This window comes from Triturus cristatus, chromosome 2_1 (assembly GCF_964204655.1).
Source record: "Triturus cristatus chromosome 2_1, aTriCri1.1, whole genome shotgun sequence".
Classification (NCBI taxonomy): Eukaryota; Metazoa; Chordata; class Amphibia; order Caudata; family Salamandridae; genus Triturus; species Triturus cristatus.
The window spans coordinates 1,067,031,651-1,067,175,829 of record NC_140581.1 but is presented as its reverse complement, the minus strand read 5'-3'; positions in this window follow the sequence as shown (position 1 = coordinate 1,067,175,829).

The window sequence follows — 144,179 nt, the reverse complement described above, 5'->3', positions numbered from 1 at the left end:
TTAGCAAAATAAAATGAGTGACCTTACATGCTCTTGCTGCGCATAAAGGAGCACCTCATTTTCTTAAACCTATCTTTCAAATTGTTATTCAGCAGGTTTGATGACAACTCGGCCACTTGGTCATTTAATGTTTGGTGATCGTCTCCCCCCCCCATGAGTGCCCTATGGCCACCAACACTAGAATGCCTCTTTATCCTTCTTCATCTCCTGTCCCCTCACACAGCAGCGTCTGGTCAGACTTGTCTTGGGGACAGAGTCCAGCACCTGGACCTTGTCTCCTAGTCCTAAGCAATAACTGAGCTCTCTCCCCCCACTTAAAGAGAAATCCCCCTCACCCCCCACATTTCTGAAACAGGTTCATATTTACACTGAGTCATCATTATCATAATCACAGAAGTCGTTATTCAGCTATATGTAAGCCATAAAATCATAACAAAACATGAGATACATAAGAAAATACAATTAAAAACAAAGATAAAATAATATCACTCGATTAATCGTGAACAGATACATAATTGTCAGTGCCATAAGATTTCTGGATTTTCAAACCTGCACAGATAAAACTGATTCATTCCATGAAAATATTTTCTGAGGGAAGCTGTTGAACATAAAGCATTGCCAATATATACTAGCTGATTTTGAAACCTTTAAATAGAGAGATGAGAAACCATCTCCCAGGACAACTGTACAATGTGCAAAATTACTTTGTGACCCATTAGAATGCCAGCTGGGCGACCGCCGACTGGCATCGTGTCGGAAATGGGACGAGGAGTTGGCAGTCCCACTTCTCATATTAGGATGCGACCGCCTTCACGATGATTGTAAAGTGTATCTTTCCTATTGCAGCTTGTGCTGCGGGCTGTGGGCAGCAGCACAAGTTGCAATAGGAAATATACACTTTTTAAACATCCATGCACTGTGTGGCAGGCAGCAAGGGGTGCCTGCCATACAATGCATGGATGTTTGGGGGGCACCCACGCCTCATAGCAGAGGCTGCAGGGGGACAGGGGCCCTGCTAGGGCCCCTCACAGTCCATTTGGTGGACCGCCATATAAAAAGGCTGTAGGAAATGTGCACATGCTCCACAATCCGCCCTCTGCTCCAACGGGCTCCTTGAGCCTGTCGGAGGTGGAGCGGATTCCCCCGCAGACATCGGTCAGACCACCCACATCATAATAGGGTTGTCGGACCAATTCCTCGGATGTCAGGTGGCCCATCCACCTAGCTGTCAGATGGGCTTCTGGCCGACATTGTAATGGGCCCCAGAGTGTGCAAAATGCTTTGTTCAGTCACATTGTCACATGGGCAAGTTGGAAGTTTAGAAACCAGGTGCCAGTCACTGGGAAAGCTAAAGGAAAATGCAGTGTCTATGAGTCCTTGCTGGACCCACTTCTCAGTCTGTCTCTAGTGAATCACTAGGGTTTTCCAATATGCCAAATATTAGTTCTAAATATTACTTTATGATAACACCAAGTTTCTGTAAAAGTATGTCTTTTTTGGCATTGTGTGAACACCTTCCTTTTTTTCCAAATGTTTTTTTGCAGTGTTACATAGTGTGTAATCAACCCGAAGGTATGGAGTGCTTCACATAAGCACCAGTTACATTACACAAGGACACATTAATTTTTGGTAGGCACGGAGAGATTAAGTGAATTGTCCAGAATCACATGATGTTGAACCAACACCGAGACTCGAACCTGGATTGCCAGTTCCAAAGTAAGCAGCTCTGGCTGTTAGGCCACATCCTCTCCCTTCTAAAGGGGATGTCTTCTTTGGTAGCACTAACTTCGCTTGTGGGTAATGCACCAGTCTCTTATTCATTAGATTTTTCCATCTTCCTCCTTAGGCATCGAGGTGGATGGACATTCTCTTATGGTGCTACTTGGCATGGTTGTGCAAGGCTCTTAGTTGTTGACACTGTGTTACTGAGTGACATGTGATCCATTTCCACTCCTTTGACTGCCATAATCCTCAGTTAAGCATTCTACCAAGCCATTACTTTTAGGTCACAGCCATATGATGTTTTGTGTCTGATGTTCATCTAGTCTGCAAAGTCCTTGAGGATATTGCTGATAAATGGTGATGATGAATACAGGCCCCAGCTAGGCCCGCAGGACACAAGGGTTCGCTCTCCTGCAATGGAATCTATAAGGAAGTTGGCACGGAAACTGCAAAGTACAAAGACAAGGTTTATTAACCCTTAAGGGTGGTCCTACAATCCATACAATACCCTTCAGTATTGCATAGAGTAGCACAAAGAACTTGCGTACACGGTCCCCTTTTATACACAACAGAGGGGCTCATAAGTGGGAGGATACAACATGAGGCAAGGAATGTTACCTTTTATGGACATTTTCGATACAAGATCAATATGTGGGCGGAGCTGACATACTCCTTGAGCCCGCGAAAACATGGTCAAGCAAGGACTAACTGATAACAGATGTGGTCAAGCCTGGGCATGCGCCAGGCGGACAAAGGAACTATTTATAGACTGTTACTAGGCAGATTACAAGAGCAACTAACACGGAGATAGGACTCTTCGCGTGTTGAGCACGTGGAGACATGACAATACAAAATGGAGTCCAAACTTCAGTCAACATAACGAAAGAGACATGTGTAAGGCAGGAGAATTCATGTCTTTAGTAAATGCTTAATCACATCGTAGTTTCAATTTACAACAGACGACCCTTTCAGCATTTACTGAAGACATCCGGTTTGTTAGGATAATCATCGTATATGTCAATTGTCATCATTTCTTCTACTTCTTTGGCTAAACGTTTCTGATAAGTGACATTGGCAATAGCTTTCTTATCGGGAATACAGAATGATACACATAAGGAACAGAACAAGGGACCACATTGGACACAGATGCAACAAGAAAACAGAACTGCTATAATTATACAGAGACCAGTTAAAACCTTCCAACCCCAAGCAGTGATCAATGCCCAAAACCATCCAGAAAAGGACCAAGTGCCGTTTTCTGTATGGATTTCAGCTGCAATTTTATGCAACCTGTTGATTGCGTTATAGACTGACGGTGTGTGGTCAGGGATAAACACACAGCAACTACTTCCGATAATTTTACAAGCTCCACCTCGGTCAGCTAACATAACATCTAACACCATACGATTCTGCAATGCAACAATTCTGGTAATCTGCAATTCTTCCGTAAGATTCCCAAGAGCAGCAGCGGTTTGGTTTGTCACAGCCTCTACCACTCTTGTTAACCTTCGAACTTTCCTACTATTTAGGGCAGCTCCAACGAAGAAAAACAATCCTAAATTAAAATCAATGTACTGCTGCAGACTGGTGTCAGTCTGGTCCACATCATCAATTGATAGAGTACGTTTATACCTATTTACAGTTACATTATTTAACAACTTCAAATCCTTATGATAGGATGCAGGTGCCAAAAATACAGGAGGCAACAGAAATGCTACATAACATACTCCGGACCAACCGGCTGGCAAACGGTAATAACCTTTATTCCCGCATACGAAGTATGTATTATGGGATGCTAAGAAGGTACTGTTATTCAACCCGTCGATGTTTAATATGGTAATGCAATCACTAACACCAACAGGAATATAACCCACACTCTGGACACACAGGTCCGCTTGAGCTTGTGCCACTTGAATCACAAATTTGTCTTTTCCCACAGTGTCTCTGGTGTTCGTGAAAACATAAGGAATCGATTCATTGTCTGGTCGATACTCTTCCCATTCCCAAATTGTCCCATTCGCTTGCGGATATCCATCTTTATCCTGATGACATTCTTTATTGAGTCTGAAGAGTAATCGTCCCACTGTGGGTTTCCGAGTGGCAAAAAGCAAAGTGTACCATGCTCTACAAGAGCCATTATGAGAGAAAGGAAGAGGTATGAATGGCGTCCCTCCTTTCTTCTGGTGAGCTGGCATCATACCACATATCCAACAGTTCGTAGCATTCGTGGCAACGTGGGTATGATGCAGCATCTGAATGAAAGTGTTATTCAAATAAGACTGACGATGCTTCAATTCTTGATATGGAAGGGTATAGAAGTAGTGCTCCTCAGGCACTGGAGTGGTCAACACAAGTAACTCTCGAGCAGGAGTCACATCCTCCACAAACCATGTGGTTATCCCAACACTAGCTACTGTGAGCATAAAACCTGTTGCACAAAGGATCTTCTTTTTCTCCATGTCAGAATAGAGAATCAATATCTTCCTGAAACTAAAAGGTTTGTCAGAACTCTTCCCCTTAGGCAGCGGTCGATTTCTTCACCAACGGGCCAAGACGGGTGTCGCTACACTAATGCAGGGCTGATCCCCCCCCCCTTGCCTCATTGGCTCTCCGTTTCACTAACCCAAGGGCCGTTCTGACAACATGTCCCGATACTGAAGGATTCACTTTCTTGGCCTCAGATGATATCGCTTTCCTCCAGGAGTCGCGTGATCCGGAAAGAGCTCCTCAGCGTCGTTCGGTTCCACAGCACGGCCTTTCTCTGTGGTCAGAATCTCTCGTTGATCGGTCAATACAGCAGGCTCCACCAATCCGGGCGGTACTTTGCGGCAGTACAGGGAATGGATCCAATTCTTTCTGTTGGAAACTCGCACAGCCGTCCTCGTTGCAAGTAAGACTTGCTCAGGACCAACCCATCTCGGCTCCAAGCTGTTCGTCCTGTCAAAAATCTTCACCATGACATAGTCTCCAGGCCGGAGACTATGTCCTTCGCCGGTGGACCGATCAGGGAGCGCCTCCCGGACCTGTTGATGAATAGAAACCAAGTTATCCGTTAACTGCGCCAGATAATCATTCATCATTACACAAGGTACATCATACACAGTCTTAGGTTTTGGCGGACCCCAAATATTCATTGGGCGTCCAAAGACAATCTCGTACGGTGTAAGACCGGTTCGAGAGTGCGGTACCGACCTAATTGACAATAACGCCAGTGGTAAAGCATCTGGCCAAGTCAAAGACGTCGAAGCTTGGATTTTAGCGATCTTGAGCTTCAGTGTACCATTATACTTCTCGACTAGTCCTGCAGATTGAGGGTGAAATACTGCGTGGAACTTCTGGGTGATGCCCAGACCCTTCAAAACATACTTTATAACATCCGCTATAAAGTGGGGTCCGTTATCACTCCACAGAAGTCTACAAACACCATATCGAGGGAAGAACTCCTTCAACAGCATCTTGACGGTAGTCATTGCAGTATTGTCTTTCGTAGGGTATGCCTCAACCCATTTGCTAAAGGCACAAACCACTACTAGAACATACTTCAAATTGTTACAGCGCTCAAGCTGGATGTAATCCATCTGCAGAACCTCAAAGGGTGCAGTAGGTGTTACAAATCCTCCTGCTGGGGTTCGAGTACCCTTTCCTGGGTTGTACCTCAGGCAGATCATACAGGTCTGCACCACCCTCTTTGCCGTGCTAGCAATCTCTGGATGCTCCCAGACTTGGGTAAGCAATTTTACAATTGCGGAAGCTCCAACATGTGCTAGCCCATGTGCCATCTGAACCATAGGTTGTACAAAAGCCGTGGGTAATTTCCATCTATCCATCTGCTTATTTCTCCAGCAACCCTCATCATCCAATTCTCCCTCACTGGACCATTGCTCCCGTTCTTTATCAGAAGCGGTCCTCTGTATTTCTCGCACTTCTTCCTTCGCATCATGCCATCTCTCTACTTGTGACTTCACTACATACATGGCAGTAGCACCGGGCTGCATCGCAGTCTCCCGTGCCACCCGGTCTGCTAACGCATTCCCTTCTCCAACTTTATCGACTACTTTCCTATGGGCGCTACATTTAATGATGGCAATTTTCTTCGGATATGTCAATGCAGTTAAAAGATTATGAACTAACTCCCCATGCATTATTTGTACTCCATGTGACGTTAAAAACCCTCTCTCCTTCCAGAGCAGGCCGAAATCGTGCGCTACTCCGAAGGCATAGCGGCTATCTGTATAAACATTCACACACAATCCTGTACTGAGCTCACATGCTCGTGTTAATGCTATCAGTTCGGCTGCTTGAGCTGATTTCTGTGGTATGCGTGCTGTCTCCACTATTGTTTGCAATGTGGTAATTGCATACGCTGCTGAAGTCGTACCATCTGGTAGCTTCAGGCAGGACCCGTCCACCCACAGTTCTCCATCTACATCTGGAAAGGGCGTATCCTGGAGATCAATACGACCCTTTGTTTGTTCCTCAGTCACAAGAATACAATCATGTGCTTTCCGTGCTTCAGACTGAGTCTCGAGGTAGGGCAACAATGTGGCCGGATTTAACGTCACGCACCTCTTTAACGTAATATGAGGAGCCAAAAGCGTCAGCTCATATCCCGTTAAACGGGCACTGGTCAAATGCTGCGTCTTTGTCTGATTAAGCAGGGCATCAACAGCATGGGGGACTAATACCAACAGCTTATGAGATAACACAATTCCCTCGCTTTGGCGTATTGACACAGCTGTTGCCGCGACCGAGCGAAAACAACCAGGCAATGCTCGGGCAACAGGATCAAGTACAGCCGAAAAATATGCACAAGGGCGCTGTTTGTCGCCGTGCATCTGCACTAAAACTGATAATGCACATCCATCTTTCTCATGCACATACAGCGAAAAAGGTTTGGTATAATCAGGGGTCCCTAACACTGGTGCTGAACAAAGGGCCTGTCGCAATTTCTGAAAGGCAGTGTCACACTCATTCGTCCAAGGAAGCGGGATAGGTGTGTCTTTTGTCAAAAGGGCTAACAATGGCTTAGCTATGTGTGAAAACCCTAGTATCCATTGCCTACAAAACGAAACAAGACCCAAAAATGCACGCACGTCCTTCTGCGTGGACGGCGTCGGCGTGTCCATAATTACTTGGACACGATCTGGTGTGAGTGCACGCCCCTCCTTAGACAAAAGGTGACCCAGATAAGTCACCTTTGGTCTACAGAATTGCAACTCTTTCCGAGATACTTTGTGATTGTGGGATGCCAAAAAGGAAACCAAGGACAACGTACTCCTTTCACACAACTCCGAAGTGTCGGCCGCCAGCAAAATGTCATCGACATATTGAATGAGGGCGACACCCTCGGGCAGAACAAAGGAATCCAATTGTCTTTTCAAAGCTTGACTGTAAATGCTAGGGCTTTCTGTGTAGCCCTGAGGGATTCTACAAAATCGGTAAGACCTATTATTTAGAGTGAAACCAAAGAGGTATCGACTATCGGGATGAATGGGAATTGAAAAGAAGGCATTTTTCAAATCAATAACTGAAAACGTGGTCGCCGTAGGCGGGACCAAAGTAAGCAACGTCGTGATATCAGAAACCACTGGGTACTGAGGTATCACGATCTTGTTCACTTCTCTCAAGTCAATTATAAACCGATAGACTTTGGCATCCGTATCCTTTTTCAAAATGGGTAGAATCGGGCTATTACAGACGTTGTAGGGAACTTCCTCCACTACTCCCACCTTAATCAAATCCTGCACAATCTGTATACGAGCCTCTTCCCCCTCCTGCGAAATACGATACTGTGGAAGGCGTGGTAACACCGCCCCCTCCTGGACACTAATGTGAACAGGTGGAATCACCATCTGTCCCACATCAGTATCCGAGGTGGCCCACAGAGCACAAGGGAGGGTAGCTAACACAGCATCTTCTGCAACCACACACATCCGTTCAGACAGGGGGTAATTGTCATTTAATATCACCCGCACTCCAGCAGGGGAACAGCGGATCGTAGCTCTGAAGTGCTTCAGCATATCAAGGCCCATAATATTGTCCGGCGTGTTCGGGGCAAGCAAAAACGGACAGGGTGCAGAAAAGGAATCAACCTGAAATGTGAGGGGCCGTGAAAGAGGGCTTCGGGAGAGTGTACCATCAAACCCTACCGATGTAACCATTAAGCCAGATGGGGGAGCCCTCGGAACCAATTGTTTAGACAGCGCACTACGAGTCGCTCCTGTATCCACTAGGAACTGATCAGTAGAACCCAAAACCTCAGCTGATACGTAAGGACCCTTCTGATCAACCGGCACCTCAACTGATTCTAACCCCCATCCAACGCGTTCCTATGCGTGCTGAGAATCATGGTACCCAGAACGGTCAATCCCCGACACTTGATACTGTTTTGTCGATCGAAAACATTAGGCCTATCTCGTTGCTGCCCGGCAGGGTCAAAACGAGCGTGATCATTAGAATTCCCTCTGAAATTCGAGAAACCCCCTCTACCTCTCGGACCACCCTGATTGTATCCCTGACGCGAGGTATGCAACGCCGGGCAATCTCTGGCCCAGTGTCCCGATTGCTTACAATACGCACATTGATTCCTGTTCAAATCAGATCGGCCCGAGGGAGGACCATAAAATCCTCCCCTACCTCTATTTACACCCCGTCGGGGCGGACCATATACTTGTGCTAACATCACCTTCGTTTTTAAATCCTTCGATTTCTTCTCCTCCTGCCCCTTCGCTTCTTGCTCCTGGCGCTCATAGTACTGAGCTATAGTCAGGAGGGCTGTCGGGGTCGCAGTAGACCAAGAACTTTCACTCGCTTTTAGGCGGGCTGCGATCGCCGGTAATAAATTCGCCACATATTTATCAGCAAAGAGGTGTCGACCCGTATCGTCCGTAAGGGACTGACCACTAAAATCATGAAACGTCTCCTCAAAGCGCGTAAAGAAATCTGCAACTGATTCATCGACTTTCTGCTTGCACGAGGCTAGCATATTCCAGTCAATCTTTTTAGGGGGAATAATTGTCTTCAACTTAGCCAGAATAGCAGCAGGGAGATCTAAGATAATCTGAGGCGGTTTCTGCGCGGGCTTTCTCTCCCTATCCTCATCCTCAAGCTCAGACCACCGAGCCTTAAAAGCGGCAACATCGTCCACCTTCCGCACAGATCGCCACATATCTGGTGGTAGAATAAGCCCAAAGAACAAATCTATAGCTGCTAAGGTCATAGTACAAGAATTCAAGGCCCCCTCGACTTCTTCGTAAAAGGCCGCTGGATTCTTGCGGGGATCAGGCAACGCATTCTTTAACACCATGACGTCAGCCCTGTGCCAGGGAGTATAAACCCAATTATACACAAAATATCCCTTAGCATCGGCGGAGGTAGTATCCGAGCTAGTCCCCGCTCCTTTAGTAGGAACATACAAAGGCGCCGCCTCTCGCATTGGCTTAGCATGCACTAGATCGCTCTTATCTGATTGAGAGGTGGATGAATGGCCATCTCCGGTACGCGAATCCGACCGCTTCTCCTCCTCGACTTGTTGGCGTGCTTTCTCTTGAAGGTCTTTCGCCGCATCCCGCAACGCAAACAGTCGCCGAACCGCATCAGGCGCCTTAGAGGGAGAGAAAACACCATTACGCAATGCTTTAGCATCTAATACCACATCGTCAGGTTCAAAGACACTGGAATATTTCCGGAAAGCAGCAATCACTTCCTCAGAAAAGTGGCCCAAAAAATACAACCTTTCTCTATCCTGCCACGACTCCCAAGAATCCAACAACTCAGCAAGGGATAACTTGCCCTTAAATGCACGATAGGAAACTTGCCGAAGCTCACCCATTCGCTCAGCCGATAACATGGACCGCGTGTCTACCTTACCCGAACCTGATCCAGAATCTTGTGGCCTCGGGGCAGACGCGCCGACATAAGGAGGCGGAGAACGATCTAATAAATAAAAATCATCGTCATGATTATTAAGGACAGGATAGAGTGACTGACGAACAGCATATTGGCCCGAGACTTGTAACCTACGCTCTTTCTCTTGCCTCTCCGTCTGCTCTCTTTCCTCCCGACGCTTTGCTTCCTGCGCTCTCACATGATCATTCTTCCGTTGCTCTTTATCAAACAGCGCTTTCTCACGTTTCTCTCGCTCACACACTTCCTTCACCCATAATCGCACACATTCAAACATGTCTTGACGAGCACGCCGTTTACACATACACTGTTCCACATACTCAATCTTACGCATATCAAACGACCCATACAACGGCCACCGTAACTCAGGATCCTTTCTGGTAAATTTCCTCCATACTGTGCTGTACATTATGGAAGAAAGACCATGCTTCACATACATATCCCTATTAGGAGTCCCCTCTGGGGGAGCTGGAGCAGATTCCTCGAGGTTTAACCGGTTTCCAAAGCAGCAGCACCACTTACGGAGTGCGCTAAAAGCAGGCATGCTCAAAAATAATGCAGGATATGCAGTATTATCAAAAAAATGGCACTTAAACGTTGTGCCGTTCAAAGTTACACAGTTCCGGAGAAATATCTCCACATTACCTGCCTATATGTGTTGAAACGCATATATTCTCACAATAATCAATACAAGATATGACCGGTCATCACAAATCAAACTCAAATAGCCAAACCAGGCTTCAAAAACTCGGAGCAAGTACCGTACAACGGTTCTTACCAATCAAGAGTCCAGATTCCAACTGCCAAGCTCCAAAATTTGCCCAAACGGCTGTCACGGCAGGACCGACAGAAGAGGTCTCAGTCGAGGACCGGCGCCACCCAGATGGTCAGGTCGGAAGGGAAGGAAGAAAAACCTCGGGATGCCAGGACTAAAGTGCCTCTGGCAGTGATCACATCCCCGGCCAAATTCCTCACCTTCGTCGCGACCAATCCTTCGAGCATCCGAGTCGCCGATGAGCCCCACGTGACGGGCGCCAATTGATGAATACAGGCCCCAGCTAGGCCCGCAGGACACAAGGGTTCGCTCTCCTGCAATGGAATCTATAAGGAAGTTGGCACGGAAACTGCAAAGTACAAAGACAAGGTTTATTAACCCTTAAGGGTGGTCCTACAATCCATACAATACCCTTCAGTATTTCATAGAGTAGCACAAAGAACTTGCGTACACGGTCCCCTTTTATACACAACAGAGGGGCTCATAAGTGGGAGGATACAACATGAGGCAAGGAATGTTACCTTTTATGGACATTTTCGATACAAGATCAATATGTGGGCGGAGCTGACATACTCCTTGAGCCCGCGTAAACATGGTCAAGCAAGGACTAACTGATAACAGATGTGGTCAAGCCTGGGCATGCGCCAGGCGGACAAAGGAACTATTTATAGACTGTTACTAGGCAGATTACAAGAGCAACTAACACGGAGATAGGACTCTTCTCGTGTTGAGCACGTGGAGACATGACAATACAAAATGGAGTCCAAACTTCAGTCAACATAACGAAAGAGACATGTGTAAGGCAGGAGAATTCATGTCTTTAGTAAATGCTTAATCACATCGTAGTTTCAATTTACAACAGTGAATGGTGACTCATTGTCAGATTTGATTGTTTGCTTTACAGCATTCATTTTGGTGCAAATATGCTGTCCAACTCTGAGTTTTCCTTGCATGAGCCAGCTGGGAATGCCGTCCTGACAACTGGAAACTGATTGCACATCTCAATAGATACAGTGTCAAAAAATCCAGTCTCGACAGTTTTCAGATCTGGGTGTCTGATGTCTTTTGGGGATGGTTTAACCCTTTTCTTGTGTCCCTTGACACAGGCGACACTTTTTAGAGTTGTTTAATGTTGTTTTCAGGTCAGGGAACTACATCCTATCTCTGAGAGCTTTGTTTGTGGCAGTGATGCCTCAGTGGCCATATTGAGAAAACTCTGTGATTAGTTGTTCCTTGGGAATGATCAGTCACTTCACTCTTTGAAATGAAGTCACTGACCATTCACTGAGACACAAGAAAAGTAGCTGCTTTTCTACCAAGCTCTAGGATGGATACAAATATCTAGTTTAAGTACACAACCTTGTTTCATGTTTGGCCCTCATTAGGTAATCTTGGGAAATGGAGTAGGTGATCCTCGATAATTGACACAATGTCATAATATGCCATTGTTCTATAACAAAAATATTGATGCTTTTTGGTGAGTCTTTGTACCGCCTTTAATCTTCCCATGAAGTAACCAACATAGTACCCAATAATGACAGGGTCTTTTTATACTATTTTCAGAACTCCCAGGGAGCACATAGTGCCCCTCCACTTTATACTTCCTCTTAAAGAAAACCTGTCAAGCGAGACTGCTCAGTTTGCTGAACACGGTGAGCAATAATAAGCATTGTGTCGTATTTTAGAATTTGATTAATTCAACACATTCTTTTCTTCCTCATCACTCCCTAAAAAAGATTTTATCTTTTTGTATGCAGGCATCACACAATTGGGTTCTTAGTGCTGATGAAGACCCCGTTGCGATGATTTTCTTTCTTACACTTCCTTAAGGGGTCGAAACGTCGACGTGTTTGAAAATCAAACGTCATAGTCCAACTAAACTTGAAATTAATTGACCACGTTCTAATGTTTAGGTAGGAAAGACTCGCAAGATGATGTCGTTGTAATTAATTGTGTTATTTGTAAATCCATTTTTTTGTTGATTTAAGCGTATTGTGGTTTATGCATATATTTGTTTGTACCCCTGTATTTCAGTTTCATCTTGTCTGTATGCACAATAAACTATGAATAGGCTCTTGTGTGTCTATATGTCATGCCTTACACAATTTAATACATATGAATTTTTCACATTTCATTAGTTTGGAGTGATTTTCTTGTATGTGGTGAGTTTTGAGAATTTAGTTGGTTTCTATTTCATTAAATGCATATCGCTGTAAATCATTGGTGGGTATTGAAAAAGAAAAGGTTTATTGTAAATATAGCAGCAGAACCACTGTTTGTTTACTGTAATTATCCCCAGGTTCTGTGTGTAACTGGGTTACCCCATTGATATTAATGGTTTTATGTAGGTATGCTTCTTGTTTTACCCTCCTCATTTTCATATCTGTGTGTTCACCTCTTGCTTTCTCTGTGTTTGTGTGTTCTGTGTATTTGATCTCACTGATTCATGGCACACCATCTTCCTAGGAGACTTTATCATCCCCTCGATAATCAACAAGAACACATTCAGCAGAACTAAAAGAAATCTGTAATGTATCTGATCTCTCTCAACTCTCCTCCTTACCAATGCATAACAAAGTTAGTACACTTGTCCTGGTAATTTCCCCCATTGAACATCATTGTTCTTGCTATACCTATGAAGCTACACTGGTTCAGTCACCATCCAATCCCATCAATTAATATTCATTTTAGGCTACAAGAAAAGTGCAATTAAAATTAACTGGAAATTCTGAGAAGATCCCTGAAATTTTTTTCAGTAGAAAAACCTTCCTAATAACTGAGAAATATGTTGACATCCCTGATATTCTGGAATCTGCTGAAGAGCTCACAAAGAACTACATTAACAAGCATTTGCAATGCAATAGGTCTCGCATATTTGAAAGCTAGAGCTCTTGGTGTTAGAAATGACAATGTTTTTTACTTTTGTTTTTTGTATGTAGTGTGGTGATGATATTTGCATGGTGCTATTGCCAGTAGTATCGCCTTGTGGTGCTGTAGAACCAGAAAATGGGAAATAGGTTATGAGGGAGGGGAGACAAGAGTAATATCATATGCTGGATGGAAAAAAAGTAACATCAATGCAATTATATGCTTCTGAAGCCACAAGATTTTTAACAGGACTATTTATTTCACAAACATGACACATAATCCACAACCTACTGCATAATCTCAGATCACACAACAAACACATAGTAGCTCAAATGAAAGCCAAACAAAAAAGCATGACACGTGGTGCTGGGCACTGGCATGGTCTCTTGAAAGTTTAATCTGTCACCGTACAGTTGTTGATTGTTGAATTCAAGTATTAAACTGGTACTAATGTGGTCAATCTTTTCTCCAGCCAGTAGTTACTGTCACAGATGCAACCACACAAGCATGCACACACACACACACACGCATGCAGGCATAAGCACATTGTGGAAATGTGGATTTTCCTGATCAGTTATGTCCCCTATCTTGGACCCCAACGGTTCTATATGCATGTTACAAGTACATGTATGTTCCCTCCAGTTCCAGTTTCTAAGACGCAAACATATGTGTGTCTACCGTCAACATGTTCTCTGTCAGATCCGCCATCAAAGGGCTGGATATTCGATTCATAAGTATAAAAGGCCACCGACTTTATATGGCTAAATTACTCCATTTTTACAGTTCAGGCAAGTAGGCCCGATTCTGTCCTCAAAGCCTTTCCCTGCTCTCTGTCTCTGACAGCTTCAGCTTGAGCTCGCATCTGTATCCATGAACTTTGTCCTACTCCCTGTGCAGCTAACGGTGCCTGCCTCGGCCAGTTTTCGCATGCCTGCCAAGAAGCTGTATTTCACCTTCGAATTATCTATTTTGCTCTTCAGCCGATGCATTCCTGTCTAGTGATTTAGGTAAACATTTCCTTTAGCTCACAAGCAAGGACTCAGCCTTTCCGTCCTCCTGCAAGTGATTCATAGCCCTGCTGCCATGGAAAGTTTTCTGCCCCTCGCATCTCATATAGACACTTAGACGTTTGTGCACGCACACAGTCAGTATAGACTAGATTCTGTCCGAGAGTCCTTCCTTGTGGATAACATAGTTCTCCAAACATAGGATGGTAGATATGATTTGGAATTAGGTTGACTTGACCCCCCAGACTTCTCGTCTCCACATGTAGAGCTAAATGTCAAGTCCCCTTCACCCCCTAGTTGCACGTCAATTACACGTCATGCTGCTGCGCGCGCATCTATGCCAAGTATTATCTTATAGATCCACCTATGTCTGATAATGCAAACCAATCATGTTTCTTTTATTCCTTATTACGCCTAGTTTCGATTACGTACCTGTTTTGTCACTCTTTTTATCAAATGTTACGCCTTCTACATTCGTTTCATTGTAATGCACTTATTATAAAAATACATGTCTGTCAATAAATTATTGTACTTCACTTCCTGAACCCTCGTGGTGACGGAACCTGAAGGCCGCGACTCGAGTCGGCCATTTTGAATGGAATAAAGCCCATTTAGAAAACCTCTTATACCACGGATTCTGCCTCTTGTTATTTTGAGCTATTTACTTTATTTTAAGATTCCGTATGAAATTCAGTCCGGTATTTTTATTTACCACAGAATGGCGCCCGAATAGGGACACTTTCTCATCTCACGCGCCGGCGGTGCGTTGCAGGCCCGGTCTCCTGCCACAGCTGGACGGACCATAAACGCGTACCAGCAGGATTTCCTGTAAGCTCCCTCCGGTCAAGCGGGGGCGACTGAGGCTGCGATCAACCCAGACGAGGCGGTGAGAAGTGCGAAGTATCCCGACCAGAGCCTAGCTGAGAGAGCAAGATCCGAGGTATACTGAGGCCCACCAGGTTTTCCGAAATCCCGACGTCCAGAGGGTCCGCTGTCCGCAGTTATCGAGTCCTGTCCATTCTCTGAGGCCTTCCGTTTCAAGGAGCTACTCGGTGAGTACCATCGCCGGGGAGGCGTGTTGACGCGCACATAGGTTGTGCCGGTCAAGACGGATTTGGGTACACAAATCCGGTCTGCACTGTTTAGCAGTGTATATGTACTGTTTAGCAGTATATCAAGTATTCCGAAGTATTCAGTTATTGTCAAGAATTCAGCGTGGTGATTAGTTAGGCAGACTGTCATCATTGTCGATCATTGTTATAATGTTTAATGTTTAATGTTTAAAGTATTCAGAAAATGTCTTGCATATTGTGGTATGAATGACTGTTCATTGTTCACTGTTCATTTATTGTGTTTTTCGTATTAAGAAAATTCAAGAGTAAGTATCAGATCAGTTGTAAATATGCCGCTCTTCTCGAAGTTAAGACAGATTACTACTAGAAAAGGGGTGCTTGAAGAAGCAGTTCCTATTCCTCCTAGGGACACTCCAGGGCATTTTATGTACCATAAACATGGCTTAGATGCCATATTGTTTCTTGATCTATGGGTAGATTATACCAAGGGATTGCCGGAAAGTCAAAGGTGGCCCGTAGCAGGAACCTGGGATGCAGAGTGCATCATGAAAGTGGAGGAAGAGTTATGGAAAAGAAAGGTCAGACAGTCACAGAAAGACGCTGTTGAGTTATGGCGTAAAGAATCTCATAGACGAACAGAAAAAGCACGTAGACAAGAAGAGAGGAGTAAAGAAAGTTCAAATAAAGTTGAAGAAAATCTATTAATTAAGGAAGGTATCCGAGTGAAATCAGAACAAGTAAATAGACAAAGAAATGCTCTTATGAATGGTATGTATCCCCTTCTAGCCGAAGGACTACCTAAGGCTGATCCAGAGATGCCAAAAGACTTGCCACCCCCATTATTTCCAATTAAGGTACATCCAAAAGGGCATCCCAGAACCGCAGAAGATGTTTTTCTTTCCTCATATCTAGACGATGCAGCCCCCGAGTATGCTAACGCCACACCACATAGACCGTCTGGCGGAGGGGTTCAACGTCAGGATCAGGTATCTGTACCCGTGCAACAGCAAGTCCCGACGCAAGCTTCGGCAAGCACATCTGTTTCCGCATCTGTCTCCGCAGTCGATTCTACAGGGGCATCGACGCCCATAGTTGCTGTGTCACGTTCGACGAACCCATTCACACCCGACGCCCCAGATGGGGCCACGGGAGGGGCTAGCAATACCTTTACACCACCCAGAATAAATAAACTTGTTTTTCAAGAGTCAGCGCATTCACGTACACCTAAATTCGTAAGTGAACGTACGCTTAAAGAACTCCTTGTAAATTGTAGATATGACCCGGTGGTTGGTAAAGAGGATGAAATGGTCCTGGCATCATTACGTATCAGGCGAGCCGCAGAGTATTTAGCGAGGTTACCAGGGATGATTACGCATCTAGATAACATATATCATTTTGTTCAAACAGGACGAGATCCAGGATGTATTAACAGAGCTATGGAATTCCAGAAAGTAGAGATACAGGGGGAACTGTTACGTTTCCTCATAAACTGTGTAATCAGAAATCAAGATCGTCCAGGGGTAGACCCGAATGCAATGCTTACTCTTACAAGATGGAGTCAGAATATATCAGAAGGGAGACACGATAAGCAAAATTGTATAATAGCCATGTGCCGAAAAATACGTAAAGAAATAGAGCGTATTCATGAAGAAAGATTGGGAACAGACGAGTTTGAGCCAGATGAAGTGTCCGAATCAGGGAATTCCGCAAGACAGTCAGAGACCATAGCCTATGTAGGCAGAGGAAGATACTGTGAAAGTACTAGATGTTTTTCTGATCCCATACACTCTGTATGTCCAAATAATAGCAGAACGTATCCGACGCCTGTAATAAATCTGAAGTCTCCTGAACATTCGTTTCAAGCCGCAGACAAGATACTACGAGAACGAAGGGGTTACCACCTCCTCGATTCCATGGATGAGCAAGAATTAGCCAGATCAGCCGTTCACTGGATTGACAGTCCTGAAAAATACGGTGATGAGACCGTAGCACACACGTTTCTCAATCTCAGTACAGATGAACAACGCTTAGCTGGAATCTATATGATTCAGCAACTCCTCATATTATATAAGTGCCAACATGCTGACCCTGGTCCTTTACCTGATATATTAACGGAACTACTCACAAACAGATGGAGAGGTTCTAGTAACAAGCTAATTAAAGAGATATTAGTGTCACGTAAACAGTATGTCCTTTTTGTAAGTCCGGATTCTCTCTCGCTGCCCCACAGAGAAAGAACGCCGTACTATATGGATAGACAAAATCCTTTACGGGAAGTGCACCCAATAAAAGGCGAAGACAATGAGTTTCACCGTGTATTTGTTTACACACCCATATCAAAAATGGAATTATTAGAAATGAAGAAAGTAGTACCTAGTCACGACAAGGACCCAGCGGGTTTCCACCGAGAAATTAAAGACATGTTACTGATGGGAGAGTACACCTTTCCTGATATTATGACGATATTAAAGGTGCTTTTGCCTGCTGGCATTTATGAAAAACTGAAAGAAAAAGAGTGGGAAGTGGGAGACCAAAAGATAGACTGGACAGCATTAGCAGAGGAAGAAAGGGGCCGAACTGCAGGTTCAGGGCTCGGGGATAAAGTTAAACTGTTACCAGGTTTACTAGTACAGGTACTGCCACGTTTATTAACTACAAAAAAGGAAGATTGGGGTGCAATCACAGCCTGCAAACAAAAGCAAGATGAAGACACAAGCGATTATTATGCTCGATTTGAAAAATGTTTTGGTATAAATAGTGGTATAAAAGCAAGTAGTGATTCATATCCACATTTATTTGTGACAAAATTAGTGGAAAATGCATTACCTCCAGTAAAGAATAGAATATTGAAATTCGAGAGTACCTGGCAAAGTAACACTCCGTCGCAAATGCTACAAATGTTACAGTATCATCACAATAGAATTAGGGATGAACAAGAACACGAGCATAGACGCATGAAGGATACAAAAATGAAAATGCTAGTTTCTCAGACAGTACCAGCAGATGGTCACAAAAAGGGTGTGACACATTCTGGTGATTCTGCAGTTCCTGTAAAAGGAACCTGCAATTACTGTAAACAACTAGGCCATTATGTACACGATTGTCCAGTCCTGAAACGTAATATAGCTACAGGTATTGCAAAAGAGAGACCACGATTAGTTAGACAAGATCAGAATGAACAAGGAGCTATGCAGCATGGACAGTCCATGCCAGTTCAGCAACAGTCCATGCCAGCCTCACAGCAACCCATACAGTTTGTGCCAGCTGCACCACCGTTGCCTGCTACTGCCACACAAACCACAACACGACAAATGTATCAGACTGCACAGTATGAATACCCTGAATATCAGCGCTACGCATGAACCAGCCTAGAGAGGGAAGTTGACTTACCGCTTATCGAGATTCCTGTAGATCAGGAAGGACCTTATGTACATAGTGAATTATTAGGTCAAGATAGAAAATTCTTACTCGATACAGGGGCAAGTCGAACAACTATAAAACGAAGTGAAGTTCCGGGGGCACCCCTCTCAGGCTCTCAAAATGTTTCCCTTGGTTTTTCGGGAAAACCTATTGTTAATGAAGTATCACAGCCTCTACCACTTACGATAGGACCTTTGACACGAACTACAGATTTATTGCTTACTAAATCATGCCCAGAAAATCTGTTAGGAATTAAAACTCTGAAAGCACTAGGAGCCATAATATGTTGTTCTCCGGAAGGAGTAAGGTTGTTTTTGCGTGATTTTAAAGGTCACTATGTGTCTAGAGACATGGATCCCCGACTACAGACTTTACCAGTACATCTATGGGCACAAGGCCCTACGGATGTTGGCTGCATGAACATTACACCCTATCGAGTTACATTGAAAGCAGGAGTGGTACTACCACGAATGCGACAATACAAGTTACCGCATGATGCTGTAGTGGCTTTGCTGAAAATCATTGATGAGCTGATTGCCCAGGGAGTAGTTGTAGAAACAGACTCCAATGTATGTAATTCACCGATAATTCCGATTCTTAAACGAACTGATCCTACTGCTCCGCCAGTATACCGATTGGTTATTGATTTGCGTGAACTAAACAAGTGTATTGTACCACAATTCCCTGTGGTCCCTGATATATCATCATTGTTGACAGCAATTGATTCCGAAGCAACATTCTTTACTGTAATCGATCTCAAGAATGCCTTTTTCAGCGTCCCAATAGATCCGGAAAGCCAATACTTGTTCGGATTCAGTTTAAATGGGCGCAGCTTTAAATTCTCACGCGCTCCCCAAGGATTCACAGAAAGCCCCAGCATCTACAGCCAAGCATTGAAACGAGAACTTGACAGTATCCACATGCCAGTCAATACTGCACTGCTTCAATATGTCGATGATCTGCTGATCACCGCAAGAAGCGAGCCAGAATGTGAAAAGGCTTCTCTGACAGTTTTACATTTCCTAGCCGACAAGGGGCACAAGGTGTCCCCTTCTAAGCTGCAATTCTGTGTTCAGCGAGTTATTTATCTTGGTCACTCGCTGTCCAAGGAGGGAAGGCAGCTTACACCAGATCGCATCCAGTTAATTGCTAACATGTCAATACCCCAGACACAAAAGGAGGTGCGAGCTTTCATAGGCCTCACTTCATATTGTAGGCAGTGGATCCCTCAGTACGCATTTCTAGCAAAACCACTCATTCAGTTAACCACACAGGAGGCAGCCACATCGACTGTTCTCCCTTGGACTCAGGAACATACACAAGCTTTTGAAAGCCTAAAGGAAGCTTTATGTCAAGCACCTGTTTTAGCAACACCATGTTATAGCAAACATTTTACACTCTTTGTTACAGAACGCGAAGGTACTGCCTTGTCAGTACTCACTCAGGATCAAGCAGGATCACGCAAGCCATGTGCTTATTTTTCCAGTACATTAGATCCCGTAGCTCAGGCTTTGCCTGCATGCCTGAAATCAGTGGCAGCGACAGCTTTAGCAATCAGACAAAGCGATGCCATAGTATTAGGACACCCATTGACAGTACAAGTACCACATGCAGTAGAGGTTCTTGTGAACCGAACACAAACACAACACTTGACCATAGCAAGACTTACCGGTTATGAACTGACATTGTTTCAACCACACATAGAGATCCGACGGTGTAATACATTGAATCCTGCTACACTATTACCTGTAATTGGAACAGACCCACTAGCTCATGATTGTGTTGAAATTATTGAAATAAAGACGAAACCTAGACAAGACTTGACAGACGTTCCATTGTTAGATCCAGACCTGACGTTGTATGTAGACGGATCGTGCATGAGAACAAGTACAGGAGATTTAGTGGCCGCGTATGCAGTCACAACAGACACTGAAGTTATTGAGACACATTGTATAGATACTTTGTCAGCCCAAGCAGCAGAACTTATTGCTCTAACGCAAGCCTGTATTCAAGCCACAAATAAGAAAGTTAATGTATACACTGACTCACGTTATGCATTCGGAGTTGTACACGACTTCGGCGTGCTGTGGCGAGAGAGAGGTTATTTAACCTCCCATGGTGCCCACATTCAGCACGGACCCCTCATTCATGCTTTGTTAGACGCAATACATCTACCCACTGCTATATCGATTATGAAATGTAAAGCACACACGAAGGTTACTGATACCATTTCTCAAGGCAATGATTTAGCAGACAAAACAGCTAAACAGACTGCTCAGAATCGCACATTAGACATGACAAAGCCAATAGTTCAGACACCAACACAGTGTATGACAATTAAGGATCCCGCACTTGACGTAATTGACATACAGACACATGCCACAGCAGAAGAAATAAAGAAGTGGACTGAACTAGGAGGGATCCAGACAGATCAAGGGTGGATGACGAAGGAGAAATCTGTATGGTTTCTCCCTGATTCCATGGTTCAAGCCATTATAGCTACAGTTCACAGTCCAGCACATTTAGGAGAGAAGGCTATGCTAGACAGCATTCAGCACATTTGGTTCAATAAACATTTACGAGCAGCAGCTAAACAAAAAGTTCGTACCTGTATGATATGTTGTCAGTTTAATCCAGGAAAGAGTGTTCCCGTAGAGCAGGGTGGATTTCAGCCTCCTGACCATCCTTTTGAAGTCCTCCAGATGGATTATATTCAGATGGAACGTTGTCGAGGATTCAAATATGTCCTCGTAGTTGTCTGCGCTCTCTCCCGTTGGACAGAGGCGTATCCCGTATCAGATTACACTGCCCCGACTACTGCCAAGCAGCTAGTTCGAGAATTCTTCCCACGGTACGGTTTACCACGTGTTGTATATTCAGATAACGGTCAGCCTTTCTCATCCGAATTAATGAAACATGTCTCACTTTTGTTGGGATATCAGTGGAAATTCCACTGTGTCCGACACCCCGAGGCAGCAGGTCTCGTGGAACGACATAATCAACTTTTAAAAATCAGATTGTCTAAAATATGTCAGGAAAAAGGTGTGGACTGGATAGTAGCCTTACCAGTTGCGCTATTCTACATGAGAATGGTAGCACACTCTCGAACAGGGCTATCCCCTTATGAAGTGATCTTTGGTAGACCACCGAATATGTGGGGGACGCCTATACCCCGTAAAATAACTGATGTTGACTGTAATATGCTGACAGATTACCTGGCTTCCTTGATGTCTGCACTACAATCTTGTCGTTCACAGGTAGTCGCAGCTTTTCCCGACAACACCGAGGTGAAACCTCATGATGTAATTCCCGGTGATTATGTTCTCATCAGAAATTTTGATCGGAAAACCCAACTGGAGCCAAGGTGGAGGCTTCCTAAGTTGGTCCTGCTGACGACCAGAACAGCTGTGAAGATCGAAGGAAGAAAAGGATGGGTGCATTCCACCCATATAAAAAAATTTAATGGACTTCCTCCTGACACAAACAGTACTTCCCGTGTGTCTTCCCCCATTGACTCAAAGCTACCTTTGGCTGAGGCCAGTAGCACCGAACTCTATAAACAGAAACTCAGGTCCAGATCTAAACTGTCGGACGATTTGATTGTTTAAGTCCTCTCCAAGGTGAAGCGGTTGAATCTGTCCCGACATGTATCCCTTAGGTCTGAATCATGTAGAGTCCAGAATCATAATGAAACGACATGCTTATTGTAAATCACTGCGTAGCCACTGTATTGTGACTTTATTTATTTTGTTTTCCTTGAGTTTTTTAATAGTTACTGCAAGTATATTGTTGCATATGTATTATCCTGTTTCTAAACGTGCTTTCAATATAACTGATGAACATTCTTTTAGTGACCTACCCCCACATGAGTTGTCCTATAGACTTGCGCTGCGCAATAACACATTCATTAGTATGTTACATCATTCCCATCAGACTAGTAATGCCACCAATTGTTGGGTGTGTGGCCGACTCCCTCCCTATCAGAATAACAAAGGAGTTCTGCCTTTCTTTCCACATCCATTCACACACAATGGCTCCTGTGGAGCATGGTTTAGTTTATTAAATTCCATAGACCCAGACACAGCCGTTTATCAACAACATTGGATATGGGGAAATCTGAATCTAGTTTTATTCAAAGTCTGTCACCCTAATAAGGAGGGTCACCCCAGTAGAACAGGAACTGATTTAGAGAATGAAGTGTATAAATTAGGTAATTTTACGCCTAATCTTATGATTCTGAATGTCAAATCCGAAGTTGAACTAATTCTGCCCACTATGTCAGTATTTCCAGTTAAGGGTGAATTATGTGTAAGAAAAGTTGGTTCCATACATATGGGCCATAGCCAATGCGTTACTACAATAGAATATAGTGATCAAGGTAAATCTTCATTTAGAGCTTCTCGCCATTCTTACTTTATATGTGGTCAGACGGCATATATGCGTCTGCCTCTAGATTGGGATGGTACCTGTTACATAGCATTCCTTTTGCCACCTGTTTTCCTAGCTCCCCCTGATTATTATCGAAATGTTCATTTAGTACACAATAGAGAGCGAAGAGATCTCCCAGTTGTCGATTATACTGAGACGGCATGGGACAAGTATGTAGATTTCAATAAAGGTATCTTTCCCTATATAGGTACCATATCAAATAGTAAGCTGATACGCAGACTCACCAAGACTCTTGAAGCTGTAGTAAACGAGACTATAGCCGCCCTAGGCAATCTGACAGAGGAACAATCAGTGATGAGAATTGTTGTTCTCCAGAATCGTCTTGTCCTTGACGTCATCCTGGCCGATAGGGGCGGAGCTTGCAGGGTCATCGGATCCAGCTGCTGCATATTCATACCAGAAAATTCGCCATCTGTATATAAAGCTATAACACGCCTTCATAAGATTGTAAGCCAGATACACGAAAATCCAGGCACTTGGACGTGGTCCGGGTGGTTTTGGAGTGTGATATCAGCCTGGGGATGGAGAGTTCTATCCTTCCTAGGTATTGGCCTTCTTATGCTCTTCAGTTGTTGTTTATGCCTACAATGTGGACCAGTGATTTGTGGTCTGTGTGCCACATCATGCATTCCATATCAAAGTTCTCGTTCAGAATGCCGGAGGAAGAAGGAAGAAGAAATGATGCTCCATGAGCAAATCGATGGAATAATGAAGATTGATGTCTCTTGAAGGGCAAGAAGGGGACAAGGAGGGAATGTGGAAATGTGGATTTTCCTGATCAGTTATGTCCCCTATCTTGGACCCCAACGGTTCTATATGCATGTTACAAGTACATGTATGTTCCCTCCAGTTCCAGTTTCTAAGACGCAAACATATGTGTGTCTACCGTCAACATGTTCTCTGTCAGATCCGCCATCAAAGGGCTGGATATTCGATTCATAAGTATAAAAGGCCACCGACTTTATATGGCTAAATTACTCCATTTTTACAGTTCAGGCAAGTAGGCCCGATTCTGTCCTCAAAGCCTTTCCCTGCTCTCTGTCTCTGACAGCTTCAGCTTGAGCTCGCATCTGTATCCATGAACTTTGTCCTACTCCCTGTGCAGCTAACGGTGCCTGCCTCGGCCAGTTTTCGCATGCCTGCCAAGAAGCTGTATTTCACCTTCGAATTATCTATTTTGCTCTTCAGCCGATGCATTCCTGTCTAGTGATTTAGGTAAACATTTCCTTTAGCTCACAAGCAAGGACTCAGCCTTTCCGTCCTCCTGCAAGTGATTCATAGCCCTGCTGCCATGGAAAGTTTTCTGCCCCTCGCATCTCATATAGACACTTAGACGTTTGTGCACGCACACAGTCAGTATAGACTAGATTCTGTCCGAGAGTCCTTCCTTGTGGATAACATAGTTCTCCAAACATAGGATGGTAGATATGATTTGGAATTAGGTTGACTTGACCCCCCAGACTTCTCGTCTCCACATGTAGAGCTAAATGTCAAGTCCCCTTCACCCCCTAGTTGCACGTCAATTACACGTCATGCTGCTGCGCGCGCATCTATGCCAAGTATTATCTTATAGATCCACCTATGTCTGATAATGCAAACCAATCATGTTTCTTTTATTCCTTATTACGCCTAGTTTCGATTACGTACCTGTTTTGTCACTCTTTTTATCAAATGTTACGCCTTCTACATTCGTTTCATTGTAATGCACTTATTATAAAAATACATGTCTGTCAATAAATTATTGTACTTCACTTCCTGTACCCTCGTGGTGACGGAACCTGAAGGCCGCGACTCGAGTCGGCCATTTTGAATGGAATAAAGCCCATTTAGAAAACCTCTTATACCACGGATTCTGCCTCTTGTTATTTTGAGCTATTTACTTTATTTTAAGATTCCGTATGAAATTCAGTCCGGTATTTTTATTTACCACAACATACAAGCAGACACAGACGTGCACATAGACATGCACATAAGTAAGCATGCACATACATATACAGCATTACCAAGAGGAGATACATTTACACACTCACACATGCATGCACATATATACAAGCACAAAGGCACTCACACATACCTGTGCATATGTGCACACCCAGACACAAATGCACGCAGGCATGCACTCGCACATATACATGCACACACTCTGGTGTGTGTCTTGCCTCACCCCTGTAAGGTAGCTTAAATGAAATATTTATTTTACATTTTTGGAAAATGTAAGCATTTGAAGTGCTCTGACTGGGGCAGCGGATAAATGGAGCCAAGAGGCAGATAGGGTGGCAGACATAGAAACAAGAGACAGATGGAGATAAGAGGCAGATACTTCGGCAGACAGAGAAACAAAAGAGAGCTAAGTATGTTAGATGGGGGAGAGCAATACGGAAAACACAGACGGGAGAAATAGAGAAATAGATGAGAAGAAACAAGAGATGTTAAGGACAGAGAACGAGATGGGGCAACATGGGTGAATGGGCACGAAGAGAGAGCAAGATAGAAAGGGGAGAGAGATGAAGACAGACGTGAGAGAGAAAGGGGAAAGAGATGAAGACAGGTGAGTGGGTAAGGAGAGAGAGAAAGGGGAGAGAGATGAAGACAGAGGTGAGTGGGTAAGGTGATAGAGAAAGAGAAGGAGAGACAGAGATGGTGCGACTTGGGGTAAGTAGTAAGACGAGAGCAAGAGAGGGGGAGAGATAAGACAACGGGGTGGGTTACATGAAAGATAAATAGAGAGGGAGTGAGATATTGAGTGAGAAGGATGGGTGGGTTAAATAAGAGATAGAGGGTGAGCGTGGGGTGAAAAGACAAAGGGATGGGTAAGGTGAGAGATACAGAAAGAGAGGGAGGGAGAGAGAGAGATGAGGAGAAGCGATAGGGAAATGTGAGAAAGAGAGAGGGACTAGAGAGAGGGAGAGATTGGGAGACATGGGTGGTCTAGTAAATTGGGAGAGAAAGAGGGAGGATGGTAGAGCGAGATTTTGAGAGGGAGACACTTAGAAAGAGAGCGCAAGAAAGTGAATGAATCTGCGGCTAATTAAGTGAGATTTGTAGCTCGTAGATGAATAGTGGTTCAACACAGCCTTTGAGTTTACAAAGTATGAGAGCTGTAGACATCAGCGCATGGACATGTGCCAAGAGACCTCTCGGTGCGGCACTCTGCATGTTTGTCCGCACTCGCTCTCCCGAAGAGCTGTCCAATGTGCAGTCTCAGGTATGCAGTGAGTCCCCCACTGCACACCCCACTTCTAAAACACATATCTTCTGGTCGGGAGTGTTAGAGATGGCGAGGCAGAAGGCAAACCGGCTATTCTCTATTTCAATTAAAAGTGCAGAAAGTGAAGACACACAGTCGCGGCATCCCAGGAGGCCAGCAGCCTAAAGTACCCTACATGCTTCCTTCGAGGAAGGCAGCCTCTATTTCAAATAAAAGTGCAGAAAGTGAAGGCACACAGTCACTGCATCTCAAGAGACCAGCAGCAGTACCGTACGTGCCTTTTTTGAGGTCTGACTCCATGGTATTACAAACACACTCGGGTGGCTAGTGCTACTGTCTATACTTGCTTTAACTTTGCGACAGCCACCGCAGCAGTTGAGGGATTGCCACCCGCCTCCTGAGTCCACCACCAGAGTACTGGCCGCTGCAACAGTCACAATCAGTCTCTCCCTCGCCTCAGGAGCAATAGAATTTGTGGGGGTGCATTGATCTTAATACTGCAGCTCAGCTGACAGCGGCTGGTGCAAGCACTCAGGCAGCACCGCCAGAGCCATGATTGCCATGAGCAAACTGTCCAGCCACCCTCCCATAACAAACACCGGTTCTGCAGCACGACGTGACGTCGTCCCCGTGGCATCAGAGACTGTACCACGCAACTCTGTAGCCAGCACAGCGGGTGCCGGCACCAGTAAAGGATCCCTTGCTCCAGCAATAAATACAAGCAGCGACAAGCGGCAGAGGAAGGTCCGAATTAAAACAAGGCGCGACGGGCGGGTGGCAGTGAGCGGGGCACACAGAGGGCGGGTGGCGGTGGGGGAGTGACAGTGGGGAGGACGACACACATGTGCATCGAGCACTGCCATAAGTATGAAGCAATGCAATAAACAACTAGGACCCACAGAGTGGCATGCAGAAAGCTGACAAAAAAAAAATAAAGAAGGAGAAATGGGCGTGTGGCACTGGGGGAGTGTACACAGAGGGCGGGTGGCTGTGCGGGGGGAGACAAAAGTCGGGAGGACAACACAGACGTGCATCGAGCACTGCCACAAGCATGAAGCAATGCAATAAACAACAAGCATTCGGCCGCGCGGCCGAAAACGAAAGTAATAGCGATCGCGCTCAAAGCGAAAGTGATCGCGATCGCTTGGACGGGAGCGCTGTGTGGCAAGCACGCGAGTGGTGCGCGCGCAGCAGTGATTGGCGGCTGCGCGCGTGCACGTTCACGTGCACTGTAGCTTTAGGCCACGGCAGCACTTTGAAAAGCCCAGTTATAAAATGTCTCTTCGAGCCTTTGGCTCACGAGACCTAAAAAAGCCTCATTGAACATCATCAGTAACCTTGCTTTTCTCAAGCAAAAAATCTATCAAAGCCAAGATTTGTGCCCCTGTATATTCCAAAGACTTAAATATTACCAAGCGATTAGTCAGAAAATATAAAATTATTTTGGAGGCAACTACAAATGAATGTTTGACTGAAAGACTCAAAAAAGAATACAAAATACATTAAAGACATTATCCCCAGACTAAAGCTAATTTCTTTAAAAATCAGTTCTGTGAAGCTTTAAAACACCACAGAAATTCAAACTGCCAAGCCCCAAAGTGAAAATCAAGCATCTGGGCCTAGCTGAAAATGCTTCAAAGATTGACATATTTTCTCTGAGAAAGTTCTAAAGCTTCAACATGAGCAAACAACAGGCACCAAGTCCATAGACCCACAAAGCATACCAGAAGTTAGTACTTCCAAATAACCATCCTTTCAACTATCAGACACATTTTCCTTACTCCAAATCAAACCTTCTACTCATCCTTATTCCTATGCTGCAGACTCATCTTTCAGCATACCTGATAAAACCATGCCCTTCAATACAGCTCCTCAAAATCATTAACTTCTCCCTGGAAAAGGGAATACTGCCTTCTACTGTTAACTCATGCAAATGGTACCAGTTGTAATAAGCCTATCCAAGCTCTCAGAGACTTCCAGAATCTAATCTGACTCCAAACTTTTTGTCCTGTAAAAACACAGCCCAAACTTAAACTTACCTAACTATTATTGACCTCCTTAGCTCTTTTAAATTGGGATTCAGCCAGTTTTCTAGTCTTGGTCAACTTAAGGCCTGCCTTTGATATGATTCCCTGTGAGTCACTAGTTATTCTCCAATGTAGTAGGAATGTTGTGTAGGGCAAGTCCTAAAATGTTTCTCCTCGTTCCTGGCTGTGGTTTGTGATCTATATATTTAATCTGTACATGGAATCACTGCTTGAGACGTGTGCTGCCAGGCAACTCTATTAAGATGATACACAACTCTGTGAGAGTGAAACCATCAGACAACACAGCCTTGAACATTTTCCTTGAAAACGCTGAGAGACTGGATGAGCTCATTATCCGTGAAATTATTCACTGCAAAAATGATTTTCTTTTCACTTCACTAGAGAATCCCCATCACTGGTACAAAGAATGTCTTACACAACCTTCTATATCTAGGCATTTGGCATTTGCTATTACGTTTTCATGCCCCTTTACTTCCACAATGGCAAAAAAGCTGATTATGTTGCCACATGTTCGTCAAGAAAACAGCAACATTTCAACCGTATTCAGAAAACTAAAACTAATAATCACCACTCCAGGCTTCTGTGTGGTTGCCCAGGATTGAGCACTCTCACATACCCCTCCCTCCTCTGATTTTTGGCTCTCTTAGCTTCTTTTGACATTGTCATCCATTCCACCCTCGAGTGGAGAATGGGGTTCACCAGCTAGGCCCTTCACTGGTTCTCCTCCTCCCAATCCGAACAACACCAATCTGTTCACATGGGCACAAAAATCCCCATCACATGTGGAGTCCCCAGGGTTCCATAGTATCTCCTGTCATCTTCAACTTTTACATTGAGCCTCTTGGTACTCTACTCACTGAAAACAGTATCAAGATTCAACAATATGCCTACAATACACTGCACAACTCTACTTGAAAATATCCTCTGCTTCAGACATCCATCTCCTCAAATACTGCTTGAACATCATCGAGGACCCACTTAAAGCTAAACCAAACCAAGACCGAATTCCTACTATTGGCCAAGAACAACAAACACGATACAGTGCAAACCTGGCTCAACCGCATGAACCTTGATAGCTTCAAACTCCAGCCCTTACCGAACGCCAAATCACTTGGATTCACCCTGGACTCCAACCTCTTCATCAAGGTACACATTGCCAATAAAACACAAAGACAAACCGGTAACAGCACTCTCTTCTAAAGAAAATAAAACCACTTAATCCAGAAAGCGACTTCTAAACTACTGTTCAAGCACTTGTATTCGCTCATCTGGAAGGTAGTGATACCCTACTGCATGCCATCCCAAACTCCACACTGGCACACCTTAGGGGCACCATGGGTTGAAGAAATGCAATCACATCGCTCCCCACCCTGAGGGGGCATCATTAGCTGTCCTTGTCAACCTGTGGCATCTTTTAATCAATCAATCAATCAGTGACATTTATAGAGCGCACTACATACCCGTAGGGTCTCAAGGCGCTGGGGGTGGGGGGGTGCCGCTACTGCTCGAACAGCTGTAATAAAACTTCCACAACCAGAACTGCTTCCTTGCAGGCAAGCTCACCATCTCTGGAGGTTCTAGGCACACCCGCAACCAGGACACTATCAGACTACAGACTAAGAAATGTAAAAAAGAAAAAAAACAAGACAACAGGTCATTTCCATCTATGCACCCAGGATCTGGAAAGAAATCCCCTTATCCATCAGGACCTTCCCAAAGCTGCTGCAATTTAGTAAAGGGTTGAAGAATCACTTTTTCACAGAAATATACATCACAATACATTAACAGTTTTCAACTTAGCTTCTTCTCCTACTACTTCAATCATAACACAGCACTCCACTGCCTTTTGGCTATGTTCGCACTCTAGAAATACCATATACTTACATGTGTGTATATACATTAACCGTGGGCAGAGAACTCCGCTGGCAGAGCTTGCAGTTTATTGCATGCTCCGTGTTCCGCTGAGAACGCAAAGTTTATGCAAAACTCTGACTCCGCAGCGGAGTGAAGTTCAGCCTTGGGCCCTTCCTGCCTCCAGCTCCCCTCAATAAATATTTTTAAAATAAAAATACAAATTAAGGTGAAAAACACATTTACCTTTATTACAGCGTCTCCGGGCTGCCCTCATTCTCCTTGCCGTGGTCTCTCCTGCAGAGTCCCCTACGTCAGACATACGTCATGATAGTACTTACGCATGTGCACGCAGTCCTACCCACGATATACCTCTGACGTAGGGGTTTCGGTTTCCAGAACAGGTCATGGTGAGGAGGAGGAGAGCAGCCCGGGGACGCCGTGATAAAGGTAAGTGTGTTTTTTACCTTCATTTTTATTTTAAAATATATTTATTGAGGTGGGGGCGGAGGGAGGTGCAGAGTTTTTGCCCAACTCCGTGGAGCTCCGCTTAGAGCAACAACCCCAGCTCGGCCCGGGCTTAATATCCATGTATATATGAGATGTTAAGCACTGAATGGCATGGCAAGGAAACAAGTGATAGTTTGCTCAGTAAACTATAACTGGTGAATTTCAGTGTTTTTTTGTTTTTTAAACATCAGTCTTTGTGTTATTTCACCACCTAAATATAATGTCACTTTAATATTTGGTTTTTCAGTAAAATTCTATAATTATTTTAACATTAGGTAAGATCTTGATAGCATACTTAACTAAAACGTCACTTTAACCTTTGCTTTTTTCAGTGAATACATGAGTTTTTTGGACCATCATCAACTAACTGGCCACTGAACAGACCATGTGCCTACCCCCCCTACTGTGAGCGGCCAACTCCCTGTGCGCAAAGCCTTTGGCGGAGGCTCTTATTCTTGGACCAAAATGGCAGCCCAAATCTTTACTTAGAATATAAAGTGTATAGTTTTCGTGTGAGGTAGCCTGGGCTCATTGTGAGTTGTTTTTATAATTTTTGTCCCCAAAGGATTGCAACTAAGGTGGTATGACTCACTGTAGATCATCTGAGAAAAGCAATAAAAGTAAGTGATGCTGCATAATTATCTCAGAAGTTCCGATGCCACTGTTTTAAGGTTGGTCTAGACCATACTGAATAGGTATAAATGTACCTCATTTCATGGAATTCACGGCTTTGTTCTGTCTGTCATAAAGTGTCACACCAAGTGTCACATCAAAAGGCATGGAAAAGTCACACTTAAGCATGATAAAAACATGGAACTGTCACGCATAAGCAAACTAAAAACTTGGCAGATTTGCATTCTAAGTGTGACACATGTGGCTCTGAAATGTCATCAGTAAATAAGCCTCCTCTCAACAAACATGAAAATGACACAAAGAAGCAATCAGAAAACTTGGATGTTATGTATTTAATCATTTACCTTGGGGTTGCTTGCTGTCCACTGTTGTATATAGTTTTGCTGGCTGCCTTTTGCTTGACACTGATGAAGAGGCAGGCAAATGCCAGCTTTTTACTGCTTGCAGATGTTAGATCTGGCATCCTTAGGGTGGTCTTTCCCAACACTATTTGTCTTTTTTTCCCTCCTGTTTTGCTGATTACATTTTTGTTGGCCTAGGACTCTGAGCACTTCACCACTCTAACCAGTGCTAAATGCATATGCTTCCTCCCTAAACATGTTTGTGATTGGTGTATACCTGATTGGTATATTTAATTTACTTGTAAGTCCCTTGTAAAGTGGTATCCCCTTTACCCAGGGCCTGTAACTTAGTTGCTAGTGTGCTGTAGCACTGATTGTGCTGTCCACAGAAGCAGTCTGACAAACCTGTCTCAGGCCTGCCTCTGCAGTGCCTGTGTGTTTAGTTTACTGCCACTTCAACTTGCCATTTAAAACTACTTGCAAAGTGTTAAACTCCCCTTTTATTACATTTGTCACCCCCAAGCTAGGCCCTAAGTATCCCTAAGGGCAGGGTGCTATGTAAGTAAAAGGTAGGACATATACTTTTATCTTTACATGTCCTGGTAGTGACAAACTATTTCATTTTTCACTACTGTGAGGCTTACCCCTCTCATAGGTCAGCAGTGGGAATGTCTTACTAAACCTTTACGCTGTAATTTCTGATCAGAGAGGAGTAGATTTTTGATGTTTCATATGTTTGGAATGGTATTGACGAATCCTACTTACTGGTGAGGTTGGATTTAACTTTACTATTTTAGAAATGCCACTTTTAGAAAGTCGTAAAAACAACAATTGATGGACAGAATGCAGAACAATGTCATACATTCACCCCAGTACAGAAATCTGGGCCTAAATCCATCGTTTTTATGCTCCCCATGCCATTCCAGTTTGAACCCAGCCATAAGCAAATCAGTCTTGACCCTGTGCCCAATGAGAACAGTCCATCCCGAACTGCCAGGCCAGGTCCTCCCTTGACTAGAAACAAGCATCCTAGAACCGGTTTCGGAGTTTCACCCCTCATCAGCCATGATAGCTTGACTCCAGTTGCATGGATAGCACAGAACCCACGTCTGGGCATACCCGTCCCACTCGGGGTGACAAATGCAAAAACAACAATTGATGGACAGAATGCAGAACAATGTCATACATTCACCCCAGTACAGAGATCTGTGCCTAAATCCATCGGTTTTTTGCTCACCATGCCATTCCAGTTTGAACCCAACCATATGCAAATCAGTCTTGACCCTGTGCCCAATGGAGCAGTCCAGCTCGAACTGCCAGGCCAGGTCCTCCCTGGACTGGAAACAAGCATCCAAGAACCGGTTTCGGTATTTCACCCCTCATGAGCCAGGAAAGCTTGACTCCAGTGGCATGGAGTGCACGGGACCTACGTCTGGGCATTCCCGTCCCACTCGGGGTGACAAATGCAAAAACAACAATTGTTGGACAGAATGCAGAAAAATTTCACATATTCATCCCAGTACAGAGATCTGGGCCTAAATCCATCCTTTGGTTTGATCACCATGCCATTCCTTGTTTGAACCCAGCCATATGCAAATCAGCCTTGACCCTGTGCCCAATGAGAACAGTCCAGCCTGAACTGCTAGGCCGGGTCCTCCCTGGACTGGAAAAAAGCATCCGAGGACCAGTTTCGGGGTTTCACCCCTCATCAGCCAGGATAGCTTGGCTCCAGTGGCATAGAGAGCACGGTGAGTAGTGTATACTTACTTGCGTTTTCTTCCAATTACAAATAAAATGTTCTGTCTCCTGAAGAGGCCAATCAGATACCTAAACACATATAAATCTCATAACTAACTAAATAAATAAATAAACTCAATCATTGCCTTCTTAATGTAGCTATTTCCACACACCTTCAAAATATGTATGTTGCCTTGCTCCCTATCAAATTTAGCATTTCTCAGCCTTGATTAGAGAACAACGGGGCAGATCAATATCCTCAAAATAGTTGCCTTGCATGCAAATTCTGTGCCTTTTCTACGTTTGTTTTTAAGTGTTCCCAGAGAGCCTTTGCCTGTTGAGAGACCCAGTAAAGCGTGTGTTGGCAGGCACAGTACCGAATGTGAGACTGAAACCTTAGATTTATTCCAAATCTATTTCAGCTCAGCAGCATAAAAACATGTCTTTGACTATAAAGGAGCGGCAAATCTAACAAAGAACTGCAGTGCCCAAAAGCTCATACTAAACCTGTAGCCTATGTAGAAATAGAGAGTAAATTCAGATTTGAGCTATGATTAAAAGCAGCACCTGTTTATCTGGCAATCTAGCATATTGTATTGTGTTGTAATTGCATTTATATAGCGCTTACTACCCCTGAAGAGGCATTGAAGAGCTTTTTCGGCGAGTAGCACGATGCTTCGGAACAAATAAAGGATTAGTGGTGAATTAGCATAGTGAAATATGAAATTAATTTGAGTGGTGGAATATTGCATTTTTTTCTCTATTCTTTACATGGCTGCTGGGTAAATAGCAGAGTTTATACACAGTTTTTCTGGTGTCCAAGTAAGTAGTGAAGAAACATCTCACTTTGACAGGGCACTGGCTAAATAGCTGAGATAATATATTATTTGTGTGGCAGGAGGATAAATAGTAGAGATTGACTACTGTTCGGCCAGTAGCCTAATAAATAGTTCACATTATATACTATTGGGCCGGCAGACATAAATAGCACCTCTATTATTAAATTCTTTGGAAGAGGAATTATTAACTTCATGCCCCATGTCAGCAACTTCCCACATGTTCTTGAAAACTGTATTTTTCGCCTCATTAACAAACCGGGACAATGTCAGCATGTCTGGCTTTATTGTGCTGCATCCTGCCCTCTCACAGGCACAGTACTCACTCTACACTCACCTATGAGTACCATGAATGGAAGCCGAAGCCAAGAAAGATCATCTGCCTGTACTAGTGTGATGAAACATGGGCATGAGAAGAGGAATAAAGCATGTGAATGGGAACTTAGGTCTAAAGATGGAAGCTGAGATAGTGAGGACAAGTGCCTTGTGCACCGTGCAAATTAAGAAATGCTTGCCAATTGTTTAACCACTGGCAATGTCTCAAAGTATCCTTCCAGCCCATCGTTTTTGCCCACTATGCCAACTCTTATAAGACCCAGTCATATGCAAATTATCCTTGGTTGCTCCAGTAGGAACAGTTCAGCCCGACTGTCAAGCAAGGCACTTTCTAAACCAGAACACAAGCAACTCAAGACCAGTTCCTGCTGAGTTGAGCCTCAGTAGATCAGACCCAGTCATATCCATTTTAGTCATGCTCCAATAAAAGCATCCATCACAAACTACCAACCCGGGTCCTTTCTGAACTGGAACACAAGCAACCCAAGACCGGTTTTGGTCTAGTTGGGCCTCTTCAGTTGTGTGTGGCCTGTTTACAGTGACACAGTGAGCATGCAACTCAGGGTAATGAGGCAGAGCAGTCCATAGCTGACTCAGGTTTGCTTTAGTGCCTACACAATTAACTACTATAATCCCAATGGCAAATATTTACAAGATTTAATTTCGAATTACAAATCAGAACCCAGAGTGCAAATCATGTAGTGTAAAGAAATATCAAAGGGGGCAGCTAATCCTTTAAATGTAGCTTGTTCCCAGCAGCAGCTCTAATCATAAAAACTAGAATGCTTGTATATGACCCTATTGGAAAATATAAGGCTTTTATCAATCAAAAAGGTTAAGTCCGCAGGCTTTATCAAGTCATTCACAAAGAAAAGTTAAAGGCCTACTTCCAATATCACCACATTAAATACTCTATAATTCAAGCATGTGGCTTTAACTTGAATATGAACATAGCTATGCTGTCTTTCCTTAGATCAACCAATGAAACAAGTTAGGCAAACCCAAGTATACTTTGACATGAACATCAACTGCCAAACATTTATTGTGACCATATGTAAAAAAAGGAATTTATGTACTAAGTCCATTCCTATTACAGTTGTCAGCAAATTAACAACGTAAACTTCATTTGTATTGTATTTGTCAAATACATCAAAATGTAAAGCCTATTTCCTTGGTATTTCTCTTGGAGTTTACAATGTACAAATCCCTTTTTGTTGCATTTGTCAGAGTTCACAATGTAAAACCCATTGCACCTGCGTTTGTTAGCGGTTTCACAATATAAAGCTCCTGCCTATGATGGCTGGCAAGGAGTTCACAATGTAAAAATTGTTCCTATTGTTTATGCCACAGTAAAGCTACTCTACTTCAAATGGGTTTTGGCCAGCAGTTCAATGTGAAACCCATTCATATAATGTTTGTCAGAGAGTTCACAGTGTAATCCCCTTCCTGCTGTATTATCATGAGGTTACACCATTCAAAGCTGCTTCCCACTGTATTTGATCTGACAATGTCTCTATTCATTGTGAGCAATAGAAACACTTCTTATTCAGAATTAACACAACTATTTTTCAATCAAATACTTGTAGAGAATAAGACAAGCGTATGGGTGGAGCCTGCTTCATACATCTCTTTTTCTGGTGTTCAAATAAACTCAGGCAGACTGCCAATGAAGGGGCATATCAACAACAACCGGCGATAATTATCGCTAAGCGCACTTAGCGCTAGGATAATTATCGCCGGCTAGCGTTGATTTTTATCGCTGAGATAGCGTGCTATTAGCAACGCTTATCTCAATAGCGATAAAAATCCTCACGCTAAGTGGCTAACGTGAGATTATCGCTGGAAACCCAGCGATAATCTCACGTTAGCTTGTTGATAGGGACAGACAAACTTAGCCATGATATCCTCCTTCCATAGGAGATCATGGCTAAGTCAGAAAAATACCAGACGTAAAAAAGCAGCGTTAACCGCGGTTAGCGCTGCTTTTTTTGTCTCTAACAGGGTTAGCGATATTCTTGATAATAGGAGAAATGTCGCTTAGCGACATTTCTCCTATTATTTTACTCTGGAACGCCCCCTTTGCATCTCATTAGAGATGCAAGGGGAAGCGTAGAGTAAAAGGGTGCAAACATGCAAATTTGCGTGTTAGCACCCTGTTGTTGATAGGGTGCTAGTTTTATCTCTCCTTTTTTGGCTTTTAAAGCCAAAAAAGCAGAGATAAAGTCCTTGTTGATATGCCCCATTATTCCATAACATAAGGTTTGTCAGCGGTAGTAACCAAAACTATACTAGTGCTGCCTTGCATCACTTTGCGTCAGGAAGGCCTCACATGGGTGGAGCACCAGCCTTCCTTTGCATTCACTCATGTATTATGATGCCAACTCATATACTAAAGTCAGTACACATGGGTTTGCGTCAGAATGGAGAGCCTATGTAAGGCCGGTGTAACAAGAAAAAATATCTTTATTTGTCCTCCTTCTTCCTCTTTGAATGTGTACTGGATTCTGCAGCAAACAGACAAAGAAGAATAAGCATCTAAGAATAGTTCTTTGTACAGGAAGATATTCCATCATGCACAAAAAACTATTCTGACTACATCTCAGGCACCCTTGCGTCTTAGCACAGAGTGCCTCTGTTGGCGCTAGGCAGTCAGGAGTATGCCAGCTCTACAAGAGAGCACAACTGCACCTTATCTTTTTTTTAATACAAAATACAGCCGCATCTGGTAGTACACAATACAATTAGAGTATCTCTTCAAATCACAAACCCTTGTGTTCATGCAGAGATTGTAAAATAACATGTAATGTCTCAGGAGAGGCAATGGAACACAGCACTTGCAATATCACATTTAGGATGCATGTCTAGGTATGTAATGGCAGGTGTATGAAGAGAATTGTGGGCATTGGGCGGTCTCCCTCAAGCCCCGATCTGAAGTACGAAAATACTCACGGAAGCAGGGCCAGACATCTCTGGGGCGAGAGGTGGGGTTTTGCTAGCTGGCATAGTCTCCTCCCATGCTTTCACATCTGCTTATGCTTTCAAGCCAGTCTTTAATGGAGGGGGGGGTCTATTCCCCCCATTTTAGGAATATCTCCCTCTTGCAAGCAGCAACGCCATAAAGACTAGTCGGCAAGTCCCCAGAGGGACTTCATGGGTGTATACCAGTAAGGAAATCATGGGGTCGGGGGTCAGCTTGAAGCCAATCATGTCAGAATGTTCCCTATATACACTCTCCCAGTAGCCAGCAATCACTGGGCTGGTCCAGGTGAGGTGGGCAAAGTCCACACCGGGGGCGTGCCATTTTATGCAATTATCAGGCCTGGTAGGGTCGGATTTAGCGATGTCTTTTGGGGTAACATAGTACCTATGTAAATATTTGAAGTATATCAACTTGTGTCTGGGGCTTATAGAGATACGTTTTATTTGTGCACAGCAATAACCCCATATATGGTCAGTAATCAGGACTCCCATCTCTCTCTCGCAAACTTCCCATATGCTGGCAGTAGTATCCGGTGTCATGGCCATGCAAGAATGGTAGAGATTAGATGTCATGTGTCCGCCATCTGATGCTTTAATCACCAGTGACAGAGGCGGGAACTCCTTCGGTGGAAGTTGGTACGCGGGTATGAGGGATCTGAGGGAGCTCTGAAGCCTTTTGAGGACAAAGAGATCCATGTAGGATACAGTTTGTTTAGGTGTGTTGTCTGCTATTGTAAGGCATGGCCATCCGGAAAGAGGTCACCCAGGGTGAGTACTGAGTGTTTGTCCAGTGTACGTTTAACTAGTGTTTCCCTAGTAGGGGAGACCCACGGATTATCAGAAACAGGAATGGAATCGGAGTAAATGAGACCCCCCCGGCAGCATGCACCACAGTCTGGGCCACACCCAGCAGGCCGTAGACACAGTCTGTATATCCTCAGTGTCCAACGGTATACCCCGGGGTAATATCTGGGAATGAGGAAGGCCATCCAGTTGAGCCCGCTCTGGGCGTAGATATGGACGGTGTGCAACTGGGTGGTACCAGTGTTATGTGTACTGGCATTGGGCTGCAAGGTAATAAAGATGGAGGTCAGGGACCCCAAGGCCTCCCCACTCATAGGGCAGTGTCAGTGTCTCCCATCGCACCGAGGGCGGCCCCCAGCCCTTATCAGCTGCAGTAATATGCTACGGAGGTTACTGAAAAAGGTATTTGGAAGCGGAATGGGGGTATTAGTGAACAGATATAGAAAGCGTGGCAGTACCACCATTTTTATAATGGCCACCTGCCTGAATCAGCGATAGAGGTAGTGTTATCCATTTGTCTGCTTGTGTACATAGGGTGTCCACTGCTGGCCCATAGTTACACTGGAGGACCTATTCTCTATCCTTGTATAGATGAATGCCCAGGTATTTGGTACCAACTGCAGCCCATCCAAGGGTGGCTCCATCGATGGGTGTTGGGTGAAATTAGTGAGTGGAAAGAGCTTGGGCTTTGTCTAGTTAATGCGAAGCCCAGAGAGCTGTCTAAATTTGGCAATGTCATGCATGAGTGGGGGCAGATTGTCTGGTTCTCTGACAAAATTTCGAAGGTCAGAAATTCGACCTACACAAATATCGCAACACTAATATCGATGTCAAGAATATCGACATCCTATCTACAACATGGTAAGTACAAAAATATCGAAAATAAAATATAGATGTCAAAAATATTGTTTTTAAAAATATCGGGGTTTTTTTGGTTATAAAAAATATGTAAATTAAACATAATAATACTTATAAATAAAATAAACATAATTAAATATATTTCACAATGTTAAAAATTAATAATTAATAAATATAATTTAATAAAAAATTAATTGACAGACATATAATATATAATATATATACTTACTTAATAATGTTTTAATAATTATTTTAATAAATTATACATTATTTAAAAATGTTAACAATTGCAAAAACATTACACACATAAATCAATAACATAAATAAAAATTAAATAATTATGTATAACAAATTAAAACTATTACATTTAATTTTAATATTGTTAAAATTAATTATATACTACATTAGCTAAAATAATAAAAAAAATATTAAATAGCAGAGACAAAAAAAAAACTACTACTCCAGCTCCAAAAAAAACAACAGAAAGGAAAATGTTGGATAGCGTAAGGGTAAAAATTACTATTCCCACTCCAGAGAGTGGAACAGTAGGGAAAGTGTTGGATAGCGTAGGGGTAAAAATTACTATTCCAACTCCAGAGAGTGCAACAGTAGGGAAAGTGTTGGATAGCGTAGGGGTAAAAATTACTATTCCAACTCCAGAGAGTGCAACAGTAGGGAAAGTGTTGGATAGCGTAGGGGTAAAAATTACTATTCCAACTCCAGAGAGAGCAACAGTAGGGAAAGTGTTGGATAGCGTAGGGGTAAAAATTACTATTCCAACTCCACAGAGTGCAACAGCAGGGAAAGTGTTGGATAGCGTACGGGTAAAAATTACTATTCCAACTCCAAAGAGTGCAACAGCAGGGAAAGTGTTGGATTGCGTAGGGGTAAAAATTACTATTCTAACTCCAGATAGTGCAGCAGTAGGGAAAGTGTTGGATAGCGTAGGGGTAAAAATTACTATTCCAACTCCCGAGAGTGCAACAGTAAGGAAAGTGTTGGATAGCGTAGGGGTAAAAATTACTATTCCAACTACAAAGACTGCAACTGTAGGGAAAGTGTTGGATAGCGTAGGGGTAAAAATTACTATTCCAACTCCAGACAGTGCAACAGCAGGGAAAGTGTTGGATAGCGTAGGGGTAAAAATTACTATTCCAACTCCAGAGAGTGCAACAGCAGGGAAAGTGTTGGATAGCGTAGGGGTAAAAATTACTATTCCAACTCCAGAGAGTGCAACAGCAGGGAAAGTGTTGGATAGCGTAGGGGTAAAAATTACTATTCCAAATCCAGAGAGTGCAACAGTAGGGAAAGTGTTGGATAGCGTAGGGGTAAAAATTACTATTCCAACTCCAGAGAGTGCAACAGCAGGGAAAGTGTTGGATAGCGTAGGGGTAAAAATTACTATTCCAACTCCAGAGAGTGCAACAGTAGGGAAAGTGTTGGATAGCGTAGGGGTAAAAATTACTATTCCAACTCCAGAGAGTGCAACAGCAGGGAAAGTGTTGGATTGCGTAGGGGTAAAAATTACTATTCTAACTCCAGAGAGTGCAACAGTAGGGCAAGTGTTGGATAGCTTAGAAGTAAAAATATCATACTTATAAATAAAATAATAAATTTTTCATAACCAAATTATTATAATGTAAAATATTTACCAATTAATAATTAATCTCCAATTAATTAATTATCAATACCCAACAACAAATTTAATAATTACTTAATTAGATTTCAATTACTTCCAACACTATTCCCCTATAAACACACAAAACACTCCAATAATAAAATAATACAGTTAACATAATTATCAATTAATCAATTAATAAAATCTAATTACCAATTAATAATAATTAATTACCAATTAATACTTAATTAACAATAATATAATTATCAATACCAATAAATAAATAAAAATATTACTTAATTACAATTAAATTACTTCCCACCATATTGCCCTATAAACTCACAACCCACTAACGAATTTAAACGCAAAAATTATTTTATATTATTTTATAATTCCTAATAATTTATAATTAATTTCATATAATTAAATTACTTCCCACCCTGTTCCCCTATAAACCCACAACCCGCTACAGAATTTAAACGCTAAAATTATTTAAAATTAATTTATAATTCCCAAAAATGTATAATTAAATTCATGTCATTAAATTACTTCCCACCCTATTCCCCTATAAACCCACAACCCGCTACAGTACTAAAACACAAAATTAACTTAAAAAAACCATTATTAACATATAAAAATGGTATACATATATTTTTAAACCAGTAGAACACTTAACAAAAAATAATTAACACATACATATTAAATACATAATAAAACACATAGTAATAATATAAATATAGATATTAGTGACATGGATATTACTAACATCGATATAAATAAAATTGATATTACTTACCTTAGGGTCGATATTCTGTCCATAGATATTCTTGACATCGATATTCTGTCCCTTCGATATTCTAAACTCGATATTATTGTAGGTCGAAATTAAAGTTTCGATATTTAGACTGCTCACCAGATTGTCTTCCAGGTTACACACAAACAGTAATATGTAAGCTACATACAGAGGCATTAATAATGGGCCAATAAGGGGCCTGTGTGAGTGGCAATCCTCTATGGGCTTGGTTGTCCTGCAGTGACCTGACTAGAGGGTCCATCGCGAGGATAAAAAGCAGCAGGTAGAGGGGGCATCCCTGCCTTGTGCCATGATATATAGAAATGGGGTCCGTGAGGGCTCTATTTACTATGAGGAGAGCTGTGGGTTTAGTGTATAGCAGCATAATTAGTGCTAGGAATGAAAGGGCGGAATTCCCAGATTCGCCAAGACGGCTCTAAGAAAAGGCCACTCAAGCGAGTCAAAAGCATTCTCGCCATCGATGAGGGCCCCGTGGCTGGCGTTTCTGAGGCGATCTTATTGAGTCCTGCAAAAACCGTCCTTAGGTTGAGGGAGGTAGAGCGGTGTGGGACAAAGCCTGACTGGGATGGCGCGACAATCTGCTCCATCAACAACACCAGTCTACTGGCCAGTACTTTGGCGAGTATCTTGTTAACAAGATTTAACAGTGACCAAGGTCGATAAGACGTACATTTATATTAGGGTAATTTCCTGGCTTCAGTAATATGGTGAGGACCGCCTCGCGTAGTGTGGGTGGTAGTTCACTGGTATTAAAGGACTCGTTATATAGAGAGAGGAGTTGTGGAGCAAGCTGTTGTTTGAAGGCTTTGTAGAGGCTTCAGTCAGACCATCAACTGTACCTTATCTTAATGGATATGGTACACTTCTGCTCTCACCCATTGACGCAAGGCTGCACAGCACCATCCCTTTCTGGGTTGTGTTGCATCAAAGTTTAGTAAGTCTGGGCCTTAATGTGGTACAGGTTGTGGAAAAAATATTAATTGCCTAATAACAAAAGTCTTGAATAAACACAAGATTTAAGGCCTTATTTAGGCTGCCACTCACAGGTGGGTAGTAGGACGGACTAAACACTAGGAAACTTTGACTTACCTGCTGGCATAGGGAGATCCTGTTTGGGAGAAAAACTGTCAGTGGTTGCAGGTTCACCATTCCTGAAAGCATGATGGAACATAGGTGTGCACAATGCAATGTAAATAATTACATTTATAATTTCACACAATTTTTATCAGCAGAGACTGGCTCGAGTTGAACATGTTTGAGACATGTCTGAGAGGAAAATATCTCACGGGAGGCATTTGATTCAGTTTTATATTATTAATTAAAGTATATTTTATGCACTGGTCCATGTTGTGAATGTGATTAGTATTAGAGTTTAATAATTCACTATTGCACATCGGTTTGGTTTAAGGTTACAATTAGGTTTGTTTTTAGTGATGCATCATTATTTGAATGTAATTTTATTTAAAATATTGCATTTATTTAAAAATACATATTTCTATCTTTAAGGCTAGCAGAAGGTTTAGGTGCAAGAAAAGTACTTTGAAATGGAATGAACTAAATTACATTACGTTAAAGCAATTTAGTTACAAATTAAAAGAAGGCTCGTGTAAGGGTTACTGGTGGGGCCAGGATATATTATTTTATATTAATTGAATCAGAAAAACGCAGTTAGTGTTAAAAACATAAATATTTATTATTGGTAAGGGATAGGCTTAGAGTTAGGCATTGGTGTCAATGCAGTGGTTATAAAGCAGAGATGATGTTGAAGTAATGATACAATTTATGATTTATTTGCAGCGAAAAAGTAATGAAAGATAAAGTAACACTGTAAATGTAATGGTAAAAGAGGAATCAGAGTTGTGAATGGTCTGTGAGTTAGGAGGTCAGAAAGATAGATTGATGGGCCTGATGGGTACTTTCTGCACAATTCTTCCTGATAGTGTGGTTCCTGCAAAATATAAGTTTGCATGGGTCCCTGAACACTACTCGCCCATTGAGGTTGGGGTTGTAGACAGTAGTTACTGAAATAGAACAAGGGGATTATCTTTTATCATGAAATGACAAATTGTCATAAAATGAACTAATTTCAGACTGATTGATCTGCAAATTTACAACTCTTTCAAGGGGAACTCAAATTTGGGCTAACCAGATCTCCATTCGAGCTTCAGAACAAAGCATTACACACATTTAAATAAACAATTAAATATTAATGGATGGCCCTGGGGTGATTGTAATGTGGTCTAAAAGGACCTCTCCAACACATGGCATTTTTCTACTTCAGAGTAGAAGCCAGAATGAAATTTTGTAAAGCATTTTCACATAAGGGTCCACAGTGCATAAGCAGGTAATGCAATATATTCTGAACAGGATCGCCCACTCAGACAATGCAAGAACTATCTACCAGCAAAAGTACAAAATATTAATATATGGGGACAATTTTTGAAGGACCATCTTCCACATTCTGGAATGTCCATCCTCCCACTCAGTTACCTATTTTTCGTAGATCTGGTGAAAATGAAGTCCATTTGATAGAAAATCCAAGCTGAGAGGCTGAATTGGTCTGCATGAAGGCCCAGGATATTTTTTATATGAAGGTGAAATTTTGAACAAGCATTGGCAATGCCAATAGGTCTGGCTTTAAAAGCATTTTGTATGGTAAGGTGAAGCATTAGAAGTAGATAGCATGGGAATCCTAAGTATTTTTGTCTAAGCACAGAACTGTAGAATTATATTGGTGCATGTCAAAAGGTCAGGTGGGGGTTGCATTGTCAACACAGACCTAAACTCCATGTAGGCTAATGACTGCCCTCCTGTGCTGCTGTCAGAGAAAAACACCATAAATCACTGGATAAACAAACACAATGATCACAGCTGTGTGCAGGGCAAGCACTTAGTTGTGGAAGCACACAACTTCTGCCCAATCAAAGCATGTACTCCTGGCTCCCAGCATGTGCGAAGAGACAAAGCCCCTCTCTCTAATGGTGGTTCTCACATAATTGTGTGATATCAGCTGCGGTGTCAAGCCAGATCGTAAAAATGGTGTGAGGTTTCATGAGTACACAATTTTACATGCTTTTCAGCCACAAACGGTTTGAGCAGAACATGACTTTCAGAATTTGTAAAACCATAGCAAAGAAAAATGTTACTCTCAAATCAGCCTCACTTCAGTATCTTGCATGTCTTTTGAATGTGCGGTGTGCCCTAATTTTCATTTTTCGTGCAAGACACCACCAATCAAATTTCAGCAAACGTCAAAAAAGTTTAAAAAGTTACAGTTTTCATTGTTGGAATCATACCTAGCGTTTATATAAGTCAGGGAGGCTAATGGCAGTACAAACTTTTGAAAAAAACACAAAACTATTTATTTTCAGCGTGTAGGGAGTCCCTCAGTCAGAAAAATGCTGTTTTGCCTTCAGAACTGAAATCCGCACCTGTGCCAAATGCAGCAACTAGTAGCAAAAAAAAAGATGCCGCATCAAAAAAATCCTGCGATAGCATGTTGAGTTCATGTTTTTTTTTAGACGCGTTGCGCACTTTTGCTGGTGCATTCAGGCTGTGGCAACGAATAGGAAGCGCAGAGAGACGGATTGCTGTACTAGCAGTTCAGGCCTAGAGGGATTGCATTTTTATAGATAGAAGACTTTCTGACGCAGATGTTTATTCAGCTGTATCTGCATTTCCTTTTTTCTCACTTGTTACACTAAGCTTTTTTTCTACATTCTTCACATTTTTCCATCTCATACTTTTGAAATATAAGCTACACAAGTATTATCGTCGTAAAGAAGTGCATAGTGCTAATGCATTACCTTTCCAATTACCTTGCCGTGACGTGACGCTGCCGTGTTGCATCTGGTTGGGCGTCTGCACATCCTCTTTTGTTGCTGACGCTGCTACTCCTGCAACTTCCGGTGGCTGTATCCTGTTCGGAGAGCATGATGAAACAGTGTTGTGTTTTGGGACAGTGAGCAAAAAAAAGTTCACAAATGGGTTGGGTTTGTGTTCAGCCTGGCATTCCAGGAACTGCCATCCAATTATTGCTAAGTTCAAACAAGCTTGGCATAGTGAATAGGTCTAGCGTTGGCAACGCTGGTGCTTGTTCTTTAAACTTTTCGTAAATCTTCATTACAAAAAACATGAAACAGAAATGCCCCCATGCGCATGTGCACGGATGTGAATGTACTGGTGCTATCTTTGAATGGGTTTAAAACTCATTAAAAGTTCCTTCCACTAGGAGTGTGTGTGGCATGCAGCGCACTGCAAGCAGTGGTGAGGGCCCAGTAGCAGTGTCTGAGGAGTTGCCAGGCCTCCGTAAGTTTAAAAGTAAAAAATGATTTTTCATGCAGTGGCCCAGTAGTCCCTGCTACCAAAGGGGACTACTTTCAGTGTGTGATGAAGTTGTGCTTTGACATAAACACGTCACTCAAGGCCAATTGTTCTGGCCCTTTGCAAAGCAACAGTAGCGCAAGTTGTTACTAAATGTCCCTCTAGAGCAGTGGTCCTCGAACTTTTGATGCCGAGACCACCCGTTAAAATCTTTTAGGCGTAAGGTCCCCCTTGTGACAACATTTTTTAGATCATGGTACTCCTTATCATTGACAACCATAAATGTTCTCCAGTGAACCAGTCAATCTGTGGTTGCACCTCATTAGTACCAGTTTAACACCCAAATATAGCAATAATGTATCAATAAGCAACAAAAAGGGGACCAGTGCAGCTTTACAAAGGGCCTTCTATGAGCGGCAACACCTGTTGCTGCTTTTTAGTAACATTTGAAGCTTTTGAGTAAAAACATTTTTGTGTTAAAATCAGCAGATTATGCAGCAGATTATGGATTATGTGGCAAATGCAGCAAATCTATAATTATGCTAAAATTGCTTCGGCCGCACAATCACTTAATCCCGGTGGACCTTCGAATAATAGCTGTAATGCATGGGCTGCAGTTTAATTGCACGGCATCTGAGGAAAACCATTCTATATTTCATGGTATGCTGATGGCTTGGTATTTACAGCTGCATGTAAGTGGAGGTAGCTGAACATAATTCATCATAATTAAAACATACAATTTTCAATCATTAATGATGAACTGTAAGGTCTAAAAAGGTTTTCATTTTTAACATTATTAAAATAAATGCGTCTATTTTAGCAATAACTGACTCCTGGTTATATTAGTCAGCTGCTGTTGTTGACTTCAGACATGTGTTGGGGGGCTGGAGGGCCTTGCGAGTCTGAACATGGGGACTGGGTCAAAGGTGTGGCTAAAAACAAAATATTTTGTACGCTTTTTGGTCTTTCACCGTCAGGTAGCTACATATAAAATAAGGGGCAACTTCAATGAATAATAAATAAATAAAAGTTGTTACTCAGAGGGAAATAAACAATAGTATATTGTGAAACTTCTATTAGTTAGTGCACTGCAAAGATCTGTATGAAACCAGAGAGCCATAGAACGAAATCGTGACTGGTAAAGTGGAGAATAGTGACTTGTGTATTTTTAGTGCTGTGAGGGCACAGACTGTGACAGAAAGCACTGTGAATATGTAAGTCTTCATTTTATACTTGCTTTACACACAGTATTAGATCGACCACTACAAAAATGCGCCAAGTGCTTTACGATAAAATGGTGCTTCCAAAATATAGCGGCTTATTGACAAGCCCCTTGCGCTGTGTCACTTTTTATGATGCTCTTGTTGCACAGAGTGCAGACCCATATCTACGAGGCCACGCAAAGTCACCTTGCATGGCTTATCATGGCCTCCTAGATATGGTGTAAGGCAATGCAGCTTAAGCTGCTATGTTGCCTTACACTGCATCAGGGATGCTTTTCCATGGACGTTGTGGTGGGTTTTCCCACGCAACACCCATGGGTTTGGACACATTCCCAGATTTACAAGTATCTGTAAACCTAAGGATGGGTCAAAAACTGTACGCCGCCCTAGGTGGTGCGCAACAAGGAGAAATATCTTTATTTCTCCTCAATTATTTCCTCTTTCTATGTACAGCACACATAGAAAGAGGAAAAAGCCTCCATAGATTGTTTTTATGCAGGAAGGTGTGCCTTCCTGCACAAAACAATCCTGCTAACGATGCTGACACCATTGCACCATGGTGCAAGGGTGCCTGCGTTGGTGCTAGGGACCAAATTATGCGCCGGCAGAAAAGACAGGAATGCACTGTATCTTATAAATACAGTCCATTCCTTCTCTTTCGAATTGGCATAGGGCAGCACAGCAAAAATACATGTGGCGCTTCCTTTCACCATTTCATTGTAAATGAGGCCCATAGTTTTAATAATATCCAGACCCTATGTAATGCAATTTTATTTACATAACCGTCCCTTGAACACCTTCTCAGGGATAGTAAGCGCTATGTATATACAATGACAATTAAAAGCAAGCACTTCACAGCTCAGTTAACTCTATGCACTAGCACTCAAAAAGCTTCAAGTGATTCGATCAATTATATGCAACAGCACCCTTCTGTGCTGTGAAGCCAGGCAGGCAGCTAAACACGCCTTTCTACCAGTGTGCTGTTGGCCTGAAAGAAATGCAAATGTGCATAACTAGTTAATCTGCAAATGTAAAGGATTTGCAGTTTAACTCGTTGTGCACATTTGCATTTCTTTCAGGCCAACAGCACACTGGTAAAAAGGTGTGTTTAGCTGTCTGCCTGGCTTCACAGCACAGATGAGTCCCTGACTAACATTCCGGACGAAGCATTTTAACTACCGGGCTGTATTTTTTGCAAGATGATGAGCGTGACCCCCTTCCCATGACTCCACGGCCCCCTGGGGGTCGCGCCCCACAGATTGAACATCTCTGCTCTAGAGTCTGGTGCAGCTGCCTGAAAAGGGCTTCAGAGAGTTGCAGATCCACAAGCTGTTACTTGGTGTCCCTCTTCAGCAGTGGCGGCTCCTCCACTGAGGCGAAGGAGCATCACCCCACTTCTTTATACAGTGAAAAAAATGAAAAATAATCCTGCTGCGGCGTCTCAGTGGGGCAGGGTAGATCTGCTCTGCTCTCAGAGCAGGGGGCGGAGTGATGGGCACTATGTAAGTGTGCATGATTGTTTGACTGGCCCTCTTGGGCGGCCAAACATTCATGCACACTTTGCATGTTCTCTATGCAGGCTGCATTACAGCCTGCATGGAGAGCATGCCCAGGCCCCCATTCCCTGTCTGAGCGCCGAACAGCTGCGCTCAGACCAATTACAATGCTGCATTGCAGCCCTGTCACTGGCTATGGGGAGCCTGGGTGCTTCCTGTTTCCACAGAAGAAGCCAGGAAGAGGACGGAGGAGAAGTGGTGGCGGCAGGCAGGTATGTGATTTTTCTTTTTTTAACCTTCTTCCCCTCTTCCCCCTTCCCCGCCCCACTGCTGCTTCCTGGGAGCAGCCGCCACTGTTCTCCGGTCAAATACAACTGTTTGAAGAGTCCTTCTTAAAGCAGCAGTACCTCAATCTGGTTAGAACATGGTCCTCTCGAGTCTGATGCAACTCCTTGAAGACTTTCACAAAGCTGCAGTGCCACAGGCTGTTACTAGATACCCATCTGAAATTAGATGTAACTGCTTGAAAAGCCCTTCACAAAGCTTAAGAGATGTGGCTTCAACATATACATTTGCAAATGCACCATTGCTACCCATAACAAATTGTGTTTGATTTTATCAGCTGATTTATGATTATGGCTCAATACTAAAGCTATCAATAAATATTTTGCATTTAAAGGAAGACTGTCGTGACACCTAAAGAAATACGTAAGTGCTGATAATCACTGGTAAAAGCATAGTTATTTCAAACATTTAAAGCATCTATATTACTTTTTAGATGAGTGTACTCAGGTGCACTAAAAAAATTATAGTTACTTATATTCAAGTCAGGTAATGGTTGAACTGAGCTGATATAGGCCTTCTGCTGTGGTTGCAGGAAGCAAAATGTGAATGACGATTAAATTTGACCAATGCAGAAAAAGGTTAACAATAGGCTCCCTCTCCTTTATAGCTCTAAATATTAATATATACATGTGCATACATTAATTACATGTGTGTGTATTTTTGTTATGATTTCTTCGGAAAACATGGCCCAGCATTAATCCAGAAAGCAGTTGTACTGCCTGACAAGCCCTTCACAAAGCTGTAGTACCATAAGCTGCTCATAAATGTTCCTTTTGAGGCAGACGTAACTCATTAAAAAGTCTTTCACAAAGCTGCAGAGACCAGAAGACGTTAGTAGATGTCCCCCTCAAGTCTGAAGCAATTGCGCTAAAAGTTTTTCAGGACTTTGCAGTACACAAGGTGTTACTGAATGTCCATCTTGGGTCACATGTTTGTGCTTGAGAAGTCTGTCACTGAACAGGAGGCCCTTCAAGGTGTTACTAGATCACCCGCTCAGGTTAGATTCAAGTCCCTAAAAAATCCCTCATAAACTGAGTGGGTCTGGCTTCAACATTTAAATTAGCATATACACTTTGGCTATGCTGATGATGTGTACTTGTTTCTATTGGCTAAATAAACATTCCAAAGGTGGTTCATGATGATAACTCAATATTGCAACTTTCATTAAATGTCTTCGTTGCTGCGATGACACCTTAATAGTCTTGGGTACCATCAATCAATGATAAATACAAGTGCCTTCAGAAATGTAACAGTGGTAAACTACTTTTAGAATGGTGTTTATTTTTGCATCAGTAAAATGCAGTTGCTTAAAGTGAAGGTAAACCAGTAGCGGAAGATGGCTGATCTATTAGTGAATGTTGTGGGGTGCGGGGGAGTAAATTTTGAATGCCATTTGATTAAACAAATGGAGTAAGAGAGTTGAACAGAAATCTCTCTATGGGCCCGATTCACAGAACTAACTTAAGACAAAATCCTAAACTTACTACCATTTTGGTATTCACAGAAGGCACTTACTCATTTTGGTATTCACAGAAGGCACTTACTCATTTCGGTATTTACAGAATTTAGGAGTCCTAACTTTAGGACTCCTAAATGCCTTCTGTTAATATCGAAAGTCTTAAAGTTAGGATTTTTCTCAGTTTAGACTTTGGTGGGGTTTTGGTTCCCTTTTTTAACAGAAATCCGAGGCATAATGTCAGGTTGGGATTACAATCCAACACAAATCAAGATTTTCTTTGGCTTGCAGCCATATGTAACGCAAAGCTATGTTATTAGGAACTGAGTCCATGAAAATGGTGGCCTGAGTGTTTCTGTAGGAAGTGTAATGACGTGTGTAAGTGTCCTGCAGATGGCCCTAACACATTGGTGATAATGTGTGGCTTAGTTTAATAATTAGGGTATGCTGATGCTCATCCTTGGTAAATGGATGATGCTCCTTAGCATATAGAATGCAGTTGAAGCATGATGGGGCCCAATCCTTGGCAAAATGCAGGCTCTAGCATATTGGTGGTAATTCCTGGCCTATTAGGGGCATCAATGGTTTGACATTGCCCTCTCTTGGCAAAATACTCGCTATTGCATGTTCGGTGGAAACAAATGGCCTGTGGTAACCATGACATGAAAATAGCCACAATTGGTAAAATAGTGGCTCTCACAATTGATATGATAGCTCTTAGCTAGCATATTGGGACATCAGTAATTAAATGGGGCCTTTCCTTGACATGGGTGAGCATGGAATAATGATGGTAATGCTTGACACAAGTGGGTTCATGCATGGGTGCAGAATGCAGCACACATACAAAGAAGAAAATAACGAGTACCTATAAAGATATTTCTCCTTGTTACACCAGCCTCAGGTAGGCCAAGATGCTTGCATCAATCCATGTCTACAAATCTTTGTATAAATATGAATATGGATCTTTGTCAAAATCTATGGGTGGGCGCACAGGTATGCCCATGCACCACCCATTGAAATCCTCTCTAATGCAAATTACTGCGAGGCAGAGCATTGTCCAGCATTGCATTACTGTACAATTCTAACAAACCCAAATTGTGTCAGTTTGCAAATCTCAAATAGGATTTGGTATCAGGTCTGCATTTAAAAAAGTAACACGAACCCAATGCAAAACATTGGTAAATCAATGCCCTACACCTTTACAGACAATCTGAACAAATAGGTGGGTAGGCATTCCAGTAAGATAAGAATGAAGACAGATTAAGCCATGGATCTTAATGTCTGTTTTGGAGGCACTGGGTTTCAATAGACTGTTGTTCAACAAGCTTGTCAAAATATCCTTTAAGAGAAATTTAAGAGGAAGACTCAGTAGAATCCAAAGCACAAATGAATGCTTTGTGCTACAGTGTGGAGTGCCCTGAATAATTCAAATATAAGACGTAAACATAGACATGTGTGAGGTGCTTCGATATGCTCTGAGGACCATATTGAGGGTTTGTTGAGTTGGCTCTTTATTCCGTTTAGCTTGTTGTATCACTTTTTTATTGTTGCTTAGAAGCTTTCAACCATTCGATTTGCTTGGGGTCATAGGGGCGTGATCCGTCTATGTTCAAAATGTGTATGTGTTTCAAATCATGCAAAGTTGAGCAGGGGTCCACTGTCCGTTTTGACAGCCTCTGGGATCCTCCATGCTGTGTACATCTCGTCCTGTGCTGGAGTGGTTACTTGTACACTGATCGACCATAGAGTTTTTGTTATTGGAAAGCATGAGTGCTCATCCATGATTATGAGTATGTATTTGCCTGACCTAAGTGGGCTGAAAACATCGGCTGCCACATTCTGCCATTTTCACTCAGGAAGTGGTGACATTTGTAATGGGAGCAGGTGAGTCTTTCTGCATACTATTTGACATCTGGTGCAGGTTTTCAAGGAGTCTTTCAGTAGGGCTTCAAGGCCAGGGAACCATATTTTGTTTCTCTGTGCTCTTTAGTGGCTACTATTTCTCAATTCACCTCGTGGGCTAGGTCTATCACTTGTTGACACAGGATGGTCTGGAGCACTAAACACTTGCCCCTGAGTATGAGCCTGTGCTCTGTGATAGAGAGCTCACCCCGTACATGTCAGAATGTGCTAAAACTGTGTTTGTCAGCTTCTGTTGAAGTGTCACTGAGATGTCACAACCTGTCCTCTTTAACGCCTTTTTTCACTTCTTGTGGCGTGGGGTCCTTGTGTGTGTTCTCATGTAGTGTGGGTTAACCACGCCCTATGTACAACGCTAAGTTAGCATAACCTCGATGGCTGTTAGACAGTCAGCTTGCTGCTTCTGCTGCTTTTGCACGCGACACTGTTGTTACATGTTATTCATTCGAGAACTGCTGACTCGACTTTGCTTCACATGAGAACGTCTGTTGTTTAACATCTTTAACAGCGAGCAGTGACCTTGGTCTGTACACCGTGTAAGGAACGAGTCTGGGTCACTAGACGGGGCAGGTTGTTGTGTTCAGGTTGATCGGACCACTTTTTAGCCATAACATACATACAGCTGCCAATACCTGAAAGACGAGCCCTTTAATATTACAGAGCAGCATGTTTTCTGTTACATTCGAAATGAAGAGCTGATGCAGGAGAGAGCCTAGCTTATCCTGTGATGTGATTCCACTAAGCTGATCTATAATGTATGGGGTCCCCCATGCAAGCCTAAGAGACCTTCTATTAGTCTAATAATACCTTATTAGTTGCTAGAGAAAGGAGGGTGGTTGTGTTCCACGGTCATTATTATTATGATTGCTCCTTTTATTTTCTATGGTATTGTAACAATGCTGATGGTGCTGATCCTAACCATTTGTCTGCTTGTGTTAGCCAAAGTACTGCATCTTAGGACGCAAGGTTTATAAAATAAACTCTTTAAACTTTTACTGTGTCTTTGTTATTCTGTTGTGGACTGATATATAGCTACCAACGGGTATTTCGGGTTCCCACCACTCCTGAGAGTATCTAAGTCGCTTGTTCTGGGTTGTCTATACATTGGGACCGCCGAGCTAAATCTCGGATAACGAATGTGACACTAAGCTAGTCGGATAGGGGTTCTTAGTTCTGAGGGGAGTTTCTGGTACACCACAATTCTCTGAGGTCCTGGTTTCCTGCGCATAGTTCTGTGCATAAGCAGAATCCCTGCAACATGGCGCACCTAACGTTTGGTCTTTTGATCTGAAACGCCTTAGTAGTGCTTTTATTAGTCCACAACGCCCTCACTCCAGTTTCCGGATAACGTGAGTGACGGCTTAACCTACCTAGGTTTCGACTAAAGGTTCTTTCAAGCTTGATAATTAAAAAGGTTTTCTTTTTCTGAACCCCAGTGCTACAGTATAGCTTTTCGTTGTTCTTTCAAGTGTCCCGATGGCGGTCAACGTTGCCGCGCATAGTAGGGTTCCCCTGACCGCACATTTGAGGGTCTATGGGGTCCCGGATGATGGCTTGGCTGTTATTTTAGTAGTAGGTGCTGATGCGGCGTTTCCGTATGAGTTGTTTTACTCTTGGGTGACATTTGACAAAGTGGATGCAAACGACAATTTGTTCCACGATTATACTCACACCGCGATGCCTGCTGCCTATGCCCCTTATCGGACACTTGAAATTCCCCTTAGTGCCTGGCAGCATACTATTTGGTTTAATGGCGCCCTTCCCCATGTGGTAGCGCCGGCGAGAATGGGCCCGTTTTCAATTGCAGGGGCCACATGGCCGATGCTAGCCGGTTATACACCCCATCCCCGCTACATGACTGTGGCGGTGGCGGAGTTACGTGTGCTACACACTGCCCTGATTACGGTCCATAGGGCGTTAGTGCAGTACGTGTCTCGCAATGTGCAGGTGGGGGCACCTGCGGTTGCGGGACACACGACTGACCATCATGCGACGGACATAAGTCCAGTTATGGTTAATTCGGTTGTCGGCAAGCGCCCCCAAAATAGGGATGAATTCCCTTACTGTCTTGCTGAAAAATTTGATCAATTTGAAGCCGTGTTTCCCAATACTTCTCTTGTGGATAAACACAGGATCCTCACTATAACATTACCTAATGACCTAGTCCCGGATATTGTCGACTGTGACAATTGGGCCAAGGTCTTTGCTGCGACCTATGCGAAGTGCTACGGCACTCCGTCTATGTCTGTACTGCCCTCGGTCATCAAGAAGGTCCAAGACAATCATGGTGCCGAGGCAGCAATTGAGTTGGGATTGAGGCTTGTCAATAGCTTCGATGTGGTTTGTTCCATGGTTATGGGCAACCTCAAAGGAGATGCCATGCAATTCCAGCTGTGCAATATGATGGCACTTGTGGATCCGGGCGACAGGCCAAAGGAGTTCGCTAAAATTATAGCGAAAGCCTACAGAATGGTGGGTCGTAGCGCCTTGGGTGTGAAGCCCATCGTGATCATTCCGACTGCAGTACAGCAGCCTAAAGTGAGTTCGTCTACAAAAGACGAAAAGCCCAACTTTCCGAAACAAAGTTGGCGAGCTAAGAAACAGGGGAAGCAGCAAGAGAAACGTAGGTCTCGTTCTGCATCACCGGTGCAGACACAAAGTGAACGCACTTATGATTTGCGCGATCGTTCTAACATTAAGTCACCTGATAGATTTCAGGTTCCTGAACAACGCTCTCCTCGTTCTTCACAGGAAACATCGGCTTATCAATCCGGTGGCGGAGATCGTGGGAAAGGAAAGGGTGCTCAAGGTCGTGAGCAACCCCGACAGACTGACGGTAAAGGCAAACAGGACGAGTCTGCACGTCAAAGACCCCCGTTTCAAAAGAAGAAAGTTGCGGCTCTGACTGTGAGATATGCCTCAGATGGTACGGACACAGCTTCTGAACCAGACATGGGCACTAACGCTGCTAGACAGCGCGGCGGAAGTTGCAATAGTGCGACAAGCGCTGCGTCCGTTTCTGGCGGCGACAGCAACTGATACATTTGTAAGTGTTGAAACTGCTGATACTCGCGTAGCTCCCCCTGAAAGAATGTTTAAAATTACCCTTTTAATTGAAGGTGACAGACAGCGTAAAATTAAAGTGGTATTTTGGGATCATCTAACCTCCACCTATGAAATACTTTTGGCGGAGGCAGATTGGCCCCCGGCTTTCGTGTTGGAGGCTCCTAGAGGGGAGGTGGTAATCCTCCCTTCCTTTGGGCACACGGTGCCATTGGAACATTCTAACAGGTTAGCCGGGGAGTGGGCGCAGGTGCTCGCGCCTGCGTTGTACCGTACTCAGGTTGGCTGGGACAAATTTTCTCCCAATCATAAGATTCCGTTGCGGTCGGAACCCCAGCCACAACCCCAATACCCAATGCGGCGCGAAGCCCGATCTCACGTCGCGTCCATCCTTGAGCAATTAGAATATCAGGGAGTAATTGAAACATGCGTGTCACCCATGAATAATCCTTTATTCACTGTGACGAAGCCTGATGGATCGTACCGCCTAGTTTTGGATTACCGGCACTTAAATTCGCACTGCCGGACATGTGCGGTACAGAATACACACAGTTCGGCTCTCGTCGATAGTCTTGTGAGAAAACGTTTTAAAACTACTCTTGACATCTCCAATGGTTTTTATAACCATAACCTGTCTCCTCATAGCTATGAGTGGACGGGGTTTACCTCGGGTGGCAAACAAAAATGGTTCAAAAGGCTCCCAATGGGCTACAAAAACAGCCCCGGGGTCTTTGCTGCTCGTGTTGTCTCACTTTTGGAGATGATTGACCCGGAAGCATATTCGTATGTAGATGACATCTACCTAACGGACGACGAGTTGCTTCCACACCTTGCTCGTGTGGATAACATAATAACTATGTTTGCTGACTATGGTTACAAGTTCAACTTTGCCAAGTCCCACATTGCCGAGTTCACAGTGTTGTTCTTGGGGTACGAACTCAATAATGAGGGTCGAGGCTTGGCTCCGCAATTCCTTGAGAAATGCACACGCGTCAGTACTCCTTCGACACTGAAGAAATTACAATCTTTGCTGGGTTTTCTGAATTTTGGTCGTACCTACATTCCTGATTGTGCCCAGCGTATCAAGTCGCTTTAAGCCTTGGTACAACCTACTTTTACCAAATCTTGCTGGCTGCCTGAGCATTCGGCTGCATTGCAATCATTGCAGTCTGATCTTCTAGCTTCGAAGTTTTTACAAACTCGTGATAACCACACTAACCTGGTCATTAGAATCGTACCGGGTGCAGTGGGTTTCACCTACTTGACGTTCAATGAGGGCGACATTGTCCCCATTGCATACAAATCTCATCTGTACACTTCGGCTGAGCTGCGCTTCTCCGCTGTCGAGAAAGTACTGACAGCAGTTCAGATGGCGATCTTGAAAGAGCGAGCGCTATCACAGGGAAAGCACATGCTGGTGGTAACACCGTAACCTGCCTTTGAGGCGGTTACTAAAGCCAGTGTACCTAATTCTAAGGCTTTGCATCCAAGGTGGATACAATGGGCAACATCCTTGACTTCGCCTGACGTCACATATATCTTTGACGCGGCATTACAGACACAGGAGTTCTTGGAGTATGAATTTGTTCATCCGGCTCCTCTGACTTTGTGCCCGCTCGAGGAGTACCATTGTGTCATATACACTGATGGGTCTGCACAACCCGCAACTGGATCAAAGCACGCCTATTCAGCGGCCAGCGCGATTGTGGTAGGTACTTTCGTGAACGGTGAGTTCCAGTCTGATGTCGTGCAGACGCAGTCATTGGGTGATTGTACTGCGCAGTTGGCAGAGCTCAGAGCTCTGGTGCTTGCACTGGAGTTTGCGGATACTCGGGTCACCACTCTTATAGTGAGTGACTCGTTTTATTGTGTTCAATCATACAACGAGAAATTACACTTTTGGAGTCAGAATGACTTTCGTGATTCGAAAGGTAGCACAGTAAAGCACAAAACGCTTTGGGTTCGAGTGGCAGAACTTAAAGAAGGCCTGCCCCTCGTGAATGTAATTCACACTCTTGGTCACCAGTGTGTTGGTGTCCATGCTGTCGGTAACAGTTTGGCTGACGAGGCAGCAAAAACCGCAGTGGCGACATATTTAGTAGCAGCAGTTACAAGATCCAAACCTAGGATTGATGATGACATCTTGGCAGCTATTGCTGCGTCCGAGACAGGGACGGGCTTTCCCGCTACCATTATCGTTTAAGTCCTGATAACGTCCCGTTAGTGAGGATTAACGACGTTGGTGACAGATTGATTCCCAACGCGGACTGCAGACCATCTCTGATTACAGCTGCCCACGAAGGTGTTGCGTCTCCGCACGCCGGCGTTTCGGCGACTGTATCTCTTTTACAGCAACGTTACTGGTGGTACGGTTTGTACAAACAAGCGCGAGCTTATGTCCTTTTATGTGACATTTGCCAGCAGATTAAACCTTCTACTGTCGCGCGTCCACCACAAACGCAGCTGTTTATATCTAATCAACCACTTGCATGTGTTTATTTAGATCACTGCGGTCCTTTTTCCTCTGATACTGCGTACAAGTACATCTTGGTTGCAGTGGATTCGTGCACAAGTTTTCTGTGGGTGTGGCCACAAAGGAGTACTGATGCCCGGACGGTCATCAAGGATTTGCGTGTCTTTATTGGGAGTTTTGCATGTGGTACCCTTCATTCTGATCAGGGCCCTGCGTTTGCCTCTAGGGCTTACAAAGAAGCCATGAGAAGTTTGGGGGTCGAAGTAAAATTTTCGTCTCCATACCGGCCTGAGGGCAATAGTGTTGTGGAGCGAATGAACCGTGACCTAAAGCAATCTTTGACAGCAAGGGTATTAGGTACAGGCCGAAGCTGGCTGACCCACTTGTATGACGTACAACGTGCACTTAATATTCTCCCTAGAAGGTCTCTGGGTGGGCGGACCCCATACATGATGCTCTTTGGAGTACGAATGTTTGTTCCGGACCTTGAGGGGCTAGACATGACGGCGGCTGCCGCGCCTTTTGACCTAGATGATCACTGTGCTGTATTGCAGAATCTACAAGAAGCAAGAGACAGTCTGGCGAAGGAACACGTACCCTCTACATGCGAAGCTGAGCTCCAGATTCCGGTAGTCGACTGGCTACCTCGAGTTGGTGATCTGGTCCGTGAGAAGGTGGAGAACAAGAAAGAGTTTGGCCCCTCTTATCGTCCACCAGTCCCGGTGCTTGGAGTCCAGGGTACCCGTACAGTCATTTTACCACCACTTCCTGGTCGCAAGGAAAACAGGTACATCTCGATTGACAATGTCAAGCTACAGCGAGTGGCCGATACTTCATAGTATGACACCTTCAGTTTCTTGCCCTTCCATTCTGCGAAATTCTGTTGTGCTGCCGCCCTCGACCATCATGCCTGAGGTTGCCGTTGAGATGCAGGCTGTTGCTTCCCCTCTTATACCACCTGTTGATGGTGGTTTGTCTGATGATCCTGAGTATGCTTATCCTGCAAATGTCCTGTTGCCTCTTGTACATTCAACAGCGTTTAACCAGTCCCGTTCTTCCTTTGACACTGAATCAATGACTTTCTACTGCCCCTTCCAAAATTGCTTTATTTTTTGCCTGATTCAAGAGACATTTTTAGTGGCACCATGGACTTACATCTGGCTGGTGCTAATCTGTATTTTTTTGTTCATGACAATTGGCTTTGTGGTAGTGTTTTTTAAAATTATAAATGGACACTACCTGAATGAGCGATCTTCGATTGAATCCATTGCTGGAACTTTGGCCCCCCCATTCCTCTTCACACATTATGAAAAGGGACCAGACTTTTGTGAACATTACTGCCTGGCCTGTGCGTGATGGGATCGCTTGGGATGCTGTTAAATTTCAAATTCATGGACCTACAGAAGTGATTAATGTGCCTAATGTATTTCGTGTTTCTATGGGTGATGTAGTTAAACAGAATATTAGATCTGACGATTGGGATGTACACGCGATAGAAGCACTATTTTCTGATCTAAAATATTATGCTGCATTTGATGCTGAGGATTTATATTTAAATTCTGCTAATTATGGTGAACAATTTTGTTATCAACATTATGGCACAAATTTCCTACACAGAGCAAATACCTTTCGAAATTTTGTTAATTACACACAATGGGAACATTGTCCGGCCCCTCATCGGGGCAGTTCTACAACGTTAGTGAACAAGTTCACATACTTTACGGATTTTAGTGTGTCAAAACCGGCCTCCTTTTATTTTAAGATGGCACCTGAAACCGCCTCGAAGGTACGGTTGACACATACCAAATTATTATATTCCAAGTCCTTTATGGACGAATTGGCGGTCGTAGGCTATGAGCTATGGAAAGCTACTATCGATCTTAAATCGGTTTGGGGTACTAAACCGTGGCCGGTTCAGGGGACAGAAGCTTTGCATCGTGCCTGTCTTATCCCTAACCATATGTTATTTTTAAATTCATCTATTTTTCAGACGACTTGCTTTGGCTTGTCTATGTCTAAAAGAATGAATTCCCCCGCACTCCCGGATCTGGGTGCTTATCCCGGCTGGGGTAATTACACAGATCTTTCCCTTACCAAGTTGCAGTCCCTTATTTCCAACACCACCTTTAATGTTTCGGCATTTAATCCTGAGGGTTGGTTGGTTTGGCAAACTGGTACATATTCTTGTTAACGTCGATTTTTAGCACTGACACCTGGGTACACTCAAGTCAGGGTAGATCCTCGTTTTGAATCATCACACACTGTTACTACCTACTCGGTGGGTAAATTATGCCAGTCATGGCTGCAACATTCCACATTAGCGTCTGTTAAGCTTCATTTGTCACGTTTAGACGACAAAATTGATTTGAATGATTTTATTAAAGGTCCTGCAGTAGGCAGGTCCAAAAGATGGGTGTATGCTATTTACAACGAAGTTTGGAAATTGTCGCAGATTGAGGCTGCCTCCAGATTACGTGCTATTGACCAGGCCAATATGGAAAAAGTGTTGGCTGTGATTGATAATAGTATAAATATCTTGTCTTCTAGAATTGACACTTTAGATAATATAGTTTAATCTGTCGTAGATATTGTGCAGGATGATTTGTCTGTGTTGTACCATGGCCAGAATCAGTTGCGTTCTGTTATGCAGTTTGCATGGACTTTGCAAACGTTAAAGGCAGGGAAAGTTCCATGGGATTACATGAATGTTTCCTCTTTGTTCCTCCCTTTTAATTTGACTGCAAAGCAACAGTTTATGTCTATGAAGGATGCCACTTATTCATTACTGCACATTGAGAAATTAGAACCTTTGCCTTTCTCTATTGCCGTGGCTTATTCACGGCGTAATCACTTTACCTTTTTCGCTTTTTAAGTTTAGTTCATGCATGAAACATTATGCTCTTGGCAGGTATGAACAACTTGGTAGTGCGTTCCTGCACGAAGTTTGGTCGCTCCCATTTACATATAGATGCATGCGGGAGGGCACAGAGGTTTATCTGAAAGGTGAGGAATGCACTTCTGCTCCTGATCATTCTGTTGTGTGTAGACATATACAATTACATGGTGCTTGCAATGTACACGCTCCTAATTTAGCTTGCGTTTTGAAAGGTGTACCTGTACCAGTTATAACCCCTTCATTTACACTGCTTGCTAACGGTAGTTATTTGCTTTTAAATAATGAGAATTGCTGTGGGATGCTAAAGGGCATTCCGTACATAGTCACTGTTTTCCAGCGTGTAGTTTGCTGTAATAATGTCCTTTTACCGCCCCCGCATGGCCGGCTCGATGTTTCTATCTGGCCTTCGATTCCAACTTTGAGCGCAGAGTTCAACCAGATGAGCAGAATAAGGGCTCTTTTGTCTCAAAGGGAGGTCGCTTTAACTTCATCCCGTGTCGCGTATGGATTGTCCTTCCGGTTTCCGTTCTTTACTTGTGTACAACCCGTCTTTCACTGCCTGGATTGTCCTTTCCAGTGGGCTCTGGATTTGTGCCTTTCGACCTCGGTGTCACCTGTACCGGATTTTGGTCAACTGATGGGCCCCTTAACGGCTCATGAGTATGAATGTTCTGGTGTTGGGTTTATGGCCTTGGGTGCGGCACATGGAGTCCTTGGTAATTGGGCCATCGGAGAGGCTGCGATTGACATTCTGGAACGAAGGTATATCGAGGAACCTTCCTGTTGTCCCCGTGTGGTGCTGGAGGCTCCAATTGTGAGTGAACACGTGTGTTCCTTTCCCCTGTTAAACTGGATGGCAGATACTTTTGCGGAACGCTCCAATGATTTCCTCTTGGAGGCTGTTGCAACTTATTGTGCCTATACTTTTATGGATTGACTTTTTATCTTGGTCGACCCTTGATGTATCGATTGATGTCGGTTTTTTTTCCCATTTTTTCATGGTTTTTTCCACCTGACGACATTTTTTTTTTCTTTTTTCTCTGTTTTTTTTTTTTCTTTTCGAACTTACACTTACCTTATATGGACTTATAGTTCATGCCCTTGGTTCCGTTCTTTCTAACTTGAACTCTGCGTTCTTGATAAGTGCGCCCCTAGTGGTTAGTAGTCCGATCAAAGGGGGATGTAGTGTGGGTTAACCACGCCCTATGTACAACGCTAAGTTAGCATAACCTCGATGGCTGTTAGAAAGCCAGCTTGCTGCTTCTGCTGCTTTTGCACGCGACACTGTTGTTACATGTTATTCATACGAGAACTGCTGACTCGACTTTGCTTCACATGAGAACCGTCTGTTGTTTAACATCTTTAACAGCGAGCAGTGACCTTGGTCTGTACACCGTGTAAGGAACGAGTCTGGGTCACTAGACGGGGCAGTTTGTTGTGTTCAGGTTGATCGGACCACTTTTTAGCCATAACATACATACAGCTGCCAATACCTGAAAGACGAGCCCTTTAATATTACAGAGCAGCATGTTTTCTGTTACATTCGAAACGAAGAGCTGATGCAGGAGAGAGCCTAGCTGATCCTGTGATGTGACTCCACTAAGCTGATCTATAAGGTATGGGGTCCCCCATGCAAGCCTAAGAGACCTTCTATTAGTCTAATAATACCTTATTAGTTGCTAGAGAAAGGAGGGAGGTTGTGTTCCACGGTCATTATTATTATGATTGCTCCTTTTATTTTCTATGGTATTGTAACAATGCTGATGGTGCTGATCCTAACCATTTGTCTGCTTGTGTTAGCCAAAGTACTGCATCTTAGGACGCGAGGTTTATAAAATAAACTCTTTAAACTTTTACCGTGTCTTTGTTAATCTGTTGTGGACTGATATATAGCTACCAACGGGTATTTCGGGTTCCCACCACTCCTGAGAGTATCTAAGTCGCTTGTTCTGGGTTGTCTATACATTGGGACCGCCAAGCTAAATCTCGGATAACGAATGTGACACTAAGCTAGTCGGATAGGGGTTCTTAGTTCTGAGGGGAGTTTCTGGTACACCACAATTCTCTGAGGTCCCGGATTCCTGCTCATAGTTCTGTGCATAAGCAGAATCCCTGCAACACTCATATGACCTGGACGGGTACTGGCAGTGTGGTGGCCTGGTTGATGACATGGTGTACATATTTTTCAGCTCCCTTCACCCTCTAAATCTGTAGTGGATGCAGAGGACATGTAGTCCGCTGGATTCTTGCCCTTTCCAGGTTTGTGGATTTGGGATGTATGTATATTCTTGCTGGTGAGGCTCCTATCTCTCAGTGCATGGGGCATTTTTGCCTTCGGGTTTATTAACATTGTTAGGGCGGCCTGGTGGTCTGGTATTACCATGAAGTGTTTCACATATGCAAATACATCATAATGTTCAGAGGCCCATATGATAGCTAGGCTCTTCTTTTTGGTTTGGGAATATTCCCTTTCAGTGTCTGTCTGTGAGGTTTCAACTGGAATTGACCACCAGGTTTCTACATTCAATCCCTTTCTTGTCTTGAGCTAATATGGCTCCAAGATCCACTGGGTTGATGTCCATTGTAAGTTCTGTGCATAGTTTGGGGTCAAAGTAGTACATGACGTGGGACTGCTGGACACTTCAATGATGTCAGCTGCCAGTAGCTCTTGTATCTCTTGCTCTACTACCTTCTGTGGATTAAATGGTGTTTTCCTGTGATGCTGAGCCTCTGGTTTCTTGGAATTTTCAATGTGTAAGCATACCTCAAAGTTTTTCTTCTTCCCTAGTCCTGTGAATAGTCCTTTATTTTGATTCACAGCTGGTAGTGCTTTATCCACCTAATATAGAATGGCAACAAACTTGTGGCTCTACCGAGTGGTTTTTGTATGTGAGTTTTGTCTTAAATTTCCCTAGGCATTCTGGGGGTTTTGGTGGCCATCCACATGTAGACTTTTATGGCTGCCCTTTCTAGTCTGGGCTTCAGTGTCTTCCGTTTCTATTCGGCTGCACCGATGAAGTTAAGGGATGCTCCACTGTCAATGACAAAAGGAGCTGCATGGTTTCCCATCAGGAGGGTTAAGTGCAGACAATTGTTGACCCACAGTTATTCGTCTGTTACCATAAATATATATTTATAACTTTCACCTGAGTATGATAATGAGGTACTGCTGCTAGTTGCTATGACACCTGGCATGATCTTGTGGTGGACTGGAACGAGCTGCAGCTTTTGTCCTGCACTGATCATTCATGGTGTCGTAGTTTGTGCTCTCTAGATTGTCGTGGCTCACTTTTCCAGGTGCCCTTGCATATTCGCTCATAGTGGTTTTCTTTTCTGCACCTGCTGTACCTTTGGCCATTTGCTGGTCATTTCTCTTCATGTGAATATTGTTCAACATATCTGTAGCATTCTTGTTTGTTGTACTTTGTTTTGTGTTTGCATCTGCTGTTGATTGTAGCCTGTTCTCTTGAGTGTCGCTGTTGTCGCTGGGTGGTTGAGTTTTTCTTCATTGTCTGATCTCATAGCCAGAACTCTTGTTTCCTTTTTTTCAGCTTTCCCTGTTTTGATTTTCTTTGCTTGGGCTTTGGCTTGGTCATGTAGTGTGTCATCTTTTCAATCTCATCTAAGGTGAAGCTTTTCCTAAATAGGCAGTGTCAGGGCAACTCTGATATGCACCCTTCTGTGGGGGATATTCACAAGGACTTAACTTCGATTCATCTCCACCTTAACGCATCAAGAGTGGAGATAGATCTAACACCCCATTCACAAACTGGTGCAAACTGCAGACATCAGTAGTATTCCCGCGATAACTGCCCTAAAATGTATCACCACGGTGGACACCACCAACTAACCCTAATTAGATGCAGGGTAGGCGTTCCCGTGCAAAAACACCAGAAAAAACCACAACACCACTTTCACAATGAACTGCCAGATATGCGAACCGAACCAAAAACAGGCGATAAGCAGCGGTAGCTGCAGGTATTTAACACCTGCCTCAAGCAGGTGTAAAGACGGACGACTACCTGCAGTAGGCAACGGAGCCCCGCACACAGCCACACCCGAAGAACAAGCAACGCCATGGAGCTACTCATCATGCAGCTTGGAGCCCCAACAGGGCCACAACACCCACCGCCACCACCCCCAGGATCGCCACCACCCCCAGGACCCGGACCCGACCCACCCGGACCACCACAGAGGCAGCGCAGAGTAAGACAGTGGACCTACTGAAAACGCACCACTCTCACAGACCTAACACCCGAAGAAGTCATGGCCCAATACAGGCTCAAAAGGGCAACCATCCTCCGCATCATGACCCACATCGCCCACAGGCTGATGGTCCCAACACAGCGGAGAACCAACATCCCTCCGCAGACAAATTTGCTGACTGTGATGCACCTGTTGGCCTCTGGTACCTTCCAACCAACAACTGCCAGAGTCGGAGGGGTCTCACAGCCAGCCCTATCAAAGTTCATCACACCTGTCCTGGATGCCATCCTCAGCTTCATACCCCAGTATCTTCACTTCCCCAACACTGCGCAGGAACAGCTGGAGACAAAGCAAGGCTTCTATGCCATAGCCAGATGCCCGGCTGTGTTGGGGGCAATCGACTGCACACATGTCCCACTTGTGCCCCCTGCGGATACTGCACACCACTACCGCAACAGAAAGCATCAGCATTCCATCAATGTGTGGGCAATAGTGGACCACCGGGGACTCTTCAGCAATGTCGTCACCAACTACAGAGGCAGTGTGCATGATTCCTTCATCTTCCGACAGTCCATCATCAACCAGTGCTTCCAGGATGGCACATATGGAAAGGGACTGCTCATTGGTAAGTGCCAAATCAATACATCACACACCCCAAAGCCACCAACACACAACACACAACTGTGGAAATGCACACGTGACCAAACCACATACAACATGTCAAACTACACGACCACCTACCAGACACGACTACACCACTCCATGGTCATCCTGGGCTACCTCTGCACCCAGTACAGACATGTCATGGCACCACAGCCACACAACAGCTGAACGTGTGGAGATGCGGAACGCAGCCATGTGCGAGGATGAAAGTGACCTGTGAGTGGGAATGTAAACAACGAGAAGTGAGGCATGGATGTGCAGGACAGACATGGGAATGCAAACAACTGATATGTCCATGCAGACCACAACCGCTGGTGACTGGAGAGTAGTCAGCAGTGGACGCAACCATGTCACCCCAGGCCTTGGGACAGATAGCGGAAGTGTCACATGCTGCGTCCCCCATGTGTGTGAGAGTAGTTGGTGGGCTGCGATGTTGAGTGTTGCATTAAGCTACTCTTGAGGTAGTTATCACACGTTCTTGTGAATATACCCCTATGACTCTTAGGCAAATTGGTACTTGGTTCGAGAATTTGTCAAATTTGCAAAGTATGCGTAGGCTGCGCAGATGGTTTATGAAGTCGCTCATCAAATTGTCTCTCTCTTGCGAGTCGAGGTTGAAGTTATATCTCTCACAGTCCACATTCTTTTTCTGTAGGCATTTTGCATTTAGTGCATCATGGACCTGTTATTTTGTGGTGGAGTGCGTCGCCGGTAGCCGTTTGATTGTTCGTTAGATATCTTTACAGGACAAATTTTACAGGGTGAGTAGCATTTGTTTTTTGTCTTTTGCACCCAACGCTTCAAAGAAGTTATCAAAGTCATCCAGCTACTCAGCCCATTTGGGGCCCATACAGCTCCCTGGAGCTATGACAAACTGATCTGGTGGTCTGAGCAATGAGGATAATCCTTTGGTTGGCTTCTGTTCTGTGGACATCATTGTATTAAATTTATTTCTCTATTTTTTTCAGTGGTTTCTTTTTCTGAGCTTTTCTTTATTGGTTCTGTTTTCTTTTCTTTACTTGTGGAGGCTGCCTGACTTCCTGATCTTCTTTTTACCCAGTCTTTCCTCTGTGTCTGAAAAGCTGCATGATTTCATGTTGGATGCCAGCTTTGAGCTGCCGTTGTTCCTTTTCTGTCTTTGTTGGTCCCTCAGTCCCCTCTTTTTGCCCATGCTTGCGATAGCTGCTTGCTCAGTGTATCTCAGGGCTTGCTTTTGTCTCCCTGGGGTCAGGGTCTCTGTGGTTACTGTCAGTCGACCTGTGAGGTCATGCTGGATGGTGGTTGCGGATAGAGTACTAGATATCTCCCAAGAGTCTTGTATGTGGCTTTTCTTGCCTCATGTCAGGTGTATGCAGGCTTCCTGGGATCACACTAGTCACAGGCTTGTCGTGTGGGGTTGTAAGTTCTGCTTCGGGCACCTGAACAGTCTTTGTGCTGTAATATTGAGTTGTTTTTTTGGTCCTATTGTGCTGGCTTGCAGCAGCAGCATCTTACTCACTACGACTCCAGCGTTGTTGTGAGATTGTCTACTTCCTTCAACGACAGTTGACCAGATAACACCACCACCAGGGCAGGAAACAAAAATGGAGCAAGTGCGAATATGGGGTGGAGTCTGAGGGAACACAAGTAGGGGAGGGCAGAATTAGCAGAGTTTAATTCCGCTGAATCACACAGAATTACATTAACATTCCCTGGATTTATGCTGCTGGGCGAAGTGGGCATTTGGCACTATTTTCATAGTGCTAAATGCACCCTCGAGTCCAAAAAATGGATGCAAGGGTACATTTTGGGTTATGAAAATAGCGCGCCAAACATACCTAGTGGTATGCTGTGGTTTCTATAATTTAGAAACCACTGGATTTATCACTTTGCGCCCTTACAATACTCGGCAGTGATCAACAGTTAATTACTACCGAATATTCAACGGCATTAAGAAGTAGGCAGTGTTTTCCAAACTTTAGAACCCCCTGAGTACTTTAATTCTGCCGGTGGAGCAGCTGAATTCAGTTACTCAAGTAATTCCACATTACAAGAGTAACAAGGAATGACTGAAATTCCACTCACTCTGCTGGTGGAATTAAAACCTCTGTCTGGGGCTAAACACGAGGACGCAGGAGGAAGAGGAGGGTACTTAGAGAGAGGAGGACCACATGAGTGGTCGTAGGTCTTGGCCTGCAGAGTTTCAATAAAGAATAAGTACAGCTACCTAATCTGCCTGCTGCCCATTCTTTGATGCATGGATACTAGAGTGCAGCCCTGCTTTTACATATCTAAGGGCTAGAGGCCGAGTTGTTGCAATCATTTTTACCCTCCACTCCCCCGTAGCCCTTTCTGCTTGTGCAGCAGGTTTCTACAGCCTCCTGGTCTTGTACTTGGCTGCTGCTCAGGACTTCGTTAACGTAGTTTCTTTAGGAACAGCCCAGGATTCAAGTGAAAACATTTTGAAGGCTCCATGGCGTTGTTACCAACTCATAAAAGATTTATTTCTACTCAGACAGTTAAAAAAGGAATACAGCTTGTTATTTTGCTAGTCACAAGTGTATTTGCATGGAATGTCACTTATGCTGCTCAGACACAGTCACCCTATGTACAAGGGTGTGTTTAGTGCAGAATCTACTGCAGGCAGGGCAGGCATTAGTGTGAGCACATCCCTTATCCACAAGTGTATGGTTTTACAGATGTTTCAGTTTTTTACCAGCAAGTCCACTAGGGTGAATTTGTCCTACCTTGTTACAATCATTACATACTGAGGACAGTCTGCCTTCCCAACAAGGTACTCTGCTGCCATATTTACATGTTTTAATTAAAATAGCTTCTCCCTTATCCTTCAGTAGACATTTTAAGACCACATACCTAGAAGAGCTTCTGGGTTTTTCCCCTTTGTCAACTTGTTTCAATGGTCACAATGGCAGAAAGGTGGTGAATCACAATTGGAATAAGGAAGAATGAACTTGAAGTGATGGAGTTACCAATGCAAGATTGTCTACATTATCATTCCAAGCATTAAAGAATGAGGAATTCCAAAGCCAACCACTGAAAAAACACTAAAGCACATGTTATGGTGACACAGACCCATACAACATCAAACGAGGCAGCGCAAGTGCAGCACATGTAATGCAGTATACAGCTTTTGAAATGGAAGTTGAAAGTGCCGGTAATGTTAATGTTAATGTTAATGTTAATGGGTGACTTGTATAGCGCACGGCTACTCCAAGGAGTGTCCCGGCGCTTTCTGACCCATTACTGAGAAAAGAAAAAAGAGAACAGAAACATAACAGAATTACTGATTAAAAAGCCAGGTTTTCAAGGCCTTTCTAAAGGCAAACAGGTTGGGAATAAGACGGAGATCAACAGGAAGGGAGTTCCATAGTTTGGGAGCGAGATATTTAAAGGAACGTCCACCAATTCTGACTTTCCTAATGGGAGGCACCATTGCCAGGCCAAGATTTTCCGAGCGGAGAGATCTGGAGGGTTTGTAAAAAGAAAGCCGTTTCTGAATGTAGGAGGCCCCCACCAAATGGAGTGCCTTATGGGCCAGTGTAAGAGCTTTGAATGTGATTCACTTCTTGATCGGAAGCCAGTGAAGGGAGGAAAGCAACTCAGATGATCTGGCTTGCCGGGGTAGGCCGAAGATGGCTCTTGCCGCTGAATTATGTACAACCTGGAGTTTATGCAAGAGATAGTCCGGCAAACCCAGGTAGAGGACATTCGAATAATCAAGCCTGGAACAGATCAGAGCTTGTACTGTCAGCTTCCTGTGGGCTAAAGGGAACAAAGGAAGGAATTTACGCATCATTTTAAGTAGACCAAAACAGGTACCCGTGAGACCTGTGATCTGTGTTTTCAGAGCCAGGGTGTTATCGATTTTGACCCCAAGGTTTTTAGCGACCAAAGAGGAAGAGGAAGGGGGGGACATGCAAACCGGCCACCATTCCTGCCAGGGCGGTTCTGCCTGACAGCCGAAGAAGAGCAGCTCGGATTTATCAGGGTTGCACTTAAGGCTGCTCCGCTGAAACCAGTTGAAGATAGCCCCAAGGCAGCCACGGATGCTCTCCCCGTCAAACTCCATGCCCTTCTTGCAGGTGAAGAGGAGCTGGGTGTCGTCAGCGTATGATATGATCTGGGCACCCATCGACTCCGCCAGTATCGCCAATGGAGTCATGAAGATGTTAAAAAGGGTCGGGCTCAGCACCGATCCTTATGGGACTCCGACATTCATAGGCGGCACCTCGGCGGAGTACGGGGGGGCCCAGACCACTTGTCGACGACCCGCTAGGTAAGATCTCAGCCAGCTCAACACCGTCCCTCTGAGACCGATCTCGTGAAGTCTTCTCAAGAGGGCCTCATGCGGGACGGTGTCGAAGGCCGCCGACAGATCCAACATCACCAGCATTGCTCTTCCTCCTGAGTCGAGAACTTCCTTAATGGCTTCATTAACTTCCAAAAGAGCGGTCTCCGTGCTCAAGTTGGAGCGGAAGCCAGATTGGGTAGAGTGGAGTAACCCATGGTCTTCAAGGAAGGAAGAAAGCACAGAGTGGACGTGCTTCTCGACGATCTTAGCCAAGCTGGGCAGGAGAGAAATGGGCCTATAGTTAGCATGTATCTCTGGGTCAAGGCCTGGTTTTTTAAGAAGGGGAACGACCATTGCCTTCTTCCAGGCTGGCGGAACAATGCCGCTGGACAAAGATAGGTTCAAAACAGGAGAGATTAAGGAATTCAGAATCTTGGCAGTCCTGGCTAAAAAGCTCGCCGGGCATGGATCGAGCGGAGAGCCAGATTTAATCCTGAGTAAAAGATCCAGAGAATTAGATTCCAATAAAGGAGGAAACTCCGATAAAATGGGGCAAGAATCAGGAGGTAAAGTCATCAAGATGGAGTCATGCACTGAAGCACTTGGGGCAGCTGGTGGAAAAGATTCTTGAATCAATTTGATTTTCGTATTAAAGAAAGTGGCCAGCTCCTTTACCCAAGATTCGGAGAACTTATGCTGGACTATGCTAGATTTAGGAGAGATAAACTCTAACAATGGTAAAAATTTCTTTACTGGAATTTGAAGCAGACTCAATTCTATTTGCAAAATAGTTCTTTTTGGCCTCAAGAATGTCAGAGTGGTAAGATTTAATAGAAAGTTTATAGGCAGACTTAGCTTCTTGGTCATATTGCTTCCGCCAGAGTCTTTCGGCTAACTTACAGTTACGCCGTGCCAGAGCAAGTGACTTAGAGAACCAAGGAGCCGAACTGCGCTTGACAGATGAAAAGGGGGTAGAAAGAGGAGCAAGATCATCAAGCCTTCCAACTAACCATTCCTGGAAAGTTTCAAGGTCCCTCTCCAGATGGCCGGATAGGATACAGGGATATTCGTGAAGCGCTAGAGCAAGATTCTCAAGGGTGATTTTATGCAAAGGTCGTCTGGGGTGCCTAAGGTGGTCTGGGTTAGTATAAGATGTTTTACTTCTGCCCTGAATTAAAAAACTAATCAAAGAATGGTCGGACCAGAGAACAGGGGTGGGACGGGACATAATAAGGGGAAAGGTGGAGAACACTTGGTCAAGCGTGTGGCCCTTATCATGAGTCGCACTTGAGATGTAAGGAGTTAGACCAAGAGGAACAGTGATGTCCTTGATTTTGACCGCTTCACCGTCCAACTCAACGTCCATATGGATGTTAAAGTCCCCTAACATTATGCAGTTTTCCACCTTCAAGCAAAGAGCAGTAATAACAGATTGAAGGTCGTCAAAGAAGGAACCCCGCAGACCCGGAGGTCGGTAGACCAAAAGCCCAGAAAAAGATTGATGCGGGGAGAGTGCAATGGAAAAGGCGAGGGATTCGCAGCCAGAAATAGGCTGAGATGGGATAATTGTGCAGGCAAAAGATCTAAGAACTGCAAGTGCAACCCCACCACCTTTACCCACTGTCCTATCCTGTCTGTAAACAATATACTCTGGCGGAAAGGCTGCCGCGATGTCAGGATTAGACGATTCACAGAGCCATGTTTCTGTGAGCAAGAGACAGAGTGGGTTCTCCGAGGTAAGTAACTCAAGATGTCCAAAGCGTGCCTATGTAAAGAACGGGTGTTGAGCAATAAGCACTTAAACTGTTTGGGAGGGAGCGGACGGGAACCCTCAGAAGCCCGATATATGTTGGGATACCATCCACACCCTGGACAGCAGCATTTACCTTTGAATCGGCCGGGAAAGACATACCGACAGGTAGCGGTATTAAGGTTAAGTGAGAGTAGATCCGCTGCAGAGTAGGAAAGCCTATGGCCAGAGCCTGCCGCCGCGCCGTCCGCTGCCGTATCGCGGACGGGCGCAGACGGGCAGGACTCTGGCACGACTCCGGCGCAGATCCGGCGCAGATCCGGCGCACCCGCTGATCGCGTCCGCTGCGCGGAGTCATCCCTGCCCGTTTTTATAGTGCTCTCAATGGCGTCCCCAACCCAGCCCAACCCAAGATGGCCGCCAAAAACCGGCGCCCGGTGCTCTCAGCCGAGAGCAGGACCGGCACAGCAGGACAGGTAAGAGTAGACTTCTGGGTGCTGCTAGGCGCTGGGGGTCTCAGCACACCTCTAAGATCAGGTGTGGGGCAAAAACGAGTACCAATACAAACGCAATAAAAACGAGTTACAAGTGATTTAAAAACACAGGGACAGACAGGAGACCTCCCGGCTTCCGCCTCAGGAGGGAAAAAGGTGCGTGCAGTGTCAGAATAGGCGATTACCTGCACCAGGCACCTTTTATAGTGCTCTCAATGGCGTCTCCAACCCAGCCCAACCCAAGATGGCCGCCAAAAACCGGCGCCCGGTGCTCTCAGCCGAGAGCAGGACCGGCACAGCAGGACAGGTAAGAGTAGACTTCTGGGTGCTGGTACACACTATCCAGCGTACCAGCTTGCTCCTGAGAAGTGTTGCTACTCTCCCAGTAAATATATTGAAGCAGTGCTGAGAAGTGCAGGTACTCACACTTTCAAATTAATGAAGTGCAGGTACCTAGTACCTGCTCAGTTAACGCACTGGCAGTACAACACGAATCAAAACACTACATATCATAGCTTGGCAGAGAATGCCTCAAGCCCTAAATCTTTCTGTCTTCCCTCTCACTCTGGAGGTGAAGTTTGGCCAATAAGAAGAAAGCACTCAAGTCGCAGCCCCATAAACCTCCATCAGACAGGTGTCCTGAGCCTCGGCCTGGGAACGTTGCATGCTGCAGGTTGGTCATCCTTGGACTCAACTACCAACACCCCCACCAGACAGTGGACCCGCTGAACTTTATAAGGAAATGAAGCGACTAACTTAATACAACTTCATGTGGATACCGGCAGCCCCTTACTGGAAGGACCGAAAGTCATGAAAAGAAGCCATTCTAATCAAATATAAAATCGCTGCTCAGTACAGCAGGTAGAGCCTTGAAAATAATCAGGTATGAGCACCACACCAGTACCTCCTCCCATTCCTCCCTCCCCAGCCTGTCATTAGCCTTGGCACAAACCCTGCCTGAGTTGATGGTCTGCTAATCAACATTAACACAACTATAGATAGGTTGAGCAGAATCAAGCCGAAAAAACAGAGAGCTGAGTGCGGTGAGGTGAGTGTGCAGGCATGTGGGTGCACCGTAGTGTGTTGCTGTGGTGCGCTGCCTCCCACTATCTGCCTTTCTGCACTGTGTCACCTGTGAGATATTCAGGAAATCGGCACCCCTCTCACAGTGGTGGCTCCGGCAGAGGAGCGTTGCCCCACTGCTTCACAGCAGTGCCAACTTTAGAAACATAAAATGATAATAACGTCGTCATTATCATTTTATGGCTCGTGTCCGTCTGCGTTGTGAGCGGGCGGGTGGGTGGTGCTGCTCTGCTCTGGGAGCAGCGGAGGAGTGGTTTGCCCACTCCTAAGTGTGCAATGACTGTTTGGTCGTCCCTCTCGGGCCGCCCAAAACAGTCATGCCACTTCCATGTTCTCCATGCTGGCTGCAATAGAGTCTGCATGGAGAACTTGCCCACCCCTCTAGCCCCTGGCTGAGCACCATGTCACGGAGCTCAGACCAATCACAATGCTGCATTGCACCGTTGTGATTGGCTTAGGGGAGGAAGCCTGGCTGCCTGCTTTCTGTTCATGTCAAAGGCAAGAGAGCAGGAGCAGAGAAGACGCTGGACCCAGCCTCAGGATATGTTTAACTTTTTTTTATTATTCCCCCTCCTCCCCCCTGTGTGACACCCCGTGACCCCCCAAGCCCCCCCTTGTGAACCCCCTCGCAGCTCCCACACCGGCCCCCCCACCCGCGAGCCATGCCAGGCGGCCCTGCCCTCGCCGCCAGTAGTTGGTACTTAATTGGAGCTCAACAGGAGCACCAATGCTAGTCTACGGCAAATAGAGTTTCTATCCACAAGGCCCTCACCTTGCTGTCCTTCTTAGTTCAGTTTAGCCCCTACCATGCGCTGTTTTTAGTATCTTGTATCTGGCTCCACACCGTGACAGGTGGCTATGATCTTTTTGCAAACTTTCTCTGGAAAAATTGACAACGCCATTGATACATAGAGAGGTGACAAAAGAGAGATGCAAGCCATTGGGAAGCGCTGTGAAGCATGCAGCGCTGAGGAGCTACAGTGAGCCACAGTGAGCCAAACTTCCATCTATCTCGTGTTTGCTGCCCCCATCGACCTTTTTTGCCAAATCAGAGGCTTCTGGTGAACTGCTGGAGAGTAGTTTGAAGGAAAAAAACACCACAGGAGCTATGTGGTGAGGTAGCTGTGTTACATGCACAGTGTAGGAGAGTAGCATCGACTGCATAGTTGCCACCAACTTTTTGCTGATGTTTTGTTTTTTTACTCTAGCCAGGCTGTGGCCCTGCTATCCAGGACCCCAGCCTATCTGCTTCATCTCTAAACTAATGTGAGTACCCTGAGTACATACCAATTGGATACTGAGGACACCCTATGAGACCCTTGCAGATGGTACCCTAGGTACCCAGGGCATGGGTCCCTCAGAGGCCTACCAGGGGCTGCAGCACTTATTGTGCCACCCCTGGGACAGCCCTACAAACTGACACCACCAGACCACTACTGTAGTCTGGGTAAGGTGGTGCTTGCTCCCCTTACAGGGATATAGGTATCCTGTATCCCACTTAAATACAACACATATATCCTCATAGGTCACCCCTAAGGCAGGCCTTGCTAATCCTACAAGGCAGGGTGCTGAGATATGTGTGAGGGGGAACCCCTACCTGAGTAGGGCCCCTCTGCAACTGTCGTTAAAACTATTGTGAGGTTGTTTGTAGTGCAACCATACCAAATACTCTTAACCGCATCATTAGTAATCGCGATAGCGTGATAACTTGAGAGTGGCTGCACAGAACCGTGTCATGTTTGGTGTCAAACATCGTGGACTCTTACCCCTAATCCAGCCATGGGAGTGAGGGCATGATTCCCCCCTGCTAGAAGGGTGATATGGTAAAAGCGGCAGATTTTAGACACCAATTTAAAAGAGCACACGAAGTACAAAATGGATGCCCACACGACTCTGACTGCCTGTTGCTTGGCAGAACTCCAGCCACGGCAGCTGGACAATAGGGATCTTGTTGCAGGGAGGTGTCCCAACCTCCCCAGACAGACTATGTGGATTGGAACTGGGTGGGTGCACCATAGGATGCCTTTCAAACTTGCACGTAGTCTTCACCAGTGCCTACTTCTGCATACACCTCCTCAAACTAGTTCAGGGGCATCCTGTCCGCTGCCCAGGCGGGAAACACACAAAGGGGAGAGGGTGTAGCCACTCTTTCCTGCCTGAACTCCCATTGGTGGGCTCTGATTCAGACACTCTCCTAATCCCTGGATAAAGATGGGTGCAGGCCAGGGTCCCCAGAGCTTCAGATTAATCTTGAACGCAAACTTTGCTTCAAAGACTTGAATCTTCGACGAGCTGCCGCTCAGCTGAATGAAGAAATCTCCCTTGGGGTAAAGGAGTTACCCTCCTGCTTGGCAGGCACCTGAAACACTGCAAGTGACCCGGTAGGAACTCTGCTGCTCCTACGGACAACAAAGACTTCTGCCTACCCTGAGGTGGGTTCCCAAGCACCCCAGAGGCTAGTGAGTGTGCACAGCAAAGCTGAGCACCGTGGACCCCGTGGGTGCCGAGATACCCAATACCCCAGGACACCGGCCACCTCTTGCACAGCACACGAACCCGACAAGTGGGGAAGTTGTGCTTTGGCCCATCATTGAGCCAACCTCTCAGCATCACCTGTGCCAAAGGATGACGCTCCAGCCCGCTCCGGTGACCCATGGGCTCATCTTTACGCACTTCAAATTGCTGCCTCCTGCGGTCCCTTGTCTCTTGACTGGTGGGCCCTAGCGGAGGTCAATCTTCACTTCCAAGAGCTCCCCTGATTGCTCCAGGTCTGCTCTACAGTCTCCTTGCTGGAGACCTCGCTAAGACCTCGTGGGTCTGCACCGTAGCTGTTTCTTGATCCTTACGTGGGTTGCGATTTCCAAGGCTTAGTGGATCCAATCCGGACACTAACACCGCAGCGGCCTTCATCCTTCATGAGACAGTTGCCCTCCAGCAGCTGGTCTTCCTCGAAGCCTCCTGGACCCCGTGGCTGCTGATCCAAGCTAAACAATAAGAACATAAGAGGGTCCCTGTACTAATAAATACAAAAGCAGGGAATAAACAATTCAAAATACAGGGAAAAAACCCATGTGACAAGATAACCTCTGAAAAAACCACAGAAAATAAACAATAAATGATTCTCTATTTTTGTTTTATTTATAAAAATATATATATATATTATTGCTAATCAAATTCTTTTTTTTGAATAAATCCTTTCGTTTTTTATATAAAAAATTCATACATCACTAAATATAATTCAGACTAAAGTGAACGAAGCAATACAATCAACGAGAAACATATATAAAGAATACAAATTACAACATAATCATTAACAATACAATACAAAAACCATATGAACATACATTTGCGCCAATAGATACACAATTACGCCGACGCGCGTTTCGGAATCTTCCTTCTTCAGGGCGGTATAAGTGTAAAGATGAAAGATAATAAACTACACTAAAACAACATTAATAAAGAAATAACAAACATGGATTGACTTTAAGCCTCGTCACAAAAACATATATTTCTGTGGAAAAATGGAATAACGAGGTTATCAATTGTCATATATGCGAAAATTATATATTTATCGAGCACGAATTGCTTCAACATTGCTAGAATATGCGGAGAGGTGAGGAATAAGAATAAAAGATAGACAAATATACATAAGAGAAAAAGGGGCAAAACATAATGATGTGCGTCCCTAAGTGAAAAGGTAATTTAAACCCCATTGTAAATAAGAAGAAAAATAAAGATATGAGAAAAGAATATTAAATAGTTACAGAAAAATACTAGTTCAAAAAATAATAATAATAGAAAAACACCCAAAAATGCAATCCCTAAAATTACACAAATAAGGAAAACATGCTACACACAATCCAATGAAGCCAGGGGAAGATAGAATGTAGAAACCTTCCCAGAAATGAAGACGCAGTCAGGTGTCTGGTATAGGGATACCAGATGTAATTCACGAGATGGTAATCAGTCTGGTAAGAAAAATATATATGAGACAGATAAATGTAAAAAGGTTCAGTGTTAGGACACACAAGTCTCTTAATGCTAGGGTAAGTACTAAAGTAAAGATAATTACACCACACTTACAAGATGATCAAGAGTAATCTGTATAGAGATATGGACATAGACTCGCAAACTCAGAATTCATGCAGGAAATGCCAAATCACTAATCCTGTCGTCTAGTATCAACAAGTAGTAATATTCTGAAAAAAGACAAAAATTCTTAGTATCTGGGAGGCTCCTAGGAGTTGTAGTCCATAGATATAGGAGACCAACTACTTCAGACTTACAGGACATGAGTTGATGCACTTCTGATGGCGCCACCAAGAATAAGTTGTGGGCGTCCAAATTTATATATCCAAAGATCCGACAAACTCGCTGTGACTCAAACAAGTAGTCGGTGTAGATTCAATCTGGTCTGACAAAAAGACAACGAAACGAGATTTAGAGAAATGGGGACCCAAAAATGTCTGGTTTACATGGAGAGCACATGCTAGATTTAGCTATACTGGTGCGGTAGTGGCCCCAACAGTAAAACTGCAATTTAGACCAGCGACTGGTCTATTTTCAATATAGTCTGTCCAAGAAGGTGGAACCGAGGTGTATAAGGGTACAGGGACCATTCATGTCTAGCATAAATAAAACAAAACACAAGCTAACCTTCGGAATAGAGTTAAGCATAACTAAACAACTGCTGCAGGACAGCGTCACAGCAAAAAGTACTTACTTAGCTCGGAGTAGGATTAGATCGCCAGTAATGGGACGCCAAATGAAGAATTCCTCTTTTCCCCCACCGCCGCGTAGATGGATAGAAGATAGAATCAAGGTTTAAATAGTACCGGTCACACCTGAAGGAGATTAAGTGACTCGGAGGGTCTAGAGTTCTAACATAAATGCAGCGTATAATAACGGCCGCCATCTTGGAAGAGACTCGAATTCAAACATTCATATAGCGTATAGTAGTGGCCACCATCTAAAAAGAGGGGCATAGAACAAGGTAGCGAGTATAAGTACACCAAAAGTGGTCAGTGTCCAGATTGGCCACAAAAACAAAAAGACATCGTAAAATAAATCATGAAGTGAATAAGGGAATAAAGCATATTACAACTTAAGGTAACGGGCGACATCTTAGGTCGGGAGCAGTAGGAGGAAAGAGGATCACTCCAACTTGTGGTCTGTGCTCGAACAGATTTATACGCCATCTTGGATGAGGTGAAGTCGATAAGTTTTAAGGCTATCAGAATAAATCTATATCCTAGTTTTAAACAAACATATCCATTTATATGAAATTATTTGAAATGGATAATAAAGATGGAAGTATCACTAAAAAGGAGATAGAACTAATCCGGGAGAGCCTACCACTGTAACAACATGTGATAACGGGCGCCATCTTGGAAAGGGAAAGAGAATGGAAATGAAGATCAATCCAAAAAAGTTTGTTCCAAGCTCAAACAAACCATAAGTAATAAATAACCTTAGTTTAAGGCCCTTCAAAGAAGATCAGCAATAGTTATTGTTTGGTCGGGAAATATTAAGACTGGTAGGGGAAGGTCAAGAAGCGTGGCCCCTACAATATCTATAGTCTGTCTCCTTCTTAAAAATAGAGTACTAAGAATAAAAAGGGGGGAATAACTGCAAAGCCCCCAAGGTGCTATCAAGGCATCAAAGTTCAGAGTTTACAGAACAGATATCAATATTACAAAAATATATTAGACAAGAGTAATCGGAATCTAGTGGCCTGCTAATGAGCGATAATGCTAATGAGAGAGTAGTCAAGAGAACAAATGACTACATCGTAAAAGGAAGCTAATGCTGGTCCATCAAAGGATGGCATTTTCCCAAGGAAGGGATTCATTAAGTCCATTGTCTGAAGAGTAAAAATCCAAAAGACTTCTCTCTTCTTCCTAAGTGCTTCATTGTTACGATCTTTGGGTGTCTTTATACATTCAAGAATTAGCCATTTAAGGTCTTTTGTCAAATGCTGTTTTTCAGTCCAGTGTTTGACTAAGGGAGCTCCTGGACGTTTGTTGTTGATGGATGATTTATGTTCGCAAAAGCGAACACGCATCTCTCTACTCGTCTCACCCACATAGCCTTTGCCACAAGGGCACAAGATTAGATAGATCACGTTCTTAGTCCTGCAATTCGACATTTCTGTAAATGAGAAAGTCTTTTTGCCCCATTCCAGGATCGGAGTAGTTTTAACAAAAGCACAAGCTTGGCATCCGCCACACTTATGCGAACCGAGAATGGGTGATGTACCTATAATGGAGCGTTGGATCAAAGGTTTTTTAATGGGCAAGGTAGATTTCACTAGTAAATTTCGCAAGTTCCTATTCCTGCGAAATGCAAAAATAGGCTTAGGTAGATCTTCCTGTTGGTTGAAAACGAGATCGCGACCCGACACCGAAAACGACCTATGCACCCGGCTTCCCTGGGGCAGGTAACAGTGGTACCTCTGTACTGTCGTGGGTGTGGGCCCTCCAAGAGCAGAATTTAAAACTCCTGAACTCGAACTCCTGCTAGAAGTGTCTAGATTCTTGCAATTTCCAACTGCGACATTTCCCATAGGGTTTAATAGGGATCCCGACCGTAGTTTAAACACTGCACACGCTTCCCGTGGGTCCCCTTCCTCACTACCTTGGGTGGTTTCGTAAGGGGCCAGCGATCCTAAGTGCCCTAGGCACTGTCTGCAGAACTGTTGTGGTTCTTATACCACTTTTTTGATATATGGTTTGGTCCCCCCCTGGGGCCCTGTGATTCCAGTGCTATTTATTGTTATTACAAATGCTTTATTGAATTGTATCCTTACCTCCAGCCTCATAAAGAGACTAGTGGGATTTGTTCTTAGAATAAATACATATATTTTGCATATATACCTGTGTGGACTACTCTTTCATTTGGTCATTCAAGAGGTTATCCATGGTAAAACAATAAGCTTAACACTCCTTCAAGACTTAGCCTGAAGGCTGCTCTCCACAGCTACCACTAGGATAGCTTTCTTTAAAGGTTGTCTTTTAACCTATCACCTTAAGAGTCAAATTGGACTGGTGCAAGGTGTCCCCTATAACTAGTGGACAGCATATGCCAGGCCAACTTCTCACACACAGTACCATGGGGTTGAGGACTACAGTGTGCAGAAGAGGCAAGCCCAGGCTCTGTTGCAGCTTGCTCACCACTTAGTCCTCCCCCGCCATAGTACCAGTTACCATTTCACCATTCTAGCGTGTTCCAGCATTGATTTTAATTGCCATCAGAAAAAGCCTCCTAGTCAGGAGGTCCAGCACGGCTCTATGAGACCGCAAGATCACACGGTGAGATAAAGTTATAAAGAATATCCAGTGACAGCAGGTGTGGGGTCACACTATATAAATTTGCATGAACTTGAATAGGGCTGTTTTTATTCTTCTCTTTCTATTTTTGCCTTAATTAAGTTAATTTACGGTAATTCACTTAGTAAGACCCCCACATCCTAGTCGAATTACCTCATTTCAGCTGGGTTGTACGTGGTCACTAAAGCCAAAGTTGTATCATACTATCTGCCCACCTGGTGGCTGGAGGATGAAAACTCGCTCTGCAAAATCCGGCAGCCAGCTTCTTTGTAACCTGAGTTCTACAGCCCCGAACAAATCAAAGGACCCATCAAAAAATCCTACAATAAACATAACTGAGGGCCAAAAATGCAAAGCACACAGCCCAAGATAACTCTGCTGGAAAGAGCATTGAGGCACGCCTACACCCAATATCAAAGTCAGCACCACTAGTATTATTTGTACCAGCAAACACAAAGCAGCAATCAATTCAAGATTGCTTTAAGAGAAAAGATCTCCTCTCAGATATGCCTCTCAGCATGAACTCTGGGACAAGGACATCACTGTTGGAAATAGGCCGCTTATCTAGTCTATCTTCGGTATCCAGTGAGAATCCACAAACTGCTGCTACAGAACCACGCACGCATTTACAACGACCTGCTTTTACAACGCAGTCACTATCCCAACTACGATGTTACCACGTATTTCTTCACCATGCAAGTCATTACAACAACTTGCTTTTGGGAACACAGTGCTGGACTGGTGTTGGATATTAAGTCCAACACCTTCCCTACTGATACAACCACTGAAGTTGGAATAGTAACCTATACTATTCCAAAGTCTAGCGCCATCCCTAAAGCAAGTTGTTGTAATGACTTGCGTAGTAAAGGAACGCATGGTAACATCGCAGCTGGGGTAGTAGTGACTGCATTGTAAAGGCATGCGTGGTTCTGCCATACACCCGCTCAAACTTATTATGAATGGTGTAGTAAAGATAGCTAAATCACTAGAAGCTAAGCCCTCCAATATACCTGCCTTATCAAATCCAATTCCTACACACACCACATTGGTACCAAACGAATCTCCAAGACTGAAGATTGTACCTTTTGCCTGCAATGGTTAAAATCTTAGTCCCTCTGTTGTGAATACAAAATATACTGGCCAGCCAGAAGTAAAAGCGGCCACTCCGAGACTCCGGAATCAAGCAGCATCAACCCACCGGTTCTGGATGTACCCAGTGGCTTTAGGGTGGATATCATTTTGTCTGAAATTAGAACAACGGTGGACCCTCAACACACAAAGGCCATCTTTGTGGCCGCTTTGACTTCTAGCTGGCCAGTATATTTTGTATTCACAACATTGTAAACAGAGTGACTAAGATTTTTGGTCCTGATGAATGCCCTGGAACCCCTTTTGGGGACCACGTACGGGCAGAAACATGTTGACAATTGAGAGGGGTATATATTTTTTACAACCCCGGTCCTCTTTTTAACTCTATCCCAGTGGACCTAAGGAATAAAGTTATTTGGCCATCTGGAGGTAGTTTTAATTATCACCACATATTACACTTAGCTGCACTCTGTCCCTCACTGACCCCATTCAATTCGCTCATCTTGGCTCCTCCAAATTCGGGTATGAGGAGGGAACCCTATGATGAAGCATGTCACCCTCAGGTGAGTGAGGGTTCTCGTTCTAAAAAAAAGATTTCTTTTTTAGCAGTTCCATGACACACACTGTTGCTAAATCAGAGGACAATCTTTGGCTGTGTACTAGTTATTAGTCAGGTCTTTTGTTGGAGTACCAGGCGTACTTTGGTGTGAATTGCAAAGTTACCAACTGTACAGCAAAATACTCTTCACTCGTCCAGCAGCTAAGCAAGGGAGAAAGAGTCGGCCACAAGACTCTATGACACACCCTAAAACTACCTCCTTCTACAGATTGTGTTGCAAAAATAAAAAATCTGAAGATTGCATTTAAGAAGAAAATGTTCAATTAAAACAGAACAGACAAGAAAACGCCTGGGCCAAATTGTTGTACGCCACCTCGTCACGAAATGAAAGAGTCTTTTGGACTTTGGTTGCTGAAAGCTCAAGATCGTATCAACATCCTGATGATTAGTTTATATCAAATGATAAGTGGGAACACATATAAAGTATAAGTCCCTATATAAATCAGCTATCAACGGCTCTTTCAACTTTCTAAGAGACTCAGCAACATATCCTACTTTTAATGAGGAGGAAATAACAAAATTAATTAGAAGATCTCTCTCTTCCAAAGCGGTTGGTCCAAACAGCATACCTATAGACTTGGGCAAATTAGGTGTTTCCTTTTGGAGTACACTACTGAAACAGCTATTCTCCTAAGTAACCAGGTATGGGCAATTCCCATCCTTTTGGAAAGGTGCAGTAGCTCATCCTATTTACAAGAGGGGCCCCAAGCAAGATCCAATAAGCTACAGACTAATACCCCTTCTAGACTTTGAAGGGAAGCTACTTGCCAAGTACTTATTACATAAATTGAAGAATTGGGCCAAGGAACAACTCTTAATACCATCAACACAAACCAGATTCCACTCTGGTTGTTCAACTTCCAACAACATTATGGCCCTGACTCTTCTGGCAAAAAAATCATTAACAAAGAAAAGAACATTATATGTCTGGTTTGTGGACTATTCCACTGTTCGACAAAGTGAATTCACAAAGGCTATGGGTTAAGCTCAGGAAGTGAAAAATTGATCCTTGTTTACTGCCTTTCCTTGTCGAACTGCACACTGACACATGGCTGCAGGTAAAGTTATCCACTGACAATGCCTGGCACCTAAAGTTCGCACTCAGAAGGGCCCCAAACAAAGGCGTATTCTAGCACCCTTGTTATTTTCCTTGTATTTCACCCATTTACCTGAGTCGCAGGATTCAGATCTGGGCATTACACCTAAGGGGCTGATTACGATCTTGTTAGGAAGGCATTCCAACCGAATCGGGTTGTAAATACTTTCTGTACAAATCGCACTCTGGGAGTCCCACTGACCGAGTACGATGTGTCCGTATGTGTGCGGACTCGGTTCGGTTGGACTCCCATGGGAGCCTGTGTTCCCAACGTGAACACATGCTCCCATTGAAAAAAGGGGTGGGTGTGAAAAAGCGTGCGCCCTGTGGCGGGCTCCCCATGGGGCCCGCCACACTGTGCATGCATGGAAATAGGGGACAAATGAGTACCCCCCTGCGACTGATTCGGAGGGCCCCGGGTGAAGGGGGACCTGCTATGGGCCCCCAAAATCCGATTCCCACAGCCATTTTGTCTCGTCAAAGCCAAGTCAGTACAGATGTCAGAATCAGTCATCATACTTGCTCATTCGGAAACTGTCCCCATTGAGCTGCACGATTCGGCTCTGAACGAGTCAGATTGACTGAATGCGTTTGGAGCCGACTCGATCAGCGCGGACGGCTTCCTCGCATCATATGTGGTCATCCGGAAAAGTGGACAATTCGGTCGGAAACATAGGCTCCGAACCAGATTCGCTTAATCCGGATCCCATTTGGAGCCTTCCTAACAAGATCATAATCGGCCCATAAGTTGGAAAGTACAAGAATACCATATAAGGCCAATACCTACGATTTGGTAATACTGTCATTAACGCCAAAAGGCCTACAACATCTATTAAATCTCTTGAATAAATTCAACTTGGAGAATCTGTCAAAAACGAAAATCATGATTTTTGGAAAGAAACGTACATCTGCGGTGTGAGTCCTAGGAGATGCTACGATTTAAATAGTCAAACAATACGATTATCTCGGGGTGACATTTGACAGCAAGATATCATGGTCTAACCATCTAGCCATCAAGAAGCTTGAGTCAACCACGATCACAAAATCTGTCATAAGACTTGCTAACTTGTTTAGCAGCAAAGCATTCAAGCCATCATTGAAAGCATTAAATATAAAACTTATTTCATACCTACTATAGGTATCTCCTGTGCTAAATCACACAGTCATTGCCAGTCTTGATAAAACATTTATGCAACCTGTACGCAATCTCCTCCATCTCTGCACAGCTGCTCCACACTGTGTTATCAGGCTTGAAATAAATCTAAAAATATTTATATCATTTTATTACAGAAGCACTCTGAACTATTTTTGTGACTGTGGAGAGCGGATCCATCAAGACTGAAATCCTAAATCCACCAGGAAGTAAGACAAGCATTGGAAATGCAATAGGTCTCGCATTTGTTGGAGCTGGAGCTATTGGTATTGTAAATGGCAATGTTTTGTACTTTGAAAAAGGTCTTGTGTTTGTTGGAGCTATTCACATTGTAAATGGCAATGTTTTTTATTTATCCTTAGGGTTTTATATAGCACGAACTTAACAGCCTCAGTTGTGAATTTCGATTCATTAAAGTTTTGTGAGCCCTGAAATTTGCACAAGTAAAGTGCTAACAGTATAAATATGGGCACTGTTTAATAAACGAAGCCACTGCAATACAAGAGCAAAGGTGACCGAGTGACTGCTTCTGGGTTGACGGAGTTTCTTACACTCACTGGCCGTTAAAGCTAGCTAGCCCGCTACTATGAGTTTATCAAACTTAATGCTATGTTTTCCTATGTTATGTTATGCTATGCAATGCTATGTTTTGTTATGCTATGCTATGTTTTGTGTATGCTATGCTATGTTTTGTTATGCTATGTTTTGTTTTGTTATGCTATGCTATGTTTTGTTATGCTATGCTATGTTTTGTTTTGTTATGCTATGCTATGTTTTGTTGTGTTTTGCTATGCTGTTTTGTTTTGTTATGCTATGCTATGTTTTGTTATGCTATGCTATGCTTTGTTTTGTTGTGTTTTGTTATGCTATGCTATGTTTTGTTGTGTGTTGCTATGCTATGTTTTGTTATGTTATGCTAAGATATGTTTTGTTATGCTATGTTTTCTTGTGTTTTGTTATGCTATGCTTTGTTATGCTATGTTTGTTTTGTTATGCTATGCTATATTTTGTTTAGTTATGCTATGCTATGTTTTGTTGTGTTTTGTTATGTTATGCTATGTTTTGTTATGCTATGCTACGTTGTGTTTTGTTATGCTATGCTATGTTTTGTTTTGCTATGTTTTGTTGTGTTTTGTTATGCTATACTATGTTTTGTTATGCTATGTTTTGTTTTGTTATGCTATGCTATGTTTTGTGTTTTGTCATGTTATGCTACGTTTTGTTATGCTATGCTATGTTTTGCTATGCTATGCTTTGTTTTGTTATGCTATGCTATGTTTTGTTATGCTATGCTATGTTTTGTTGTGTTTTGTTATGCTATGCTATGTTTTGTTATGCTCTGCTATGTTTTGTTGTGTTTTACTATGCTATGTTTTGTTATGTTATGCTATGATGTTTTGTTTTGTTGTGTTTTGTTATGCTATGCTTTGTTATGCTATGCTATGTTTTGTTGTGTTTTGTTATGCTATGCTATGGTTTGTTATGCTATGCTATGTTGTGTTTTGTTATGCTATGCTATGTTTTCTTATGCTATGCTGTTTTGTTGTGTTTTGCTATGCTGTGCTTTGTTTTGTTATGCTATGTTTTGTTATGCTATGCTATGTTTTGTTTTGTTATGCTATGCCATGTTTTGTTGTGTTTTGGTATGCTATGTTTTGTTATGCTATGTTTTGTTTTGCTAGCTATGCTTTGTTATGCTATGGTATGTTTTGTTGTGTTTTGTTATGCTATACTATGTTTTGTTATGCTATGTTTTGTGTTTTCTTATGCTATGCTATGTTTTATTTTGTTATGCTATGCTATGTTATGCTTTGTTTTGATATGCTATGCTTTGCGCTATGTTTTGTTATGCTATGTGTTGTTGAGTTTTGTTATGCTATTTTTTGATATGCTATGCTATGTTTTGTTATGCTATGCTATGTTTTGTTTTGTTATGCTTTGTTATGCTATGCTATGTTTTGTTTTGATATTTGTTGTTGCTATGCTATTTTTTATTGCGTTTTGTTATGCTATACTATGTTTTGTTATGCTATGCTTTGTTGTGTTTTGCTATGCTATGCTTTGTTTTGTTATGCTATGTTTTGTGATGCTATGCTATGTTTTGTTGTGTTTTGTTATGCTATGCTTTGTTTTGTTATGCTATACTATGTTATGTTATGCTATACTATGTTATGTTTTGTTATGCTATGTTATGATTTGTTATGTTATGTTAGGCTAGGCTATGTTTTGTTATGTTATGCTATGTTTTGTTAAGTTATGGTATGCTATGCAATGGTATGCAACGCTAGGCTATGTTTTATTATGTTATGTAATGGTATGTTTTGTTATGTTAGGCTATGTTCTGTTATGTTATGCTGTTATTTTATGTTAGGCTAGGCTATGTTTTGTTATGTTATGCTATGTTATGGTGTATTAAACTACTGTGGATTTTAACACATCCAAAAGCTGATGAATGGAGCGGGCTTGCACGTCTTTGGGCTTGTGCGCGCTCCCCTCCCTCCCCCACCACAGTACTTTGCATTTTGCCCTGTGTTTGTAAGTGTGTTTTCATGTGGCATTAAGGTGCCTGGTGACGGGGCACTATCCGGCGCAGCAGTGGGATTAGTGTCTTAATACTGAAAAGTAGCTGTGAATTGTGGAAACCCCAGATTTTTGTGCGTGAAGTAAATAGCTTGCAGGAAGCACTCCAATACATTCGGGGACACAAATGAGGGCGCAGGAGGTGGCTGAAGAAGTGGGGTGGGTTAATCAGCAGAGAGCGGGAGGAGGAGGTGGTGGTGGTTTAAAAGCAGGATGAGTTGTTAAAAACAATGGCGGGGGCTGGGAGGGTGAGTTAACACAACCAATGCATGTCAAAGGCAAAGCTGGCTGACGGCAAGTTGTGTATCCTCTTGAGTGCATACGTGAATGAGAACGAGTCAGGAGAGAAAACAGAGGAAATAAGATGCAGTTTTCAGAGAATGAGATTTGAGAGGAACAGGGAGGCATTCGGCGTCGAGGGAACGGGATCAGAACGCTGTGCAAAAGTGCCATGTGTAAGGATTAGGCTATGCTATGTAATATGTAACTTCGGGCACTAGAGTGTTGCTGCAACTGAAAGAGAAAGGAGTGACGGGAGAGGAACAGAGCAGCAAGCGACGAACATAGGGGGTGACAGATCATAGGGGAAAGGTAAAAGAATAGAGACTAGAAGGGACTAGGCAATTGTCAGGAAACTGTACAGAAGACACTACACAGGAGAGTATGAAAGCGTAGACAGTAGGACAGCGGGGAAGGAGAAACAGCAGGAAAGGGAGGAGAGAAGGACCAAAGGACATACAAGAGGGAGAACGAGCAGGAAAGGGAGGAGAGAATGGCTAGAGGACATAAGGGGGGGGGGGGGAAATGCAGTTGTCAAGTCAAGTCAAGTCAAAAAAACTTTATTTCGGCTACAAGCCATAAAAGTTCATAAAATAGTATTACAACAACAGAAAAATTAATCAAGAATAAAAACATGATTCTGAGTGTAGATACAATCATCAATCGGTAATACATAAAATAGAAGCAGAATAAGAGCAATAAATAATACCGGTAAAATTGCCTTAGTGAGGTAATAATTGTCTTCTGATTAGCCACATAGAAAAAAGAAATTTAGAGATCACAATAACATATACGGGGGACGAATCGTATTTCAACAACCTGAAGAGATCTCTGTGGTTCGAGACCCCTAAATTCTTAGCAAGCTGAATTATCCATTTTCTACGTGGGATTTTATATGCCGGACAGAAGATTATGGTATGAACCTCAGTTTCATCAGTGGCACCACACCCAGGACAAGATTGCGTGATTGAGCCAGCCCATTTATTTGTTCTTGAACGGAGGGGAAGGGACCCGTATCTAAATTGTAGGTATAATTTTTTGGCAATTACCGGGTGAATCAGATCTATTGCAGGCTCAAATCTATACGCAATTTTGGCCTCGAGAAAAGCCGAGGTCAAATTTGCAGTATTAGCAGATCGAATGATTTGAGTCAGCTTATATTCCTCCAAGATTTTTGCCAATACTCTTTTTGGGAGAGAGGAGCAAGTGGCCTCAGGTAAAAGCCAAAGGTCTTCTCTCCCTATGTCCCTAAATGATTTTTTAACATAAGCTAACCAGGGGATAGCACCTGCCCTGGGTAGCAATAAGATGGACTTCAGTTCCTCCTGAAGGTTAGCAAGTTCGGGAGTGCTCCATAGTCGTCGCCAGTACATTACAGGTCTGGAGGCGACCATGTCCGCAATTGGTTGAATACCCAAGTCCATCCTGAGTGGCTGAATGGGGGTGCTCGTCGGTAATGCAAACAATTGTCTAAAAAATCGATTTTCTGATTTGATTAAAATCAAAGATGGATTATGGCCCCATAATTCAGCACCGTAGGCTGCCACCCCCCTAGCCTGGGTTTTATAGATCTCTACCAGAGGGCTGATTAGTTTTAAATGACTATTTTTGAACATCTTTAAAATCCCCCCTGATATCTGGACAAGTTTTAGATTTACTTTTGAGATCTGGGTGGCCCAGGTCATTTTGTTATTAAGGGTCAAACCCAGATAATCAAAAGTGTTCACCCGTTCCAGTTGCAGGCCGTCCAGTTTTGGTATTGGACGATTGGTGGTATCTGCATGGAACACCATGTATTTGGTCTTATTCACGTTGATGATTAGATTCCTTTTCCTACAAAAGGAGGCAAAGCCATCCAGGACTCTAACCATACCCATGGGTGATCTAGACAAAAGCAGAGTATCATCCGCAAACATAAGTGCGGGAATTTTCCTGCCTGCCAACTTGGGGGCGTCTATATCGTTTAGGGCCAGAATATCTTCAATCAGTCCATTCAAGAAGAGGGCAAAGAGAGTTGGGGCTAAAACGCACCCCTGTCTAACTCCCTTTTCTACCTGAAATGGTTCTGTCAGTTCTCCATGGAGTCCAAACCTGACTCTAGCGAAGGTGTCTTTATGGAGACGTTCAAATAAGTCACAGAGGTAGAGAGGTACACCCATCCCCTTTAACAACTCCCAAAGTTGGCTGCGGTCCACCATGTCGAAGGCAGACTTTAGATCGACAAACGTGAGGTAAAGACTGCCCCCTTCTAGAATTATACTTTTCCAGTGGATCATTTGTAGTCTGAACAATTGGTCCAGAGTTGACATTCTAGCTCTAAATCCCGCCTGCAGAGGGGTCAGGATTTTAGATTCCTCCATCCAGGTTTGTAGTCTCGCTAAGAGGATGCGGGCAAAGATCTTCTGGGCAACATCTATTAGGCTAATAGGCCTATAATTAGCCGGGTCAAGTGGAGATCCCTTTTTGTGTATCGGTATGATCTCGGCTCCGGCCCAAGTAGGTGGTAGCGGCATTCCTGCTAAGATTGCGTTAAAGAGACCAAATAAATATGAGGCCCATATGTCAGGTTCACTTTTAAAAAGATCGCCTGGAATTCTATCTAAACCTGGGGCTTTGTTAGGTAGAATTTTACTAAGGGCAACTCTAACCTCACTGAGGGTGCACATCGGGGTCAGGGCCTGGGTTGGGGGTAGGCAAGGACTAGGGTGGTGAAGGTGAATGACCAATTGTGAGGTCTTAGAAGCGTAGAGTTCTTGGAAGTATGTACGCCATATTTCTTGCCCTAAATTGGGTTGGAACGCTCGAGTCGAACCAGACTTCCCAGTTTTAACTAAGTTCCAGAATGATTTTTGATCCCTATTCTTTAGTGCATGGGAGATTTCCTCCCATATGCTAATTTCCCACTCTTTTTTTTGCATCGCTGATAGTTTTCTTAAAACGAGCCCTTGCTTCCTTTATTTTTGGCTTAATGCCATTTTTAAGAGTTATTAAAAGCAATAGCTTTGCTTCCCTACACGATTTATTAAACCAAGTAGGATTCTCCCTTGTGGATTGTACGTTCCTCTTAATAGCCTGGCTAAAGTGAGTCTCAAGGGTGGCGCATAATTCTATGTGTGTCGCTCCAATCAGCTCAAGATCAGAATGAGCCTCTAGTGAAGTTGGTGCTCCCATTACTTTCTCCAAGAGAGGATAAATTTCAGAGTACATTGCACCGACTTTCCTGTCAGATAGGGCGATCTTCTCCCATTTAACTCTTCGCGAGCCATCGGTTGCAATCAAAGGAACTACACTAGATGGATCAGTGGGGGGAAGGTGGTGATTTATAAACCCCTCCAAGGTAACAACAATGGGGTTATGGTCACTTTCACTGCGTTTAATGACTTGGAAGTCCAGGATCCTTGGCCAGAGTCCCATGCTAAGCATAATATAATCAATAATGGAGGTTTGGCCATTTCTTTCAAATGTTGAGTTGCCTGGATTATCTGCAGGAAACCTGCCATTGCATGCCCTTAGTGAAAAAGTAAGTGTTAATTGGGTAAGTTGAAGAACCAATGGCGTCCAAGCCTTCGTGGGGTAGGTATTGGAGGGCGGTATAGCCCACACTTGGTCCTCTTCCTGGGATACAGGGAATATTAACCCGTTCAAAGGTTCGTAATGGCAATTGAAGTCCCCACCGATTATGAGAGAGTCGGTGTTGATAGTCGTACTCAGAAGGGCATCCAAACTGCTCAAGGTGATGGACTCCTGACCATAGCTCACAGGACGAGAATATATGTTTATAAGGGTCAGTACCTGGTTTTCCAATGTGGACATAACTAAACACATTATATCCGGTGAGTCGGTGTTAATTCTCTTAGGTACACATCCCAGGTGAGACCGTACCCAAATAGTCATCCCTCCAGAGGGCCTTCCCCCATTTGGCCTTACTGCAGATTCCCAAAAGGTAGCAAACCCTACACGATGATAGGGCTTCAATGCCCAAGTCTCCTGGAAGAGGCAGATATCGTGGCCATCTATATATTCCCCCCAATCAGGGAGTTCTAACAAACGTGATAGGCCCGCCACGTTCCAGGACAAAACTTTCAACCCCGTAGAAATGCAGTTGTGTAAACACAGAAGTATTCCACATATTAATGTCGGTATGTTTAACGCATATCAAAGAACTCGGCTGGTAGAGGGCCCGGTGCTGACAGACCTGTTACCCGCTTTTACATAACACAAAATTAGAACATTTCCTGCAAGTGAAGTAAACTAAAGTAATTAAAAACAAGCGGAAGTGATCGCGTTTGCGATCAAACATCAAAGCGGCGAAAGTGAAAGTAATGGAGCAGAGCATCAAAGGGCTGGGTGAGAAGGGAGGGGGGAATGCAAGGGTCAAAGCGGCCAAAGTGAAAGTAATCGAGCAGAGCATCAAAGGGCTGGGTGAGAAGGGAGGGGGGAATGCAATGAGCAGAGGAGCAGCTGTGCACGTGCATGTGATCGTGCACTCAAGGTTTAGGCCAGCCAAAAGACTGTGGGTAGCACTTTGAAAATCCCACATATAAAATGTCTCTTCGAGCCTTTGGCTTGCGAGACCTAAAAAACTACATATAGGGGCTTAGAGGTGCGTGTTTTACCCTTAAATGTAGAAATCTACAAATTCCCCTACCCAGAGTCACTGGGAAAGCTCAATTGACCGGCTCAGAACATTCGACTCCGTAGGACTTTTACTCTTGGACAGAGAGATTCTGACTTGGCACAGGCTGAGCAATACAATCACTTGGACTTAGCCTTTGACACCTTTTCCTTGCAAAGAGTATCTATGGTCAAATCTGCCAGGCCATGTTAAAATTACATTTGTAAGGCTCAGACAGTTTTATATCCCGATCTACGAGTTTGAGGGGAAATGGAACCCCTGATTCAAAAGCAAAATTGTGTATCGACTTTGTGGGTTCACTACAGCATCCCTTCTGCATGTTTTATGTATTTGCACTAAACTCTTGTACTTCAGGAAAAAGTACTTGTGAACGATTTCTAATAATGCAAAATTAGGATCAACTGTGGAGGCTGTTTGATCATGTTTTAGTGTCAGGGAAAATAGTACAATAAGGCTGATGAAATTCCTAGACCAGACTTATAAAGCATTAATTTCGTTATTTAAACAATTGTTTTTATACTCTTCTTTGAACTCATTTGAATGAAGATTTAAGCAAATTGTTTTTACACATTGGTTTTGAATCACATTTCTACACATCTCTTGTATTTAAGAAAATGTATCTGCCATCGATTCTTAGAAGCCCAGAATAAGATCTACCGTAGAGGCTGATTAATACTGTGATAGTGTCAAGGGCAATAGTACAATATTAATGCCAATGAAATTCTTCAACCAGGCTTATAAAAGCATTAACTTTGTTATTTAAACTAATTGCTTTATACTCTGATCTGAACTCATCTGTGTCTAGATTTAAGCTAATTATTTGTACACATTGTGACTTTTTTTGACGGTTGTGCAGTGTGCTGGCCAATATTTACAAGGCCACGCAAAGCCACCCTCCCTGGGTTGTAAATACAACCCTTTTTCAAACATCATTTTGCGTGAAAGGGGTGTGCCATGGGTGTTGCTGTGGATGTTCCCAAGCAACCCATATGGATTCTGCCACATTCCCATATTTACAACATTTCATAAACCTGGAAATGCGTCAGAATCCTCCGCCTCCGCAGGTGAGGTGTAAGGAGGTGTAATGAGGAGAAATACTTTTATATTTCGTTTTTTCCTCTTTTTATGTGTGCTGCATTCTGAAGCACGCATAGAAAGAGGAAAACACCATCAATTATTGTTTTTGTGGAGGAAGGTGACCCATCCTGCAAAAAAACAATCATTCCCGCAACAAAGGCACCCTTGCATCATGGTGCAAGGGTGCCTGCATTGGCGCATGGCAGCCAATTGTGCACCAGCACAGGATAAAGCACAAGGATGCGTCATATTGTTGTAAATATGACGCATCCCTGTGCTTTTAACCCCTTCTGTGCCCATGACGAGCTGGACTCGTCATGGAGCACAGTCGCGCTGTGCCCATGACGAGTCCAGCTCGTCATGGCACCCACCCCCCGTGAGTGGTCGATTTTTTTTTTTTACTGGGAAGGCAGGGGAAGACCTTCTCCTCCCCCCCCACCCCCCGCGTCTTCAATGACGTCAGCGCGCGAGCCGCGCTGACGTCATTAGAGGTTTCCCCTTTGCTCTCCGAGGCGCAGGAAGCCATTTGCTTCCTGCGCGTCGGAGAGTAAAGGTGAGTTTTGGGGCTGGGGAGGGTTTTTTTTTGCATCGGTGGGTTTGGGCTAGGGTGGGGGCACTTTGGTATGCCCAGGCATGCCACGAGGCTCGGCTTCGTTCATGTGTGCCTGTTGTTGCTTCCCTGTGAAATGGATCCAAATTTGAAAAACGCTCGTCTTTCTAGTTGCTTCCCTGTGAAATGGATCCAAAAATGCAGAGAAATGCCCTTCTTTTTAATTTTTCAAATCCAAAGTGCAGCAGCATGATTTTTGCATCGGTGGGTTTGGGTTAGGGTGGGGGCACTTTGGTATGCCCAGGCATGCCACGAGGCTCGGCTTCGTTCGTGTGTGCCTGTTGGTGCTTCCATGTGAAATGGATCCAAATTTGAAAAACGCTTGTCTTTCTAGTTGCTTCCCTGTGAAATGGATCCAAAAATGCAGAGAAATGCCCTTCTTTTTAATTTTTCAAATCCAAAGTGCAGCAGCATGTAGAGAAATAGAATTTCTTATATGGGAATTAAATACCTAACTAATAGCAAGACAGAGGGGTTGCAAAGTAGCCAGATTGTTTTTTTTTTACATCCAAATACACCAGCATCACTTTACAGAGTTTGCCAGTGAAGTGCTACTTTCATTTTCTCGTCTTTCTTTGAAGAGCATTGTTGTTTCCAGGTTGGGAGAGTGTACCATTCCTGGAGGTACTGCAATACCTGGTTGATGGGTGGATTGGAAAACACAATGTGTACCATGGCTCTGTGTTTATGGATGTGGTCTTTTTATACCATACTGCTTACGTTTTGTAAGGATGTAAGCAATGGACAATGAAACGGTTCCCTTCAGGGCCCTCTAGTCATGTCCATAACTTTTCAGGTGAAACCACTCGCTGATTTCTGAATAGTTAGTGAGAGATCGTTTAAGTAACCATGTTGTTTCTGCTTACATTTCACATGCTTTGCATTCCCTATGAGTGGTTGCTTTTTTTTTTTTTAGGCAGCATATTACTCTTATCAAGTGCATAATTTGAATTGAGCCACATCCAAGTGTTTATAGCGGGCACAATTTGGTTATAGCTGAAGGCAGTGCGAGTTTCTCTCAGTGGGCAAGTATGGTGTTCAGTGGGGATGTGGCACTATGGCCAGAGCTGTGGAATTTGGAACTGGGGAACCGGGTTCCGCATTCATGACCAGTCCACCACACCACTGTACTGAGGGAGCACATTCCCATGCTAGACCGTAGAAGGCCCCTCTAGACCTTAGAAGGCTTGATGTCTTAGCACAAGCAGGTGTACCCTAGTGGTGTCAATTGTGGGTTAACCTTGAAGGCCTGTCCACCACAATCCATACTGAAGTTCATCTCCATTCTTGCGGGCAGGCCTACGAAGCAGCACACCCTAGAGCAACAGTGATCCAGTCGCTGTGACTGTCACTGAGGTCACATGAACCTTGAGCAGGTTAGGGCGATGCGAACAGTGTGACCTCACTGGGTACCTATTTCGGGTGGGTGTTTGCATTGTGCTGAGGGGATTACCAGGTAATTATTCACGCAGCTCTCTGATGGATGTCACATGAGGTAAAATACTGCCATAAATGGCAGACACTCTGAAAACAAGAGCAAATGTTATGTTACATGAGGCAATGGTGGTAATTGTGCATGTATCAAAAGCAAACAAAATACAAGAGGTAGCAAACAATACGTTACAAGAGGAAAAGTGACATGTGTGCAAGTTACAAAAGAGTACAAAGTACAAGTAGAGGAATAAAAGTGCAATAAATGGCAGACACTCAAAACACAGGAACACACTGGGAAGGCACTTCTACGGGCATGGAGAACAGAATTTCCTATAATGTAAAGACTTCCTTCAGACAATAGAGAGGGTGTGAATTAAGTTTGGAAGTGTCTTTGCAGGAGGAGAACTTTGAGGTCAGTTTTGAAGGACTGGGAAGAGGGAGGGGGTGGTCCGGAGCTGAGGCTGAGTTCCAGATTCTCGCCGCGTTGCTTGTAAAGGATTGGGCCATCGATCTTTCCTTCTTGAAAGTGGGAGGTTCAAGTAATAAATTTTGCGCAGTACGTGATGGTCTAGAGCATTATATGCATATGTGACAATAAAGTTTTGTTCTCCTTTTTATTCTAGTCTAAAGCTTTTGATTCCTGATTCCAGTTTTGACAGTGTTTGTTCTGCAGTTTTGTGTAGTTGCATTGTTTTGGTAAGAATTTTTTTTTTGTTGTATTTACTCCAAATGAGTAATATTGTAATGTCTGAATGAATTTTTTTGTAAGTGATGTCATAATGGCGGCATATTTAGTTAGTGGTTTGAGCATGAAATTCTTTGCAATGTATTTTGCATAGTCTTATGTGTAATTGCTTTTCTCTTTCTTTTTTAGTGGGATATTGTTGATCCATACTGTGTCTGTACAGAGTAGGTGGTGGTGAGTAGTTTAGCTGCCTCTGGCAAGTGAGTGGTATTGTTTTGGAGTATATATGAGTTTTTGATAAAGGTGCTTTTTGTTTATTACTTATTTTAGTTTCTGATTTTGTGTTTGTAGATTTGTATCCATTTGCGATTTGTTTGTGTTTTTATTTTTGTCTAAAAAAATCCTAAATGTGTTAGCGGTGTGTGTGGACTGGCACTTGGTTGGCGGTGTGCGTGGAATGGTGCTTGGCTGGCGGTGTGTGAGTAGTGACTTGCTGCTGGTCACTACACACACTGCTAGCTGAGTGCCACTCCACGCAATCCATCAGCTTGTGTAGTTGCTGTGTCAGGAATGTGGGCATGTGAAAGTGATGGGCCCTTGAATGGCGCTGTGTGCTGGTGTGAGTTTTGTTATGTGATGGGCCTGCGGCTGGCGGTGTGAATGGTTTTGTATGTCTCACACGTATGAAAGGTGTATGAATGGCCTGTAAAGAGGTTGGTGCCTTGTCGTGGCTTTACAGCTCACGAGCTGTGAGTCAATGGTTCAGTTTCTCGCCCTTTCAATTATTAACAGTGCATTTCATTTTTGTGAAATCACTTGCTAATACAATTGTATATACTGAACCATCACTCACCCTCGTGCCAAATCCAACCAGTAAGTGTGTGCGTTTGAGGAATAGATGGCTGTGCAGTAATATTTGCCTTTCTGAAGCAGGGTGTATTTTGTCCCTTTTGTGAATTTTGTAATGTGTTGTTTTTGTGCCTGGTGGTGTGAATGGTCTTGTGTGTATCACGTATGAAAGGTGTGTGAATGGCCTGTAAAGCGGTTGGTGCCTTGCCGTGGCTTTACAGCTCACGAGCTGCGAGTCATTGGTTCAGTTTTTTCTCCATTTAATTATTGACAGTGCATTTCATTTTTGTGAAATCTCTTGTTAATAAGATTTAATATACTGAACCATCACTCGCCCTCGTGCCAAATCCAACCAGTATGTGTGTGCGTTTGAGGAAGAGATGGCTGTGCAGGAATCTTTGTCTTTTTAGTTTCTCTGCCAAGGTGTATGTTCCATGTAAGAATAACCCACCAACTGTAGATATTGTCGTAAACCCACGGGAGTTCATGGTGATGTCTCTCTTGTGAATTCCAAAAAGTTATTTTGTCCACAATGTCCTGCAAATCTCAAAATGTCTGTCACATTTACCTTGCAATATTGTACCGTAATTCTCACGCTGTAGAAACAAACAATGTCAAAACAATCTGGTTTTGCAAGGGGGTCAACTGTCTTTTTGGCCTGTGCTCGGCGGCCATCTAGGGAAACCTACCAAACCCATACATTTCTGAAAACTAGACACCCCGGGGGCTTCCAGGGAGGTATGGCTTGGGTGGATCCCCCAACGTTTCCTTACCCAGAATCCCCTGCAAACCTCAATTTTAGCTGAAAAAATCACTTTTTTCACACATTTTTGTGTGGGAAAGTTGTGGCATCACCAGGCTCACTCAAATTTCCCACCTCCCAGCATTCCCCTGGGTCTCCCGGTAAAAATGGTGCCTCACTTGTCATTCTAAAAAATGACTGATAATTCTCATGCTAGTATGAGTATTCCCAATTTCAGAAATGTGCAAATATCTACTGTTTCTAAACTCTATATTTTGTTCCCATTTCAGAAATACATAGGTGTCTTCCATACCGATTTTTCCATGTACACATTTTTACAGAATAATTACTATATACCCGGTACATAATAAAGAACCATTGCAAGTTGCTGCTCAGTTTTTGGCTCTGGGCTCGTCGGGTTCTTGGTGAACCTACAAGTTCTATATATCCCCACAACCAGTAATGTCCAACGGATGCAACAGTATATTGCTTTCAAAGAGCTGTCATAATTAGAAGAAGTTACATGTGAAAACGTTGACACAAAAGGCTGTTTTTTTCAACTAGATTTCAATTTATCCTATATTTAACTGTTTGTTTCTATAAAAAAAAACCTTAATGGATCTACACAAATGACCCCTTGCTGAATTCAGAATTTTGTTTTCTTCTCGAAAATGTATAGCTTTCCAGGATCCATTATTGCTTTTGTACCCATTTCTGCCATTAACTGGAAGGAAGTCAAAAGCACAAAAAATAGCAAAAATAGGCTATGTCCCCGAAAAATGCCAAAACTGTGTAAAAAATGTTGGGTTTCTGACAAAAGTCTGGTATCCCCGAAATGCTGGGAAAATGGTGATTTCAACCCCACAAACCCTTTTTGATAACATTTGCAGGGAAAAACCCCGATGCTTTCATTTGCAGCCCGTTTTTCCGACAAAAAACAAAATTTTGCTGTATTTTGGCTCATTTCTGTGACCCCTCCAGGGGAATCCACAAACCCTGAGTACCTTTAGAATCCCCATGATGTTGGAAGAAAAGGACGCAAATTTGGCGTGGATACCTAATGTGGTCAAAAAGTTACAGGGGCCTAAGCGCGCACTACCACAAATAGCCTAAAAAAGGCTTGGCACAGGAGGGGGAAAAGGCCTGGCAGCGAAGGGGTTAAAATGACGCAGCTCAGCAATGCAAAATGGCTTGCGGCGCGGCTCTGAGTTATTTTGTTGTAAATGAGGCTCATAGATTTAAAAATTCAAGATTGTAGAACTTTTTACCGATCACCTGATCCTTGTGCTGATTGTGATGTTTTATACCTAATTGCATCATTTGATTAATATAATAAACTTATATTACAACTACCAACTATAAAACAACCAAAGCAAATGAAAGAGCACACAATAGTTTAGAACAGCCTTAACATCAGGACTGAAACTCAGACAAAACCGTATGTTTTCTGTGTAGATGGCCCTTATGTGCATCTACTGAAGGATGAGAGACAAGCTTTTTTTAAAGAAAAACTTATGGCAACAAGGTGTCTATCTGGGGAAGTAGAGATTTACCTCAGCCTGTGATGAGGCTAGTGAGGAAGTTGAAGAGGGTCTAAGAAACAGTACATTCCTGGACACTTTCAACTCTGAGCTGAAACTTCTCCTGTTTCCAAGATATCTAGTATGAGCTACCAGTGAACTCTTCTCCCTCCTTCTCTTGTGTTTCCTGCTCATACCATACTCTCCCTATGTTTTATTTCCTTCCTTTGGTCTGCATCACTCTCACCAACTTAGGGGGTTATTCTCAAGAACGTGTGATAACTATCGCAAAAGTAGCTTAACGCAACTCTTCACATCGCAGTCTATCGCGGGAAAATAACACAGTGTCAACGTGGTATTCTCAACACGGCAGCACATTGCGATAGACCCACCACAACACGTCAAATGAATGCACTAAAATCAACATGATGCTGCAAAAATGCAAAACAATAATGTGAAAAAAGCGGCGATGACGCAAATCGCGATACAAAAATCTGCGAAAACCAGCCACAGACCTGCAATCCCCACACGACATGCTGGAAAAAGCACTACAAAAGTAGAAAAAAAACACATACAAAAGCCAAACAACAGCGAAGCACAATGGAGTCAGCCGGAGCAAGTGCAGAGGACAACCAGAACCCCACAAGCCCCCCGGAGGACCAGCCTGGGACCTCAGGGTCAGGGAAGGGCAAGGAGGTTCAGTTCGCAGGAAAACAGGATCCCGATAACAGAGGTGATAGAACACCATCAACTACTATTCGTCACCTCCACTGTGTCACTGGGAACCAAAAATGGAATATGTCAGACCATCGTGGACAAGGTGAATGCAGTCGGAGTGCTGAAAAGGCACTGGAATGATATCAAGCGGAAAACCAAGTAGAAACTCGCAAACAACTGGAAGGCAGCAATACAGACTGGAGGTGGGAGTCCTGAGATGGAGGAACTGGTGTCCACAGTCATCAGTAGGGAGACGGTGGCAGGAGTCAGGGGTCCGGACACTGCTCAACATGACCAGACACAACAGCAACAGGGTAAGTAACGACCAGGGACTGGGGGGACGGGGGGAGATGGGCACAATGGCACACATGCACAAGTAAGCATAGCACATCTGCTGACAAACCAGACCCTAGACCCCCATCTCCCACCAAGAGACCAATGCACCCAAGTATGCAACATCCCAGCACTGTATAAGCACAGAAGTCATAGGCACACCGCATGTAAGGGATAAGGGGCAGCCACATCAGAGCTGCAGGGGCGACTCCCCCAAAATGCAGCACACACTCATCACATGCAGAGCACATCAACATTGACAATGATGTGGCACAATCATCAACACGTCCACAACAGAAGAGAGGACACAACTGGTGCCGCTTGTGTGCAGAAAATGGCCAATCACATATGGCTTCGCAGAGAAATATGAGTTGACAATGTACAAGTACAAACACGCATCCGTGATGTTGTCGAAACGTCCACTGTGCCGCATCATATTGGCAGCACCCCACAAACAGTCGCAATGTACACTGTCATTCAGTCTGAATGTAAACATGTACAATGCGTCGACATACATGTGAACACAATGTTAAACTCTCCCCTTCACATTGTAGAGGGAAATTCAACACCTCCTGCAGAGCAGTCCCAACCGCTCTTCTCTGATGATGAAGAGGACCATCACACCTTCGAATCCGATGGCCTCCAACAGCTCGTGGACAGCCTCCGCAGCCCACTTCCAGGAGCAGGGCAGCCCAGCTGCTATGAGGAGAACCTACCCCCTGCACAGAACACACAGCAGGCAGTACCCACCACCACGGCTTCCTCCCAGGACCCTCACGATGAACACATGACCTTCCAACGCTGTGTGTTGGGATGCCAGGAAAAGCTGGCTAAACAGGTGCAGGTGGGGTTCAACCGCATGGCAGACAAACTGGACCTCATATGTGGGTGTCTAGGTCCCATCAGGGACCACTCACAGTCCCTAACGGACACTGACAGTCTGCTTCATGCTCTCCAACGAACTATAGCTGACATCGAGTCCTTATTGTGCGACAAGAACGACAGTCTAGTCAGAGTGCCTCCAGTGATCTCGCCCGGGAGTTGAGACTCATGCGGAGGCTCATGGATAACATGCGGACGCTCATGGATAACACAGAGTGGATGCGTGCGGAATGAGTGGCTGACACAGCTGCACACCAGCGAGAGGTAGCTGGGTCCCTCAATGGCATAAAGACCCTCCTCATGGCATTGCTGTCAAAAGGCCTGGCGCTGATGCATGCTGCTGCTACCACTCCATCCACATCTCCGGCCCCGGATGTGTCAGTGCCACACAGTGCGGCACACATTCCACCTCTGGCCCCTGAGGTGTCACTGCCACACAGTGCTGGACACAGAACACCACCACCCACATGTGAGGCACATGAAAGAGCAGAGGACGAAGATGCGGATGAATCTGCCATGGTGGTGAGAAGAAAGCGGTAGCATTCATCTCCGCCATATGGCCTGTTTCTGCTTGGTTCTGCACTCTACATCATCACCTTTCACTGTCCCCCGATGCACTCTGCAAGACACACCTTGGACCTCAACATGGACTGCCATATTCTGTTTGGTCACCAATGACACAGCTATCAGACTGCGGACTGAACTCCTCCTCTCCTGATGTACTTGTCCTTCCCTGAAGGACTCTGGCTGGCCCCCACAGGCTATCAATGTAAAGTGGGGTTTGCATGGCCCTGTACTGCTCTAGGTACGACACTCCGTTGAATGTGCATTAAACATTCTTTGTCACACCGATGTCTCATGTCTATGATCTTGCAAGTGTGGAGGTATGGATGTATGTAGGGTCAACAATTCCCCCTTACATCCATGTTGCTCATGTTGTAGGACTTGGGTCACAGGGTGACACATTGCCGATTGCAGTCTGGGTGGCACCGACACTTGAATGGAGACACACGCATTAGTCACTTCCTTGTCCAGCCCAGAACGGAAGCACGCCCAGAGCCCGGGGGTCATTGTTCACACCCTTACGCTGGACTGCATTTGCCAAGCCAGCTCACTCCACTTACGCTCACAGGGGGGGCGACAACGATACATGTCCCAGGTCTTCCCTGTGAGGATCTGCTGCTCACAGGTCTAGTTGTCAGCATGCCACAGCCACTCCATCATGGCTGGTTCACACCCACACCACACCCATTCAGCACCGGCGTGTCAGGACATGTGACCCTGCCAATAAAAAGGGCCTGGCGCACGTGTTCGATGCCATTTCCACTCTCTAACTGGGTGTCCCCGAGTGGTTATCATTTATGCATGAGGGCCTAGGGCCCTGCCACCTCACCTTGCCCGGTACCGGGGGTGATATGATGGCATCCGCACCACGGGACTCAATCATAAAGGGTCCGTTGCTTGCGTGGCACAGACTTGGTGGCACCGGATACACTGTGGCAGGCACAGGCACACCGCTACGGGACATTGTCATTTGGTGCACTGAGGTAGGGGCACCTAAAGTGCTGAGCCGTCCAGGCTGTCCGGAATGGTGGCATTAGTGTGAGCCCTACTGGACCGCAGTGAAGGCCTGAGCCAGCGGGCAGTGCGGGCCTACCGACACATGGTGTCGCTTCGCAGTTGACAGAGTTAGTGGTACCTCTAGTGCTGAGCGGGTGTGCAGCCTGCGATGAGACCGGGTGCACTGATATGTTCTCTGCCATAGTGAAATCAAGACCCAGAATCAAGTGTGTGACCTGGTGGCCCACGGTGTAGGGCTGCATGATGTGGAGGATGCCATGGTCACAGGCCCCGGGCTTGGAGCTCCCACCGGCACCTGGTGGGCCCTCTTGGAGACACGCCGGTGGTGGAAGGTGAGCAGTGAGGCCTGGTTGCGCAGGGGTGGGCAATCACTGCTGGGCGGCGGGAGGGGCTGGGGTGCAGCAGCCTGTGTGCGCAGGGGCGGAAAAGCGCGGATGGCGTGTGATACTGTATGGACTCATGTCTCTGGCAACTGTTTCAGATGAGGGACCTGGGGGACTGCAGTGTGTACCGGCACGTGGTTGGAGACACACCGGTGGCTGTAGGTGAGCAATGAGGCCTGGGTCTGCAGTGTCGGCACTCTCTCTCTCTCTCTCTTTCTCTCTCCCCCTCGCTCTCTATCTTTTTCTCTCCTTCTATCTCCCTCTCTCTCCCTCTCTTTCTCTCTCTTTCTCCCTCTCTCTCTCTCTCTCTCTCTCTCTTTTGCTCTCTCTCGCTGTACTTTGCTGGGCGCATGACACACCTTCTTATCTGTATTTCTGTCTTGCAGGCTGTGACTTACAGAATGCCCTGAGAAGACCCGCCATGCCTCTTCAAGATTGTTGTTTTTTGTTTAATGTATAATAAAGATTTTATTTGGATTTTATGATATGAATGGATGATTTCCCTTTTTCTGGCCGCACCTGTATATTAGGTGTTGTGATTGTGCGACTTCAGACGATTTGTTTGGTTCATGGTTTCGTGGTGTTGATGTGCATTCTCTTTGTCCAAAGGGAGGGAGGGTGGGTGGTAGAGTCCTGGGGGTGGCGGCGGTGGGTGTTGTTACCCTATTGGGGATCCGGGCTACATGTTCAGTTGCTCCTTGGCATCTCTTGTTCTTCATGTTTGGCTCTGGGCTGTGCTCCCTTGGCTGCTGCCGGTTGTCTTCCGACTTTACACCAGGTCAGAGCAGGTGTTAGTTTACTGCTGCTAACGTGCCTTATCGCCTGTTTTGGGATCTTATCGCCGATCTGCCTAGTCGTTGAGAATGTTGTGGAGTGGTGTTGTCGCAGCTTTTTGCTCAGGAACGCCTATTCTGCATCTCATTAGTGATAGTTTCCGGGGTCATCCGTGGCGATGTTTTTTGAGGATGCTATCACCGGAAAACTAGTTTCTTCTATATAAAAGCACATAAATAAATAAGCATTGACTGAATCAATTAATCAATCAGTCAATTCACTCATCTGAGCCCTGAACTCCACTGTGCCAGGCATGAGCAGGTTGAGGCCCTTCTCTTTCAGTGTGCTGATCAGACGTGGTTTAGCGGATGCTTGCCTGTATCCCCTAGCAACATATGGCTGTGCTCACACACAGCATAGCCACCTCTTCACCTCTCGGTGAGGAATGGAAAAAGAACAAATTGCATTTCGGTGGTCACACTCTTTACAGACCCTCAACACTAGAGGGCCGTTGAGGAGCCCAAGAGCCAAACCCAGTGGGGGACAAAAAGATATATATATTTTTTTTTAAATAAAAAATGAACTTACCCATGTTCCGCTCTCCTCCATCTTTTTCTCCTTTCTTCTTTTATCTCAGTGTGATGGCACCTTGTGACGCCTCAGACAACCTTCTTCTGCAAATCCCAACACTGCTCTCATGCTGCAGATGAGCAGCGTGAGAGCAGCACCAGGATTGGCTGGAGCGAGCTGCCTCTACGCTTCAGCAGGCAGAGGAGGCCTGAGCCTTCTCTCCACTCATCTGTCTGCTAGGTAGAGAGATTTACACTGCCCATGTCAGGCTGGCTGTCTCAAGACAGCTGGTCAAAGTGACATGCGAACTGAAACTGGTGGAGTGAGCACCAATCCCCTGCTGCCAGTCAGCAGCAGCCCCGCCCCCAAACACTTTTAGGGCTGGGAGCACTGAAAAGTAAAACGGTAATTAATGTTATTACCGTTTTATTTTTCACTTTTGCTGCACTGGCAGGGCGAACGACCATCCCAACACATGCGTCACATCGCATGCGTTTACGTCGCGTGCCGTCACAACGCACGCGATGTTACGACGCTTGCGTTCACTACGCAAGACGTTACATTGCGGCCGCCATTAGATCGCGGGAGCTTTTAGAATGCAGGCGCCGGGACACGGACGGCGGGGAGACAACGCTGGAACCACGAGGAGAGACAGGTAAGGATAGGGTTTAGGGTAGTTATGAGAGTGTAGTGGAGGGGAGGGTTTTAGGCTTTAGGGCTTAGGGTTAATAGTAGGATATGGTAGTGTTTTAGGCTTTAGGGTTAGGGCTCAGGGTTAGACGTCGAATTTGGTAGTGTTTAGGCTTTAGGGTTAGGACTTAGGGTTAGGAGTCGTATATGGTAGTGTTTAGGCTTTAGGGTTAGGAGTCGTATATGGTAGTGTTTAGGCTTTAGGGTTAGGGCTTAGGGTTAGGAGTCGTATATGGTAGTGTATTAGGCTTTAGGGTTAGGGCTTAGGGTTAAGAGTCGAATATGGGAGTGTTTTAGGCTTTGGAGTTAGGGCTTAGTGTTCGGCGTCGTATATGGTAGTGTTTTAGGTATTAGGGTTAATGTTAATGTATGATACTGTTTTTGCCTTGTCTGTTTACGTCTTAGGGTTGAGGGAAGTTACAGGGCGTTGTACTGTGTTTGGGTGGCCGTTAGGGAGAATTTTGCGGTGTGATAGAATGCGTGGTCTTTGTGTGCGTTGTAAAGGTCTTTTGCATGCATGTGAGGGCGCAGTGCGATGGTATGGTTTGCGTGGTGAATGCATGAGATGTAACGGTGCGTGCGATGTGAGAAATGCGATGTAATGGTGTGCGTTGTGTTTGTTTGCGTTGCTTCATCATACATCCCACTGGCAGCAGCAGGGGGTCGACTCTCCCGTGCCCCAAGGGAAGGGGGCGCCGCTGGACCGCCCTCAACCATGCACTCCCATCCCCAAGCACATCGAAGGTGAGCAGCCTGCTGACATTGGCAGGTCTCTGTCGGGGCTAATAAAGCGTTGAGTATACACTCCACAGTCTGCTTCTGGTCGAGGGTGGAGTGGACAGCAGCAGACGCAGTGCACCTTTTGTGCAGACCTTCCAGATTCAGATATATTTGTGAATTGGAGATTCCTGTATTGTGCTGAAACTGAGGCAATCAAAGGTGTAACTGAGGGCACCAAAATAAAAGTGGTACCCGCTAGTCAATTAAATTCCTAAAAAGTTACCCACATTTGCAAATCCGGTCAGTTTTGAGCTTTCAAAGGAATGTATATGGGTTTTGGAAGGTCTGGGAAGCTGCATGTATTGGTACTTGCAAGGGCAATGTTTATGGAAATATCAGGGAAATCAACATTCAAACTAGGGCCGTCAGATCATAAAAAGGACCCACAGATAGTCAAAACACACACACACACACACACACTGACCTGTCCGACCTGCCCTCCTGGCACTGCCAAACTGCCACTAACCAGGACTCGGGGATCTAAAGAAATGGCGCTTAAAAGCTCAGACACTTTCATACAACTCTGACAAATGTCTAATTTTCATGGGAAGCATTAGGGGAATTCTAATGATGGAAGGATGAATAATAACCACAATTAAAAATGATAATTAAGATTTTTCAAGCTAATTAGGTGAGGGAATTTCAGAAGGGGACGTTCTTAATTTCTTGTTTTGCTTTTGATGCGGGCATAATAGCATCTGTCTTTTTTTCTGACTGGAACAAACACAAGGGTATACTATAACTCAGGTTCGGCGCGTTTGTGGATGTTTGTAGAGAGCTCGAGCTCTCTTTAAAGGTGTCACTTCTTCCTTGCAGGTTTCCAGGCCTAAGAGCAGCAGCCTTCTTTCTCGCTACCAAGGCAACAGTTTCGCTTCAGGCAACAACTCCTGAAAAGTATCTCCAGTGTCTGCAACAAGAAAAACAAGCATTTACAATGCAATAGGTCTCGCAACTGCGAGTTTTGGAGCTATTGGCATTGTAAACGGCAATGCCTTTTGCCATTGTTATTTACTATACCAAAAGCAACACCTATTGCTTTGTATAGCGCTGTGCTCATTAAAGTAAAAAAAAAAAAAAAAAAAGAAAAACAAGTATCCTTTGATGTTTTGGGAATGAACACAGGCACTGGGAACATGATTAGCCGGAACCCAGTGCACATTCAGTCCCCAGCAAGCGCGCCATGGGGTTTTATTGCCAGCAGGCCCCGGACCCCTTGGTGTTGGAACACAGCTAATCTTGGGGTGCAGCAGGCCCCCTCGACCATGGTCTACAGGCCCCTGCACCAGCCCCGCCCCTGATGTGACATATCGAGCACAACGCCCCCCCGCCTGTGCTTTCATTCTAAAATGCCTTTATTTATCGGCTCCGGTTTCCAGGGGGGACCTCCTTGTAAAAGCCAAAAGTGAGCCTCCAGCCGGCACTTTACGCACATATGACAAAAAGCAATCTCCACACATGTCCAACGCGTTCCCGGCTCGGCACATGCACGGGCAGGTTTAGCGCCTCTGAGATTGCGGTGGTTCAATGAAGGCAGCGTTCTGCGCCCAGAAGCCTCGCCGGCCGCCGGAGGCGCTTACATCCAGGCGCTACTGACTCGTAGAGAGCGCCTCGGACCCGGGAGGCCGGGTGCGCAGACCTGAGGTGACATTTCACGGAGGGACCCTGGCTCCTGTAACAAATGGGCATCATTTGAGCGCACCCGGGCCCCTCCCGCCACTTATTTCATTACAGGCATTAACTGCACGCTGGGGTCAGGCAGGCCCGCTTCCTGGCACATTACACCTCGCCCCTTGCTCATTAGCAGCTCGCTGAACGGATTAACACCTTGACGGATGAAGCGGACGGGTTCATGGCGCCCATAGGCGGCGGCAGCAGGAGCTATGCGTCAAGCGAGCCTCGTCTTTACCACGGGCAGGGGCGCTCTATACCCTGCAGGGGAGGGAGGCAGGGCCCGAGCAGAGTCTGGGTCACGTGGGCGTGGTGCAGGGGTCACTGGGCAGGGGGGTGCCACCCGGGAAGGAGAGGGCCTGCGGAACTGAGCCGCTGCTGCCGGGCCTGCGGAACTGAGCCGCTGCTGCCGGGTGGGGGGCGGGGAGTCCGGGGGTCGGAGCCACGCCATGGAGGTCCGTATGGCCGAGCTCTTCTGCTCGGGCCTGGAGAGCAGCGCCGCCGGAGAACCAACAACAACCGGCAGAGCACCGCGACCAGTCTGCCCCCAGAGGTGAGGCGGCGAGGAATGGGGGTGGGGGGCAGAAGCTGCACTCTTGCCTGAGCTCCGTCCGCGGGAGGGCTGGTTTGTGGGGGCAGGTATCCAGACGTTCTTGTTCTTGAAGCGGAAATCACGGGCCTGTGGAGGGGACCATGGGGTTAATGGCAATCGAAAGCGAAACTGCATGCTGGCTTGCGAGGGAAGGGGGACAGGAGATGTGCACGCCGCGTGGCTGTAAGCGCGTACACCAACTCAAATCCGCCACAAGCCTGCGCGTGCACATCTCCTGTCCCACTTCCGAGGCAAGTCAGCAACAATAGATCTCGCCGAAAGCAGCGCTTCGCGCTGCGTTCGCAGGCGAGACCTAAAAACCAGAAGATTCTCAAGAAAACAACATTCTCCCTCTGTGATGTGCTTTAAGAAGTCGTGTAATGACAGATGTGTGAATGGGTTCGATCCTTGCGAGCTTGGTGATTTTTCCTCACAGAATAAAAGAGCAGATTATTGATTTTACTGATGGGCTCCTTGTGTTGAATTTTTTTAATGCCGAACGAGCTATAAGTAAGGTCGGAGGTCAAATAAATAATGCATGTTCCAACGAGAGATTCTGTTTTCTCTTTATTGCTTTTTTCTTCAGCTGAGAGAGAATGTTATGAATGATGTGGGAGGAGAAATACAGAAATATTTAAAATGTCTAACCCACTACATGAAATGGAGTATTTTTGAAACATCGCTTTGGAGAATTTGCAACAGTGGTTGACCGGTTTCATTTATTTAAAATATTCTCAATCTAAAATTCTTCATACAACTGGCACTGTATATTATGCTACAATTACTTACCGGCACCCCTCGAGTTCATTCTTTACTGTTTGAGGCAGTCCTGCCTCACCAGGCAACCAATAGTATGGAAGCACACATAAATTGCCCCTCCGTGCCCTCCTCCTGTTTGGATCAAGCATGGACAATGCACAGTTGACCTGAAAACTTGGGAAGGGAGGGAGGAGTGCAAAGAATGAAAGTGAGGTATAGGGCTCAGAGTAATGCAACTACTGGTAGGTGAGTGTAGCATTACTTCCTGGGTCACCCTCCCTTTCGGTCTTTACTGTTTGAGACATACAAATCAAAAATCAGGACATCTCAGAACTGCATGTTCTAAAAAAACGAAGCATTTTATTAATGAAACACAACTCTGCAGCGATAAAGCTTCGGTATCTATTAAGAAGTAGAACACTTACTCGTCTTTATTAATAAGTTTATTGAAATAGGTAAACAACCTCCTGCCACAGAGCTTACAGCTGAACTGGTAACTGTCAGTTTAGTCACTGGCCAGCCTCACGAGCGGAACATTCCAAGGGGTGAAAGAGAGGAGGGGTGCAGAGGAAAAGCAGAGAACATTAAGGTAAGGAGCTAGGAGAGAGATTTCAACAGTATCATTTGCCGGGTGATGGCAACAAGAAAGGTAGTCTTGAGAGTCAATGTCTTAGGGGCCTGATGTAGAGTTTGACGGACAGGATTTACTCTGTAAGGATGACGGAGTAAAGTACTCAGTCACCCTGAAGTAGTACCCTCCCGTGACATTTAGAGTTTTCTTCTGCTCTAGCGGACAGCTCTTGCATTAACAGGAACTGTCGACAAGCTGTCTGGTAAACTTTCTACGCTTTTTTTTTATTTTCAAAAACAAAATCTCAAAGCGGATTTTATTTTTGGAAATAAGAAAAGTAGTGTCCTCATATCTATGTGAAATCGTTTGTTTGGTGTGGGGGTGGTTTTGCAGTTTTCACTGTCCCTTACTGCCAGGTTTTACCTGGTGATAACGGACATTGAAAACTTTACATTTGTTCACTCATTCTACCTGGACACAGGACAAAATCTCAGACGACCCTTATTCTGCTTGGCTTCAGTGGGGTATGTCGGCAGTGGAGACTGAGTAGTCTCCACTGTGGCCATACTGAAGGTCCGTGCTATTCTAAATGAGATGGGGTACTTTCAGTTTGGTGGATAGGGTATTTTGTTGCCTTTGCAATGGAGTACCCTGTCCAACAAACTAAGTCGGACCCTGAATGTCTATCTTGTCTAACACTTCAAATGGGGGGGGGGCTGTTCAGAATTCCAACACCAGAAAAGATCCCAGGAAGGAAAAAGATGAGGAGCTCCTGATTGGATGCATGAAAAACATCTAAAAGGTCGAGACACAAGATCCTCTTCATCAACCATATTACCCCAAGAACTTCTAAAGGCCCTGATTGAGGGCCACTGGATCTTAAGGGTAGAAAGTTTCAAACCCCAAAGCAGCACCTTCCTGAAAGAAAAACATGGCTTGACATAAATCTGTTGTAGTGAGATCTAGTGCTTTTACACTACTCCACATACTAAAACTTCTCCATGTTAGTAGTAGGCGCTCAGGGTTGAAGACTTTATGGAAGCCTGTAAAGTGGTAGCTCGACTGTTGGATAAACCCCTTCTTTTCATCCCCAACAAGTCGACCTCCAAGCTACAAGTCTGAGTCTCCACAGGCCTTCCACCAGTAGGATGAGAAAGAGCAAGGAGTGAGGGACTGGTCGAGAATCTCCATTCCTCTGCCTTCAGCTTGGACCTCCGCAGAGGAAACCAAATGGAGCAGGTCCATGTTGACGCTATCACTATCACCAAAGCCTTCTCTTTTTCACCTAAAAAGAAATTAAAGAAGAAGGGTAAAGGAAGGGAAGGCAGATAGAAGACCTTGTGGCCACATGCATTAAAACATATCCCTGCCCATGCTTGGTTCGCCCTCGTCCTAGAACAAAACCAGTTCCCCAGTGCATTCATCCTGTATGCAAATAAATCAATGACTGAAGTTCGCCATATCCAGACAACCTGGGAGAAAATTGAAGGATGTTGCTGGAAATCTGTCGATGACAGGATGCTTCTTCTGAGGATGTCCACTAGTATATTCATCAACCCCTAAATGTAGATAGCCGAGATAGAAATAATCCCTCTCTCTTCCCATCTGAAGATCTTGTCCAAAATTTTTACCAGCGTGGCAGATCTGGTCCCTCCCTGCTTGTCTATGTAGGCCTTCATAGTCATATTGTCTGTCCTGATTAGGACCACTTTTCACAGAAGATTGGAAGAGATGGCTCATTTCACAGCCTCTACTTCCTTCCAATTTGAAGACCCCTTGCTCCGGTGACAAGGACAAATTCCATGATCCTGAAGCAGACCCAGCCAGTCACCCCAACCTGAGAGACTGGCATCCGTGGTAATGACCAATAGAGTTGGATGCAAGACTCTCTTTAGCTGTTTGGGGAGTTCAGCCAGCACAAGATATCCTGATGCAATTCCTGAGCTAAATTCCTCAAAGGCAAACTCCACAGTGCTAGGATGTGTCTTATCATTCATGCAAATGGAACCTTGCGCAGAATACCAAGATTATGGTAGATACCATATCGCTCTGTACCTGGTGCCAAGTGAACACTTTGGGAGACTTCTGGAAAAGACGGTTTCATATGTGAGAATGTATTTTTATCACTCTTTCCTCTGGGAGAGTCATCAATCCCTTGCCTGATCGGAATCTCGCCATTATAAAGTTCTTGTACTGGTATGGTGTTAGACTTGATTTTTCCCAACTGACCAGGAAACTATGATCTTGTAGGAGTTTCTGCATCTAAACAGATGCAGAGAAATCCTCTTTTGGTGTGCCAGTGCGCTCACAGGAGCTAGCACCTTCATGAGTAACCTTGGTGAGGATCTTAAACTGAAGGGGAGCACAGTAAATTGAAAATGATGCCTTACTACCATGTTGCAAGAGAATCTTTGATGCTCCTCAGAGACAGGAACATGAAGGTAAGCATCTTGCAAGTCTATAGTAGTTAGAAAACCCTTTTCCTTTACCATGGTAATGATGGACTGCAACGTCACTATTATTAAATGTAGAGGCCCCAACCACAAATTCACCCTCTTTAGTTCCAGGACAGTATGAATGACCCTGATGACTTTTGAATCAGAAAAAGAAAGGAATAAGCCCCTGTGTCTCAGCACCCTCTTGTTTCCATAACCTTGGAGGGCCTCCAACAGGAACAGACGAATGGCCTTTAAAGCAAGATGAGGTGGCCCCAGTGCCAGAAAGGAACAAAGTCGTCAACAGTCCAGCCCTTGATCCTCTCCTACAACCACCAGCTCTAATCCAAAACGGCAAGCTGGGCTTGCTGCCCACCATAACATCAAGGCCTCAGTAAAGGATAGTAACCAGGAGCATACCCGACAGCACAGAGAGTACTAAAGCACCATCTTACCTTTAAAGACTGGGGCATCCAAATCAGCCCCTACCAACCTCCAGCCTACCCAGCACCACTGTTAAACCTGAGCCCAAGGCCAGGCACCAAACAATGCTGAAGGCCCTCAACCTCTGTACTAAGAGGGGCACTAGGCCACTCAACGCCAAGCAGGGCTTTCATCCAAGGCACACAATACGGATCTCCAAGGGCGGATATGCCACGAGGATGCAACTCCTGGTATGCTGAACCAATCACAAGAACCATAACCTTTGAGACAGCAACTCAATGACATAACAATTAAACAGATCTCAGTAATAACACAGAAAAGGAACTAGCGATACGTCTCTGCTCATGGAACGTAAACGGCTTAGAGTAAAAAATCCAAGACCCTGAATTCCTGCAATATCTTAATAATTTTGATATCGTTTTGCTACAGGAAACTTGGCTCATGGAACCACTATTTATACAAGGGTTCCTCTGCTTTGACCGCCCTGCCGTCAAGAGCAGCAAAATGAGACATTCTTCTGGGGGGGCTGGCAACTTATATTTTAACATCATCCATAACAACAGCAGTGATAATTGGCCTGGAATCAGATATAGCTTTAGCAGTCAAACTTACTCTTTACTTGGCAGGGGTACAAAACGAAGTAACACTGTTTAATGCATATATCCACCCAAAACAAACAGCAGTGGATTCAGCAAAGATAATAGATCAAATAACTTTCTACTTAGGCATCACCGAAACCCCAAATTTAATTCTATCGGGGGACATGAACTTATACCTAATGGGCTCATCCAAAGCAAAGGAAGTCTCCCTTCAATCGTTAAATTACAATTTACCAACACAGGGTTCCTCTACATATGGGAGGCCAAACAGGGTAAATAGACTCCTGCTGGAAGAACTAGAACAACTAAATCTTAGGCCCTCAATGGAAGAACTGACGGTGATTCCCCCCCAGTGGCAAGCTATCACACCGAAACAACAAGGTCACTCTTAGATTACATGTTTGTTAGCCTCTCGTTGTTTCAATACGTAACAGGCTTTAAAATGGGAGACATAGGGGACAGTGCTCACCGTCCACAAGAGATCACTCTAGCAGCAACTGATGCGATTAGTATTCATCCTGCCCCACACCTAGGCTCAAGTTACACAACAAATTATAAGAGGATTAAGTATACAACAGAAAGCATAGAGTCCCTAACAGACACTGCAATCAAGCTTCTATTCGCTCAACCGCTCGGAAAGAATCTAATACAAACCTGGGAATGCTTCACAACTAACCTCAGCAACTTGAAGGCAACAGTCACAAAAACAAGGAGCGTTCCGGCACAGACACAAGAGAAAAAGCTAACTAAGGACCACAGAACGCCAATAAAGGCTATTAAGAGATTGATAAACGGCTCCATAAGATCTCTACGCCATGAACCAGGTAACTCACTGCTCCTTTTATCCCTGCGGCTGCAAAGAACTCAACTAAAGAGGCTGAAATGGAACATTAACAACAACAACGAACAGGTTTTCTAGGCAAAACTCCTCCACAATATAAAACATAACGCCAGTGATCGTTTTTGGAAAACAGTAAACACTATCACACACCCGCATCGGGGGGACTCACTTCCTACATACTTGAGGAGGCTTGGGCAAGCTATCTAAACTCCCACTTTAATAGTCAAAGCATTTATCAGCCGACGCTGGAGCAGAGCAGGGCAGCTACGGTCGCACAAAATAACAACATAGGAAGAAGGGAAAGAGGTAACAACTACTTCCCTGACATCTCCGCTGCCTTTAGCAGCTCCAGGGCAAATGTCACTCTGAATTTTTCTGACTCAAGTCATCATGAAGAGGAAAGGCCACCCACCACCGATCAACCAACAATTAGGAAACAGATCAGGAGGGGAAGAAAGGAAGGAGCGCCGGGCCCGAATGGTATCCCACCAGCAGTGTTTAAAGAAAAGCTGGAAGATTGGGCAGACATACTCCATCCACTATTCCTGGAAGTAAGACGACTGGGCATAATCCCAGACTCGTGGAAAGGTTCAACGATCATTCCAATTCATAAAAGTGGTAGTAAGCTCCTGCCAGCCAATTATCGGTTAGTTGCACTGATTGATAATGAGGCCAAATACTTTGCGGGAACACTGTTGGTGGAACTGACAACTTGGGCTGAAAATAATGAAATAATTCCGCTAAACCAGACAGGATTCCGAAAAAACTCTGGCACGATATCCAATATTATGGCAATATCATTGATAACGGATGCAACAAAAATAAGGAAAACACAGCTGCATGTCTGTTTCATCGACTTCAGCGCCGCATTCAACAACGTGGTGAGGTCCAAATTGGGGACAAAGCTAGCCAGATGGGGGATTCCAAAAACCCTTTTATCAATGATAATGCTTTTACATACCGGTACCTGGGTACAGGTTAAATTAGGCTCAGGGTCCCACCTCTCAAGAAAGGTTAAGACAACGAAACGAATGAAACAGGGCTGCGTGCTGGCCCCCATCTAATTCAATTTATTCATGGTAGATTTAACACAGACATTGAACATCTGTAATTCTCATGCGCCTAGAATAGGGGGCACTGCATTGTGCAATCTACTCTACGCGGATGACGTAGTCCTACTTAGCCATACAGCAGTTGGCTTGCAAAATCTTCTCAATGGTCTGCAGGTCTACGTAGAAGAGAACAGCCTTTCAATAAACCTAAACAAAACTAGGACCATGACAATCAACAGCAAACGAAAAAGAGCCATCTATGGTACCTGGGTGACAAACACATTGAATCAGCGGAGGCTTACAAGTACTTGGGAGTCTATTTTGACAAAGAAGGATCATTCATGCGTCAACAGGAAGAGATCAAAAGGAAAGGGATGATCCTTGCTCTAACCATGAAAGGCTTATCAGCCAAACTACTGGGCCCTACGCTGAGTCCTCTCTTGGTGGTAGCACGGGCCAAAATCCTTCCCACTATTACCTATGGCAGTGAAGCATTGCGCGGGAGAGATACCAGTCTTTTGGACAAAACGCTCGCAAAAGCATATAGAACTATGTTCATCCTCCCGACCTATACCTCTCCGGAACAAATCCGATTGGAGTTTGGCCTTATAAAGGAAACTTGGGCCAGCTACGGAGTATATATCAACTGTTGGAATAAAATCAGTACATCAAACCCTAAAACCTTAAACCACCTGCTGTGGCAAGAACTACAACAGAGGGAGAACTCGCCCGCTAGACGGTACTTGCAGGAGGCTCTGGCAAACACTGGCTTATTGCCCCTATGGGAAACACACTGTCACCACTCAGTTTTCAAAAAATTAGTGTGGAAGGCACTGAAAATACAGTCATTGGTGGAGGACAAAGCTGCCTTTTCTGCCAGAGCACATGCTTAGATGACTTTGAACTCGTATAGGACTCTAGCCCCGCAACAATATTTTAATTTGGGCTATTCAAAAGCACGGAAACTAAAATTCTTAAAGTTACGACTTGGAGTGTTGCCATGCACTCAGCATCTCCCCCCATGGAAAAGGGACCCGACCTTTACAGTATGCAGTCTATGTAAAAAAGGCCAGGGGGACATTATCCATACCATCTGTTCTTGCACAGAGATGCTTCAAAAAAGGAGGCAACTGTTAAAAATTCCCTTTAATCAAAGGGGGATTCGGTCAAGGAGGCAGGCAGTATTGGCCTGCTTTGATCCAGCATCACCACAATTGAACATTAAATTAGTTGAACTTCTTGAAGTGGCCCGGGCAAAAATGTCAAACTGACACTAAAATCTTTGGGCACCGTAGCCTTAGGCCTATTAGTTTTTGCTGAGGGTGATCCAATTGATGTAGGCGTCTGCGACACTTGCATAGGTGGCTACTGTATGTTTAAATTTGTATTTTAACTTCTAAGATAACAGAAGTGTTTTATATTAACAGTATGATGATTATATTTTATTACGGAGGCTGTAAATTTTACATATGGTTTTACTTTTGCATGTATTGCATTGGTTTTAAGTAACTTTGCAAATAAAGAAACTTCAAACTTCAAACTTCTGTGCCTCAGTCTTGTGTTGGAACTTGAACAATGGCTTCTTTCTTCAACATTTCTATCACAGCCGTCCGAAAGGCTTTTCACTTAACAAGATTTATCGTAAGAGGCATAGGTATAATTCCTGTTTGTGGGGAATCTTTGGTACACATTGTGGATGACACTGAGCACTCACTGATCTGTGATTTCCCGCTCCCAGGAATGCCTGCAATTCCAAATCCATTTACCCACTGAAGAAGACTTGGCTAAAGAAATGTGGTTGTCAGGACCTTCCAATCTATGAATGTGTTGTGATGTCCCAGATGTAGCAGAGTTGTATCTTCGTAGTTACATTATTAGGTCTTAAGTTAACAGTTAGTTGCCATGTGAAGCAGGATGGTAGTCCAAACATTTCATGCATCTCATTGACACCAACATTCCACTTAGAACACTCACAAAGGCTGAGCAGCTAGGAGCTGGTTAAGGTATGAGTAGCATTAATACATAGGCAGAATATAACATATCCTACCCATTTTAAATGGGAAATGAAATAAACAAGGCTAAGAGTGAAAAACTATACACAAAAATGTACACATGTAGAAAAAAGTTAAAAACTCAGGGATGTAAAGTAAAATACAACATCTGAAGAAACTCTGAACAATTACAAAACCAGACAGGGTGAAAAAATAAATAGACAAACAATATCACCCATCCTCCCCATTATAAAAACAAATTAAGATCAATTTGTAACATGTAGCAAATGGGTGAAACGCACCCTGAGAATTCGATCCCTACTAGAAGGGAACAAAAGTGTAGACAGGATACCTCAGATAAGGAATGGAAATGTATGCAGTGTAAATGGGACTGACTCTCATCTAGGCACCCCTGATGAAAGGGTCAATCAATCAATCGATCAAAATATGCTTTATTCGATTTTAGACAATAAAAATCATAAAAGCAGGCAGATAAAATACAAGTATACACACTAATTCCACAGTTAATTTGATGAAAAGAAAAAACAGTGCAAGAGCTGAGCATATTTAAACATTTAAGAACAGATAATAATTCGGGCAAATTCATTTACATATTCATTTTAGCTACTTATCCTTTTCCTTGCTTTCATGATGTTCTTTAAAAACCAGTCATAACACCAATACAGTACACGCTGTCCAGCAACTGCAAATATAAAAAAGCAGGACGACATTGTCTCCATCCCCCCTCCTTCAGTAAGGGCATAATCCATCCAGTTCTTTCCTCACTGTAGTATTTACTGAATAAAATCGCATGGATAGTGGTTTGAGAAGAAGTCTTGTCACAAGGGCATGAACGAAGGTTACTAGACCAGTCATTCATCCTTGGGTAACTGATCAGATGGTGAAAAATGCCAAACCTAAAACGCATTAAAAGGTATCTGTCATAACCCCCAGTACAGCATAAAAGATATGGTTAAATATCATAAGTAATCATGGTGTTGGACTACCATATACTTATTCATCTCGGCAGTCATTCTTACCGACTCGAGATGGAACATGCAAATTGCTTTGAGATCCTTCTTTGATATAGAATTCATTGACTCTGGAGAAATATAATATTCTTGATGTCCCAGATCAAATACAAACTTCTTAACATATTTTAACCAGGTGATTTTACTTGCATGGTCCAAATGCATTGAATCCTTGATAATTTCCCTGTTTAAACCAGTAAAACTCGAGGTCCAGACTCAGTGCCATAAAAGCACCGGTTGTGTTTTAATCACATCTGTAATGTAAGAGACACCGAACTCACTATGGCAGTTAAAAACTGGGGAACTCACAGGTACCGCTAATATATACCTTAAAAAATCATTTTCCACTCGTTGGATAGAGGATACATCATAAAAGCCCATTCTCCCGCCCCAAATGTGCTATGCTCAAGCATTTAGCTTGGTAAATCTTTAAGAGGATCCCCGAAGAGCTTTTGCCCATTTTCCTTGAAAAATTTACCAGGGCCGCAGTCGACTTCATAAAGAGAAGGGTCCTTGCCTTCGCTGCTGGCCCCCATGATCCTGACTGCTCAAACACAACACCAAGGTACGTGAAGATGTTAGTGGAAGCTACCCTACTGTCTCCCAAAGGGAGACTGCTACATTTTTTCCTCCCCCGCCCACAGGACATAATAAAAGCTTTTTGGCATTTAATTTAAGTCCTAGATTGTCCATAAAACTGGTATACGAAGCGAGGGCCTTCTGTAGACCAGGCTGCGTGCGGGCCATGAGTACTGCGTCGTCTGCGTAGAGAAGGGAGACAATCAGACATTTGTTCACACATGGCGGGTCTCTAGCCTTACCTGCCAGTTCCTGTTCCAAAGAGTTTGTATGTAAAGTAAAGAGGAACGGGGCCAGGACACAGCCTTGTCTCACTCCCCTCTTTACTTTAAACGGCGCAGTACACTCCCCTTTGGTGCCATAATGGACCTTGGCGGTGGCATTAGAATATAATTGCCTCAGGAACTGGACCAGGACCTGGTCGACCTTCAAGTCCGCCAAAATATCCCATAATGTGCTGTGTATAACACAGTCAAAGGCGGCTGTAAGGTCTACAAATGCTACGTAAAACTTCCCTGCCTTTGCGTGGGTGTATTTTCCTATTAGAATGCTTAAATTTAAAACCTGCTCATTTGTGCAGAGGCCTTCTCTAAAACCATATTGAACGTCACTTAAAATGTTGTTCTCCTCTGCCCAGGTCTGCAATCTAGCTAAGACTATCCTACCCGCTAACTTCATCAGGGAGTCGAGTAAGGATATCGGGCGATCCCTGTCCCCTTTTTTAAAAATTGGTACTATTATGGATTCGGACCAAGTTTAAATGAAGCCATTCTTGCAGCAAGCTTGGAGGACCCTTGTTATTAATGGGGACCATAAAGAAGGTGTTAATTTAAAAAGATCAATAGGGACCCCATCGGGGCCGGGAGCCTTGCTGCCCTTACTTGCGTTAATCGCCCTAATGACCTCTTCATGGTTGAAATGGAGTTCAATTGGCATAAAAGTTAGAGGGTCTCCTCCCTGACTATTCGCAGTGCCCATGGTACTATCTACACTAGCCTGTGATTTATGCACGTGTGAAAAAAATCTATCCAAGTTTTCTCGTCAATTGCAACCGCTAATGTCGCAATGTCAGTCTTGGTAAAAACGAAGCATTAACTGCCCTCCAAAATGATGAGCTATCTTTGCTCAAAGATGCTTCATGAAGGGCATCCCAGGCTAGGTCTTTTAACTCCTTTTTTCTTAATTTTCTAGCCAAATTATACTTCCTTCTGCAATCTCGAATTTCTACCTGATCTTTCACAGTCCTATATAAAGCCTCTTTGAGCCGAGTATAAGTTTTAGTACAATGCGTGTCAAACCATCCAGTTTTAATATATCGTGTACCCTTTGTTTCCACTGTTAATTGGTTTTGGATGATCCTGGTGATTTCAGAAAAAGCCAGTGAAATATTTTCATGGGAGGTAGTTTCCCCCAAACACGGTAAAATTAAATCATAGGCCTTTGTTATGATTTGCTTATTTAGTTCAGCAGGGTTGTGGCTAGACCAACGTATGGTGTAACCGTTTAAACTACCAAGGGAGATGTCTTTTGTCCATACCAATTGATTATTTGGATGTAATTCAATATCAGTAGGTAAACAAATGTTAATACTCAGGGGCAGGTGGTCACTCAATGCATTAGAATGTATTTTATACTCTGCAATAATATTAGCGTAACGGTTAGGAGCAATTATATAGTCAATTGTCGATCGAAATCCCCTACCGATAAAATTGTAATTAAACTCCACATTTGGGGTACACAAACAATTGGCGAACCCAAGATCATATAAAAACAAGATTTCATTAGGCAATTCGCCCTTGTAGGTATGCTCAAAGTGAGTCGGGAATACATCCTCTTCTACCTCCATCCCACAACTGCCCACCCCAGCATGCTTACATAGATTAACATTAAAGTCCCCTCCCCAAACAATAATCATTTCAGTGCCTGTATTTGCCCTTAGGTTCCCTAGGTCCTCACTTAGTTGTTTTAAAATAGGCCCCAGTTCCCCCTTTTCGACATTGTTGTAGAAGTTACCAACAGCCAAAATATGGCGAGCGTCTATACAAATCGTTATTATTTGGTAAAAGGTGACATATTTTATCAATTCGACCTTTAATACATTTAGTAAATTTGAAATGTACACTCATAACCCTCCCTTTAGGCCTCCTGTGTATTGATTGAATTGCGGAAGTGTAGTAGGTTTTGAAACCATTTAAATGGACTTCATCTGTCACCCAGGTCTCCTGTAAACATAGGATATCGAAGTTATCAATAAACACCAGCCGTGCTGAATTGTTAACTTTATTACGCAAACCTGCTATGTTCCAGAATAGGACGCTTGCTTTTTTAGGGAAATTGAAACCAATGACCAATTCTGTTTGCTGCCTTAATTTAGAACTAGGTTGCTCAGACTGTGAGGGATTACTAGGCATACTTTGGTCTAAGATATCTCCAATCTCTGCCCCGGGAACTTCTCCCACTTTAATTGTACTAACCGTCAGGGACGCAGACAAAAAATTATTCTTTTTAACTTCATGGAGTGTCTTGTTAAGCGATAGTCAATCCAAGCTATCTAAGCCGGACAAAGGAGAGAATCTATTAGACTCCGTGAGCAAGGCAACAGTTAAATTTGGATGTGGGGTGGGTTTATAAAAGAACCCCAAGGGTAGTGACCAAACAACGGTGGGGATAAGGTTGTTAAGTTCCTGTGTCATTAGTATAGATCTCACTAATGCTGGGCAGCGGAAATTAATGACAACACAGTCTCCCTCTATCTTTTTTGCTGAGGGGCCAACCCACCCTACCCTGCATACCATTATGATGTAATTTACATTTGCCGCCCTAAAGCCTTTATGTTTGGTTAGCCAGACAGCACTTTTGTTACGCAGTTGTTCCGATGACTCGGTCTGATTTTTCCTTAAAGGTGGTACGCCTGCGAGGACTAAGACATAAGGGCAGGCAGCCGGAGGTAGGCTAAGGTTTTCTTTGTTGGCCACCACGATATAATTTGCATTTGCGTTTGTTACAGTAGGAGATTTCACACTCTGGGTATTACTAACTAGAGTGGTGATGTTTGCACGGTTCTTGGCGGCAACTGAAGTGGTTGGGTGGGCTGGTTGGTGAACGTTAATAATAACACCTGACATTAATGGTTTATTCTGTGCGACGGTGGGTTTAGGTGTTAAACATTTCCTTATTTTACGACAGGTAACACAAGCATAGAGGTATTAATATAGGAAGACTGAGAAGGCGTCAAGTTTTGCTGTGGATTTTCAGAACTAGTTACACTAGATATACCAGGGACCTGTGGCTTAAAAATCTCTCCTTGTTGTAAAACCTGCTTGTGAGTAAGCCTGGGCAAAGCGCTACGCTACGCTCGCGTAGTTTGCAAAGTTTGCGCTACTTCGCACTACGCGAATTGCACGTAGCACAGTGCAAACACGCATAGCGTAGTGTTGCGTAGTGCAGCGGTCATTTTTTGCTTGCTCGCGGTCCTCAACGACAAGTTGGCGAGCGCGAGCAAGCAAAATGACATCCCGGCGACACTTTTTCCTCGTTCGCGATCAGCAACATCAAGTTGGCGATCGCAAGCGTGGAAAATAAACCTCCCGGCGAGTTTCTCAAGACGAGGAGGTCAGGTTTCTCATTGCGAGTGGTCGCGCATGCTCGCGACCGCCCGCGTTGAGAAACTACCAGTCCGCGTTGAGAAAGCTGCCGCTCGAGTAAAAATCTACTCGAGCAGCACTAAAACTACAGCTTGCACTGTGCAAGATGACGTTTTCAATGATTGCACAGTGCCGGTTGCTTGTCCGCACTGTGCAATCATTGAAAACAACATGTTGCACAGTGCGAACATGTTACTACGCAGTTTGCGAAGTGCTACGCGTAGCTCGTGTAGTGCGAAGTGCACTTTGCGTAGCGCTACTTCGCGAACTACGCCCAGGGTTACTTGTGAGTGTTGTTGTGTGTGCCTAAATTGTTCACTAAAGACTCCAAGCGATCTAGGCATTTCAAAAGAGCTGTAAAATTCTTGTCAACAAGTGTTTTAATGCGATCATACACAGAGTCTGCCATGATATCAATTGCAGTATCGCCAAGTCTGAAGCAAGATAAGGGGCCTGTCACGGACTCAGTCTGGGTGTAGTTAGACGGGTTTGATACTGCAGGTGCTGTTAGATCAACAGTGGCATTGGTGTTGGTTGAGCTCAGAGCCGCAGGCGCCACTGTACCTTGAATCCATGAACTCAGGGCAGTGCATTGTTTATTTAGACGAGGAAGTTGTTTTCTTTTGGAGCTCACAGGTTTACTCAGCTTCCTTTTTCTTTTAGCCCCAGTGACTGCTGAATTTGGGGATACATTCATATCTGGTAAAATGTCATTATAATTTATCACTCCCGAAGAGTCCCCGTGAACAACACCCCTAGTGTCCTCACTGTCCCCATTCCTTTCATCATTGTAGGTAGGTTCCAGAGCTTGTGTATCCCTAATAGAGGTAGATGGCAAACTCATTGTCTGGGGCGGGCTGATACGATCCCTATCCTCAGTAAGGGAAGCAATCCGGGGAGTTGTGAGTTCCAGTGACAGACGCCTCTCAGCTAGCTCGATCTCAGTGGCCTCAATGTTCACAGCCCTTTCCAGCATACTGTCTATGGCAGTAGAGGTACAAGAATTTTGCAAAATGGTGCGTTTCCCCATAACGTATTGCTCCTTTACACATGCAAGATGGTAAATATAACTGACTCACCGCAATGAAATTTGAGGAATGGCGCTTGTCACAGGGGTGGCCCTGCCAAGCCTCCGACGGTCACCGACAGGCGCAGACATACCCGCCCTTGGCCTGGGCTTTGCCCGCGCGCGTTCCGCGCTGCAGGAGCCAGCGACCCGATTTCAAGCACCTCCAGGCGCTGCTGCGTGACGCGGTAGGTAGCGCCAGGGGAGAGAGGCAGGCTGGACGTTGCAGTCCTTCCTGGACCGGGTTCTCTCTGAATCAGCGGGAACCGCACTGAGGGAGCCCGCGATCCGATTTCAAGCACCTCCAGGCGCTGCTGCGTGACGCGGTAGGTGGCGCCAGGGGAGAGAGGCAGGCTGGACGTTGCGGTCCTTCCTGGACGGGGAGCTCTCTGTATCAGCGAGAGGGCCAATAACTAGTAGAAATGGGACTTTGACCCATAAATATGTCTGTTGAGTAAGAGTTTTCATGTAAAACATGTAAATGGGACTGACACCCATACAACTACCCCTCACATAAGGGCCTGAAAATGATGCAAATGGGACTATAACCCATAACTGCCTATCCTGTGTAAGGGTATCTAATATAGAATGTGTAAATGGGAATGATGCCCATAGAGACAAACTCCATGTAAGGATCATATTATGTACAACATAGAAATTGGACTGGTACCCATTCCCATCCCTCAAGAAAAGCAGTGAACCGTGCATTGCGAATACAGGTGAAATACACCCCTACAGCGGTCACCTGAGGTAAGAGTGTGTAACAAAAGACCAAGTAACGCAATTCAACACACCACTAAAACATATACAATATTGTGATGTCCCTAGTGTAAGGATTCCCAAAAAACACAGATCAATGGGCAAGCAGAACCATAGTGTAATCCCACGTTTAAAGGATGCGTAACCTTAAATGCATATCTAAATGTTGTTCTCTCCAGAAGGTTGTGTAATAACAAGTCAAAAGAGAAGTGGCGATCACCCACTAAAGTAATGAGACCGCCTAATGTAAGGATGTGTAAAGTATAAAGTAGAAATGGGTGAAACCATCACACAACACAATCCCAAAAGAAGGGATGAAAACATTTTATCTGCCCAATGTAGAGAAAAAGTAAGATGATTATTAAAAGACAAAGTCCACACAGCCACTTAGCTAGGGCAGCCGTAGCTTTAAAAAAATAAAAGCTTCATAGCTTTAACTTCCTGTGACTATGACCCCTTGTGGCCAAAAAGGATGCCTAAATAGGCGAATGTCTTTGTAAATTCAATCTCATTGTTATCTATATAAACATCTCTGCACTTTTTACTACCTTTCCCACACTTCATAATAAAAGTCTTTGAAATAATAACCCTAAGTCCCAAATTCTGCATACACACGGTAAAGCTTATCAACACCCGTTGGAGCCTCACTTGAGTGCGGGCCATCAGCACAGCATCATCTGCGTAGAGAAAGACAGGTAAAGGGCAATTATCTGCTTGAGTGCCTAGATGCTTATTTTGAAGCAGCTACATGCTGTATCAAGTGATGATTTATTGATTTATTGAAAGGGAGGGCTAAAGAGGGTTTAGAAAGAGAAACGCACCTACCCACAAAAGAGTAAGCCAATTACTATTCACAAACTTCAATTCTAAAGCCAAAAAGGACCCAAAACAGTAACAAATGTATTCCAGCTCTGACGTGGAGTAAGACCAGCACCACTCTCAGGCAAGTTGCTACTACAACACCATATCATATTAAATCATGGAGGCAGGGATTTAAAATTACACCCTACAGGAAGTAATGTTAAAATAGATAACTTTTTTCAAATTCTTAAAAAATATATATACATTTAATGAAATGTATAAAAATTATATGTGAATATAAAATAATTATTTTAATACAAACTATTTTAATAACATTTTTTATTAAAAAAGAAATGCAACTAATTAAAAAATCCATGTAAATTAATTCCATACATAACATTAGTAATTTTACTACATAATAAATATAAACATTATACTTTTTAAATACATATTTAAAAACTCAATTAATTCATTTAATATATTTAAATACATAAATACATATGTGTTTCTAGATTTAGATAATAATTCTGTGGCTTTTTTGAATTTTTTTCTTAGACTTAAAATAAATATATAAAATGAATTTACATTAATACTTATCATAAAAATACATTTAGTGTTTTTTTTTTTTTTTAGTTTAATGATCTTTTTACAATTTTCCTAACCAGCAGCATAGGGAGATCTCTGCCCTGGAGGTGAAAAAATTTGACTATGGGGCCGATTACAATGTCGAGGGGAAAGCCTCCTCCAAACAGTCGGAATATCCTTGACCATTTTGGTACGCTACCGACCGGCTCGGTCGGTTTACAGTCCGCCCAACCGATTACGATGTTCCAGTCCGTATTGTAACACGCACAGTCTTTCCGAATCGGTTCCGACCGGCTCTCTGAGAATTTGTGTCGGTCGAAACCGCATCGTACAGCTCTATGGACAACTTTTCTGACAGAGCGATTACGATGCCGGTTTCCAACAGCCTTTCCGAGTCAGCCTGTCCAACACGAAAAGGCTGTCGGAAAGTGACTTTTGGAGCCCATGGCATGGCCTCCGATTGGGGGCCGAGGGGGTACCTAAGGGATCCCCCTGTAAAACTCTGCACTGTGTGGCAGGCACCATGCGTGCCTACGACAGGGTGCAGGGGTTTCCGCACACACCCTATTTCCCCATAGGAGCCTGTGCTGTCCGGCAGAACACAGCCTCCCATAGAAGTCAATGGGACTCTGACCGAACAGTGTTCGGCTGCATCGTAATCGGTCGGGCGGGACCGCTGACCGCAGATCAGTCGGTTACGATTCATAGATGGATTTGGGCGGACAGTTTCAGCACTACATCCTAATCGTCCCCTATGTGTGAAAAATTTCAAGTAGAGGCGTTGCACTTATATATTAGGTAGTGGGTTGCGACGTTTAAGTCTCCAGAGTGTAGTAAATGTACATTCTTAAGTAGTAAATAGTCAAAAGTAGTACATTTAGTATAAAGTGTAGGAGTACATTTTCACATGTAGATTTACTCACTGGAAAGGTTACCCTTGTGAAAAGGCTCCATGATATTTTAAAAACAAAATATGCAAATAAACTCCATGAGGCGACATAAAAAAAAATCTAATAAAGCATGGTGAATACCCCCTTTTAAAATTATTCCCAAGGTATAGTGGCTGGTGTTTGTTGTAATTGAAATAGTCAATTCTGGTAAATTATAAAGCGGATTTAAATTAACATCTAAATGGAGAATATGCTGCTGCAGCTTCCTGTCTGTAAGACTTGACAAATGGAAAAGGTTTCTTAATTCTCTAGCCATTCTTAAAATAAGAGACTGATTTTTTTTACTTAAGTACATGCAGTTCTTTTCAGCACATTATTTGTCTCGCAGTATTCGAAAATAGGATCTTAACTGTGAAGATAACATAAAGCCATAAGAGTGGTCTGGAATCAATTCACTTGTGATCATCAATTGAATTAGATTGGAAACTATGACAAACTTGCACTCAAGTTCTTAGGACAAACACTGGAGATTTAAGCGCAAAAAATATTTTCTACAGAATTATTTTTCTAATAAATCCAAAACCTTCAAAATCAGTTCTACTCTAGGTGCTTGAAACATTGTATTTTGAGGGAGATTGAATATTTTCTTGGACACATAAATTGGCCTAGTTTACACACGGATCAGGAGCCAATAGTTCACCTCTATATAGTACCTGGGGAAGTGCTTTATCAAAAATGTGCCACTTTTTGTTAGCAGAGAACATCACACCCAAATAATTAGATGTGTGACTCTGTTTCAATTTCACTCTTGCTAACCGCCATGCAGAGGCGTAGCTAGAGCTTGTGGCGCCCGGGGCTATCCCTCAGATTGCCGCCCCTGGGGGGGGGTGGTTGCTGGGGAAAAAGGACGGCAAGCACTTGAAAGAGGACCGAGAGACACGTAGTGTCGCCGCTAATAGTTACCTCGATCATGCAAGTTACATGCACATACATGACACAGTCCAAGGCTACACAGTTGAATTCACTGGTGACTGGCAGTGACTGACAGTGCAAAAGAGAACACACAGACTGCATGATCTATCTGGGGACACTGTTCAGGGATCCATCATCTACAGCTGACATTAAATGACTATTCATCATGGTCCCCCCATTAAAGCAGTGCACTTTGTGATCTGCATGGTAAATGTTCTTTGCAGCAGGCATATTAACCCTCTGTGCTACCTTTCCAGGAGTCAACCCTTCCACTAGACAAAACTCGGATCTCTCTAGGAAGAACATTAATCACCGAAGTTATCATGACATTTTTATTGTTTCTGAAAATTGCTGGAGGCCAGGAAGGTGGCAGCAAATTTTTTTTAAAACCATAATATACTTGCAAACACTACGCACCCACCCGAAATAGGTACCCAGTGCAGTCACACCGTTTGCACCGCCCTAACCTGCTCAAGGTTCATGTGACCTCAGTGACAGAGTCACAGTGACTGGATCACTGTTGCTCTAGGGTGTGCTGCTTCGTAGGCCTGCCCGCAAGACTGGAGATGAACTTCAGTATGGATTGTGGCGGACAGGCCTTCAAGGTTAACTCACAATTGACACCACTAGGGTAGACCTGCTTGTGCTAAGACATCAAGCCTTCTAAGGTCTAGTGGGGCCTTGTAAGGTCTAGCATGGGAATATGCTCCCTCAGTAGAGTGGTCTGGTGGACTGGTCATGAAGGCTGAACCCAGTTCCCCAGTTACAAATTCGACAGCTCTGGCCATAGTGCCACATCCTCTCCCCCACTGAACACCATACTGCCCCACTGAGAGAAACTCGCACTGCCTTCAGCTACAACCTAATTGTGCCTGCTATAAACACTTGGATGTGGCTCAATTCAAATTATGCACTTGATAAGAGTAACATGCTGCCTAAAAAAAAAAAGTAAAAGCAAACACTCACAGGGAATGCAAGATTAAGTAAAGCATGTGAAATGTAAGCAGACACAACATGGTTACCTTAACGATCTCTCACTCACTATTCAGAAATCAGCGAGTGATTTTACCTGAAAAGTTAAGGACATGACTACAGGGCCCTGAAGGGAACCGTTTCAATTTCCATTGCTTATATCCTTAATAAACGCAAGCAGCATGGTTTAAAAGACCACATCCATAAACAGAGCCATGGTACACATTTTGTTTTCCAATCCATCCATCAACCAGGTATTGCAGTACCTCCTGGAATGGTACACTTTCCCACCTGGGGAGAACAATGCTGTTCAAAGAAAGACGTAGCGCTTCACCGCAAAGTCTGTAAAGTGATGCTGATGTATTTGGATGTAAATAAAACCAATCTGGCCACTTTGCAACCACTCTGTCTTGCTTTATTTAGTTATGTATTTTTTTTTAATATTTAAAACCTTCTATTTCTCTCCATCCCGCTGCACTTTGGAATAGAAAAATGTCAGAAAAAGGGCATTTCCCGCAAGAGTGTTTTTCTTTTTTGGATCCATTTCACAGGGAAGCAACTAAATGAAAGAAGGAAAGAGGTTGTGAACCGTTTCTTCAAGTCACGCTTTTCAGTAAGTGAGGAGCAAGACACAAAGAGGGGGAATAATAGGAAGATGGGGGGGGGACAGCTGCCAGCACAAAAAAGAAGAGGATATTGCCCGAGTCCTATTCCTTCTCTGCCCGTCCCCGAACATCCACGAAAGCAAGCCGAGCCTTATCTGAATGCCTTTCTCCGCCCCCAAAATAGTGCCGCCTGGGGCGGACCGCCTCCCCCCCCTAGCTACGCCACTGCCGCCATGAAAGGTTTTGCAAATAGGAAGCGAAAAGCATGGTCTTCGTTTTGTTTACATTACCAGTTAACCTATTCTTTGCAATGATCCTCTAAAACGTTAAATTTATGCTGCAGTGCATTCCATGCTTACAAGATCATCAGCAGAATGATGACAAGACTATTAGACGCTATCTTTGGAGAGAATGAATGAGTTTCCTGAGAAAAAGAAGGAAGGTCAGCCAAATATAACCTGAACAGGGTTGGGGCAGGTTTGCAGCTCTGCTTAAGGCCCTTTCTTAACAGATTCACAATCAGATACTTTGTCTCCCAAACGACCTCAACTTGGACCCAATTACAATTACAAAATAATTCAATATCAATAATAACCCATGAAGAATGTGCTAAGATTTTAACTTTTCCCACACAAATTCTCTGTACGCTTGATCGAAAGTTGCCGAAAGTTGACCAAGCAGCAACATAGCCGCTCCACTAAATGGAGGCAAATCGCTCCCTATTTCTGGGCACAATATCAATTTCCTAAAGGGCTGTGTTTTATAAAGATATTTTAAAGTGCACCTAGAAGCGCAATAAGATGATCATTTTCTGGGACTCCAGGATCCCCTTTTATAAAATCAGTTTTGTAATAGCTCTTTTCCATGTCTCTAGAATCACTCCGAAAAAGACTACCGGGCCTCATATATGAGGTTTTGTCATAGGGCAGCACAGCAGGCCTTCCTGCTGCGCTGCCCTACGGCAAAGGAAAAGGCAAAGGCAAAGGAATGCGCTGTATCTATCAGATATGGTGCATTCCTGTCCTTTCCCCCTGCGCCGGTGCACAATGGGCTGCCGTGCACCAAGCAGGCAACTTTGCACCATGGTGGAAGGCTGTCTGTGTTGCGGGGATGATTATTTTTGTACAGGAACAGAAACCTTCCTGTACAAAAATAATCACAAAAGGGACTGTACTCTTTCTGTGTGTTCTGCATTCTGCAGCACACATCGAAAAAGGAAAAACGAGGAGAAAGAAAGATATTTCTCCTCTTTGAGCCTCCCTTTACTTCTCCCCTGGGGAGGCGTACATTTTTGGCACTGCCTCAGATTTTAATTTCTCCTAAATACGGGGCAGTGTCAAAAAGCCATGGATGTTGCTGGGAATGCCCACAGCAACACCCAGGGCCGGACTGAGAACCAAAACTGGCCCTGGCAAAGTGCTCAGCCGGCCCCTCTGGGGTCTCGGGGCGCCGCCGAGCTCTTTGGCAGGGCCGGTTTTCGGCCGATTTTGTTACAGGGCCGATTTTGCAGCTATGCTGCAAAAACGGCCCTGTATCAAAAACGGCCCCCAGGGGCCCAAAAACACCCCCCACCCATGCGGCGCACCGGGGGATTGCCCGGTGCCCGCTACGGCCAGTCCGGCCCTGGCAACACCCAGTGCACACCCCTTTAACGCAGAAAAATGCTTTAAAAGGACCAATATTTTTCAGGCAGCAATATGCCAAAAATTGTGGCTTAGTGCTGCCTGATAAATATCACGCAGGCTTCTGCGCCAGGGAACGTCACTAAAAGTGACATTGTGGTGGCGCAGTGGGCCTCATACATGAAGCTCTACTGACTTCAAGCTTAGGGAAAGAATCAAGATCATCATCAAGAATTTTGTCTAAAGAGCATCTCAGGTTCATTATCAAGTCCTGCATCATGAATTATCAAAATATGATTATGTTTCATTAAATCAAGCAGCTCTTTGTCAAACACACAAGCTTCTTGGGGGATGTTCTTTCGATTTCTGGAGGCAGATGGATAACCAACCCAAAAGGTCTCTGGCTTCATGCTTTCCAAACTTATGAATTATAATTGCTATTACAGACCCAATTCTCCAAACTCCAGCATGCCTGATCAGTTCTAGAGCCAATTTCCTCAATCAGCTATTTCCATTTATTCTTGAGGAAAATACACTTTTTTTTTTACAACCAGATTTTATTAGGTTTTCAAGATAACGCCTATTCACACTAGTCTTGTCGCGACCATTACATATTACATCGCATCGGTACTCTCTGACATGCATGATTTAACACCCCTTTTAACAAAACATTACCCCCACCCCCTTGAGTTGAGCTTAAGTGGGTGTATTCTAATCTCTAGGTTCTATTGGGTTCTAGTGAGATTAAACTTTTAATTACAGTACTAAGTAGTGCCTATTGTTGCTGCTCCAGTTGTTCATTCCTCTCTCCTTCCCGTTCTGGCATCGCCGGCTGTGGGGAACCTTCTGGTTTTGGTTTTCAGAAGGAGAACCTGAGTTACTATTTCCTAATGGTAATTCTTCCTAGGAGCACACTGTTTTACAATAAATTCTGCTCTGAGTGCTCTAGACTCATGCCAAAGGCAGAGTTTAGAATCTTTATTCAGACTATTCATTTCATCCTTTCCCTTTTTTGATGCATTATTTTATACTAGAAATCACCTAGCAAATCAAAGCATTGTATCCATGGCCAGCTTTAGTGCTGGTGGCGCTAGTGCAACAATCTTTTTTTGGCACCCCCTCCCATGACCTTTTTCTCTGATTCCCTCACTACCATCCAGTAAAGGTACCCCTCATCTCTCCTTAGCCCCTCTCACAAAAATTGAATTTGTTTTAAAGAGCTTGTAGAGGCGGGCTTTTCTAAATCCACTAAGCTACCCACATAAAAAAACAGATCTGTTATTTGCAGCAGGCATATTAACCATTTACGATACTTTATAGTGAGTCACAACTGCCACTAGACAAAACTCCAATCTCTCTCTCTAGCAGCAACAATAATCACAAGTTATCTTGACATTTCTATTGCTGCCTGAAAGTTGCAGAGCAGCAGTTTTCTTTTTTAAATTGTAAGTTATTGTTAAACACAGCACCCCGAACCCCCCCCACCCCCCAGGTCAGTGTTCCCCTTCAGGTCAGCGCCCAATGCGGCCGCACTAGTCGTACTGCCCTAAAGCTGGCACTGATAGTATTATTCCAGTGAGACAGCATAGATAAAAGCATCATGCATTATGGATTCTATCTGCACCTTAAATAGTCTCCCTGGAGTATCGCCTATCAGTCTTTTTTACGAATTCTGTGAGGATAGCATACTACTAAACAGGGAGTATAAGATGATCCTCCAGTATAAACTATTGGCATTTCAGCACATAGATTACAATGGTCAGTGATAGCTGATTCCATAATCACAAAACTGGAAAAAACTAAATTATCAAAAAGTACAAAAATATAGTCAACAGGGTTCACTGTAGTACCATAGCAAAATGGGTGTTGGGTAGGGAAATCATTCACATTCCGGTCATTCAAATTTGCCAACCCACATTTTGCCAGCAAGGAGCGCAAGGCTACTTCTCTAGCCTACATTTCAAAAATTCAGAAGTTGACAGTAGGCACAATTGCAGGCGGTCCGCAGTAAAGCACGGGTCAGAATACACCAAGCAGATGGACCGCACTAGAGCCTAGAAGCAGGGATGTCCCAAAACCTTTCTACGCCCCAATATGGAAATACACTGCAATTATTGAGAGGGAAAACTCTTCTCCTGGCAGGAAAAAACCTGACATTCAACCCAATGCCATGGACTGAATTTCAGATACTTTTCTCACAGTCGGTCCACTCTGCTCTGACACAAAAGTTTAGAAAAGCTCTCAAACTTCTTTTAGTGCCCAATAACAACAGGAGTACACGTCCAAGGCCACCAGGACTTCAGGGGAAGCACTTAAGGATGTCAGGTAGAGGGCTACAGCAAAGTCCTGTCCACATGCTATTATCAATGGTCAGTTGGGATTCTTCACAGGAATGTCCTCTTCAGCCTTCTTTTATGTTCCCAGAGCCTCCCACAGATTCAGCCTCATGACTCTTGGAGATATTTCTGTCCTTGGATTTCAAGGTATCCATCTCACATGTTAAGAGCTTGTGACTTTTTCTTGCCTGAAAATCCTAGTGGGTTTGCAGGCTCCAGTGTTTTAAAGAAATCATATTTTTGTTGTGTGGAGGGCTTTCATGTGATGATGCATTTTACAAACAAGACATGGCTCATGCCTGCAAACCTGATTGCATTGAATAATAGTGATTGCGCGTATAAAGCAGATATAGGGCCTAGAAATGTAAGCTAACAGTTTGAATGGTGAATGCTAACAAATGTGCACTAGACCACCATGTTTTCAATTTCAATACGTTTTCTGACACATTCAAACCACTAAGACAGAGAAGGAAAACTTCCACTTCTTGTGATGCAAGTGTTGTAACTGCATCACAACAGAAATATGACTTTGTTGAGATCCATCTTTGAAGGAAGAAGGAAAAAGTAGCATGAGTATCGGTAGATTCTGTATACTTCCATCGATCATTGAGTGCGGATTTTCACAGTAAAACAAGAGCCGAGCTCCAGTGACCCCTCCTTACTACAAAAAGCACAATTTCTTATTAAGGTATATGAGGTACAGGTGCAGGGGCGAAGTTGAACTTATGGAAACGTTACTGAGGGTAAATGCTGAAAGAATGAAGTCCAATTGCTGACCCCATGAGAGTTTGGCACAGTTTAGGCTTAGTAAACAAATGCATCCATAAAAGTTAAATGAATGACAACATTTAAACTCTTTGATTAGGGAACAGGCTGACAGGTTAGGAATGTGTGATGAAATATGATTAGGGCCATCTAACATTAGATCTGATATGCATGCCATCGGCTAAGTTGACGATTATGATCATTCAGATACACAAGATTTGTAGACAAATATTGTAAAAGAAATAATCATATCTTAGTAAAATAACAATCGTTGTGTGTGTACTGATTTGAGGGTACAAGGATATGGTTCCATTTATCATCACCCCTGCAGCTAAGAGATTTCCAGAGAGGTTTGTCTGACTCTTCATCCCGCCTCCATCTGACAGAGCATAACCTGCTAGAAGGAAGTTAGAGACAACAGACAGTTCTCCTTTTCTTGGAAAAGGGTTAAAGGGATCTATCCAAAAAATTGGGTTGGGTATATAATGTGCCCAACATCAAAATGACCCCGCGGGCCTTGAAATTAAGTTGCACGCACAATCATTCTGGATAAATCAGGAAGTATGTATTATGCAAATCTCCTCAGTATCAGCAGAGCTTTCCTTGTTTCTGACTTTGATTTGTTGAGCACTTAAGAGTTCTGAAGGATCTGCAAAAATCACTTGTTCCAATTTTTGAGTCTTTGTGAACAATGGCAGAAGAAACAGTGGAGGTAAAGCAGTAGTTATACCGCAAAACTAGGGGTGGGCGTAACTTGTGTAATTCTGTGTAGTGAGATTATGCATGCGGAATTACACAAGAAGAGTAATTATGTATTAACTGCTAGTTTTGTTGCAGAAGAATGCCCCTCGTGCCTGTAATGGACTTGAGGATGCATTTTGCGCTAAGAAATCGCGCTAAATGCAACAGAACATGAATAGTGAGTGTGAACAGCTGCTCGTGCTCACTAAATGTGCACTTGGGGTGGGGATATTCACCCAACTTACTCCTAGCATTTATCAATAGTCTCTTATTGCCACATGCACCCTCATGTCCAAAATGAATGCAGGAATCTATGTTGCTTTGCGAAAACAGCGCTAAATGCAACATAACTTAAACAGCAGCAAAAACAGCCTTTTACGCTCACTAAATAAACCTTTGCAGTAGAATTCTTTCACCCAAATTACTCTTAATTACAGAAGTAGGCATAATTGACTTATTATCAGTAATTTTGCATCAAAGAGTAATGAAAATCATGAAAATTACCCTGATTACGCTGGCGTAATTGAAACTCCACCTAGGACTATAGAAAACATGATCCCACCCTTGCCGTCAATTTGATTGGAAGGGGATATCCATGAATTAGGGGAAAAATCACACTGATGGTCAAAGAAGACTCAGTAATACTGCTAAATTATTTTATTCATTCTCTTCCATTCAATTAATTCTAATATATTCATCCTCATTCATTGATTGAGATGGAACCTGTGGATGCAATAGGAAAGTTCACGAAGTATGCAAGAATAGGTTCCCCAAACTGGTTTGATCCAATTGTTTTTATTGAGGTGCCTTAAACTTACATAGAGATTATGACTATATTTAAAGGAGATTACTGAAAGTGATTTAGAATGTCTACTTAGGTCCTAAGACATTATTCAGATAAACACGTCCCACATTAGGTAGATATACACCACACTCAGATAGAGACTGACTTCCATAGTAGAGAATGGGAAAATATTGACAGAATAAATAAATGTATGTATAGGCAGTTAGGGATTTCCCATAGCAGAGACTAGGAAGATGATGAAATGATAATTTTGTATATGTACAGACAGACAGACAGACAGACAGACAGACAGACAGACAGACAGACAGACAGACAGACAGACAGACAGATAGACAGACAGATAGATAGATAGATAGATAGATAGATAGATAGATAGATAGATAGATAGATAGATAGATAGATAGATAGATAGATAGATAGATAGATAGATAGATAGATAGATAGATAGATAGATACCCACACACACATACACACACACATACACACACACAGACTATTAGGACAGTATTTCTTAACAGCAGTAATGCACTGAGTTCACCAGTGGCAGTCAGCTTCTTTCACACACACACACACAACATTAATTCACAGATTATAAATGCTATAAAGAGCCACTTCACGACTAAACTAGATGAAATACCCTTTTAGGTAGCAAGGAAAACCTTTCAGCTAGAAGTGGTGTATCCTCACTAACTCTGAATAATGAACATATACCTTCTAATGGATTTGGTACCAAACCTACAATGCCCAAGGTCTGGAAATATACTTGCCAAATTATACATTATCACAAATAGCATATTTACAATAACTGTATTGCCTGAAGTCCCGAAACAAATATAGGGGGATCATGGGGCTTCACCTGTGAGGACTTCGGTATGAAGTTAATGGGTAATATTCATACCATAGCTGAAATCATTCTTGCAAATATATAAAGCAATGAATATCTATTTGCCATTCATAAGGTATGCTATGACATCACAAAATCAGAAAGAAGTGGAGAAATAAAATATTATCTCTGCAGATTATGCTTACATGGAAATACACACCTCTGATGTCCCCGGTTAAAATCCAGAATAGAAATTGAGAATAATATAAAAGCCAAGAAACAAGAGAAGCAACAATCCCAGCCAAGAAACAGGAGAAGCAACAATCCCATGGATAGAGTGCAAAAACCTCGAGTGGATTCAAGAAAAAGAAAACCCAATATTATTGAAGGGATGAAGAGTAAAGAGGAAGTAACTTGAGCGATAGTAGGGAAGTTAGGGCTACAGAGAGATATCAGTAATCTGATGATCATTATTCTCTTTCCTTATAGGATGGTGTAGATGATAGATCGGATCCAAGCAGATATGCCCACTCTTCCAAATGATCTGAGAAGGGACAGACCTGACCTATCAGCAGGTACAAGAGAAAAGCCAGAGTTCAGGCCGCCTAAGCAGCACTTTCAAAAGAAGGCAGTGGCCACTACTAGGAGATAGAATACTTCAACAAAAGAGGGTTCTGTTAAAGTGGGTAGTGAGCAATGGCAATCCTTAACAGCGCGGCAAAAATAACAATAACTCACTTGAAGCTCAAGTCCCCACTAAACAACATAGAGCAGACTGATGACTTTGTTCAGTTAGAAACACTGTAAACGGACATTTTATTAAATGTGCCGAATTTATTTTCTAAAGGTCGGATTTAAATTAAAAGGAACACTGACAAGACTATCTTTATTTCTTTCTGTACTTAGTTGGCTGATTCTTGAGATATATCACTTGTGGAAGAAGACTGGATTCCACAAATTATAATGCTGTTCCTCTTAAGGAGGAAGGTATGAACAGAGATTTGTCTTCTTTAGTGTCTCAGCCACTAAAGGACCAGTACGCCCAAAGTGGGGGCTACAAATTGCTCCAGCACCATATAAGAACCAAGCAGACTGGGCCAAGATACAATTCCACAAGGAATCCCACAGTGGAAAGAGCCACAAGTTCAAAAGCAATATCCAAAGAAACCAGGGGCCAGTCTGGTCCTCAAACAAGTTTTTGTGAGCAACATTATCAGAGAATCATCACCCTCTGCCAAGCAGCCATGAGCACCCTGATGTTCCAGTTACTGATGCTAGATAAATCTTAGAGAGTAGTACTGTAGTACAGTAATTTGAACAACACTGTAAAACCTATGGTCTTCAAACTGCACACAGTCCAGGATTAAAGACACAATTCACAAAAAACAAAACCACAATAGACATCCTCCCTTTTTTGGATAGTACCCTCAGATTTTTCAACTTTTTTCTGGATCCTAATTTTGGTGGACTTGAAACTATGTGTACTGTTACCTCTGCCAAACAGCAGTAGAATTCTTGTGCTCCCCATTTAAACATGGCTAAATTGGCTTAGCCCTTATTGGCATATTTAACATGCCTATACATTCCTAGTATATAGTGTAGAAAATGCACCCAAAGCCTGGAATTGAAATAACACCAGTGAACTGCAGCAACTATTGTGCCATTTATGGAGTGGACTTGTAAAACATAACTACCATGTGTAGCTTAACTGCAGTAGCCTAAAACCCTGCTGTGCACACCAGTCAAATAACCCTTTATGACAGGCAGGAGCTCTGATTTTAAATGTTAACAAGTCACTGTGGAAATTTAGCTCGCAAACTGAACATTATCTGCGCCATCTTGCCCCTCCCCAGCACCACGCGCAGCGAATGCACAGCCGCCATTTTAGGCACCCCACTCTCTCCCCGCTCACTCTCGACCGCCAGCGTTTTTCCCTTGGCGCTGCAAGCATCCCCCCGCGCGCCGGCCACCCCCGCTCTCTCATACAGGCCATAAACCCTCTCCTTCTGCGCGACCCTGCTACGGAACCACTTCCGACCGACAACCCATACATGGTCATGCCTCTCCTTTGATAACCCCCTTCCTCTGCGCCCCATTGTCTGAACTGGTCCCAGGCCATCACCTAGCCCTGCGGATGCAGTTTACTGCCCCTACTGTAAGGGAAACACCCCACATCAAAGGGATTACAGTAGATCAAAGCCCCTACCCCCTGAGACCCGGCCAGTTGCACACACCCCCGGGAATTAGCGGAATTCCCTGCTGCGCGATAGCCATCTCCCACTGCGGGTAGGGTGGGAACTTCTACTGTATCTATGTGTGGGATCGGATCTGAGCCGGGGCTTCAGGGGATGTTCTTTCAGGCATCAAGGGAATCTCAAGAATGTACTATATGTAATAAAGCAATAAACCAGTGTATAAGAGACCAGGTCTCAGAGATGCAGTTAGAGCACCTCGTGACGATACCTTGCTGTCTGATCTGATGTGTTCTGCTCCGACGGAATAAAACTTTGTTTCCTGCCTTCCAGTCTCCGGCGCCTGCCTCTTTTATTGGTAAATCATCGAGTGGTATGAGAGGCGATTACCGCCGGGCAAATCCTTGAAAGCTTATCGACTGAAACTGCCGCTACCATTTAACAATTGGCGTCCCAAACGTGGGGCCCATCAGCGACACGTGGATCCAGTGGGAGAGGTCCCGACGACAGAGTGAACGACTGCAACGATCGGGAGAGCTCCTGCCCAATAGACCCTCGTCTGGCAGCCGATCATCCGAACTTCACTGGTTCCGAGCAGACCTCTCTCGAGTGATCTACGGTCCTGACTGGGAACCATCAGGAGTGCCGCGGCAAATACGGAGAATAGAGGACGATCGGGCGCTGGAGGCGGAAGACGAGAAACTGTCCATGCGGTCCGGGTAAGGTCGTGAAATACGACAAAAGTGCGAAATAATTGATTGATTGTTTGAATACTAGTATTGCTCATTGATTGTTCTTTTTGAGATATTCGCTGTCTACAAACGGGGAGGAGTAGGAATACTCTCTCTCTCTCCCTTTGCAGATAGTGAAGGGTAGGTAACGCAGACTTTTGTCCCCGTTGAAACCCGTCGTGCCTATCTTTATCTCCCCATTGATTGATTGTCCGAACATTGATTGTTTTGAAGAATAGTACTTTTTGAGATATTCTCTGTTTGCAAATAACGTAGAATAGGAATATTCTGTCTAGTCTTTGCAAATAGTGAAGGGTAGGTAACGCAGACTTTTGTCCCCGTTGAAACCCGTCGTGCCTATCTTTATCTCCCCATTGATTGATTGATTGATTGTCCGAACACTAGTTGTTCGATATTGGTTCTTTGGAGGTATTCTCTGCTTACAAATAACGAAGAATAGAGATATTCTGTCTAGTCTTTGCAAGCAGTGAAAAGATAGGTAGTGCTGACCTTTGTCCCCGTTGAAACCCGTCATGCCTATCTTCTCCCCACTGATTGGTAGTTGGTTCTGCCCGGACCGCTTATTAGAGGTGAACCATCCGGCTCCACTGGAAGGCACCCCTAATAAGGACATGTTCACTAAATATGGACTAGTCGCCGTAGCTTATAGCAAGCTGTGGCATAAATATACCAAGAAGGACCCCGAAAGTCAGTGGCCACTGATGGGATCCTTCGACGACCATAAGATAGAAGCACTAGAAATAGCTCTGCGTAGCAATAAGACGACGCCTACTATGCTTGACAGTATCGGCATGTGGCGCAAAGAAGCAACGCAACGGAAAAAGAGGGAAGAAGTAAAAGCAGAAAAGGAATTACGAAAGGCAGCTCACCTTGCCGCTAAAAAGTTAGAAGAAGACATAAAAGAGAGAAGGGAAACTAAACTAAGACAGGAGCCCGAAACCTCAGGCCAGTACGCTGTTAGGACCCCTTCTCTGCTCTACCCTGTATTGTCCTCCAAGCAGCAAACGAATGACGAATTACTGTTAGGTCCCCCGACCATTTACATGCCCCCTCCGTATGCACCCTCCCAATCGGTAGTGCAACACCCACAACCCCCGAACACGAACGAAAGCAGTACAGGGGCCTCGGCCCTCACGGCCTCCGCGCCGGCTGAGCCTCTTGTACTGAACCTAACGTCGACTACAACGCTAGACGACCATGAGATAGGAAAGAAAGAGTCCACCGGAATGAATCGGTTAACTAAAGATGAACGAGCAGGAATTGACAAGATAGTAGGGACGCTGGTGGAGCGAAAAGAAAGTGAGGAGTATATAACGGACGTGTATAAATCGTATGCCGACAGCCGCAGACGACACTTCGTCGTACGGCTCTGTTATCGCACCCTGAATACATATGAGAATAGGTACCACGATAAAGGTCCCGAAGGCCTAGCGGCCCTATATAGGAAGGTAGACATTGGGGAAGAAAGAGAGGGCGATGTAACGAACCTCTTCACTCGTACACTCGAGGTCTACCGACACCTTAAAGAACATGGACAGACAACCACAACGGAAACCCCCATGGCAACTAAGCCCCAGGGAGGAAGGGCCGATGCCATGATGCCCATTAAAGAAGCTGCCCCCTACTGGGTCCCCCCACGGGGTCAGGGAACACACGACGACATCAACCACCAAGATGCGAAGGGAAGGGTTGTATATAACTGGGTCTACCAGCCGTGGGACCGGCAAGATATTTTGACCTTTAGAAAGACCCTACCCGACTTGAGAAAGAACCCGACTGCCTTCTACACTGAATTAGGCACAGCCTTAGGCTCAACGATAATGACGTTAGCAGACATCGACTTGTTCTTTGGGCTATGCCTGCCGGCTGATGTGTGGAAACAAATCCGGAAAGTTGACCACGCTGAGCCGTTCGGATATACCTGGGTACAACTCGATACCGTAGATAAACAGCGAGAACCAGGACAAAAACCCCCTAGAGACCATACACCTACACCCTACAACGGACGGAGAGACTTAGATGGAAATCAATGTGCATTCTGTAGAGGGTTCGGACACTGGAAATCCCAGTGCCCGGTCCTTTTGGAACTGAACAAAAATAGGGACCCCAATAGATACAACCGGAAGTTTGTTGATACCCACCATCAACGTCACCACACTTGATTAGGATCACGTGCAATCGAGCAAACGCCATTTTTTTCCGAATACGCTAACCAGATCGCTGATACGTACAACGCTCCAGCAAAATAGTATGGTCAAACATTTTTAATAAATTACAAGTATAACAACATTCCGGCAAAATGAACAGGATAAAACACGTTTTAAAACAACTATTTACATAACAGTCTGCTGCAACCTCCATCCCAAAGCCTTAACGTCCACGTGACACCGTCCTCGCCTCTCCTTCCTCGAAATTGCAACATTGGCCTGTTTTGGGCGGTCCCTCTTAGTTGACTTTGGGCTATAAAAGCCATGCAAAAATCCATTGACATCAGTGGCGAGCGATTGTGCGAATAGGCCGGAGGCTATACGAAGCGCCGAAGTTCTGGCAACACCAAGGCGGAGCCCGCCACGCTGTGCGGGCCTTTCCGCTTTCTCTTCTTCTTTCTTCAATAAGGGCTGATGCCCTGGCGGGGGGAGGCGACGCGGACGGACCTCCCCCACCTCCCCAGGTGGAGGCTTGCCAGGCACCCCAACCGCCTTTAACTCTCCGGCCAGCTAAGCTGCACCCAACCGTCTTTCACTCACCGGCCAGCTAAGCTGCACCCAGCCATCTTTTTCATCGGCCTGCTGAATTTCACCCTGGCACGCTGTGCGGGTCTTCCCAGTCACTTCTTCCTTCAATAACGGAGGGTGCCCTGGCGGGGGGAGGCGACGCGGACGGACCTCCCCCACCTCCCCAGGTGGAGGCTCACCAGCAGATGAGGGCACCCCAAACCACACCTTTCACACGTCGGCCAGCTGAGCTGCGCCCTGCCACTTCATTCGCCGTTCGGCTGAGCCGGCACCCCTGCACGCGGCCGCCAGGCAACCACCCAAGCACCGGGTTCACCAGGACTGCCGCTAGCGCCCGACGTGAGGAGTGGGCCCCCGCAGCAAGGTAATCGGGGACCCACCCCGGTGGTGATACCATCCAAACTGCTGTCGTCACTGCTACTGGAATCACCCCGGTGGCAGCACCACCCGAACAGCTGCTGTTACTGCTGCTGGCTCCTCTCCGGTGACTGTACCGAAGAGCTGCTGCTACTGCTGCCCTTGAACTCCGGCGGTCGACCCCTCCGGTTCCAGGCCTGGCCCACCGTGAGACAATTCTGGACTCAAAAGCTTGTTTGCTAGGGCATGGGCCCCACCCTTGACAGAACGCTCCCCTCAGCCTTGCAGAATTGGTTGGAGTCATTTGACATTCGACTCCTGCGGACTTCCGGTAAGGACAAAACCACCGCCATTGCTCTTTTGCCCCCGGGCGGCAGCCGCCTTGCCTCCGCTTGGTGCAGTGAGAAAGTTAAGCGTCGGCGGAAGAACCCGCCTGCTGCCCCGCCCTAAGAACAAACCGTGGCTTTGCTACAAGGTTGCAGTGACGCCATGCTGACGCAAAGTTGACGCTAACGAAAGTTCTCGAACTACCGAAAGGAATTCTGGTTCAACTACTAATTCATGGAAAGACTTAGACTGTGCACTGGCCCGACCCCGCCCCAAGATGGCGCTGATGTAGGAGTGGCCTATAACTCCTTGTGGCGTTCCAGCCACGTGACATTTGTGTTAAAAAGACATATATATATATATATGTATGCGATGCTTTCACACATGATGGTGGGGGAAAGGGGGGGACCGATTTTTATGTTAATCTAGTGTTGCTCATGTTGCTCGACGCCTCTCACACCGTGGCCGGTCTATGGCGGCTGTAGGCCCGTATTTCCATACTGACATTGTTTTAAATAAAGGGCTTCTTAAAAAGGAATTACGAAATCAGTGTCATGACTAATCATCTAGGTTGTTGAGGGTTTTTCTTTTGAACAAATGATTGTTACTCCTAAACGAAAGCATACAGATAACACAGACACAATTTGCCTAAAAATCTTTTTGTTTAACGGAATTTGTACCCATCCCGCCTGCCCTTTTTCCAAGAATTGTCAAATCAATAATGAACTGTAACTTAAGGTATATGTCGCATGCAAGGTATGGTATCCTGCACCATAATACACGACCAGTTGAGAAATACATGCACGACCAGGGAACGCGAATTTAGGAGATGAATGAACTAGAGCATCTTTGCCTCGAACTAAAGAATAATGGGTCAGTGGTATTACCCAACCCTGCGGCTAGCCTGGTACATGGTAGGTAGAACCTTTCGTGTCTGCGCGCGCTGGGGTATTTTGAATACTGCACCTCCCCTCCCCTCTTATTTCCCCTCTATAGGTCACGACGAAGTTCCGACTGAAGAGTGGAGTGGACATGGACCGCACCAAGTTCAATATCAGGGAAAACATAGACAAACGTTGTGAGATAGTGTGTAAAATTACAGACCACCATTGAGAACAAGAAAAACTGTATGATATGATTGTGCGTGTGTACTACGATTATACGATATGAATGTGTATGCATTTCATGTTCGGATCACTTGAAGAGAGCGTCATTGTATGATTGAAGTGTGCGTCCACCGATCAAAGGGAGGAGAATAAAAGGGTCAGACAACCCATAAGATAAACTACAAAATACTAAAGGTACGCAGCGTGCATAGGAATAGAGGACAGGAAAGGAGAGGTCCCCGTGCTCGACGCAACCCTGAGTCTCCGTCTTGTTGCATGTACTGTCATACCCTATCCGGCATTTGTGTGTACATGATCACCGAATTTATGTCTTTTCCCCGCTTGTGTTTTCTTACATGGAACAGACCTATGCTACTCCATGTTGTGTGTGCACCAAGTGGCCTATTATCTTACCCATCTCTCTCTCTCTCTCTCTCTCTCTCTCTCTCTCTCTCTCTCTCCCCCTCCCTCGCAAAAGGCTCTCTCTTGCCCTCTTTTCTTCTTGAATAAATTAACGACATACACCCCTTTGGTAAGTGTATAATTGGCCTGAACACAGTGGTGTTCGAACAAATTGACAGAAACAAAAAAAACGACCATACTTTACCACGTTACTACCTCTCCTTTTTACAAACATTAAGCCTAATCGGCTGAGAAGGAAAGGACAGGTAAGACGACTGATGTCTCCCAATCTGACCCACAACACGGGGACTATATGTCAGTGGTTTTTGTTCTTAAAGGACACCATCTCCACCACCCAGAATTACCCCTGACCAATTAGCCCGAAATAGAATGTCTAAAGCACCCTGTTCTCCCAAAGATAACTCCAGCCCTATACTAGCCGTCTCAGAGTATCTCGAACAAAACAGCTGATGGCCCCT